The following is a 121674-nucleotide window of genomic DNA, read 5'->3' on the forward strand; positions in this document are numbered from 1 at the left end:
CTTAATCTAACGACATTCCCGCCCTTCGCCACGCCACTGTGGCACCAAGCACTAGTGAGGTGAAAAAAAAATTATTGCACAAGACACTATTGAAAACAGATGGGAATGATATGACCTAAAGTCTGATTCACTTTCTTGTATGTTATTATGGAAAAATTCATGAATGTATTTCTGAGCGTTTAAAACTATATCCCTCCATGGCACAGCTGCTAAGGCGCGAGTTTGGTGCAAAATGACGAATGGCGGGAAAATAACAAATCTTACACTCATAGTTGAACTCCTCGTCATTGCTAAAGATCCATATTAGAAACTGCTTGCACAATTCTCTCGTGTTAAATTCAAGAATATGTATATTTTTTTATGGCAAGCTTTGATATATTTTAGGCACACCTGTTGTGATCGTAGCAATCACAACGATAGTTGCATTGGATAAATATGGCGACACGAAATCATAGTAAGATGTACTTCTAAATTCTACTTCTAAAATTTTATACGTAAGCAACGACTGCTAATTCGCACTGCTGGGTTCAAAGCTTGAAACCATATAATAATCATGAAAAAAATACATTATCAAGACAGAAGCTATTTTCTTAACATTTCTCAAAACTCAAAGATCCAATCATAAATGGCTTCTAGAGTATTTTTTTATTTACTCTTTTAGTTGTCGACTGCTGGGCGTACCATTCATCGTGGCAATCGTCACTCCAGCTGTCGTCGTATTCGTCGGGAACATCGTGGCTTTCTGTGCAATCATACGATCGGTCCTAGGTTCGTTCAACCACAAAACAACGGGCTACCACAAAGCTCGTCGGGGCATTGCAATTACGGTTCTCCTTGGATTGACCTGGCCTTTTGGTTTTCTGGCGATTGGCGACTTTAAACTAGCATTCCAGTATCTGTTCTGCATTTTAAATACATTACAAGGACTGTTTATTTTCGTCTTTTTCATCTTGTTGCCCTTTGGTACTAACGGTAAACTGAGAATCACGCCAAGAAATACCAACATCCAACGAAGTGATACTCAAATCAAATTGTTGGTGATGAAACAAAAGCCACAAACCGCCGGAACGGATAATTCTTACGAAGAAAAACATAAAAACTGAAAACTCCATATGGAACCGACAAGTATATTTCTTTCTTGAACTCCTTTACATTATTAGATGAGAATAAAGTAGCTTCAAATAGTGTTTAAATCTTAATTAACAAAAAGTCATTATCACGCATTTGTATCTTAAAACACACTAGGCGAATGTTTGCAAAAAAAATCAGTGTTGGATGCTGAAATGAATTGTGAAGAAGAAGAAGAAGAAGAAGAAGAAGAAGAAGAAGAAGAAGAAGAAGAAGAAGAAGAAGAAGAAGAAGAGAAAGAAGAAGAAGAAGAAAGAGAAGAAGAAGAGAAGAAGAAGAAGAAGAAGAAGAAGAAAAAGAAAAAGAAGAGAATTTACTAACACCACATATAAACATTACATCATGAATAATAAAAAACCCCCCAGATATTGAGGTGCAGGTTATCTGAAATAACTTTCGTTAATCGTGTCAGACAACCTCACAATTATTTGAGACATTATGGGTTCCTTACTTCAATAATGTTTACGTATACATCAGATTAATAAAGAGAAAAAAAAGAAAAATAGAAGATAAACAAACTCGGCTATCATTACACAAATATTAATTACACAGTCATGTACTCATATGTATTAATAATATTATTGACGAACAATCTTTTAAAAGTGGATTTTGACAACATTTTTGTGTTCTCGTCTATATCATTCCATATGATAGGTCCCTGATAACGCAGGGAAAATTGATTATAATTTGTTCGAGTTAGCCAATTTTGTAATTTCGGCCGTAGTAAAAAAGTATACAAAATTGCCAATTTAGCATTTATTCGCAGTTCGCACTTTACAATATTTTGCAGCCAAGCTTTGTAATTTAGTAAATTTGTGTGCAATTTTCGGAAATTGTTGCCTAAATCAAAAGTTCAACTATTATGCTTTTATTGTATTTTTGTATTTAAGTACGGGTATTTTCATGTATTAGATATTATACAGTTCGTATATGTGATGGAGAGTTGGAAACCTTAAGAAAACATTTTACACGATACATACATTATACTACTTTTTTAAACACATTGTATACCTCACGCGTATAGATTTATATTCTCACTGATATTTTCGCGCAGACCACGGGTCATTGAGATTAAGAGGGCGATTAGGTGCCATTGCAAAAGGTCGTGTTCACATTTTCCACAATGGACAATGGGGAACAATCTGCTTTGATGGATGGGATATAAAAGATGCCAGGGTTGCATGTCGTCAACTCGGCTATCCATATGTTCCGAGATCTCTTACTGGAGGCAAGTTTCGTAACGCTATTGGACCTGTATGGTTGGCTCATGTCGCTTGTACAGGAGATGAACCCAATATAACTAGTTGTTCTCATAATGATTGGGGTGATCACAATTGCCCACATTCAGAAGACGCCGGTGTAAAATGTAGTACGACTGCATATATACTGCATAAGAAAATAAATCTTAAAAGGGAAGCTAAGAGGCCATTTCTTTAAAATAATTTATGAAGATGCAAAATGAACCTTTTTCTGTAGTGACCAAGCATGCATTGCGCATTTGGGAAATATGATGTCGCAATGCAAGCATGCTTTGCGAAATATGATGTAGCTTTCCCATGTATAACTACATCGACTGTGGTAATTTTACAACTTTACAGTGTTCATTGTATATTATTCAAAACTACCCAAATCTCTTATATGCACCGATGTTTTTTTAAGTTTTTGAAGACGAACCGAGCTCACTCAGATTAAAGGGGCCATTTAGTGCTAACGGCACTGGTCGTGTTGAGGTACTCTACGATGGACATTGGGGGACGATATGTGATGTCGGTTGGGATGACTGACTGTGAAAACAATAGATTTCTAAAGAAATGAATAATAATAATAACTCGAAATTTACATGGCGGGGCAAAATCGTCAGGCTGGCTACGCCACTGATGATTCATACTATATGAACTCAAAAAATTTTTTAAGAAGTTAATTAAGTTTAATTATTACTCTGCAAAAAGCTATATGCTTAGAACGAAATGCATAATTTATTTGTTCAATGTTGGAAATTAGGTTACTCGTACTGTACCTACTGTTTAGACAGACCTATTTTCACTTTTATACAGTTGTGCCCGTGTTTGTCAGGTTGCAAGGTCTTTATAGTGAAAATGGCACTGGTCGCGTTGAAGTATTTTACAACGGGGAATGGGGAACAATCTGTGATGATGGATGGGATATCAAAGACGCTATAGTCGCATGTCGTCAGCTTGGCTATCAAGATGCTGCGAGATCTCTTCCTGCGAGCAATGTTTCTGCTGGTTCTGGACGTATTTGGCTAGTTCACATTGCCTGTACTGGGAAAGAACAGAATCTAGCAAATTGTCCTCATGCGGGTTGGGGACTTCATAATTGTGGGCATTCTAAAGACGCTGGAGTAGAATGTAGCAAATCAGGTAAATTTACTTAAGAAATGTATAACTAAAAATAAATGTATAACTGTAGGTGTATACCTGTGACAAACAATTAACAAATTCAAAATTTTGTTGAAATCCAGTAATAGAAATACCAACTACCAGAAGTAAGAAGAAATCAGGAAAAGGTGAAAATAAAGAGGTTTTTCTAATAAATTTCGCGTTGATAGCTGATAAACTTTATAAGCGCGTGGAACACAATGGGGTTACGACCTAATTCGAGCATTATCGAAATTATGTAGGGATATTATAGGCACATAATTAGAACCAATTCATACCGCAGCAACCCGCAATTTGGCCCATGCATCTTTTTGTTATAAATTCAATTGTTCTTTGAACTTTGTAAAGCTTCCTATTTCTCTCTGCTTCTTGCATATTCTACTCGATCGTAATATTTTTAATAACTTTTAAATAACCTCAGAAACAAAATACATTTTCTGGCTTACTGTTTAATTAATAATAGTGTGAGTGACATTTTAATTAACAAGTTACAAATGAATCCTGTCCAAAAACTGAATACGCACATGCTCTCTTCAATTTTTAGAAAAAACAGATTCCGGGAAATCGATTCATGGAACTGCATGGTATATCGTTTTGATATCGGTTGTTTTGGGAATTTGTATCGGAACTTTTCTTTGTTGCATTGTGCTGTGTCTTCGTGGTCGGATTGGAGAGAGACGATCTGGCGGAGAAAAGCCTCAAACAACTGATAGTGTTGAGACGGTGACATATGAAGAAATAGATCTTTCAAAAATGATGGCTGCAGAAAGTTACGAGTCGACGGGATCTGTGCACGACGAAGGTGAAACAGATTGTGAAAGGTTCAAAACAATCAGAGATATGGGAAACTATTATTAATAATTAAGCAGCTATACAGATGATCTAAAAGGCCATTAACGTCCTTAATTATATATTTAAATTCTCTTTAGTTTAGATTTTTTGTGAATACATCTCGCTCTTACTTATTTACAGCCAAATTCTCACTTCATATATCGGAAGAGCAAATTGCATAATCTGGACCTTAGTTAATGTAATAAATGTTCATAATATCATGTGCGTATTATAGGAGACAATATATAAGTTTCTAATTTACAAAGAGGGAAAGTTGTACGATGCAATCATGAGTAACGAAGAAGCAAATTTTAGGCCACTATTATTGCTAATTTAAGATTAAAAAGAGAAAATTAGCTGCCATGCATTTTAAAGAAATTAATATATATATATCGAAACTATTAGTCGAAACTATTTATATTCAAATTGATTGACCTGATCGTGAGATAGTAATTCGCGGCAAATGATCATATAAAGTCGGGAATTAGTAGACGCAGATGAAAGCAAACTCAAAGAGCACTTAGGGCAGTTTCAGACGTCGAACGGACATGAATGAGACAACAATGTTTCAAAGAGAGACGCAATTAAGAAGGAAAACGGATATTGCCAGTGTGTCATATCACAATGGTCTCAATGATCTAAACTTCTTTTTTCCGGGAACAATTTTGAAATGAACGGATACAACTGAAAGATGTCGATAAAACCATCAATTGATAAAATAACAGTTAAAGCAAAGGCGAGACAATAAACCAGACGGATAGACCGAGCAATAGTTAAAAGCGTTCTAGCATTTAAAGTATCGAACGAAATGGAATTCTAAAAGTTGAGGAAAAACAGCTAAAGGTTAATTAGTGAGAAGGTCATGGTGCTTGAGCTGCAAATTTAAATCCATGCATTTGTTATCCATATCTGGAAAGTTTAAATATTGTTAATAAAAATCATTTGTGGGTACAAATAAATTTAACTGTGTCATCATGCATAAATTTGCTTATGTTAAACATTTATACCCTTGTGTCCCGACTTTCAACTTCAGCCCGGGGTTGTTATAAATCCCAACAAAATCGCGCACGCGATTACATGACAAGAATTTCAGCGCGGAAATTAACTCAAAAATTAACTGGAATTTCAGCCCGGACTGAAACTTACGGCTGTATTCAAAAAGCTCACTCTCACTCGCACTATTGAGTGTGACTTAGAAATTTTGCTATTGCTGCTCAATGAGAAAGTTTTTCTGAATAGATGGAAAGATTTAAGGTAAAAAACTGAAAATCAAGCCTCTATTCGACTGGAAATACCGCATTGAAACGTTATGAGAAATTAAGATCTCCCACTCAATGAGTTTGAGTGTGAGTAAGCTTTAGAATACGGGTTAGTTATGTAATCGTAATAAACTTTAACCCGGACAGAAAAATTCGCCTTGACAATGCTTTCGTTTGTTTATTTATTTTTATGTGCAAGTCATAGTGCCCTAAAGGTCAGTTCCATAATTTTTATTCCTGTTGCATGTGAAAACTGTGGAAATTAAGACAGTATTATCACGTCGTAACAAGGAGAAATTTCGTTTTGAACAAATCCGCATATTTTATACATTTTCAGGCAGAGCCAATCAGAACTCCTAAATTTTTAATACTTCATGTAACTTCTTGCCGGAGTAGTCAGATTAATGCATTCTGATTGGCTTACTGAAACAAATAAGCTGATTGGTCTAAAACGAAATTCTCCCTTGTTTCACGTCAAAGATTTGGTAAGGTCCCTAAAAATACCTTTGCGACTCATTAGGATACCGTGCTCGGGTTTGCTTCGTATAAAAGAGCGTTAAAATATTGTTCATAGTATTATTTTTAAGTCAAATATTTATAAACATAAATGCTGAAGGCTGTTCCCGAATTTTACTTGCGTTGTTATTGTTTCGCAAACGGGTTGAATAGCTGCATGAGATCATATTGGCCAATTAGCTACGGGAAACTCATCTTAGAAGCGGGAATGATGGTAAAATTAATTCCGATCGATGGATAAATTGATACGTATGTAGGATCGTAATTACGATAATCATTTTCTTTACCTTCTCTTAGCCTTGACCGTGATGATATATAGAAACTCGTCGAAACATCCGACGAGCTTCCCGGCAACACGAGTTTTCCGCCAACATAAGTTCCCGTTTAACACGAGTTTCGATTCCGTCTGATATCATGCGGAATAATATCGCGTGGGGTATCTTATCGCGTAATTTAAGAACCTGTTTATATGGGGCGAGTTATCCCAGCTGGGCGAGGTGAAAACTGGAGGTTTAGCCTTTGATCTGATGCGCTTTTTACCTCGCCTAGCCGGGATAACTCGCTCCATATAAACAGGCCCTATATAATCATGAAAATTTCAGTCGATTCTTATGAGCTAGTTTAAACCACGCCTAACCGAGTTAGGCTTAACCAGACACAACAGCACTTTATGATAGAGCTAAGAACCAAATACAGAGCAACAAGGCTTCTTAACAATCGCATTCACCTCCAAGGCAAGTGTAAACTGCATTGGTTTATGCCTTCATTGCCTTGTACAATCATTCTACGATTCCTCCTATCGAATACCTAGTGAGAATCATGAGCAGAGATAAAAGACTGTATCTTTTGTAAAGCTTGGAACCTTTCATATTTACCATTTTCAATCATGCATGCACGTAAATAATCAATAATCAATAATCGTTACTTTTTATTACGGCTTAACCGACTAAACATTTTGAGAAATTGAAAGGTTGTTCTAATTAACGTAAATACATCTATGTATATTCTTAGCTTATTACTGCTTCCTTGAGGTTAAAAGGACCCTTGAGTAAAAACGGAACCGGTCGTGTTGAGGTCTTTTACAATGCAACCTGGGGTCGATTTGTGATGACGGTTGGGATATAAATGATGCCAGGGTTGCATGTCGTCAACTTGGTTATGAAGAGGCTGTTAGACCTCTTAATGCGTATGCTTGGCAGGTTCCTTCTGGAACTGGAATTATTTGGTTAGGTCACGTCGATTGTACCGGAAAAGAAAAAAGTTTGGCGAACTGTTCCCATGCGGGATGGGATCACAATGTTTATTGCAATCACTTAGAAGATGCTGGAGTAGAATGTAGAACAGGTAATAAAGATGGATTTTGTTAACACTTCGAGTACAATTTTCTCTTTTGTCATCATTGTGCCTGATACGGATTCAGCTTTGTTTTCTCAGTCGTTTCGCATGTGGCATGTTACACATATTAAAACTCCCGAGCTAGCGCCGTGCGAGGGCACTAATTCCGGCGTATTCCGCCCGAGATTCTTGTGATTGAAGGTGGATTTCAGGCAGTCAATGCTTCATGGTTTTGGTAGTTACGCGCATGCGCATAATATGAAGGATCGTGATGAATGGAAAGTTTGTATTTCATTGACAACTTCGACAAATTAACTGTCATATCGTAAACTTAAAACATTTCAGTCAATTAACGATGGTAATTAGCATTAACGTCCTAACGTAAGTGGTTCAAATGTCAAATAAAAGCCAATGCTCTTTTTAAATTCTTAGAGACGACAGATTTTTGGAAATCAATTCATGGGACCGTATGGTATATCGTCGTGGTCTTTGTTGTCTTAGGAATTTGCATTGGAACTTTCCTTTGTGGTTTTGTGTCAGCCTCATCCCCGGCGCGGCGGGGGAACACGCGTGGGTTAGTGGGGAAGCTCTCGCGGGCGGAGCGCCTGGTAGAAAATGCATTCAAGATGGCGGCCAAACAAAGAAATGAGCAAGTATTTCTTAAGTTGACAGATAGTGAGCGTTCTTTGCTGGACACAATGCGAAGACCAATATTCGATGCGTTTATTGGAGGAAAGGTTTTGTGTGGGAGAGAAGACTGTGTCAAAAATTAAGATGTAACAAAATGTAACAAAATACACTTCTCTTCGATTTCTGTAGAATGGCTTGCATTTTCTGCCAGGCTCTATTTTGTGTTAAAATCCCTGCGCGCGACATTCCCCACGCGCACGTAACGACGCGCACGTAATGGAGCCTGGGGACGAGGCTGGCTTTGTGTTGTGTTTTCAACGTCGTCGGTTAAGAAAGAGAAGATCTGGAGAAGAAAATCCTGCACAACAAACAAATGATGTTGATACGAAATATGAAGAAGTAGATCTTTCAAAACTGATAGCGACGAAAAGTTGTGAGCCTAGTACGTCTGCAGATGACGAAGATGAATCAGCTTATGAAAAGTTGGGTTTGAAAGCAGATGAATATACACAAGAAAATTATTATAATAATATAATAATTAAAATGGTACATAAAGAGCCTATTGATGTTTGGCTTTATATAACAATATGGACCAGAAAGAAGGCGCTTAATTAAAAGACGCTCTAATTATTTATTATGTAAGGCACCTTAAATAGCTATATTACTCTAGTCTACAAATGCATATATTAAGAAAACTGTACTGTGCAATCACAACAGAAGAAAAAGCATACTCTGTATATTATATATAATGCAATTTGGTATTAACAAGAACACTTTCCAAACACAATGTGTGACTTCAATTCTTCAAAATGACAAATAACTGAATGCGATTACGAAGGAGATCTGGGAATCACGCGAGGTGTTATTTCCATAGGTCTGCAAACTCAGGTTTAACAGCATCAAGTTTAATGTAAAAGTGAAAACATGATTTCAAAGCTGAAAAACGAGCATGCATGCATTGGACTCATGCTATATACATGAGGTTTTGATTGCCAGAAATTCCCATTTCCGGAGAGCTGAATTTCGGAATGATTTTATAGTCTTCATGAGCATGCACGATCAATTCATGTACGATCATGTATCGCTCTCATTGTTATCAATTTTCTCCTCAAACGCGGCCATGAAAAGTAATCCGGTGTAGCACAAACCAGGCCCAATTTAAAGTGTTGATCCATCTAAATGAGATATAGAAAGGACGTACACACTTTTCCTAACGAAAATGGAAGAGAGCCATGCCATGCAGCGCGGCAGGCCAATATCCGTTTTGACGAATTGTATAAAAGCGAAAAACCCCACTGTGGGAAAAAAACAACTTAGCACGATGTTAGCTAACTTCGTCCTTGGATCTGGTGTTTTTATTTCTTTAATTTTTGTCCTTTCCAAGTGCACAGGTAGGTCGTTATCAACAGACTCCACAGAAAGGCTTTTCAATAGCTTAGTCATGCCTTGTGAATGGAGTAGCTACTAATTTAATTAGTTTAGCAAATTAGTTTTTATTTTAGCCCAATCGAATCAACAAACTAAAGACTTTCAAATTAGTTAACCATATAATTATACCAAAGTGTATATCTAAAATCTATTTTTTTCCTTATTAAACCTATTCGACTTCCATAATGATAGAAGATAGCTTTGTGCAGCGCAATTCTGTTTTGGATGCGTAATTGTTGCGCAAGTTCGTTTTGAGAGCATTTCAAAACATCTTTTTACATAAAATTAAAAAGAGTATTTTAAACAACTTTAATGGCATTGGTTCCAGAGAATATCATGGTACTTAGGCTGGCTTTTGGCTTATCATTTTACAATCTTACTTTTTACAGGATACTTTTTTAAACACATTGTATACCTCACGCGTATAGATTTATATTCTCATTGATATTTTCGCGCAGAACACGGGTCATTGAGATTAAGAGGGCGATTAGGTGCCATTGCAAAAGGCCGTGTTCAAATTTTCCACAATGGACAATGGGGAACAATCTGCTCTGATGGATGGGATATAAAAGATGCCAGGGTTGCATGTCGTCAACTCGGCTATCCATATGTTCTGAGATCTCTTACTGGAGGCAAGTTTCGTAACGCTATTGGACCTGTATGGTTGGCTCATGTCGCTTGTACAGGAGATGAACCCAATATAACTAGTTGTTCTCATAATGATTGGGGTGATCACAATTGCCCACATTCAGAAGACGCCGGAGTAAAATGTAGTACGACAGGTAAAGATACTGCATAAGAAAAAAAATCTTAAGAGGCGATGCCTTTACAATAATGTATAATTTATGAAGATGCAAAATGAACCTTTTTCTGCAGTGACCAAGCATGCATTGCGCTTTTTAGTGAATATAGTTTAACGTGGAATATGATGTCGCTTTCCCATGTATCGACTACATCGACTGTGGTAATTTTACAGCTTTACAGTGTTCATTGTATATTATTCAAATCTACCCTAATCCCTTATATGCACCGATGTTTTTTTAAGTTTTTGAAGACGATTCGGGTTCACTCAGATTAAAGGGGCCATTTAGTGCAAACGGCACTGGTCGTGTTGAGGTACTCCACGATGGACATTGGGGGACGATATGTGATGACGGTTGGGATATAAAAGATGCAAGGGTTGCATGTCGCCAACTTGGTTATCCAGATGCTTTTAGAGCTCTTCAGGGATCTCAGGTTCGTCCCGGTCCAGGATATATATGGCTAACTCGTGTCACTTGTACTGGAAGAGAGCGTAATATAACAGCTTGTTCTCATGATGGTTGGGGAAACAACCATTGCACACACTCTAAAGACGCTGGAGTAGAATGTAGTATACAGAATACAGGTACGTAAAGATACGATAGAAAATAATGTTTATATGTAGTCATGCAATCATAACGACTACAACAGAACTCAATTTCTCATAAAGCACACTGCACTTTCACTTTGTAATTACGATTCGGTTAATGGCCTTTCTAACGATGCCTTATTGTTGTGCGAAAATTTTGGACATGCTCGTCTTGCTCGTTCCTGCTTTAATTACTCCTTGGCACTTTCAGCATTACTTCACGGTTGAAGTTCACGGAGATTTGAAATGCTTCTGTCATATATTGTTATATGGTAAATAGCGCGTGAGTACCATTTATATAGGTACAAGTGCGGCGGTCCTGACACGCAGATATTATTTCAAATTGCTACAGATCAACCCGTGCCAATGAAGTTACAAGGGCCATTAAATGACAGTGGTATCGGTCGCGTTGAAGTATTCTACAATGGAGAATGGGGAACAATATGTGATGATTACTGGGGTATAAATGATGCCAGGGTTGCATGTCGTCAACTGGGTTATCCGGATGTTGTAAAGATCCTTAAAGGAGACGAGGTTCCTTCTGGTTCTGGACGCATCTGGCTTGATAATATCGCTTGCGTTGGAACTGAACAGAATATAGCCAGTTGTCCTGACCTTGAATGGGGAAATCATGATTGTAAACATTCCGAAGACGCCGGTGTGCAATGCAGTAAAACAGGTGAAGACACAGAAAGGAAATTATGTCCTTATGATTCACAGTAGCGTAGCCAGCCTGTCGATTTGTCCCACTATGCTAATATTTTGGTGTTCACTGACTGTGAAAACAATAGATTTCAAAAGAAATGAATAATAATAATAACTCGAAATTTACATGGCGGGGCAAAATCGTCAGGCTGGCTACGCCACTGATGATTCATACTATATGAACTCAAAAAAAAATTTTAAGAAGTTTATTAAGTTTAATTAATAGTCTGCAAAAAAGCTATATGCTTAGAACGAAATGCATAATTTATTTCTTCAATGTTGGAAATTAGGTTACTCATACTGTACCTACTATTTAGACAGACCTATTTTCACTTTTATACAGTTGTGCCCGTGTTTGTCAGGTTGCAAGGTCTTTATAGTGAAAATGGCACTGGTCGCGTTGAAGTGTTTTACAACGGGGAATGGGGAACAATCTGTGATGATGGATGGGATATCAAAGACGCTATAGTCGCATGTCGTCAGCTTGGCTATCAAGATGCTGCGAGATCTCTTCCTGCGAGCAATGTTTCTGCTGGTTCTGGACGTATTTGGCTAGTTCACATTGCCTGTACTGGGAAAGAACAGAATCTAGCAAATTGTCCTCATGCGGGTTGGGGACTTCATAATTGTGGGCATTCTAAAGACGCTGGAGTAGAATGTAGCAAATCAGGTAAATTTACTTAAAGAAATGTATAACTAAAAATAAATGTATAACTGTAGGTGTATACCTGTGACAAACAATTAACAAATTTCAAAATTTTGTTGAAATCTAGTAATAGAAATACCAACTACCAGAAGTAAGAAGAAATCAGGAAAAGGTGAAAATAAAGAGGTTTTTCTAATAAATTTCGCGTTGATAGCTGATAAACTTTATAAGCGCGTGGAACACAATGGGTTCTCTCTGCTTCTTGCATATTCTACTCGATCGTAATATTTTTAATAACTTTTAAATAACCTCAGAAACAAAATACATTTTCTAGCTTACTGCTTAATAATAGTGTGAATGACATTTTAATTAACAAGTTACAAATGAATCCTGTCCAAAAACCGAATACGCACATGCTCTCTTCAATTTTTAGAAAAAACAGATTCCGGGAAATCGATTCATGGAACTGCATGGTATATCGTTTTGATATCGGTTGTTTTGGGAATTTGTATCGGAACTTTTTTTTGTTGCATTGTGCTGTGTCTTCGTGGTCGGATTGGAGAGAGACGATCTGGCGGAGAAAATCCTCAAACAACTGATAGTGTTGAGACGGTGACATATGAAGAAATAGATCTTTCAAAAATGATGGCTGCAGAAAGTTATGAGTCGACGGGATCTGTGCACGAGGAAGGTGAAACAGATTGTGAAAGGTTCAAAACAATCAGAGATATAGGAAACCATTATTATAATAATTAAACAGCTATATATACAGATGATCGATTATTCTATATGGCCATTAACGTCCTTAATCATATATTTTAATTCTCTTTAGTTTAGACTTTCTGTGAATACATCTCGCTCTTACATATATACAGCCGAATTCTCACTTCATACATCGGAAGAGCAAATTGCATAATTTGGATCTTGATGTAATAAATGTTCATAATATCATGTGCATTATTAGGAGCACAAATATATAAGTTTCTAATTTACAAAGAGGGGAAGTTGTACCATGCAATTATGAGTAGCGGAAAAGCAAATTTTAGGCCAAGATTATTGCTAATTTAAAATTGGTAAGATCACTTGAAATGATAGATAACCTTATGCCACAACGGAGGACGAAAGATTAGGAGGTGCTATTTTATCTGGAAACCAACATTTCACCGGATGAAAATAATGGGAATATCAAAGTGCAAATTAGACTGTTAACTGACTACTACCACTTCCGCTTACCGTACGTCTTAACTATAGAAAAGCAAATTAGCTGCCATTTTAAAGACATTAAATAATATAGTGGTGCAGACCATGCAGGCACCTTCTAATCCTCGACAAATATGGTTTAAGATGTTAAGTCGCTTGTACTGGAAAAGAACAAAATAATATAACTATTTGTCCTGATAAACCCACCGTGCCCCTGCGTAATTACGAAGACGCGGGAGTATAATATATAAAATTATATAGAATGCACATGAACGACAGGCACAGGCTACGGCAGAGAGTAATAAGATTAGGCATACAGTTAGGGGATGTTCCAACTTTTTAGCAGCGAATTTTTTCGCGAATTAATAACATTACTCTATTTTGCTTCGGGCCGCGCGAATAAGTTAGCATAGTGAAGAAACAGGCTTTCGGTTTCAGCGATTAAGCTCGCAAAGTCGAAACTATTTATATTCAAATTGATTGACCTAGCCATGCAGTCGTTAAATAGTAATTCGCGGCAAATGATTGCATATAAAGTCGGGAATTAGTAGACTCCCGATGAAAGCAACCAGAAAGAGCACTTAGGGCAGTTTCAGACGTCGAACGGACATGAATGAGACAACAATGTTTCAAAGAATGGGGTAAGAAGGAAAAGGGATATTGCCAGTGTCTCACATCACAATGGTCTCGATGATCTAAACTTCTTTTATTCCGGGAACAATTTTGAAATGAACGGATACAACTTTGACAGATGATTTTGAAAGACGTCCTAAATTAATCAAGAGCACTTTCCTTTAGGGAAAATCCTGCGATCATCCTGTATCATCGAGTGTAATCAATGAACACCGCGGAAACGTCTGCCACGCGCGAAATTATGAATCTATGACAGAAAATCCGAGTATCGGCTTTTGAAATAAGACATGCTATTTAATTGATAAAATAAAAGTTGAGCAAATGCGACAATAAACCAGACGGATAGACCGAGCAATAGTACGTTATATATATATATTTTATAGTATAGTTATAGTATAGTATAGTATAGTATAGGCCAGTTGAAAGTTAAAGTTGAAAGTTATATGCAAATTAGTATAGTTTTATATGCAAATCACCATGTCGCAAATTTCTGGTAATGTTGGGCCACTCTGTACATCCGCTGTAAAAATTTATAGATGTGACGGCGGGACAGTAATTATCGATGAGTAAAAAACCCACAACTTATTTAGGAAAATCACCAGAAGTACTTAAAAATCGGACGAAGAAAGGTTTTTCATTTTGACAATATGTTATATAGATGTATGAATGACTCATGCATTTTCCCGGAAAATATGCACGCGAACAAACTGTAACATAGATTCCGCCATCACTAATGCGGAATATAGGGCAGAATTTTTCTTTGTTTCTCTCGATATAGCTCAGCACAATGGAGACAATTTTCCGCCTAGTTGCGGAGAACAGTCTTAATATTTAAATCCTGTCTTTGAACAGCTAAGAGGGATTAATCATGGCTTGCCGTGCCTTCACAACAAGCGTATGTGTTGCTCTTTTGCAATTGATTGTAAATCCATACGAAGGTAAGTGCAATGATTTATATACACAAGTTCGTCTGGCTTAATTAAAGAACACAGCTTGATTGAGAATATATCCGTTGCATATATACACGGATCGTAGCCACTGAAAGCAGCGTCTAGGGTAGCTCTATAATTAATTTCGGTGCACAGAAAGTCTATTGAATTATAGTAACTATTTTAGAACCTCTTTGAGTTTATATCTTTAGTATAAACACATTTTGGGAAACTTTTGACAGTTTTCACGATTGCACAGAAATGCATTTAGCCCCAAGGGAACGTTTTACGTGCGCGCCCTTGCAATAAACAACAAATTTTCAAAGTTATCTTGCATAAATCGGTGAACTTTTAAACTAATCTATAAAAATCCGGAAGCCTGACTGGCTGTATATCAAGCCCTTTACCAGGAATTGGATACATGCACATACTCGAAATTATCAATAAAGTTTTACAAGTGCGTCAGAGTTCTACCAATATGAAGTGCGGGGAACTAAAGAAAAGTTGACAAAAAATATTTATCCAATAAACAAAATAATGTCGCTCTAAGATTATACGAAATCTTCAGAGATCGCCCTATTTAATTAACTGACGAAAGTCTACGGATTATTTACATGATATAGGTACTAGTCATAAAAAGACTCTTTATATATGTAGCTACATGCAGCGTGTGAGGAACTCTTGATTGACTCGTTACTTCCCGTCATGAAAAATTCCGGATTAAAAGTAGCTAGTTTCGTCATATTACATCGGCGAGTACCTATATGCTGGATTGTAATATCACGAAACTAGCTATATTTGGCAGGGAATTTTTAAAGGTGGCAATTAAGCAACGAACCAATATATAACGACTTCCTTACACGCCAGCTGTAGCTACATATAAAGAATCTTCAGTAGTATGCGAGACACATTCATATATTCACGCTGTGCAAGATTAATTTCTTTTCAAATCGATTGTCTTTACAGGTGACATGCTGTTAACATGAATATGTGCCTCCCTCCCCCTCGAACTTTTATACAGTTAGGAAACTAAAGTGTCTATTTTTACAATAGTCGTCATATAATTTAAGCGGAAGCTTCTGAACCTGTAGCGGCTTACTTATCTTTAGCTCAGAGCATGGCAGAAGCAAAACGCGTACGCACAACGCGATATACTTCCCGCAGATTGAATAATTTTATATTATGCGTTTAATGAAGCTGAAGTTGGTTTCCTGTACCCAATAGGCACCTTTAAGAAGCACCAAATCTACGAGGGGGACGTGACATGAAAATCAAGCAGTATATTTGTTTGAAGCCCAGTTTTAATTAGTTGTACATACAGCTCTGACCTTGCATGTTTACCAAAAGGAGTCCATAATTTTTATTCCTGTTGTGAAATTGTAGAAATTAAGACAGAATTATGATTCCCGTCCTAGATTTGGTAAGGTCTTTAATAATACCTTTACGACTCATTAGGATACCGCGTTCGGGTTTGCTTCGTATAAAAGAGCGTTAAAATATTCTTCATTGTATTATTTTAAGTCATATACTTATAAACATAAATGTTGATAGCTGTTCCCGAATTTTAGTTGCGTTGTTATTGTTTCCAAACGGGAAGTTGATATTCATCGCTGAATAGCTGAGATCATATTGGCCAATTAGGTACAGGAAACTCATCATAGAAGGCTTAGAAGCGGGAATAATAATAGTAAAATTAATTTCGATCGATGGATAAATTGATACGTATGTAGGGCGAGGTGAATCTGCATATAATGAAAGAGTATAATCATGCAGGTTACGCCTTTGATCTGATGCACTTTTTACCTCGCCTAGCCAGGATACTCGCTCCATATAAACAGGCCCTAAAAATGAAAATTTTCGTCGATTCTAGGAGCTAGTTTAAGCCAGGCCTGAGTTCTGCCTAACCAGGCACAACAGCACTTTATGATAGAGCTAAGAGCCAAATACAGAGCAACAAGGCTTCTTAACAATCGCATTGACTTCTAAAGGCTCGTTTTCACTCAGGAAAATTCTCCTTTGGATCGGACTGGACAGGAAAGTTTCCTTTGTATAAAAGCCGCTTGAGAACTCACCGACAAAGGAAATGTCCGTTTCAATCCAAAGGAGATTTTTCCTGAGTTGAAACTAAATAGCCTTATGGTAAGTGTAATCTGTATTGGTTTATGCCTTGTACAATCATTCTACGATTCTTACTATCAAATACGAAGGCGAATGATTTTCAAGAAAACGTATAAGATTTTAGTGAGAATCATGAGCAGAGATAAAAGACTGTATCTTTATAAAGCTATTTATACTATTTTCAATCATGCAAGCACGTAAATAGTAAATAATAAATATTCGTTACTTTTTATTACGATTTAACCGACTAAACAATTTGAAATCTGGAAAGGTTGTTCTATATAATTAACGTAAATACATCTATGTATATTCTTAGCTATGACTGCTTCCTTGAGGTTAAGAGGACCTTTGAGTAATAACGGAACCGGTCGTGTTGAGGTCTTTTACAATGGAACTTGGGGGACAATTTGTGATGACCTTTGGGATATAAATGATGCCAAGGTTGCATGTCGTCAACTTGGTTATGAAGAGGCTGTTAGAACTCTCAATGCGAATGCTTGGCAGGTTCCTTCTGGATCTGGAAATATTTGGTTAGGTCACGTCGATTGTACCGGAAAAGAAGAAAGTTTGGCGAACTGTTCCCATGCGGGATGGGATCACAATGCTTATTGCAGTCACTTAGAAGATGCTGGAGTAGAATGTAGAACAGGTAATAAAGATGGATTTTGTTAACACTTCGAGTACAATTTTCTCTTTTGTCATCGTTATCTCTGATACGGATTCAGCTTTGTTTTTTCAGTCGTTTCGCATGTGGCATGTTGCACATATTAAAACTCCCGAGCTAGCGCCGTGCGAGGGCACTAATTCCGCCCGGAGATTCATGTGATTGAAGGTGGGTTTCAGGCGGTCAATGCTTGATGGTTTTGCTAGTTACGCGCATGCGCATAATATGAAGGATCGCAATGAATGGAAAGTTTGTATTTCATTGACAACTTCGACAAATTAACTGTCATTACGTAAACTTAAAACATTTCAGTCGATGAAGGATGGTAATTAGCAACGTCCTAATTGGCTAGAATGAAAAGTTTCATTGACAACTTCAACAAATTAACTATCATTGCATTTAATATAAAACAATTCGCAACATAAAATAAGTTCTTTAAAAATTTTAAATAAATAGAAATTATAGGATTATGATTGATAAAATTACCAGAGACATCGAGAAATGAGAGTACAGGTTGCTGGAGGTCTATAGCTTGTGCAGTCACTTTTACTTCCTACTTATGGCCTTAAACTTTCGTATCTCCTAGTTTGTGCAGCTGTGAATATATCATTCACCTTATAAGCGAGAATGGTACCAATTGTGTCGAAGTATTATCTGTGGTTTAAAGCCGTTTATCCGGTGTATCCTTTTCTTATAGCAGTACGACCACTCTCTTTATATTTATTTTCAGTTGCTGCAGGTAAATCAAGGTCACTGAGGTTACAAGGACCATCGAATGGAACAGGGCGTATTGAAGTACTCCACAACGGACAATGGGGAGCAATTTGTGATGATGGTTGGCATATAAATAATTCTAGAGTTGCATGCCGTCAACTTGGTTATCCAGATGCGGTGGGAGCTATTCCTGGTGGCCAGGTTCCATATGGAGCTGTTATATGGTTATCTCAAGTCGCGTGTACTGGGACAGAGAGTAGTTTGACCGATTGTTCCCATGAAGGATGGGGTAGCGGAAATACCTCTTGCAGTAATTTAAAAGTCGCCATGGTGGAATGTCAAACAACAGGTAATAAAGATGCCAGATAAAAAAATTCTGCCCCGTAGTGGATGCACTGGATAAGCTAGTGGAAACACAAACTTGCAAAGTTTAATGCATACGGTCAGACGACAACAAAGAAAGCTGCATTAATTACGGTTTTACCGACCAAATTGTTTGCAAATTGAAAAGTTGTTCTAACTAAATATATAACTAAATATATACATTCTTAGCTATGACTGCTTCCCTGAGGTTAAAAGGACCTTTGAGTGAAAATGGGACCGGTCGTGTTGAGGTACAACGGAACCTGGGGAACGATTTGTGATGACGGTTGGGATATAAATGATGCCAGGGTTGCATGTCGTCAACTTGGTTATGAAGAGGCTGTTAGACCTCTTAATGCGAATGCTTGGCAGGTTCCTTCTGGATCTGGAAATATTTGGTTAGGTCACGTCGATTGTACCGGAAAAGAAGAAAGTTTGGCGAACTGTTCCCATGCGGGATGGGATCACAATGTTTATTGCAATCACTTAGAAGATGCTGGTGTAGAATGTAGAACAGGTAATAAAGATGGATTTTGTTAACACTTGGAGTAAAATTCTCTCTTTTGTCATCGTTATGTCTGATACAGATTCAGCTTTGGTTTTCCAGCTGTAATCTGTTTTTTAAACCATGTACAGTAGGAGGCAAAAGTTTGAGTCCAGTGACTGTATCTCATTGTTTTAGCAGCATACATTAATTTTCTACAGAAAACCTTACCTATAAGTGAACTAGAAAAAAGTAAATAAGTAGACTGAAAAATACATGCTGCACAACAACTATGAGATGTTATGATATTCATTTAACGTGTGTTAATGTGCAAACATGCATTACATGTGAATGCTTAGTGTCCGCCTTTTTTGCTCTTGAAATGACCTTTATTCTTGCTGGCATAGCCTCCATAGATTTTTTAATGTCGCACGTCGATACCTTGCCAGCATTCGTTGACCACTTGCCTCAAGTCATTCTAACTGGCGGGTCTGTGCCTCGCCCTTTTCCGGTTAAAACGGTCCTACAAGTGCTCCATAGGTTTTAGATCTGGAATTTGGGGTGGAAAGCCATGAGAACGAGATCACCAAAACGAGTTTGCTTCTAAAAGATTTCTGGCACATAGAAGATGTGCATGTGCTTAGGGTGATTATCATGTAGTTAGACGCGCGATTATCTTTGTACCAGATGAAATTCCATGTCCTTGAAGAATCGGATGATACTTTTCCTTGATTAGGTTCCTATTATATCTTTCAATATTGCCAAACCCAGCATGACCGAAACAGCTAAAAGTTTGCTTGAGTAGGATTTAGTTTCTTCGAACCTCTCCAAGGTTAGTTCCATACCACCCTTTGAAATTCTCACTTTTTCTGCGATCTTACGAGGAAAGAATCCTTCAATACTTAATGCAACTATTTGTCCTTGTGCACCATTACTTTGCCCTTTTTCCCACCCATCTTGGGCAGTGTAAAGGAATGAGAACTTTATTTTGTTATAATTTAGATCATTAGGACCAAAACAGTGTGCAATTAATATGGTTTACAGTATTGAAACACTAGCACGCATGTCTTTACTCGAATACGCTGCCAGGATTTAATACTGGAATTCTACAACGACTGGACTCAAACTTTTGCCTGCTACTGTATATGTACTTTTCATGACCGCACACAACGCAGCCAAACATAGTAGAGTGCATATAATGTCTCAGCAGGCAGTAAATATGCTTTATTTTCGCTTCCAACTGCTTCCATTTTAAGTCTCCTGTCCGAACATGGAAGATGGCTCACACGAGGCGTATGGAGTTTTTCGGTGGCCGGAAACTTCAGTTGGAAGTTTTGCTACACTTGCTTGTCCGAACAACCGCAAGTCCTTCGCAACTCGTAAATGTTTGCACACAAACCAAACAGAAAATGGGTGTGCCTGGGGCCAGGTCATGGCGGACCAATGCAAATTTCGAGAGAAACGAAGCAAAGATCTTTTTCTTTTGGCGCAGGTAATTAAATGCCCGGCGAGGTGATATACAGGCAGCGTATTTCAGAGTAACCTAAAAGTACTTTCAACCATTTTCATTGTAGGAAGACGTTGATACAGCTAATGTGTTGAAAGTCTCTCGAGATTTGAAAAATCTGTTTGATCATAATCCAAGGACTTCAGCTGGGGACATTAATAATATTGCCACAATATTAGAAAAAATTGCCGCGGTGAAGGAAAAAATGAACGAGGTTAGTTACGGCTCCGACATTTTGCAACGTAATACACATCCATCAGACTTCAAACTGCATTCAAGGCACCTTGTGTATGACTGCATGTTTCTTCACACTAGTAACGCGCATCCGTCTTCGTATTCAGTCTGTGTTCTCCATATTCATCCATAGACCTTTGAGGATTCGCTCACCACAATAGACAATGTCCTGGATGCAAGTGTGGAAGAAATCTCAAAAAGCCAACACAACAAAAACACTTCCTCAAGGTATATAAATTAACCAGTCCGTTGTCCAGATATCGACACTTTAGATCGCAACAAGGTCAAATTTCGTTTTAAACTAATCCACATATTCCTTTACATTTTTCAGGCAAAGCCAATCAAAATGCCTAAATTTTTAATACTTCATGTAAAAAAAACCTTTTTACCGGAAGTAGTCAAAGTAGTTTATGCATTTATTAAAAATGTAAACAAACTCGCTGATTGGTCTAAAACACTATTCCCCCTTGTTTTAGATGGCTGGTTTCACAGTATCATAACGATCGAAGCTAGTTTTTTGCAGAATTTTTTTGATGACAATGCCCCTCTTAGATATTACATCACAATTATTTCATGCGAAAATTAACATTGTTAATGTAATTTGTTTACTGTTTTTTCTTTACAGGATTGTTGAAACATTAAATAATATCGCAGAAGCAATACCTATTGGTACGGGCCGAAAATTTGAAAAAATTAAAAGAAACTATGGTCTTAATCTGCAAGAGATACAACCAAAAGACTTTACGGGGCTTACATTTTCAGGAGTGGTAAAGAGGCCTGGAGAGGCACACCCGAAGAATACGAGCATTTCAACAAACTTTAATGATATCGTTTCATCCATCACGTCAGCTTCACTTATTATTCCACGAACATTATTTAAAGAGGCAAACGTTACAAAGAATTTCATAAAACAGAGAGTCATTTTTTTCCTTTTTATTGAGACAAAATTTTTTCGAACAATTCCTTCAGATACCAAGGAAACTCAAAGTAGCTTGGATAGCTTTGTAATCGCTGGAAGCATTAAGGGGACACCGGTAGTAAATTTGAAGGAGCCAGTTAAGCTCGTTTTCACAAGTATTTCTCAGAAAACTGGAAATAAAAACAGTGCTTTGTGTTCCTTTTGGGACTTTAGTCTGGAAAATTGGTCACAAGAAGGTTGTTGGCTTGAACGAGTTTTAGATAATGGAAGAGTTCTTTGCAACTGTAATCATATGACCAACTTTGCAATGCTAATGGTATAAATCTATATACACAAGTCTGCAATAACCTGACTAAATTCTTAATTCTCTAAATTTGACTCACGTGTATATCATTTTTATCCGAGAAGTTTGTTCTCTTTTGACTTCTGTTAAAACGTTAACTTTCTTCCCTTAGTTATACCAATGTTCAGTCAGTTCATGTGAATTGCTGGGGTAAATTAGTTTTTCCGGTTTCTTCTAGGACATGACGGCAACCACGAATACCCCGACACACCATAAGATACTTGGTGTAGTCAGTTACGTTGGGTGCGCTCTATCATTGGTTGGACTATTTATGACGATAATCGCGACACTAAGAGCAAGGTGAATAAAAAAAATTGATGTTATTACAGCCGCCATTTTTGGCAGCTGTTTCACCGCATTTGATACCACTTTAACACATTTACTCGCAAGTTTGAAACCAAAGCACGAGATTAGCAATCACTTCCAAAAAGAATGACTTTGGTTCGCATTGATGTCCCTTTAAACCTGCTAATCCATCGTCTCTTTATATTTTAGAGAGCGCAGGAAAAAGGTCCCAAACAAGATTTTGTTGAACTTCTGCATCGCCTTGACACTAATGATATTCGTATTTATGGTTGCGGCGGAGAAGGCCAAATCCACGTTGTACAGCTGTCGGGCAGCGGCAATTGCCTTGCATTACTTCTTGTTAGCAACATTCTTGTGGATGGGGGTAGAAGCGTTGAATATGTATCTGGCATTTGTGAAAATATTCCCTTCTTCTTCCCAATCCAAGTTCATGCTAAGATACTGTCTATTTGCATGGGGTAAGGTATTAAAATTCATGATACGACAAACCGCTGGCTGAAAGCTAACGGCGTACGCAAGCGCTCTCAAATGCTGGTCAATTTTAAAACTCTGTTTATTCGTTGTTTTACAAAAAAGCCCATGGCAAGCATATCATATTTGGAAAGGAGGGCAAGTCTACGTTTTTCGGTAACATATAGGCGTGCATGGTTTATTATAACAGTTTGTTGGCATCAAGCAGTGTACGCAGGGGTGGATCCAGCACTAGTGCACTAATTTGCATGACACAAGAAAGCTGCTAAAAATAACCATTTTGTTTTGTGATGCAAATTAGTGCACTAGTGCTGGATCCAGCCGTGATTGTACGCAACCTTTATCTAACGACATACCCGCCCTTCGCCACGCCACTGTGGCAACAAGCACTAGTGAGGTGAAAAACAATTGCACAAGACATTATTGAAAACAGATGGGAATGATATGACAGTCACCTAAATGCTGATTTATTTTCTTGTATGTTATTATGGAAAAATTCAGGAATTTCTGAGCGTTTAAAACTATATCCCTCCATGGCACAGCCGTTAAGGAAGAAGATACACTACTCGGAGCAAAAAATTCTACGTAAGCAAACACAACGAGTTTGGCGCGAAATGACGAATGGCTGGAAAATAACAAATCTTACACTCATAGTTGAACTGCTCGTCATTCCTAAAGCTGCATAATAGAAGCTGCTTGCACAATTCTCTCGTGTTAAATTTCTTTCTGACAATAAGCTTTGATATATTTTAGGCACACCTGCTGTGATCGTAGCAATCACAACGATAGTTGCATTTGATAAATATGGCGACACGAAATTTTGGTAAGATGTACTTCTAAATTCTACTTCAAAAATTTAATGGACATTGAACTACGTTATACGTAAGCAACGACTGCTAATTTGCACTGTTGGGTTTTTAGGTGTCTATTCTGTTATTCAAAGCTTGAAAGTATACAATAAAATCATGTAAAAAATACATTATCAAGAGAGAAGCTATTTTCTTAGCAGATCCTATCGTAAATGGCTTACTAGATTATTAATTTTTCTGATTTACTCTTTTAGTTGTCGACTGCTGGGCGTACCATTCATCGTGGCGTTCGTCACACCAGCTGTCGTCGTATTCGTCGGGAACATCGTGGCTTTCTGTGCGATCATACGATCGATCCTAGGTTCGTTCAACCACAAAACAACGGGTTACCACAAAGCTCGTCGGGGCATTGCAATTACGGTTCTCCTTGGATTGACCTGGCCTTTTGGTTTTCTGGCGATTGGCGACTTCAAACTAGCATTCCAGTATCTGTTCTGTATTTTAAATACACTACAAGGACTGTTTATTTTCGTCTTTTTCATCTTGTTGCCCTTTGGAACTAACGGTAAACTGAGAATCACGCCAAGAATTACCAACACCCAACGAAGTGATACTCAAATCAAATTGTTGACGAGGAAACAAAAGCCACCAACCGCCGGAACGGATAATTTTTTCGAAGAAAAACATAAAAACTGAAAACTCCATATGGAACCGACAAGTATTTTCTTTCTTGAACTTCTTTACATTATTAGATGGGAATAAAAGTAGCTTCAAATAGTGTTTAAATCGTAATTAACAAAAAGTCATGTCATAATAATTGTAATCACGCATTTGCAATCTCATTTGTGTATTGTTGGAAATAAAGAAGGAAATAAATCACCACAGCTAAAAAGAGCAGACCGAAATTAGTATAATTGCCAAATTTGGCCGCAAAATGTCTAGTGTTACGGAAAATATAACCATGGAAAGTAGCTAATTTTGTATACTTTTTTACCTAGTAAAAAAGGAAGTTTGTAACTAATTTGGTTACACATTCAGCCCGTAATACAAAAGTATACAAATTATGCCAACTTCGAATGGCTATATTTAGCAAATTTCGCACATTTACACTAATTCAAGTAGCTACGCTCTTTCTAGCTGCGATGATTAATTTTCTTCTTATTACTTCGCGCAAATCATCTACTCTTGCCGCCTTTTAAGGAGAAGATGGACGCCTTTTTTGACCGACTAACGAGAAAAAGTTGGCCGACAAATTTTTCCCATTCATATTACCCGTGCATAATTATAAGGTTTCAATTACCACTACTGCGAAAATTTCACTGGTGGGGCCTGGTAAAGAGTTGATGAGGTCAAATGTTTATTTACATCCTGGCCTTTATATTTCTAGAATTTGGGTGAATCGTCTAAGTAAACATAACATCCAACTAATGTCAATCCTACCTATTAACATATCCCGCGCTACGAATAAGGCTGTTTAAATCACAGGAAACAGGTAGTGGAAACATCCTTGTATTTGCTTTCTCAGGTTGAGTTAACTTTAGTAAGATGGCAAGCGATATTATCCTAAACTGCGTGCTCGGTGGTCTAATTCTTGTGTCATGCCAATGCCAAGGTGAGTCATACGCAAATTGGTTTCTTATACATATTACATACATACAAAGGCCAACACAACACCGCGCGCGATCTGCTAACGCGATTGTTGCATTTTGGGGGCCACAACTCTCAAAATTTCCTTCCAGAATCGAAAGTACTTTCCATCAAGCATGATATTGTTTGTATATGAACAACTTTTTCGGTCTGGTCGGGGAAAACAACTATATATTTCTAATCAGCTGTAGAAGGAAACTTACAACCGGGTGGCTGCAATCGTAAATTTTTGTAATTTTAAGATGATAAATACTCGAATAAACAGAGTGTCAACTAAAATACTGTCATACCGGTTTATCTCAATTTTTATATAAGTAAAAAGGTCATATTTATAGCTAATCTCTTGCCGAACTTGTAAATTCCGATATACTTTCTGTGGCAAATAGCAAATTTTCAAAGTTAGAACTTTAAAAAAATCCATGAAAATTCGGAAGTCTGTCTGATGACTCTATAATTATATATAATTATATAGCTACAGCGTGTAAGGGACTCGTGATTAACTCGTAATGAAGCCCTACACCAGGAATTTGATACAAATACTCGAAATTATCAATGACGTTTTACAAATTCAAGAGGGTTCTACCATGCAGCATTAAGTTCGGGTAACTAAAGTAAAGTTGACGAAAAACATATATATCGAATAAACAAAAAATAATGTCGCCCTAAGATTATAAGTAGTCTTCAGAGATTGCCCAATTTTACTCACAAAACTGACAAAATTCTACTGATTATTTACATGATAGGTTCTAGTCATAAAAAGACACTTTATAATTATATAACTACAGCGTGTGAGGAACTCGTGATTGGCTCGTTACTTCCCGTCATGAAAAATTCCGGATTAAAAGTAGCTAGTTTCGTCATATTACATCGGCGAGTACCTATACACAGTATGCTGAAGTACCGCTAATGTAATATCACGAAACTAGCTACTTTTAACACGGAATTCTTCAAGGCGGCAAGCAACGAACCAATATATAACGACTTCCTTACACGCCAGCTGTAGCTACATATAAAGAGTCTTCAGTGGCGTGCGAGACACATTCATATATTCACATTGCGCAAGATTAATTTCTTTTCAAATCGATTGTCTTTACAGATCGATTAACATGAATAAGTTTTTAATGAAAATCATGAGCAGAGAAAAAAGATTGTAATTAACGAAAATACATCTATGTATATTCTTAGCTATGACTGCTTCCTTGAGGTTAAGAGGACCTTTGAGTGAAAATGGAACCGGTCGTGTTGAGGTATTTTACAATGGAACCTGGGGGACGATTTGTGACGACGGTTGGGATATAAATGATGCCAGGGTTGCATGTCGTCAACTTGGTTATGAAGAGGCTGTTAGACCTCTCAATGCGGATGCTTGGCAGGTTCCCTCTGGATCTGGAAATATTTGGTTAGGTCACGTGGATTGTACCGGAAAAGAAGAAAGTTTGGCGAACTGTTCCCATGCGGGATGGGATCACAATGCTTATTGCAATCACTTAGAAGATGCTGGTGTAGAATGTAGAACAGGTAATAAAGACGGATTTTGTTAACACTTCGAGTACAATTTTCTTTTTTGTCATCGTTATTTCCAGCTATAATCTGGTTTTAGACCATTTATATGTACTTTCCATGACAAACCCCACACAACACAGCTTTATCTTCGCGATTGTTACGAATTTTTGAGTTTTTAAAAGCAACTAAGTTTGGTCATGTTATGATAATTAGCGAACGACAGCGCATTTTTTCATTCATGTCTGGGGCCCGCAACTCTCAAAATTTCCTTCCAGAATTGAAGGTATTTTAACGTCAAGCATGACAAAACATATTTAATCAGCTATAGAAGGAAACTTACAACCGGGGTGGCTATATAATCGTAGGTTTTTTGTAATTTACCCGTTTATCTAAAGTAAAAAGTCACTTGCTGAACTTGTAAATTCAGATATATACTTTCTGTGACAGTCAGGCTACAAGGACCATCGAGTGCAAATGGAACAGGTCGTGTTGAAGTATTTTACAATGGACAGTGGGGAACAATTTGTGATGATGGATGGGATATGAGAGATGCTAAGGTTGTGTGTCGCCAACTTGGTTATCAGGATGCCTTCAAATCTCTAGACGAGATTCCTTCTGGGTCTGGGCATATATGGTTAGATAACGTCGATTGTACTGGGAGAGAAGAAAGTCTTGAAAGATGTCCTCATTCAGAATGGGGAAGCCATGATTGCACTCACTCTGAAGACGTTGGAGTGGAATGTAGAACGGCAGGTAATAATCATGCATAACCAAAATATCGTTTAAAAAATATGAAAAAGCAACCTAAGAGGTCAAACATGTTCCTTAAGCAACAAACACAACTGATGCGATCTTGACGTATTGTGAAAAATGGATTTTTACGTTGAAAAACAAGAACGTTGCATTTAGAGTACAGCATGAAGACCTTTTAAGGTCGAGTAAAAACTTCAAATAAATATTTATTAATACGATATAAAAAGCTAGACCTTTCTGCAGGCGAGAGTTTACCACTGAGATTACAAGGGCCGCTGAGTGTCAATGGTACCGGACGTGTTGAAGTATTTTACAATGGAATCTGGGGAACAATTTGCGATGATGGATGGAGTATGGAGGACGCTAGAGTTGTATGCCGCCAACTTGGTTATTCGGATGCTGCCAGAAATCTTCTTGGGGGACAAGTTCCACCCGGTTCAGGACCTATATGGCTAGATGTGATCGCCTGCACTGGGGAAGAGCAAAATATAGCAAGTTGTTCTCATAATGGTTTGGGAAATCATGATTGTTCACATTCCGAAGACGCTGGAGTGGAATGTAGCACAACAGGTAATGCCGCTTACGAAGAAAGATCAGAGCTGCTCATCAAGACATTGCTAATGCTTTCTCGACTCCCGATAACAGAAACTTCGTTTTATACACGTCTTTTGCATCGTGATTCTAAATCATCACCCACTATCTCCACCAAAATATCACTGGAAAGACAACGAGTACTTCCTACATCATAAAATTTCGGTTTTGTTAACATGACTGTCATCGGTCACTGCCATTTTCGATGAAATCATGCATGACAAGCTTTCCTCCGCCCCATTTCCATTCTATATATATGCTTTTAAGTTCTTTCAGATAAGCCTGTGGCCGTGCAAGTGAGGTTGCAAGGACCCCTGCGTGAATATGGTACTGGCCGTGTTGAAGTGTTCCACGATGGACAATGGGGTTCAATCTGCGATGATGGATGGGATATAAAGAATGCGAGGGTTGTATGTCGTCAACTTGGTTATTTGGATGCAGCGCAATCACTTCAGGGAAAGCCGGCCGTTCTTTTCGATCCTGGACCTATATGGTTAGATGACGTCACTTGTTCCGGTGATGAAGAAAATATAGCAAGCTGTTCTCATCGCGGATGGGGAAGACACGATTGCTCACATTTTGAAGACGCTGGAGTAAAATGTATAAAAAATGGTAAACATTCTCCGTAAAGTTTTTCCCACGGTTTTTCATATAACCGAAATCTTTTTGCCTTCATAAACCTGTACATTTTACTGTATCTCAAGTTTGCGTTGATAAACCCTACAGTTACCTTGCGTCCCTTAGATGGATGTTCCCTTGTCGATATAATGTTTTTCTTAAATAAACTTTTATTTTGAAGCAAATAAACCAGGGTCTTTGAGGTTACAAGGGCCTTTAAGTGAAGACGGAGAAGGTCGTGTCGAGATTTTCCACGATGGACAGTGGGGGATGATCTGTGATAAGGGTTGGAATTTCAAAAATGCCGAGGTCACATGTCGTCAACTCGGTTACGCTGATGCAGTCAGATCTCTTCATTACGTGCAGGTTCCTTCCAGTACTGGGGTTATATGGTTATCTAACGTCAATTGCGATGGTGCAGAACAAAATATTACCAGTTGTTCTCACGGAAGCTGGGGACAGCATTCTTGCAGTTACATCGAAAACGTCGGAGTAGAGTGTAGTACAACAGGTATAGCTACGGTTCAGCTCAAAAAAATAATTTAGCAATCATCCTAAAATATCAAATAATTTCGGGAACTTCATTAGCGTAATTCTCGTTTTCACAGAGCTTGTTTAACTTGCAAGCTCATCCCGGTATAGGGTAAGTGTTTTTAGGAGATGTGTATAAGGAAAAGTGGTGTAAAAGGTTCGGAACTTGTGCAGCTTACTGTGTGGTGAGAGCACGATATCTCTATTCCTCCTCTATATTTGGTTAAACTTAGTTTTTCATACCACATAAGGTTCGATGTATAAGAATGTAGTTAACTTTTAACTCCTTGAAATTAGCTTTAGAGCTTTATATTCTCTGGACTCTAAAGATGATATTTTTCTTGTCCTCGCTGATGCTGCATGATATTCCTTTGTAGTTGTCAAGTGACAGAAGAGAAGTTATGCATTTTTTATTTTACTATATTTTGAATAGATATTTCAGTGTCTATATAGCAGGCATCACTGTTCTAATACATTCTCTGATATTCCTTGAAAGTTATTGAAGACAAACCTGTGACACTGAGGTTACAAGGACCATTGAGCGCTAATGGAACAGGTCGGGTTGAAGTACTTTACAATGGGAAATGGGGGACAATCTGTGATGATGATTGGGATATAAACGAAGCTCGAGCTGTATGTCAACAACTTGGTTATCCAGATGCGATAAGAGCTCTTGAAGGTCATCAGACACCCCCAGGTGTTGGTCATATTTGGTTATACGGTGTTGGTTGCACAGGAATAGAACAAAACCTGACCAGTTGCTCTTATTCCGACTGGGGAAAGGGAGATACATGGTGCACACACGAAGAAGACGCTGGGGTAGAATGCAGTACAGGTGGGAGAAACCAAATATCGTGATCCAGTCAATAAGATACTGTGGTTTAAAACGCCATTTCTTTAGTCAATATTACGTTTATAAGTGGTGAACATTTTGGCTTGCGCTTTCATACATCTCAAAAATATTATTTATTTCCCCAAAATATATCTCATCAGTTGAATGGTTATGAATACTTCCTTCTTGTTCTGTAAGCTTGAGATATTTATAGGTGTCATCAGCATTGGCAAATCATGTTGCCCATTAGCAAATTATGCTACTTGGTCGCATTTATGTCTAAAAGAAAGGCAGCCTATTGAACGTTAGACAATAAAAAAGTTAAAACCATTGTTGGAAGGGAACGCTTAAACTGTATTATTTTCCTATTTTATAGGCGAGAATGACTACTTCCATGTGTTTTTGTTGTTGAATAATAATGATTACGATGTGATTATCACGGCAAATTTCCAGGGTCAGCTCGAAAATTTTCATCTCAAACAAAAAGAAAGAATGGTGAAAACGAAGAAATCGAATAGAAAAGAATCGTTGGCGGTTAGTGCAGTCGACGCTGATAGGAGGCAAAAGGTTAACATCAATGGACAATCTGTTGTTTATCTGGAATCAACGATTGAAGCATTGTTGTCCTTAAACGTTCTTATCATCCGTGGTAAGCTAAGATTAGATACCATCCAGTATTCTTGATTACTTCGATTCTAAGGTTATTTATTAGAAATACTCAACTGAGCTTGTTAATTAAAGCATCTTGTTTATAACCCAGGTGATCTGCCAACTAAAGTTGTCAAAAAAATACCCATTTTTCGATTGAATTTCACAACCTAATATCTCCGGAAATATCCTTTACTTCGGTTTCAAATTTACCGTTAGGAGCCACAGTTTTTATAAATAAACGTAATCAGAAGACGTATACTTCCTCCAGTTTTTTAAAAAGTGAGAAAAAATATAATGTATTCTAATATAATATATATTATAATAATAGAATTCTGCAACTAATCATACACTCTTATTTTTCGACTAGCGCCGTAATCCAAGAAACGAAATATTGCAAGAAAGGGAGCAACTCCACAATACCTATATACTCTTTATTACTTAAGAAGTAAATATTTGTTCGAAGAATGAATACTTTACTGGCTGTGGCAATTATAAAAGGACAAACGTGTATAGCCTGTAGAATGTCATTGGGGTTAAAAATTCTAATTTTGAATGTTGGTTTAACACTACAATAAATTGCTTAAAAACAAATATCCAAAAATTTAATTTCTTAATTATTTTTGTGTGTAGCCTGTTTGCAAACGAACAATATATACCAAAAGTTTGGTTTGGTCGGGCTTATTCTATAATAATATATTAGTTTAACAACACGGTCAATTAATTTCAGCGGTTTTAAACTTACGGGTATGAAGGTTCGAATTTTTCCTATTCGTCTATTAATTTTTTCCGTTTGTCAGAGACCAAAGTGATGTCCAGTTCTGCCGCCCTACGGATTTCTTTTGGTAGTGCAATAGCTTACAATAGAAATCGGGCAGAACTGAATATATGAGTATTCACCCCCCTTCCCAATTATTGTTCGAGTTACGCCCCTGAATATATTACATACTGTTGCGCATGTAATACAAGGGATTTCTGTATTTCATGTATGGTTGTGCTGATGTAACATACAGGGTAATAGCTACATAGTATTTGGGAACCGATGACATGGCGGCCCTGATTTGCTAACACAAAAAGTTGATATAAATCCGACTACTAAAACTAAAAGAATGAACTTTAACTCAACACCTGTTGTATGGTTTTTAAAATCATACATGGTTTAGTTATACCGGACTATCTTGTCGAAAAATTCCCAAGAGTTAGCGACATATATCACAGCGTAACCCGAGATACGGCCATAGAACCTATGCTTTGTTGTGTCAGCAATAAAATCATGGAACAGAATTTCAGTTATAGTACCCTTAAGAAAAGTAACCGTGCATTTTTAACACAACAATATATAGATCTTGACCATTTGAAGCTTTGCTATATTCATTCATTCATCGCACGACTTTCACCTGCGTCTCCAAAGGAAATTGGATGTCAACTGATCGATTGGTGTAAATTGATTTGCTTGAAAAAGAACACGACTAAAAATTTTTTTCAGGCGATGAAGCAAGTTATAATTGCTCCAACTTGATAACAATGAAAAACAACGTTCTTGGGATGCAACACGACATTGTTTCATCAACCCGGAGCGTTTTAAGCCATGTAAGCACATATTTCAGCTGTTATTTCGAGTGAAAAGGGAACAATTTCCCTCAAACGTACATTACTCATATGGCTTCAATTACCATGGCGGAAACGCGCTGACTGAAAAGGATTAAGGGGTCAAATGTCCATCAATGCACCGTGGCGTTTATATATATTTCGCGAATTTAGGCAAATCATCTTATAGTGATATCCAACCTAAATCATTTCGACCTGATATTCGGGCTCCGAGTGAGAAATATACGAATCAGCCGATCCCATTATACTTGTATATATGCTTTCAGGAGTTGATGCATGGGCGCTGATTCGAGTAAACTTTAGCAAGATGTCAAGCAATATTTGCATAAAATGCGTGTTCATTGGACTAATTCTCGCCGTATTGCAGTGCGAAGGTGAGTTTGACGCAAATTGTCCTTTTAAAGCACTTGAAATGAGCCATAGAACACAAGGAACTCGGGATAAGCAAATCCAGTTCGTAAGCTAGCATTTTGCAACTTAAGAAAGTGCATGGTTTAGGTGTTTTTGAATACACCGGATTGTAAACTCAGACAGTTTAGAATATTCGTTGATAAAAAAAATATAGCAACCCGGCAATAAACATAATTGATAAGTAATAACCTTGTCCTTGACGTCGGTATTCAGACGAGTTCTAATTGAAGACCATTCGCTTGTATTTAACTGTTTTTAACACTTGGATTAAGCAACCCTTTTGTGTAAATTCAGACACTTGACATCACCGTGAACTCCGTTATCCCTGTAAAGTACTAGAGCGGGTACCAAAGCTTTGCTCGGTTAATGCAATTAATTCTAGTTCAGAACTCAGAGACAAAGTAAATGTATGTATGTGCGACTTTGCCGATCTGCTTTTTTTTACCGACAAATCCGTACAAAAAAACAAAGATATACTGCAAAAATATAATCGACCCTGGAAAGATCCAGTCAAATATCAACAGTCATTAATGATGACAAATAGCCCGTCAGGAAAATCATAACAAAATCCTTGCAAAAGATTTTTAAAATCTCGCATGATCGGAATGGGAAGGAGAGAAGATACACCGCTCAACAGTCTAGGTACAAGAAAATGCTAGTTCAAATCCCAGTCGAGGCAAAGTAATTTTACCAGCGCTTCATATTTTACACCTCTGAGGATCTTTGATAAACCCCTTGGTTCGTTTGTTGACATATGAAAACAGTGTTCGGGCATACCGAAACTTTCAACGTAAACCTGACACGACTGAATTTGTCATCATAATCATGACTTACAACGTCGAAATATAGAAACTGAATGCAAACTATTCAGCTCTTATCAGACAAGAGTAGTTCTCGAACAATGCCTGGGTCATTGCCGGTTGCTTCGCTGCGTGAACAAGCGGCTGCCGCTGGGAATTGCATTGACTTTGGCCTTTCGGAAGAAACGATCAAATTCGTCCCATAGTATGCAGTGTCAAATGGAAAGTAATGTTTCTCCCATAGACAAAGGCGTTGAAATATTGGTATGATCTTCCTGCTAGAAAATGAGGAAATTTTTCCTCTTAAAAAATTAATACCATTATACAAATTAGTGAAATTACTAAAATCAGCTTCCCCGCATGTAGAATATCGAGCCTCCACAAAAAACTGTTCATTTCGAATCGAATTGAATGCGAATAGCAAGCAAATGAATCATGTTGTATTGTGCATATCAGGACAATGATGACTCTATTTTATTTGATATTTAGTTGACTTAAAACCGAGTCAAACATTGATATGCTATTGTGGAAATTGGGATGTAATTAGACCCTGGGGGAAACGAGAAATCTTGGCTTTCACTAACCGACCCCAACAGGCTGTCAACCCAGTCTGAAATTTATCCGCGCACGAAGGTAAGCAGCTATTTGACGAGTGTAGTGTAGCAAGTTGCCTCTGATATCATAAGAATTGATTAGGCCTTCCTCTACTTGCTACAGTATGAGCGACCTTCGCATATTAAAGCGTCTTCACATCAAGGAAAACATCGCTTTATTAAGGCAACAGATACTTTGCAACGCTCTGTGTATTCAAGAAGTGAAAATCTGAAATCATCACTAATCTCCGACGAATGGGCAGTCCTCAATTCAATTGCACTTACATGAACTTGAAATTGAGAAGTAATATGATCGAGTGTATCTACACCAGGTGGTCCGCTAGCAGTCTGGAATTCAGTCAAGCTAGCCTAACGCTAGGACGAAAGCTGAAAAGTACTCGTAATTTGACTCATTCCGAAAAAAAGTGTTTTCGTCGCGTTGCACATACATCACGGCCTCTTCAGGACGTTTAAAATTCTTCCCAAGAGTGCTATGTATGCCATGCATCCTTTAGCTTTACAAGAATCCTTATAACAACTACATTAGTACAAGTGATTCAAGATCTGTGTACGCTTAGAAAGGCGGGTTCAAGAGAAGTTGACTCATTTTAAAACAGGATTAATTGATTTTTCTCGCGCTATTAGTTGACGTCCAGGAAAAGCGGGAATTGAAAAGGCATGGTCATCACCCAAGCTAAGCTTGAACATAACGACCCCAAGAATTTAATCGCACGATAAGTCGATACATATTTTTGAAATGCCAGATAATTGCGACAACTGCGCAAGAAAAAGATAATTGAGATATTTGATTGCATATAACTAAGTTGACAGAAAAAACATTTTGTCGAGTTTGTTTACAACAAGTTAATGTCTGAATATTTCAGGCGAATGGAATTATGCGGTTATCAATGGTCAAGATCAATTTCTTATTTATATGAAGAGGATTATGCAACATAAATAAATAAACTTAACGAGTATTGAATTCGGTACTTGGTGGTATCCGGTATCAATCCAGATAACCCTTATCTACCTCGAATGTTTATAATATGATAATCTGGATTAAATGAGTATGTCCGGGCGACATTCAAGGGACATAAAAATTGCATGATTACATCCAGCATAGCAAAGTCAAAGACCTGTCATGATGTAAAGATTAGCTTCCTACTACATCTGCACATGCATACCGACAGAAGGAACAGCTTGTGAAATTTAGTCGAACTAAGACGCATACCAATAACAGAAAAATACAACGCAAGCTGAATAAACAACTCGCAAATCACGCGGCGGTGAAATTCTTTACAAATAAAGCCACACGCGAAAAAAGAATAATCTCGATCAGTATCACATTGCTCTTTTGCTTCTCAAAAGATCTTTAATCCTTGCTTACTATCGTAAATATATACCTAGTAAACGTTTCGCATTTTAAAACGCTTGTTGAAGACATTAATGAATTCTTCATATCAATCGACCTTATTTCTGCTTTCCATATTTATATTAATATTTTGTAAAGAGCCCACTATAATTGGCATTAAGCTGTTGTTGTTTCCCAGCTTCTTTTCTTTACCTTTCTTTATTTTTATGCATTATTAGCCTTAATGCAATTAATGTATGATGTTTGAAGCGAAGCACAATAAATAAATAAATAAATAAATATGCTGGATATATTTCTAATTTCAACAACAGAATTCAAATGCAGCAGAAATATTTACAGTAAATAACTGTAAATATAAACTGAAGGTCGCCAGGAGTTTGCACGACTCCCATGTTTTCATGGGTGATATTCACCCGCGAACATTTCATTAACTATTTATTGTATATTAATTACCTATTCACTACAGCAACCCCTGTAGCTCATACATTTTTTATAAATATAGCAATGTTTAAAATTACCTCATTTGAAAAGTTCCCTGTTGCTCAATGCGGTCAAAACAAACACCATCCTGTGTTAAGTAGCCAGTCTGGGGACAGTAGGTGTTTGTACAAGTTGATAGGGTTTTCAAGCTTACCTTGTTATTTCAACAAACACCCCTTTTCAATGAATTATCACCTGCCAGCAAAAAGCAAATTTAGGGCAGTTTAGTAATTTCGTAATTCAAATTTAAGCAAATATGGGATATTTTGGGGTGAGTAGCTAAATTGTGACTGGGCTATCACTCTGCCAAATTTTTACAGGTTCCTACAATTTAGTAGAATTTCCTGATCTTTTCGCACAAATATTCCCGCCAGAGGTTTGAGTATATAACGCGACTTCTTTGTAGTGTAGTTACTTTTTGATGAACGTGAAATTGAAATTAAAAATCTTTGTCATCATAATCGTGTATATTTTTAAGATTGTCTGCTATATAATATCTGAAGCAAAAATATAGGTGCTAGCATATACCATCTTCTTAGCAAATAATATGCTAGTCGGTAGTTTGTAAAAAAATATGCAACCAAACTATGCGCTATTCAAAGTTTTAGCCAGCATGCAGTCGTATTTACAAACGTTCATCACCTCTAACGAGAAAACTGAACAACCTTCAAGTTATGCACGTAGGGAACAATTTTGTGCAAAAAAATAAGGAACTTCTTCGTGTGAAAAGATAAAAAGATCATTAATAGCAGTTTCTGACTGTGCGTGCGGTGCATTTATTGAAAACAGGATATGGAACGTTCTCACTTGACAAGAAAAATTGCTTTGCACAGCATTTAAATTCGGCATTCCCCTTGATGCAAAATACAATTTCACGCCATAAAAAAAAGGAACTTATTGGTCAGGAAAATTGTAAGTTGATTACTAATGACAGTTGTTGACGACACACGCGAACATTTCTGACCGCGTGCGGTGCACTGATAATTGGGGAACATAAAATGAGGAACTTTTTCTGTATAGGATCATTTCATTAACGAGGGAACATTTTCATAGATTGCTGTGGGGCATTTAACCTAAGACCGCCCAAATTGCTCTTAAAATCATAAAATGGGGAACTTTTTCTGTATAGGAGGAGCATTTCATTAGCAGCAAGAAAGTATGTTCGTAAACTAGCTGCGGGGCTTTTATCGTAAGACCGCCCAGTTCATTCTTATAATCAACAATTGTTCTCATAATTTGACATAAACATACATAATCGTTCGCAAGAACAAAATCGTTTTCCATAATCCCTCCCCCTTGTGTATTGTGCCATCATCCCTCCCCCTTGTGTATTGTGCTCATTTGCTTTCACTTTATTATTGCTCAATCTCCCAGAAGTTAAAACGAGTGAAATATAAAGCAGGGTGTTTATAAATTGTGCAAAAAATTAACTTGCTAAATGTCGGTAATGGATTCATATGAAAGAAATACAATCCCGTTGCCACAATCGTTCGGGCATTATCGGCAGCATGGAATGCAATATTCCGCCGAAAAAACCCCGAAATTTATTCGTAAGATTTCACTGAAACAATAGGGTCGGACGGGTGGAGGTAGTATTTGAAACAGTGTCATGTTATCATGCAAAATAGTGGGGCGCTGTCACCAGCACCGTCACGCGACAGGTGGTTACATTACAATGTTGACCAACTTAAAGTTGATTAGAGTTGCAATCCGTACGTAAAACACCTTTTAAAGACATGACGTTACCAAAGTCCATGTTTCAATAGTTGAGTTGGTCTGCGCAAATAAGTAAAAAATGCTATCCAAATACATACGCAACATTTCTTCGCTCTTGTCTATCACCTAACATATTTCAATTCACAAAACCGGTGTTGTTTCATACAAGTGAATCTAAAAATGAAAATCCAAGTTTTGTAATCAGTCATTACAATTACCGGACGTTACACTCGCACAACATGAAGTATTGACTCGATACTCAACATGAAAGTTTCTTCTTTGAAAACAAAATTTCCTTTTTAATCATTTCATGAAGACTTTTTAAATAGGCATTCAAATACTGTTTCAAATATTGAGAAACATTACTCAAGTTGCCCTAGGTCTAAGCTCCTGATCTATCAACTATCCTACAAATATTACCCACCTTGAATCTTATGTGGTATGATTTGTCTTGCAAAAACTGTTTGTTCTAATCAGAACTGCCCTGTATGATAGGTCTACAGTTTCTGCGTCCGTGAAGCTTCGATAGATGCGTCATATTCGACAGATTTCAAATCTGCAGTTTTGTTGTTGTACAATCATTGACTCCATTTAATAACGAAGCATTTGTTGAAACTATAGTGTATTTCATCAATGGACGAAGTTAATATAGTTAATTTGTTGTTTACGTAATTAAAATCTATCAAAGCAAGGTACATAAGTCAGCATTACAACTGTTAAAGATCAATCACTCTCATGATCACTGTTTGTTCTTCCAGCATTGTCTATGGCAAAACATGGCAATACTGTATACTTCGTGTAGTCACTCACTATAGTGTAATCATAATAAATGAGACCGACTTCAAACGTATAGGCATTTTAGGTATGATGCTAAAAAATTAGGAAATTAGAAAATTAGCTCATTTTTACATATATTTATAAAGCACTTTAATAAAGTATTTATCTATGATATCTGACATCATGCCCCCCCAAAACACACACTTTATGTGATCCCAAAACGTTTTCGCACTATTTCGCACTAAGGATTTGGGTGTTAGTAACACCGTGTTACTTCATTCCCCATGTTCGCCATTAGATAAATAACTCCTGTAAATAACTAAGGCCTTCACAATTTTTTGGCCGGAATTTTCATACCATCAATGGCAAATTCCCTTTTCAGGTTCAAGGGTAACGGTGAGGCTAAAAGGTCCATTGAGTGAAAACGGTACTGGTCGAGTCGAAATATATCACAATGGAACCTGGGGGACAATCTGCGATGATGGATGGAATATCAGAGATGCTAGAGTTGTATGCCGTCAACTTGGCTATCCCCTTGCTGTCAGAGCGCTTAAAGGTGACCAGGTTCCTTCAGGTTCTGGACCGATATGGTTAGATGACGTCGTTTGTAGTGGGAAAGAACCGAACATAGGAAGATGCATGCATGATGGATGGGGAAATAGCGATTGCGAACACAACGAAGACGCCGGGGTAGAATGCAGTTCCACAGGTAAAATTTAATTGCCGACTAAATGAGAATCAGGTAGCTAACAGTATAAATTTCAATAAGTAATTAAGCTTGTATGTACACCACGTAAGTCTATAATACTGCAAAGCTTTCGGCCCGTTTACCCCGGGCCTTCATCAGTGAATAAATTGCTACTGCTTTTCATTTTCTTTCAAGTTGTTGCCGGTAAGCCTGGATCAATAAGATTGCAAGGGCCATCGAGTACAAATGGAAAAGGGCGCATTGAAGTGCTCCACGGTGGACAATGGGGGACGATCTGTGACGACGAGTGGGATATAAATGACGCCAGAGTTGCATGTCGTCAACTTGGTTATTCTGATGCAGTCAGACCACTTCAAGGGGGGCAGATTCCTGCTGGTTCTGGACCCATTTGGTTAGACGACGTCATATGTACGGGTGAAGAACAAGTTATAACAAGTTGTTCTCACCGTGGATGGGGTAACCAGGATTGCAAACATTCAGAGGACGCGGGAGTAGTCTGTAACACAACAGGTAAAGCTGCGACTAGGCCATATCTTCGTAGTGAGCCTTGTTTTCCTGCAGCTGGTTGTTTCAAAGATGGATGATTGAAGTTAGGGGAGTTTTAGGACCATTTCCCAATTGACTGTGTACAAAGGCTGATTATTCAACCCAAAATTTTCACTCTACCACTATTTCACGGTGGAAGTATCAAGTATGCATTGGAGACTACAATTCTCTTTGTTAACCCTCAATGAAAGCCAAAATGCGAACGCTTTGCGAATGCGAGCATTCTTCGGATGCAAGCCCCTTTTTCATGGAAACTTACATAGCATGTGATAACCTCATGCAGTCTTTCCCACCGTCACTATTTCTGTTTTTCATCATCGTGTGAAACAGCTATTTTCTAGTAAATATATTCATGCCAGCATAATCAGTTAAATATTTTAATACCAGAAAATTTGAAAGATTTTTTTGAGATTTCATTAGGCATCTTTATCATCCTAATCTTGATTATTCTAAGCTTTTAATCTTAGAATTATGTTTCGTAAATCTTATAACAACAATAAAACTATATTTCCGTTTGCTTTTAACTCATTAATTGGCTTTCCTTCTTTTTCTTCTTCTGGACTAACTTTAAAAGGTTTTGAAGTGAAACATACGATTTTACTTCTCATGCCCTCATGATTCTGTAGTTGATCAATAATAAATATTAAAATTATCACCTCATTGCCTTAAGTTCTTCCCAAGCCTGGTTCACTCAGGTTACAAGGTCCTTTGAGTGCGAATGGTACTGGTCGAGTTGAAGTATTCTACGAGGGAGAGTGGGGGACAATCTGTGATGATGAATGGAGTTTTGAGGATGCCAAAGTTGCATGTAGACAACTTGGCTATTTAGATGCCCGTGAAGCTCTTCATGGTGACCGAGTTCCATCTGGTTCTGGACCTATTTTGTTGGATGGAGTCTCGTGTACTGGATTAGAAAGAAATTTAACAAGTTGTTCTCATCAAGGATGGGGAATTCACGATTGCAGCCATTCTGAAGACGCTGGGGTTCAGTGCTTTACAACAGGTAAAGTTCTAGAAAGTATTTAGACAGGTGTGATAACAAATCGTACATGTAAAAATTTATAACAACAATAATCGTTCTAGATACTTATTTAAGGTCACTTACGCTAATTTTTGCAAACCGGTTATAAGGGTTTGAAAAATTCCAAGAGGGATTGCTTTAATTGTTAGTAATTACATGCTCAGAATCCAGAAGGAAGATAGTGTGCAACAATACACATTAGGGACGGAAGTTCAAATACCTGAATCTTAGTTCCCATGAATAATAGTAAATACTTTATCATGATTTTAATTTCATCTCGTTAAACTGACTTTTCCAGTTTTAATCCGATTTTATACGAGAAATAAGACGTTGTCTTTCCATACCTCACACATGTAATTTTGTGGTTCAAAAATTAAAATTCATTACCTCTGACTCTACCATGACTCGTAGCCGTGAACTCAATTATCTCGGGATATTCTCTCAAGCTCTTTCAGATAAACATGGGACATTGAGATTACAAGGGCCATTGAGTACAGTTGGACAGGGTCGCCTCGAAGTGTTCTACCTTGGAGAATGGGGAACAATTTGCGACGATGAATGGGATATAAATGATGCCAGGGTTGCTTGTCGTCAGCTTGGTTATTCAGATGCTGTTAGATCGCTTTCTGGATATCAGGTTCCTTCCGGTACTGGACCTATATGGTTAAACGACGTTGGTTGTATTGGAAAAGAACTAAATATATCAAGCTGCTCTCACGCAGGATGGGGCATTGGATATTGCGGGCATTCGGAAGATGCTGGGGTAGAATGTAAAACAACAGGTATCGTAGTCAAATACTACGTATACACCTTTTGTTTCCACATGTGTCAAACCGTTAAAATCGCTCCCCGTAGTCCTAAATTGCTGCCCGCACTTCTGTGGGTGGCCATGTTTTTGCGTAAACAAATACTCCAGCAAATATTATTATGAAAATTTGATACCCCCTGCAACCTAAATTTATGACTACAACATAAATTCATTACAGATTTTGAAGTTACTAGTAATCAATCGCAAACACTGAGGTTACGAGGGCCATCAAGTGCAAATGGAACAGGTCGTGTTGAAATTTTCCACAAAGGACTATGGGGGACAATTTGTGAATATGGTTGGGGTATACATGATGCTAGGGTTGCATGTCGTCAACTTGGGTACCTGGATGCATTTAGGCCTCTTACTGGAGGCGACGTACCTTCTGGATCTTCTGGAGTTATTTGGTTAAGTTACGTTCGTTGTTCTGGCCGGGAACAAAATCTAACAAGTTGTTCTCACAATGGTTGGGGAAATACTGACTGCTCGAATTCTCAAGACGCTGGAGTAGAATGTAGTACAACAGGTAAAGCATTTGAGAAAAATTCCTCTCATTTCATTTCCCACCATTCAGGTAATTTTCGATTGATTTTATGCAGGTGAATATTCATGTTTTATTTAACCAAAATCCAAGGTCGAACGAGGATTCACAATAGTTTTGGCAACCGTACGTACAACAAAATAATCGTGTTTACTGCGGAGACTTTTTTGCTCGCAGTGGTGTAGCCATCAATATTTGGGGGGGTTGGCAATATTCATATATATATATGTTAAGTGAATGCAATTAAGGACAATAGAATTTCAAAAGAAATTGAAGATGCAGAACATGAATATATATGTATTCAATTATACGACTTAAATTTCTAAAGACTTGATCTTCAAAAAACTGTTTCATTTTTAGCTTTTCGGCCCAATACCAGTACGAGTCCATTCGAGAACGAAAAATTCCGACAAATTTTCATCAGTCAATACGGTTTACAACTATTAGCACTACCTACTGATTACTTTTTTAGCACTACCTACTGATTACTTTTAAGTTTAGTTTGACTACACAGTTCCATAACCTTAGAAATAATTTTTAATTTATATCAAATTTATACCATCATTGACCTGATATATTCGTAAATACTTTAAAGCTCTTGCAGATACGCCAGTTATACTGAGGTTACAGGGGCCATCGAGTGCAAATGGAACAGGTCGTGTTGAAGTACTGTACAATGGAGAATGGGGAACAATTTGTGATTATGGTTGGAGTTTAAGAGATGCCAGGGTGGTATGCCGACAACTTGGCTATCCAGGCGCCTTTAATGCTCTTCAAGGCGGGGAGGTTCCATCAGGTTCTGGACGAATATGGTTATCTTATGTCAATTGTAATGGAGACGAACAAAATATAACAAGTTGTTTTCGTAAGGGATGGGGAAATCAACAATGTGAACATGACAAAGACGCTGGAGTTAAATGCGCAACAGCAGGTAAAGATGTTGTATATTTGGTAAGCGTAGTTACAATGGATTGTGAAATTATTTGAGTAAATGGTGCGTGCTTTTCATTTCAAGAATTTTTACGATTTCTTTCTTCGAATTTTGGACAAAATCTTTTTTTAATAATAACATTTCAATTTTCAATTTTCGCAGACCCGAATTTACCAGTCAGATTACAAGGGCCATTGAGTGCCAACGGCACCGGTCGCGTCGAAGTATTTCACAATGGAGAGTGGGGGACGATCTGCGATGATATTTGGGATTTAGAACATGCTATAGTTGTGTGTCGTCAACTAGGGTATCCAGATGCCATTGCGAAACTTGATGGGGGGCAGGTTCCATCTGGTTCTGGGCGTATTTGGTTAGATAACGTCGCTTGCACTGGGAAAGAGGAGAATATAGCAATGTGTGATCATAATGGTTTAGGAGTAAACGATTGCTCACATTCTGAGGACGCTGGAGTAAAATGTGGAAGAACAGGTAAAATGACAAAAAAACTCTTGAATGGAAAGATCATTCTGGAATCACTTCTAGGGAGCTTTATTGCGTCTTTTTCCAATTTTAAAATGTATTCCAGTAATGGTTTAGAGCAGGCAAAACAAATAACAACAGCAAAAATCCTGGGGCAGGTTGTACGAAGGTTGGATAGCGCCATCCACCGGATAATGATTTTTTTAACCGTTCTAAAAATGCTTCAATGACAATAAAATTTCAGCCTTTGAACCAAATATTATCAAAGAGGATTCTTAATTTAGGAATACTACGATTTAATAATTCCTATTATTACTAATTCCTTTAGTTATTCCTAATAGCGGGCGATTTTGAAGCGATTGAAAAAAAAACACACTATCCGGTGGATAGCGCTATCCGGCTTTCATACAACCGCCCCTAGGTATTTTAGGAATTCAAAATATGCGTTCGAAACCAATTTATTGCCTACATACGATACGAGATCGTGTTTACACAATATCTTAGTCAACTATGCCGTTTCGGGCTTTTTCCACGATAGGTGCAAAGTCAAATGACATTTTTTCAAGAACAAGGTCGAATGAGACTTTTTTAAAGCCTGTTTTCCACTAGGCGAAATTTTGCGCGCGGAGCGGGATTTTTCTTTGTTTTTCTCACATTTGATCACACTGGATCCAAGAGTGTTTGCTTCCATTATTGGGACTTAAACCTTGTATAATGGAATCAATTCGTAGTTACCATGCAATCAACTACCAGTAGGAAATGTGTATCTAACCATACATCCTTTTTAGTAATAATACTCTGTTCAGCAAGAATTTCGTGCCGTTTTCAAGCACTGTGTACCTCTCTGCCACAATACAAGCACAAAAATTATTAAATTCATAAAAAAATTTTTGAAAAAAAAATTGCAAGTGAGATGATTCACGTCAGGTTGAGTTTATGAGAGGGAATGCTTAAATTGTTAATAAATACATGCCCAGAATCCGCGAGGAACATAATGTGCAACAGTTCACATAGGGGACAGAAGTTTTAATACCCGTCTCTTAGTTCCAATAAATAAATACTTTATCATGATTTTAATGTTATCTCTTTTCTCGTTAAACCAACTTTTCCAGTTTTAATCCGATTTTATACGAGAAATAAGACGTTGCTTTTCCATACCTCACACCTTTTGTCGTTGTAATTTTGTCGTTCGAAAATTAAAATTCGCTACCTCTGACTTTACCATGATTCGTATGGCCGTGAACTCAATTAGCTCGGGATATTCTTTCAAGGTCTTTCAGATAAACATGGGACATTGAGATTACAAGGGCCATTGAGTACAACTGGAAGAGGACGTGTTGAGGTATTCTACCGTGGAGAATGGGGAACAATCTGCGATGATGAATGGGATATAAATGACGCCAGGGTTGTATGTCGTCAACTTGGTTATTCAGATGCTCTTAGATCACTTTCTGGAGATCAGGTTCCTTCCGGTACTGGACCTATATGGTTAGATAACGTTGGTTGTATTGGAAAAGAACTAAATATATCAAGCTGCTCTCACGCAGGATGGGGCACTGAAGATTGCAGCCATTCGGAAGACGCTGGGGTAGATTGCAAAATAACAGGTATCGTAGTCACATACTAATGCAGCTTTTGTTTACTCATGTGTCAAACCGTTGAATTGTTATCTCTTTTCTCGTTAAACCGACCTTTCCAATTTTAATCCGATTTTATACGAGAAATAAGACGTTGCTTTTCCATACCCTCACACCTTTTGTCGTTGTAATTTTGTGGTTCAAATATTAAAATTCGCTACCTCTCACTCTACCATGACCCATTTGGCCGTGAACTCAATTAGCTCGGGATATTCTTTCAACCTCTTTCAGATAAACATGGGACATTGAGATTACAAGGGCCATTGAGTACAATTGGACAGGGTCGTCTCGAAGTGTTCTACCGCGGAGAATGGGGAACAATCTGCGATGATGAATGGGATATAAATGATGCCAGGGTTGCTTGTCGTCAACTTGGTTATTCAGATGCTCTTAGATCACTTTCTGGAGATCAGGTTCCTTCCGGTACTGGACCTATATGGTTAGATAACGTTGGTTGTATTGGAAAAGAACTAAATATATCAAGCTGCTCTCACGCAGGATGGGGCACTGAAGATTGCAGCCATTCGGAAGACGCTGGGGTAGATTGCAAAATAACAGGTATCGTAGTCACATACTAATGCAGCTTTTGTTTTCACTTGTGTCAAACCGTTAAAATCGGTCCCCGGAGTCCTAAATTGCTGCCGGCACTTCTGTGGGAGGCCATGTTTTTGCGCAAAGAAATACTCCAGAAAATATTATTATGAAATTTGATATCCTCCTCCGACTTAAATTTATGGCTACAACATAAATTCATTACAGATTTTGAAGTTACTGGTAATCAATCGCAAACACTGAGGTTACGAGGGCCATCAAGTGCAAATGGAACAGGCCGTGTTGAAATATTCCACAAAGGACTATGGGGGACAATTTGTGATGATGGTTGGGATATAAATGATGCTAGGGTTGCATGTCGTCAACTTGGTTACCCGGATGCAGTTAGGCCTCTTACTGGAGGCGACGTGCCTTCTGGATCTTCTGGAGTTATTTGGTTAAGTTACGTTCGTTGTTCTGGCGGGGAACAAAATCTAACAAGTTGTTATCACAATGGTTGGGGAGATAATGCGTGCTCGCATTCTGAAGACGCTGGAGTAGAATGTAGTACAACAGGTAAAGGATTTAAGAAAAATAGTAGGAAAATAAAAATTTCATTTCCTACTATTCAGTTGATATTCGATTGATTTTATGCACGTGAACATTCATGTTTTATTTAACCCAAATTCAAGGTCGAACGAGGATTCACAATAGTTTTGGCAACCGTACGTACAATAAAATAATCGTGTTTTCTGCGGAGACTTTTCTTGCTCGCAGTGGCGTAGCCATACATATATACATGTTAAGTGACTGCAAGGACAATAGATTTCAAACGAAATTGATAATGCAGAACATGAATATATGAATATCGCCCTCCTCAATTATCGATGCTGGCTACGCCACTACTTGCTCGCCATCTGAATATTCAATTATATGACTTGAATTTCTAAAGACGCAATCTGTATAAAACTGTTTCAATTTTAGTTCCCCGGCGTAATACGGGTACGAGTCCAATCGAGAACGAAATATTCCGAAACATTTCCATCAGTCAACACGGTTTACAACTGTTAGCACTACCTACTGATTACTTTTTTACACTACCTACCTTTTACTTTTAAGTTTAGTTTGACTACTGAATTCCATAACCTTGAAAATAATTTTCAATATATATCAAATTTATACCATCATCGACCTGATATTTTCTCAAATACTTTAAAGTTCTTGCAGATAAGCCGGTTATACTGAGGTTACAGGGGCCATCGAGTGCAAATGGAACAGGTCGTGTTGAAGTACTGTACAATGGAGAATGGGGAACAATTTGTGATAATGATTGGAGTTTAAGAGATGCCAGGGTGGTATGCCGACAACTTGGCTATTCAGGCGCCTTTAATGCTCTTCAAGGCGGCGAGGTTCCATCTGGTTCAGGGCGCATATGGTTATCTTATGTCAGTTGTACTGGAGAAGAGCAAAATATAACAAGTTGTTCTCATAATGGATGGGGAAATCAACAATGTGAACATGACAAGGACGCTGGAGTTAAATGCGCAACAGCAGGTAAAGATGTTGTATTTTTGGTAAGCGTAATTACAATAGATTGTGAAATTATTTGAGTAAATGGTGCGCGCTCTTAATTTCAAGAATTTTTACGAATTCATTTTTCGGATTTTTGGGCAAAACCTTTCCTAAATAATAACTTTTCAATTTTCAATTTTCGCAGACCCGAATTTACCAGTCAGATTACAAGGGCCATTGAGTGCCAACGGCACCGGTCGTGTCGAAGTATTTCACAATGGAGAGTGGGGGACGATCTGCGACGATTATTGGGAATTAGAACATGCTATAGTTGTGTGTCGTCAACTAGGGTATCAAGATGCAATTGCAAAACTTGATGGGGGGCAGGTTCCATCTGGTTCGGGGCGTATTTGGTTAGATAACGTCGCTTGCACTGGGAAAGAGGAGAATATAGCAATGTGTGATCATAATGGTTTAGGAGTAAACGATTGCTCACATTCTGAGGACGCTGGAGTAAAATGTAGAAGAACAGGTAAAGTGACAAAAAAAACTCTTGAATGGAAAAATCATTCTGGAATCAATTGTAGAGAGGCTTATTGCGTTTTCTTCAAATTTAGAAAATTATTCCAGTAACGGTTTAGAGCAGGCAAAACAAATAACAACAGCAAAACATCCTGGGGCCGGTTGTACGAAGGTTGGATATCGCTATCCACCGGATAGTGATTTTTTTAACCGTTCTAAAAATGCTTCAATAGCAATAAGATTTAAGCCTTTGAACCAACAATTATTAAAGAGGATTCTTAATTTAGGAATACTAGGATTTAATCAAAGTTATTCCTAATAGCGGGCGATTTTGAAGCGATTGGAAAAAAACACACTATCCATGCAGTGGATAGCGCTATCCGGCCTTGATAGAACAGGCCCGAGGAATTTTTGGAATTCAAAATATGCGTTCGAAACCAATTTATTGGCTACATACGATACGAGTTCGTCTTTACACGATACCTTTCTCAACTATGCCGTTCCGGGCTCTTTCCACGATAGGTGCAAGGTCAAATGAGTTTTTTTCAAGAACAAGGTCGAATGAGGCTTTTCTAAATCCTGGTTTCCACTAGGCAGAATTTTGCGCGCCGAGCGGAATATTTCTTTGTTTTTCTCACATTGGATCACACTGGATCCAAGATTGTTTGCTTCTATTATTTGGACTTAAACCTTGTATAATGGAATCAATTCGTAGTTACCATGCAATCAGGGGAATGTGTATCTAACCATACATCCTTTTTAGTAATAATACTCTGTTCAGCAAGAATTTCGTGCCGTTTTCAAGCACTGTGTACCTCTTTGCCACAATACAAGTACAAAACTTTTTAAATTCATACAAAAATTTCTGAAAAAAAAATTGCAAGTGAGATGATTCACGTGAGGTTGAGATAGCTTATGAGAGAGAACGCTTTAATTGTTAGTAATTACATCCCCAGAATCCGCGAGAAACATAATGTGCAACAGTTCACATAAGGGACAGAAGTTTAAATACCCGACTTTTAGTTCCAATAAATAAATACTTTATCATGATTTTAATGTTATCACTTTTCTCGTTAAACCGAATTTTCCAGTTTTAATCCGATTTTTTACGACAAATAAGACGTTGCCTTTCCATACCCTCACACCTCTTGTCGTTGTAAATTTGTCGTTAGAAAATTAAAATTCGCTACTTCTGACTTTATCATGAGTCGTATTTGTGAACTCAATTAGCTCGGGTATTCTTTCAAGATCTTTCAGATAAACATGGGACATTGAGATTACAAGGGCCATTGAGTACAATTGGAAAGGGTCGTCTCGAAGTGTTCTACCGTGAACAATGGGGAACAATCTGCGATGATGAATGGGATATAAATGATGCCAGGGTTGTTTGTCGTCAACTTGGTTATTCAGATGCTGTTAGATCGCTTTCTGGAGATCAGGTTCCTTCCGGTACTGGACCTATATGGTTAGATAACGTTGGTTGTATTGGAAAAGAACTAAATATATCAAGCTGCTCACACGCAGGATGGGGCATTGAAGATTGCAGCCATTCGGAAGACGCTGGGGTAGAATGTAAAACAACAGGTATCGGAGTCACATACTGATGTATCTTTTGTTTTCACTTGTGTCAAACCGTTAAATTCGGTCCCCGTAGTCCTAAATTACTGCCGGCACTTCTGTGGGTGGCCATGTTTTTGCGTAAACAAATACATCTAGCAAATATTATTACGAAAATTTGATACCCTCCTGCAACTTAAATTTATGGCTACAACATAAATTCATTACAGATTTTGAAGTTACTGGTAATCAATCGCAAACACTGAGGTTACGAGGGCCATCAAGTGCAAATGGAACAGGCCGTGTTGAAATATCCCACAAAGGAGTATGGGGAACAATTTGTGAACATGCTTGGGGAATAAATGATGCCAGGGTTGCATGTCGTCAACTTGGGTACCCGGATGCAGTTAGGCCTCTTACTGGAGACGACGTACCTTCTGGATCTTCTGGAGTTATTTGGTTAAGTTACGTCAGTTGTTCTGGCCGGGAACAAAATCTAACAAGTTGTTCTCATATTGGTTGGGGAAATAATGCCTGCTCGCATTCTCAAGACGCTGGAGTAGAATGTAGTACAACAGGTAAAGCATTTAAGAAAAATTCCTCGTATTTTATTTCCTACTATTCAGTTAATTTTCGGTTGATTTTATGCACGTGAACATTCATGTTTTATTTAACCCAAATTCAAGGACGAACGAGGATTCATTTGGCAAACGTACATTCAATAAAATATTCGTGCTTACTGCGGATACTTTTCTTGGTCGCAGCGGCGTTGCAATCGATAATTGGGGGGTGGGCAATATTCATATATTCATGTGAAGTGACTGCAAGGACAATAGATTTCAAAAGAAATTGATAATGGAGAACATGATATTTGAGTATCGCCCCCCAATCATCGATGCTGGTTACGCCAGTGCTTGCTCGACATCTGGATATTCAATTATATGACTTGAATTTCTAAAGACGCAATCTTCATAAAACTGTTTCATTTTTAGCTCTCCGGACCAATACCGGTACGAGTCCAGTCGAGAACGAAAAATTCCAACAAATTTCCATCAGTCAACACGGCTTACAGTTGTTAGCACTACTTACTGATTACTTTTTTTAACACTACCTATGGATTATTTTTAAGTTTAGTTTGACTGCTGAGTTCCCTAACCTTAAAGTACTTTTAATTTATATCAAATTTATACCATCATTGACCTGATATATTCTCAAATACTTCAAAGTTCTTGCAGATACGCCGGTTACACTCAGGTTACAAGGGCCATCGAGTGCCAATGGAACAGGTCGTGTTGAAGTACTGTACAATGGAGAATGGGGAACAATTTGTGATAATGGTTGGAGTTTAAGAGATGCCAGGGTGGTATGCCGACAACTTGGCTATTCAGGCGCCTTTAATGCTCTTCAAGGCGGCGAGGTTCCATCAGGTTCTGGACGAATATGGTTATCTTATGTCGGTTGTACTGGAGAAGAACAAAATATAACAAGTTGTTCTCATAATGGATGGGGAAATCAACAATGTGAACATGACAAAGACGCTGGAGTTAAATGCGCAACAGCAGGTAAAGATGTTGTATATTTGGTAAGCGTAATTACAATAGATTGTGAAATTATTTGATTAAATGGTACGCGCTCTTAATTTCAAGATTTTTTACGAATTCGTTTTTCGGATTTTTGGGCAAAACCTTTCCTAAATAATAACTTTTCAATTTTCAATTTTCGCAGACCCGAATTTACCAGTCAGATTACAAGGGCCATTGAATGCCAACGGCACCGGTCGTGTCGAAGTATTTCACAATGGAGAGTGGGGGACGATCTGCGATGATAATTGGGATTTAGTGCACGCTAGGGTTGTGTGTCGTCAACTAGGGTATCCAGATGCCATTGCAAAACTTGATGGGGGGCAGGTTCCATCTGGTTCGGGGCGTATTTGGTTAGATAACGTCGCTTGCACTGGGAAAGAGGAGAATATAGCAATGTGTCGTCATAATGGTTTGGGAGTAAACGATTGCTCACATTCTGAGGACGCTGGAGTAAAATGTAGTAGAAGAGGTAAAGTGACAAAAAAACTCTTGAATAGAAGTATCATTCTGGAGTCAATTGTAGGGAGGCTTATTGGGTCTTCTTTCAATTTCGAAATGTATTCCAGTAACGGTTTAGAGCAGGAAAAACAAATAACAACAGCAGACATCCTGGGGCCGGTTGTATACGATTGTTGGATTGCGCTATCCACCGGATAGTGATTTTTTTGAACCGTTCTAAAAATGCTTGAAAAGCAAGAAAATTTCAGGTTTGGAACCAACAATTATTAAAAAGGATTCTCAATTTAGGAATACTAGGATTTAATCAAAGTTATTCCTAACAGCGGGCGATTTTGAAGCGATTGGAAAAAAACACACTATCCATGCAGTGGATAGCGCTATCCGGCTTTCATAGAACAGGCCCGAGGAATTTTTGGAATTCAAAATATGCGTTCGAAACCAATTTATTGCCTTCATACGATACGAGTTCGAATTTATTCGATACCTTTCTCAACTATGCCGTTCCAGGCTCTTTCTACGATAGGTGCAAGGTCAAATGGGTTTTTTTCGAGAACAAGGTCGAATGAGGCTTTTCTAAAGCCTGTTTTCCACTAGGCGGAATTTTGCGCGCGGAGCGGAATTTTTCGCACGAAGCGGAATTTTTGCGCGGAGCGGAATTTTTCTTTGTTTTTCTCACATTGGATCACACTGGATCCAAGATTGTTTGCTTCAATTATTTGGACTTAAACCTTGTACAATGGAATCATATCGTAGTTACCATGCAATCAAAGGAATGTGTATCTAACCGTACATCCTTTTTATTAATAACACTCGATCTGTTCAGCAAGAATTTCCTGCCGTTTTCAAGCACTGTGTACCTCTCTGCCACAATACAAGTACAAAAATCTTTAAATTCATACAAAAATTTCTGAAAAAAAAAAAAAGTGAGATGATTGACGTGAGGTTGAGATAGATCATGAGAGGGAATGTTTTAATTGTTAATAATTACATGTCCAGAATCCGCGAGGAACATAATGTGCAACAATTCACATAGGGGACAGAAGTTCAAATACCCAAATCTTAATTCTATTAAATAAATACTTTATCATGATTTTAATGTTATCACTTTTCTCGTTAAACCAACTTTTCCAGTTTTAATCCGATTTTGTACGAGAAATAAGACGTTGCCTTCCCATACCTCACACCTCTTGTCGTTGTAATTTTGTCGTTCGAAAATTAAAATTCACTACTTCTGACTTTATCATGAGTCGTATTTGTGAACTCAATTAGCTCGGGTATTCTTTCAAGGTCTTTCAGATAAACATGGGACATTGAGGTTACAAGGGCCATTGAGTACAATTGGAAAGGGTCGTCTCGAAGTGTTTTACCGTGAAGAATGGGGGACAATCTGCGATGATGAATGGGATATAAATGATGCCAGGGTTGTTTGTCGTCAACTTGGTTATTCAGATGCTGTCAGATCGCTTTCTGGAGATGAGGTTCTTTCCGGTACTGGACCTATATGGTTAGACGACGTTGGTTGTATTGGAAAAGAACTAAATATATCAAGCTGCTCTCACGCAGGATGGGGCATTGAAGATTGCAGCCATTCGGAAGACGCTGGGGTAGAGTGTAAAACAACAGGTATCGTAGTCACATACTAATGCAGCTTTTGTTTTCACATGTGTCAAGCCCGTTAAATGCGGTCCCCGTAGTCCTAAATTACTGCCGGCACTTCTGTGGGTGGCCATGTTTAATGTTTTTACGTAAACAAATACTCTAGCAAATATTATCATGAAAATTTGATACCTCCTGCAACTTAAATTTATGGTTACAACATAAATTCATTACAGATTTTGAAGTCACTGGTAATCAATCGCAAACACTGAGGTTACGAGGGCCATCGAGTGCGAATGGAACAGGCCGTGTTGAAATATTCCATAGGGGACTATGGGGGACAATTTGTGAACATGGTTGGGGTATAAATGATGCCAGGGTTGCATGTCGTCAACTTGGGTACCCGGATGCAGTTAGGCCTCTTACTGGAGGCGACGTACCTTCTGGATCTTCTGCAGTTATTTGGTTAAGTTATGTCCGTTGTTCTGGCCGGGAACAAAATCTAACAAGTTGTTCTCACAATGGTTGGGGAAATAATGCCTGCTCGCATTCTCAAGACGCTGGAGTAGAATGTAGTACAACAGGTAAAGCATTTAAGAAAAATTCCTCTTATTTCATTTCCTACTATTTAGTCAATTTTCGGTTAAGTTTATGCACGTGAACATTCATGTTTTATTCAACCCAAATTCAAGGTCGAACGAGGATTCACAATAATTATATAGTTTTGGCAACCGTGTGTACAATAAAATTATCGTGTTTTTTGCCGAGACGTTTTTGCTCGCATGCAGTGGCGTAGCCATCGATAATTGGGGAGTGGGCAATATTCATGCATATATTCATGTTAAGTGACTGCAAAGAAAATATATTTCAAAAGAAATTGATAATGCAGAACATGAATATATGAATATCGGCGCCCAATTATCGATGCTAGCTACGCCACTGTTTGCTCGCCATCTCAGTGAATATTCAATTGTATGACTTGAATTTCTAAAGACGCAATCTTCATAAAACTGTTTTATTTTTAGCTATCCGGCCCAATACCGGTACGAGTCCATTCGAGAACGAAAAATTCCGACAAATTTTCATCAGTCAACACGGTTTACAACTCTTAGCACTATCTACTGATTAATTTTTTACCACTACCTACGGATTACTTTTAAGTTTAGTTTGACTACAGAGTCGCATAACCTTAAAAATAAATTTTAATTTATATGAAATATATGCCATCATTGAGCTGATATATTCTCAAATACTTTAAAGTTCTTTCAGATAAGCCGGTTATACTGAGGTTACAGGGGCCATCGAGTGCAAATGGAACAGGTCGTGTTGAAGTACTATACAATGGAGAGTGGGGGACAATTTGTGATAATGATTGGAGTTTCAGAGATGCCAGGGTGGTATGCCGACAACTTGGCTATTCAGGCGCCTTTAATGCTCTTCAAGGCGGCGAGGTTCCATCAGGTTCTGGACGAATATGGTTATCTTATGTCGGTTGTACTGGAGAAGAACAAAATATAACAAGTTGTTCTCATAATGGATGGGGAAATCAACAATGTGGACATGACAAAGACGCTGGAGTTAAATGCGCAACAGCAGGTAAAGATGTTGTATATTTGGTATGCGTAATTACAATGGATTGTGAAATTATTTGAGTAAATGGTGCACGCTCTTAATTTCAAGAATTTTTACGAATTTGTTTTTTGGATTTTTTGGGAAAACCTTTCCTAGATAATAACTTTTCAATTTTCAATTTTCGCAGACCCGAATTTACCACTCAGATTACGGGGGCCATTGAGTGCCAACGGCACCGGTCGTGTCGAAGTATTTCATAATGGAGAGTGGGGGACGATCTGCGATGATAATTGGGATTTAGTGGAGGCTAGGCTTGTGTGTCGTCAACTAGGGTATCCGGATGCCATTGCAAAACTTGATGGGGAGCAGGTTCCATCTGGTTCGGGGCGTATTTGGTTAGATAACGTCGCTTGCACTGGGAAAGAGGAGAGTATAGCAATGTGTCATCATAATGGTTTTGGGGTAAACGATTGCTCACATTCTGAGGACGCTGGAGTAGAATGTAGAAGAACAGGTAAAGTGAGAAAAAAAAGCTCTTGAATGGAAAAATCATTCTGGAATCAATTGTAGGGAGGCTTATTGCGTCTTCTTCCAATTTCAAATTGTATTCCAGAAACGGTTTAGAGCAGGCAAAACAGATAACATCCTGGGGCCGGTTGTATACGAATGCTGGATAGCGTTATTCACCGGATAGTGATTTTTTCAACCGTTCTAAAAATGCTTTAAAAGCAATAAAATTATAGCCTTGGAACCAACAATTATTAAAGAGGATTCTCAATTTAGGAATACTAGGATTTTAAGTTATTCCTAACAGAGGGCGATTTTGAAGCGATTTACCCGGACCCAGGTATTTTAGGAATTCAAAATTTTCGTTTGAAACGAATTTATTGCCTACATACGATGCGCGCACAAATTCTCTTTTCCAGAAGATGAAATTCATTTAGTTTGGCATTGATGCGAGTTGTTCATAAGCCAATAAATGAGTTATTTACAATTTTCTGATAAACAAGCAGATATCCTCATATATTCCAGCGCCAGTTGTTTCATCGTCCGGAACTTATGAAGTTTCCATGCCTTTTCATTTCCCCTCAGACAATTCTTTTAGAGTTACAAATGAGATACAATTATTTCGTTTCTCGTTCACGAAGAATGCTATCAATTCTCTTAGTAATAGACTGATCATCCAATTCCTTCTAGCTTTTAAGATAAGGTTACAAGGCCCATTGATTGAGAGTGGTATTGGTCGCGTGGAGGTATTATATAATGGACAATGGGGGACAATCTGTGATGATGACTGGGATATAAATGACGCGAAAGTTGTATGTCGCGAACTTGGTTATCCAGGTGCTCTCAATGCTCTTCAAGGCACCCGGGTTCAATCTGGTTCTGGACGTATATTGTTAGATAGCGTCTCGTGCACTGGAACAGAAGAAAGTCTTGCACATTGTTCTCACCAAGGATGGAAAAATCATGATTGCAGCCATTCCGAAGACGCTGGTGTACAATGCATGAGGAAAGGTAATGCTAAAAAAATACTTCATGGTGATGGTACATTAAAAGTTGTATAGGTAGTTATAGAAGCAGCCTGAGCAAAACGTCTCCGGTCATAATTATAAGTCAGTTATTTTTTCATTCCAGCTTTTGAAGTTACAGGTAATCTATCGCAAACACTCAGATTGCAAGGGCCATTGAGCGCAAATGGAACAGGCCGTGTGGAAGTATTATACCATGGACTATGGGGGACAATCTGTGATGCTGGATGGGGAATCGAAGATGCTAGGGTGGTATGTCGTCAGCTTGGTTATCCGGATGCCGTAAGACATATTGTAGGAGGGCAAGACATTCCTTCGAGGCGTTTAGGACCCATTTGGCTATCTAACGTCGCTTGTACTGGCCAAGAACAAAATTTAACCAGTTGTCCTCATGATGGTTGGGGAAATAATGCTTGCCCTTATTACAGGGACGCTGGAGTAGAATGTAGTAGAACAGGTAATGCAGCATCAAACAGAAAGTGCTCACGCTTTGCCCAAAAAATATCTTCAACATTTTTGTCCATACTGGTTCCAAGATCGTTTTTTGGACTTAAACCTTGTATGATGCAATCAATTCCTAGTTACCATGCAATCAAGGGAATTTGTATCTAACCATACATTCTTTCTAGTGATAATACTCTGTTCAGCAAGAATTTCGTGCAGTTTTCAAGCACTGTGTACCTTTCTGCTACAATACAAATACAAAAATGATTAAATTCATACCAAAATTTCCGAAACAATTTCATCACGATTCACAACAGTGAATTCTCAGGCTGAATAGCAATCCTACCAGTTGTGTTTGCTTACATGAGTTAATGTTCCGTTTTTGATTACTGAGTTACATATCTTACTGGCTGTTCAATTGAGTTTCTAATTGTGTAATCCTCTCAGCCTAACTAGCATCTGACCAGATAATATTATATTCCAAAACGCTTTTTAGTTCTTGCAGATAAACCTTTGTCATTGAGGTTAAAAGGACCTTTGAGTGCAACTGGAACAGGACGGGTGGAAGTACTCTATAATGGACAGTGGGGAACAATTTGTGATCATGGCTGGGATTTAAGAGACGCGAAAGTTGCGTGTCGTCAACTTGGGTATCCATATGCTTTTAACATTCTTCGAGGTGGCGAGGTACCTTCTGGCTCTGGACGAATTTGGCTAACTAATGTCGCTTGCAATGGAGACGAACAAAATATAACAAGTTGCTTTCATTATGGATGGGGCTATCACGAGTGTGACCATAACAGAGACGCTGGAGTAATGTGTACAAGAACAGGTAGAGTTGTAGTGAACAGGGAAAAATTTCGTTTTTAACAGATCTGAAAAATTCCACATTTTCCAGGCTAATTAAGGTGGCACGTTACAGTATATTTAGTTGCGCTCTTGCGCGTGGAAACATTAATAACCTCGCGATATTTGTCTAGTTTTATTTTTGAACGCACTGCCAAAGACCAGCGAGAAACAAACATAAATGCTGCTATCAGAATCAGAATAATCAGAACAACATACACGACGCGTGTTTGTTTCATGTGATGCGTGTTTTGGACCCGCGCGTGTAATTGCACACGTCATTAAAAAATTCCTTAATATACATAACTGATTTTATATAACTGCATAAACCGCTTATCGATGGTCATGATGGTTCTTCAATTTTTTGCAGAGCCGAATCTGCCAATTAGGTTGCAAGGGCCACTAAATGCTACTGGTATTGGTCGTGTTGAAGTGCTTCATGACGGAGAGTGGGGCACAATCTGTGATGATCGCTGGGGATTTGATGATGCAAGGGTTGTTTGTCGTCAACTTGGTTTTTCAGATGCCGTGAGTGAACTCCCAGCGGGCGGTGTTCCACCTGGTTCTGGGCGTATTTGGTTGGATGAGGTTGCCTGTACTGGAGAAGAAGGAAATATAGCAATGTGTTTCCACAACGGTTATGGAAATGAAGATTGCACGCATTCTGAAGACGCCGGAGTAATATGCAGGAGTACAGGTAACGCTGGAGATGAAACTTTATAGAAAGGTCAGGTCAACTTTCTTGCCAAGTAAAGTAACACAGGAGAACATATATTCTATTTCTTTTATAATATAACTTAATAAAAAGATTTTGTACAAATATTATAATTCGATTTAATTACAAATTCTCATTACATCGCTTCATTCGATGTCAAGTTTGGAGGGAAAAGTCCCGTGTTTCTATACAGTGATAGAAACACGCTTATTGACCAATCAACACGCGCGTACTATCAATGTTATATTATAATTTTTAATGATACATAGTTCGACTATACACCCTTTTTTATGCAACCGTACCGTTAAAAAGCGGTCACTCAGAAAATGTCCAACTTTATTTAGCCCAATGCAACATTTACGCCCTACTAATAATTGTATTCGGGAGCATACCTTGTTAAGTTAATTGTGGTAAAGTCACTTATGTTCAAATCATTTCTAAACGAATATTGACTGATTAATTTCATCTCGCTACAAAAATAAATAACATTGTTCATTCCCTGCTATTTATTTAGCATGAATCCATATTTATTACAAATTATTTTCGTCCCGGCACTTCAGTGTACACCGTAAAAAATCAAGTTTTCCTTCCCAGGTACTTGGAATCAATCTGAAGCACTGAGGTTACAAGGACCACTAAGTGCAAACGGAACAGGTCGTGTTGAAGTGTTCTACAGAGGGCAATGGGGCACAGTCTGTGACAATGGGTGGGATTTCGAAGATGCTGTTGTTGCATGTCGTCAACTTGGGTATGCGGCTGCAATCAGATCCATATCTGGGAGAGAGGTTCTACCTGGTACTGGACCTGTTATGTTATCTCTCGTTGCTTGTAAGGGCCAAGAAGAGAAAATAACAAGTTGTGCTCATAATGGTTGGGGCAATAATGCCTGTTCACACTCTGAAGACGCCGGGGTAGAATGTAGTAAGACAGGTAATCTTGCCCATCGAAAGATCTTGTATATTTAATAACTTATTTGTTGAAATGAAACTGTAAAAGTTCTTTCTTGCTTTAGCTTTCCCCAGTATTTCACCAGTTCGTTGTCTCATTCCTTTAAAATATCAAAATCCATAACCTATTGATTGCTGAACTTTTCCTGATAATAGATCTAATCTAATCATCTTATTCCATTCCTTCAAGTTGTTACTGAGCCTGTTAAAGTGAGATTACAAGGTCCTCTGGATGTATATGGAATAGGTCGTGTAGAGGTATTCTACAATGGACAATGGGGGACAATCTGCGATGATGCATGGGATATGAATGCCGCCAAGGTGGTATGTCGCCAACTTGGATATTCAAGTGCTTTCAGATATCTCCAAGGCGGTCAGGTTTCATCTGGTACTGGACCCATACTTTTAGATGATGTCTCGTGTAATGGGACAGAACAAAATTTAGCAAGTTGTTCTCATCGAGGATGGGGAAATCATGATTGCACTCATTCCGAAGACGCTGGTGTGGAATGTCTCATAGAAGGTAAAGCTTTAATGAAATATAATTGTAATTAGGTATGCAAGAAGCAAAAATAATGTTGCAGATAGCAACGTGGAAGCCTCTTCGTATATATAACTTCTCATGAAATGTTGTCATGCAATTATATGAAACAGAAAAAACAATCGCACTTCTCGATTTTCTCCCTCGGGGGCTTTTTCACGAGCATTGAAACATATGGCGAAACCTAGGAAGTTTTAAACTAAAATTTATCTTCTCCTAACGACGCAAGCATATTCGCAATATTCACATGCTTTGCTCTTATTAATAGCAAAGAGTTTCGGAGTTTGGTTATATATGCATGACTGCCTCTACGCATGGATATCACAATTTTGTCACTTACTCACACTTTGATGGGTGCAGACTCTACAGCATATAAATTTAGACTTTCTTCCACACAGCTGATGCTGATAATATATCGCAAACACTAAGGCTAAAAGGCCCATTAAGTGCAAATGGAACAGGTCGTGTTGAAGTATTTCATAATCGACTATGGGGAACAATCTGTGATGATGGATGGGATATCAAAGATGCCAGAGTTGTATGTCGTCAACTTGGTTATCCAGACGCAGTGAGATCTCTTGGTGCGGGTCAGGTGCCTCCAGGATTTCATGGAAATATTTGGTTATCTCACGTCAATTGTACTGGTAGAGAACAAAATCTAACAAGATGCTCCTATACTGGTTGGGGAAATACTGGTTGCTCACACTCTGAAGACGCTGGAGTAGAATGTAGTACAACAGGTACAATCGTACTAAATTGTAGTAAAAAACATCTATCTATAGAAGTTGTATTTCTTGACATTTTGAGTGACTTGCAAATGCTTAAATCAGACTGTGTCCGACTTGATAAAAACATGCTTGCCGCAAGGCGAGGCTGGCATCTGCGCACCAAAGGAAGATTCAAGTTTCCCGAGTTCAAGAATTTTCCAGTGAAATGTGTAAATCCCGGGGTCTGCAAGTATGTTTGTTTTCATTTCACGCTATTTCGGGGGGGGAAGTCTAAAAAGTTCCGTAATTAGAGTTTGCAGTATATATATGTAATAGTATACAACACAAACAAACTTAGGCTTGAATTAGTACTAAGAAAGCTCTAAAATAATGCCCAATTTTTCAATGAGGAAGTGCACACACTCACAGGAAACATTAAACTTCAGTTAACCTTCCAGTGTTAAACTTCGGTGTTAAACTTCGGTTAACTTCGGTGTGTTAAACTTCAGTTAACTTCCAGTGGTAAACTTCGGTGTTAAACTTCGCCAGTGTTAAACTTTGGTTAACATGGTATACGTTAAGATGGTAACTATACAAACTTTGAACATGGTAAATGCAATCCTACTTTAACAAGGATTGCTGGCCTAATATGTTCCGGTGTTCTTTCAGTTCTTGAAGGTAAACCTGTACCACTGAGGTTACAAGGACCGTTGAGTGAGAATGGAACAGGTCGTGTTGAAGTACTTTACAATGGACAGTGGGGAACAATTTGTGACGCTGGATGGGATTTACGAGATGCTAAGGTTGCGTGTCGTCAACTTGGCTATTCGCATGCTTTTAATGCTCTTCAAGGGAGGGATGTTCGCTCTGGTTCCGGACAAAATATGGTTAGCTAATGTCGATTGTTCTGGAAACGAAAAAATATAACCAGTTGTACTCATTCTGGGTGGAAAAAGCACAGCTGCGAGCATACCCAAGACGCTGGAGTTGAATGCACGACAGAAGGTAAAGGAGTATTGCTATATATCTACAATTTTATTGAAAAAGCATACGCATTCCAGATGTGAAAAGTAAACGTAGAAGGAAAGAAAGAGAGATAATATTTGCGAAAACAGCTCGTACTCTTAAAGACATGCCCTTCATGGTTTCAATACGATTTTCTCTAAAGCTTTTGTGTATATTATAAGAAATACTTTAAAATTTGGAAGATCACTCTACAAGTATCAGTTTATAAGTTCTTAAAGAATGAAGAAAAGTCCTTCTAATAGATTGGAAGACCCTGAGAGGCTATTTGTATAGATACACGAGCAAATATCGTTTTCTTGAAATATAGCCGTTTGTCGACGGCATTCAAATCATTAAATGGCATGAGACTAGTTCATCATGCGCTCTTGGTTTTGATTGTTTTCAACATGATACCAAAAATCACTAACGTACTTTTCAAACAAACCACTCGCAACTGTAATATGAATTTACGTATTCTTTCCAATTTTTTCAGAACCGAATCTACCAGTACGGTTACAAGGGCCATTAAGTGCGAATGGTACTGGTCGTGTAGAAGTGTTCCACGACGGACAGTGGGGGACAGTTTGTGATGATGACTGGGATATGGATGATGCTAAAGTTGTCTGTCGTCAACTTGGATTTTCATATGCCCTCAGTAGATATGTAGCAGGTGATGTTCCATCTGGTACAGGGCCTACTTGGTTAGATAATGTCGCCTGTACTGGAGAAGAAAAAAACATAGCAATGTGTTACCACAACGGTTTGGGAAATGAAGATTGCACGCATTCTGAAGACGCCGGAGTAGAATGTAGTAATACAGGTAATCCAAGAGATTTTTGCAGTGTCAATTTGACGTTTTGAAGTTGAGCGTGGCATGAAATGCAAATAAGAATAAAAATGATTTTGCCTTTTTTGTACCCTAAATTCCTAGGAAAAACAATATCCTAAGAGTTTTCCTGTTTATCACCGGTTGAAACATTATCACGAAAACAAAACACCTCCTTTCAGATTCAGGAAAAAATTGTATTTTTAAACCCTTTTTCTGTTACATGCCATAGCTTCTGTAGCTTATATAGAACCTAGCTTTCAGTAATAGACCAGATTTCACACGAACCTAGTAAAAGCCTAGGTTTCACATGAACCTTATTCATTTTCCTCTTGATAAAGGCTGCGTGAATATTTATCAATGAAAATTGAGCTTCTTGTTGTAGCTAATCATTATTCTTTAAGATTATTCTTCAAAGGATGGATCGCTAAGGTTACAAGGTGATTTAAGTGCAAGTGGCATTGGCCGTGTTGAAATACTCTACGCAGGGCGGTGGGGAACGATATGTGATGATGAATGGGATATCAATGATGCTAATGTTGCATGTCGTCAGCTCGGTTACCCAGGTGCGGTCAGATCTATCGAAGGGTTGGACGTTCCTGACGGTGTTGGACCCATATTGCTAGATGACGTCTCGTGTAAAGGAACAGAACAAAATCTAACAAGTTGTTCTCACAGAAGATGGGGAAAACATGATTGCAGTCATCCTGAAGACGCCGGCGTTGAATGCACTACAACTGGTAAAGTTCAAGATAAGAGTAATGCGATTCTAAATTTAAAATAACGAATAATGCGTCATAGCAAGACACCCCGTGATTAAATTTGCATCACCAGCATGATTTTTTCAGCATGATTCGACGTGTTAACTCGACACCAAACTGAATGTGTATCGTATTACCACAAAAATACACCCAGAACATTGTTACTTCCCTGCTATGAATTATGAATCTAGATAACTATTTTTTTCTTCCTTGCACCTCAACGCATACCATATAAATTCCTGTGTTCAATCTCAGATACTTGGAATCAATCGCAAGCATTGCGGTTACAAGGTCCATTGAGTGCAAATGGAACAGGTCGCGTTGAAGTCTTCTACAGGGGTCAATGGGGAACAATCTGTGACGGTGGATGGGATTTCAAAGATGCTATTGTTGCATGTCGTCAACTTGGGTATGCGTTTGCAGTCAGATCGATTCCTGGGGAGAGGTTCCTCCTGGCACTGGACCTGTTATGTTATCTAACGTCCGTTGCACTGGCCAAGAACAGAATATAAGAAGTTGTCCTCACAATGGATGGGCAAATAATGACTGCCCACATTCAAACGACGCTGGAGTAGAATGCGGTACAACAGGTATTTAATTGCGATAGAAAAACTCATACCCAGAAAGACACAGAAAGTAACGGCGACTTAAAATGAAAATATATAGGAAAATTTCGAATTTTTGAAAAGCTGAAAATCTTCATCTTTTGCTAATGAGAAGCAATTTTTTGCTAACGTACGCATTTTTTTAAGAGTACACGTTGTATAAAGGTTTGTTCACACGATCCAAGTTTGTCGGATCCAATTCACTTCTGACGTATGGAATGTAGTCTGTTACATGATATGCTTTGAGAAGCGTATTTCCATCGTATAAATTTATAGGTGACTATTGATTTTCCTGTATTTTGATTGGTCAAAATTCACTGTCTCTGAAGTGATATATAGTCACCGGCCGGTGACTATTTAGCTTTTTGTTGTTGTTTTTCACCTCGAAAATTTATACTAAAACAATTAGTCGCCTCAGGCTTGGTGATTATAAGCCTATATTAACTTCGCCTTGAGCTCATATAGAAACACAGAAATTTTCCCGCCGAAATTGACAAACGAAGTAATGTGATGAGAAATTGTAACTGAATCGAATTATAATGTTTGTACACAATCATTTTTCTTGAGTTATATTATAAACGAAATAGAAAACACTTTTTTTGTGGGAGTTTGGGAGCTCGAAATAACATGGCCTTACGGGCTCGTTTTTCCACTGATTATTTTCCGTTCTCCCAAACTCCCACGCGTTTTTCTACACTGACTGTTTGGAAGCATGGAAAATGTTTTCTATCTCTTAAAAATGACACACTTATACATACTTTTTTTCCAGGTGTTGCCGGCGAGCCGGGATCATTGAGATTACAAGGACCATTGAGTGCAACGGGTATAGGTCGTGTTGAAGTACTCTACAATGGACAATGGGGGGCGGTTTGTAATCGTGGGTGGCAAATAGGCAATTCTAAGGTTGTTTGTCGTCAACTTGGATATTCCGGTGTCATCAGAACTCTTTCAAGGGACGAGGTTCCTTCCGGTGATGGACCTATATGGTTATCTAACCTCCACTGCACAGGAGAAGAACAAAATATAACAGGCTGTGATCATAGCGGATGGGGAGATTATAATTGCGAAGGATACGAAAACTTTGGCGTGGAGTGTCAAACCACAGGTAAAACGACGGTAAATATTATAAGCAATGTAAGCCTGTCAGGGAAATAGTGTTTTCCAAAATGCTTCCCAGATGAATTTGAGAATGCAACGGAAGAAAAATGGATACTATGCACACAAGCGGTTATTCCACAGGTAGAGATTTAGTCCAGGTACCTACTAAAACATCTCTGCGAGAATTTCTGTTCCTTTTCTGCAAGCTTTCTACAGTCATTTAATTAAATACTGTATTACTTTACTTGATATGGAAAAGTTCACCATATTTATAAAGTCTTAAGCACCATTTTGTGTTTCTAAAGTTTTAGGCAATTTTTTTTCACTCTTTGCGAACGTGAAATTGTTAATGCCAGTTCTATTTACAAAATCACTATCAGTGATCCATTTTCACAATAAAGTTTTCATTTTTTCGCCTTACTAAAAAAATAATTGCGATTTTGCTGGTCAATTCCCTAATGATTCTAAAACTTTCATCTTGATTTACTTATAAGTTTCAGGAACACTGTTTTGTTGTTCAAAGCTCTTGCAAAGACCTCCTTACTAATATGATATAAATGCAGAAACATAATATATTTAGATATTTCCAGTTTATGTAGGTCGGCCTGGGTCACTGAGGTTACAAGGACCATCAAGTGCGAATGGCACCGGCCGTGTTGAAGTACTCTACAATGGACAATGGGGGACAATCTGTGATGATAATTGGGATATGAGAGATGCCAAGGTTGCATGTCGTCAACTCGGTTTTCCAGATGCTCACAGACCTCTTCGAGGTGGCCAGATCCGACCAGGCTCTGGTCGTATATTTTTAGATGAAGTTTCGTGTACCGGAACAGAACAAAACATATCAAGTTGTTCTCATAGTGGATGGGGAATTAGTGATTGCTCACATAACGAAGACGCTGGAGTAGAATGTAGCAGAACAGGTAGGTCCAGAAAAATGGTAAAGATTTAGAGAGCATAAAAGTTTTAAAGGTGGATTCGGGATAGGTTCGTCACCTTCCTCACACTTGACATGGCTATGACATGTCTATTGCTATTATAGTTATTGACGTTACTGGTAATCTATCGCAAATACTGAGGTTACAAGGACCATTGAGCGCAAATGGAACAGGTCGTGTTGAAATATTCTACAATGGCAAGTGGGGAACAATCTGTCAAGATGGTTGGGATATCAAAGATGCCAGGGTTGCATGTCGTCAACTTGGTTATCCTGATGCAGTAAGATCTCTTGGTGGGGGTTATGTTCCTTCAGGAACTGGGAATATTTGGTTGACTCAAGTCTCCTGTACTGGCAATGAACAAAGTATAACAAGCTGTTACCATGATGGATATGGAAATAATATTTGCTCACATAGTGAAGACGCTGGAGTAGAATGTAATACGGAAGGTAATTTGGCAACCGAAAAACTAATCATCCCATATTAAATGGCTCTTTTGCAGTTGATTTTCTGCTGCAGAGTTTGTTTAATTGTTTTGTTTCCCGTGATAATTCAGAATATACACTCCCTATTTTTCGCGTCTAGTTTCGGCACTACTTGAATTCAATATTGAATTTTTTTGGGGATGCTTCCTGGTAGAGGGTCTATGAAACTCTGAGGAATCTTTATGATTATTATAATGGTTCGAATTAAGAATTGATTTCCCGGTACCAAAGCTTTTCATGTTTGCATGCCTTTCAAATATTTCAGAGGTTTAGCGCGCTGAAAAGTACTCATCATTTATATAAGAATGTCCATTTAAGTTATTGCAGGAAGGCCAGTTTCCGTGAGACTTCGAGGCCCGTTGAGTGCAAATGGAACAGGTCGCGTTGAAGTGCTCTACAATGGACAATGGGGAACAATCTGCGATGATGGATGGGATATAAATGACGCCAGGGTTGCATGTCGTCAGCTTGGTTATCCTGATGCAATAAAGTCTCTTCGTGGGGGAGAGGTTCCATTTGGGTCTGGACCTATTTGGTTATCTTACGTAAACTGTATTGGCCAAGAACCGAATATAACAAGTTGTTCTAATAATGCTTGGGGAAATAATGCTTGCTCACATTCTGAAGACGCTGGAGTGGAATGTAGTACAACAGGTAATTTACCATACATTTTTAGTTGATAAGTAATAAGAATGAAATAGGAATGAAAATATAAGAATGAAAGCTAATTCAAAACTATTTTAATACAACTATTCCAAGTTTGATTATTTTGGCGATTCCCCGTTGTCTTGATCTAATAAAGCTCTTATCTCAGTGCCCATATTAATTCTCTTTCAAACAAAGTAAACTATAACAAATAGCAAACTAATTGGTGAATAAAGTCATTACTTCAATGTGTGCAGCACATTTGGAATTTTGCTTTCATCTTCAGACTAATTAAATGATAACGTTACAATATTCAGAAATAGGTCCTGTTAAAATCAGGTTACGAGGTCCTTTAAGTAGACTTGGAAAAGGTCGTGTTGAAGTGTTGTTCCAAGGACAATGGGGGACAATTTGTCGTGATGAATGGGATTCGAGAGATGCTGCGATTGTATGTCGTCAACTTGGTTATCCGGATGCTCTGAGAACACTCATTCAGGTTCCTCCTGGTTCCGGACCTATATGGTTAGATGGCCTCTACTGCAAGAGGAAAGAAACTGATATAACCAGATGTTCCCATGCCGGATGGGGAGTTCATGATTGCAGTCATTCCGAGGATGTCGGAGTTGAATGCAAAACAGCAGGTAAAGTAAAGCAAGTTGTTCCATGAGACATTTGTAGATAACATCCATAACTTTTTTGATTAAATTGAACTGAATTGTTCCTGAATTAAGGAATTTGAATGAACAACAAGATGAATAATGTAAAATCTGATTCCCATACATTACTTTTGACAAAAAAGTGTCGCTGTTTTTAAAGATATGCAGCAACTTGTAGTTGTTACTCTGAAACGTCAGTTCTGCTTCTCACGTACGTCGCGAAAGTTAGATTTCATAAAAAAACAAAATGGCGGATAGCAGATGTTACTGCTTGTTAATGCCTTTAAAAGTCAGGAACGTTAACAAATTCTGTAACAAAGTTTGTAGGAAGTGTAAATCTTCAACAAACTAAAAAATTTAAATCACATATCCTTGATTCCTACGTTTACCCAAACAATATGTTACACGTTTACACGTACAGATAACACGAATTACCTCATCATCGCAATTATTTAACCAGAATACAAATATTATACAAATATATCGTCCATGTCTAGGTGACTATGATGAGCTCGAGTTGAAATGATCGTTCCGAAATCATCTGTGAGACAGGTGATTGCTTCCAGTGGCGTAACTGAAACGAGATTTGGGGGGGGGGTGAATATTCATATATTCAGTGCTTCTCGACGAATTTCTTTTGTACGTGCAATAGCTTACAATAGAAATCCGTCGGGCAGAACTGAATATATGAATATTCACCCCCCAATTATCGTTCTAGTTACGCCCCTGATTGCTTCTCATAGGAATTTGTTGTCACTTTTACTTTATATCATCACATACTTTCTTTTATATTGAAGAAAATAAACCTAGAACATTAAGGTTGCGAGGACCATCGAGTGCAAATGGAAAAGGTCGTGTTGAGATTCTCCACAATGGACAATGGGGGACCATCTGCGGTGATGGATGGGGCATGAAAAATGCGAAAGTTGCATGTCGTCAACTTGGTTATCCAGATGCGGTCAGATCTCTTCTTTATAAGCAAGTTCAATCGGGCGATGGACCTATTTGGTTATCCTATGTAACTTGCAATGGGACCGAACAAAATGTTTCACTTTGTTCTCACAACGGCTGGGGAATCCATTTTTGCACACATCGTGAAGACGTTGGGGTAGAATGTAGTACAAGAGGTAAGATTAACGTTTCGTCAGTGACAGAGAATTGGTTAATAATGTCTATGCTATCACCAATCTCGTAAAATCAGATATTTTTTTCAGTTCTAGAAAATAAGCCTGTAACACTGAGGCTACAAGGACCATCGAGTGCCATTGGGAAAGGTCGTGTAGAAGTGCTTTACAATGGACAATGGGGAACATTCTGTGATGCTGATTGGGACATAAACGAGGCTCGAGTTGTATGCCGTCAACTTGGTTATCTTAACGTTGCAAGAGCTCTTGCAGGCTCCCAAACACCTTCAGGCACTGGTCATATTTGGCAATTTGGTGTTAAATGCACAGGACGAGAAGAAAGCATGGCTAATTGTTCTTACTCCGATTGGGGAAAAGGGGATGTTTACTGTACACATTACGACGACGCTGGAGTACAATGTATTTCAGGTAGTTTAATATTTCATTTTTCATGCACAGTAAACTTTGTGGTTTGGAATTTTTCCAAACAAATCAGGAATATCCTACTGCGAATGTCCGCGAATGACCTCATACACTCACATATTGGTAACGTATTGCCTCATACATTCACATATTTATTTAGCTGCTTCAGGTCGGCCTGGGTCACTCCGACTACAAGGACCATCGAGTGCGAATGGAACCGGTCGTGTTGAAGTACTTTATAATAGGCAATGGGGGAAAATTTGTGATGAAGGATGGGATATTAATGATGCCAGGGTTGCATGTCGTCAACTTGGTTATCAAGATGCTGTTACTGCTCTTCAAGGATCACAGGTTCCTCGTGGTTATGGTCCCATATGGTTAAACAATATCACTTGTTCTGGGGAAGAAAAAATATATCCAGTTGTTCCCATGGGGGATGGGGGAATCATGATTGCCGGAGCTACACTGACGTTGGACTGGAATGTAGCAATAGAGGTAAAGCAACAACAGTCCTTAAATCATTTCGCTACTTCAATCGGAATATCACTTTTCATGAGCGACATAAATGTATTTGAAATGTATTTTTTAAGCATATATTCGATCTTACCTAATCCCAGGAGATATAAAGTTTGTTAGTTTATAAATTGTAAAATGTAATATTGCACCAGTTGATTTTCTAAATCTGATTTGCTGTTTGCTTGATTTTGAGCGAACAGTGTAGGCACAGCAAAAGATACAGGCTTGAAGCGTTAGAACTGAGCTGGTTTACCCAAATATCTTCTTTTTAGTTCTTACAGCGACTACTTGGCCAGTAAGGTTACAAGGGCCATTGAGTGCGAATGGAACAGGTCGTGTTGAAATACTGTACAACAGAGAATGGGGAAGAATATGTGAATATGGCCAGTGGGGTATAAAAAATGCCAGGGTTGTCTGCCGTCAGCTGGGATATCCTGATGCAGTCCAAGCTCTTCTAAAGAGTCAGGTTCCACGAGGTTCTGGACGCATTTGGTTATCTTCAGCCACTTGTACTGGAGACGAACAAAATATAACAAGCTGTCCTCATTTCGGATGGGGAAGAACTTTTTGCGGGAATTCTGACGATGTTGGAGTCGAATGTAGTAAAACAGGTAAAGTTACCGAAAAGAAAGGTTTTGAAGTGTACATTGTTATATATTTTTGGTACAGCCATTATTTTTAATGCCAATCAAGTCTTACGAGTTGTGGGCAACAAAGATTCCTGTTGCCTCTATGTTTAGTTTATATATTAATGATTAGTAGAGGTTGTTAATTTTTTGTCCATTTATTATTGGTTCGCGTACAAAATTTCAAGAGGCAAGAGCTTTTGCATAATGGAAATATGGGATATTCTTTTGCTCTTTTCTCCCGTGCTGTACCATTGGCATTGTAAACCAAAAGTTCAAAGCCATCCCATCATTAATGCCCTGCTCAAATGCCCCGAAACAATACTCGAGTGCACACAAACCACATTCCAGGTTTACGAAACTGCCATTCGAAGCCAAGCTATAAGCTATTAAACGTAGCTCTTTGTGAAAGAAAACTTGTCAATTGCTTGCCGTACACACGAGGGAATAAAACTTTTCCGGGAACAGTTGTCAACTTGAAAAATAGCGTACTTTGTCCTGAATGATTTCCCCATTTCGGCCTTCCTGCATGGATTCATTTTGAGAAAACATAGAACTGTAGCAGGTATTTTACTATAAAATGTTCTTTTCAGTTATTTCAGATAAACCGGTTCCAGTCAGGTTACAGGGGCCATTAAGTGCATATGGAACAGGTCGTGTTGAGGTATTTTACGCTGGACGATGGGGAACAATCTGTAATTATGGATGGGATCTAAGAGACGCTAGGGTTGTATGTCGTCAACTTGGTTATTCGGATGCTATCAATCATCGTGGAGAAAGAAGGGCTCCTGTTGGTTCTGGCCCCATTTGGTTAAGTGATGTTGCTTGTAATGGAACCGAGCAATACTTGACCAACTGTTCTCATGCTGATTGGGGAAGCGGAACTAGATTTTGCAGACATGATTACGACGTTGTAGTATATTGTATTTCAGGTATGGTATTTGAACTGTCATAGATAGTTGTACTGATTTTGCGCACTTCAATGCTGTTTTTTGGTCGGGATTAGCTCAAATAAAATCAAGTACAACAATTTAATTGCAGTTGATCCAGGTAGACCTGGGTCCCTCAGGTTACAGGGACCACAAAGTGCCAATGGAACAGGTCGAGTTGAAGTACTCCACGATGGACAATGGGGAAAAATTTGTAGTCATGCATGGGACATAGAAGAAGCAAGGGTAGCTTGTCGTCAACTTGGTTATCCAGATGCTGTTAGAGTTCTTCCCTGGTACATTGTACCTTCTGGTTCTAGTCGTGTATGGTTGGAGAAGGTCTTTTGTACCGGAAGCGAACAAGACATAAATGGTTGTGCTCATTCCGGATGGGGAAATAGTAATTGTGTGCATTTTGATGTCGCTGGGATAGAATGCAATACATCAGGTTAGGCTACAAGTCATATGTTTTGCTAAAATTACGTTTGATGATCAAACAAAAATATAAACTTCAATCAGCTGAATGATGTTTTATAAACAGAAAGTTCATTTGAATGCTCGAGAACTTGCTGAACTGGACATAATTATTTTGTTATGAAAAATATTGCTCGTACTAATCGTTTGCATAGTGGTTTAATGCATCAAATTAAAAAGGTAAACTTCAGCAAATTCTGATGATTACCAGAAATTACAACATGATTTACAGAAGGGAATGCAAGAAAACTTCGACTCATCGAAATTTCCTTTTTTTCTGTAGTCGATTTCTACGTTGCAGTTTTACTGTTAAACAAGTATCATAGTAAAGTACTCGTAACCACAGATATATCCGGTAAACAAGAATATTTCGAACTTGAACCGAGTAAAACAGTGGTCAAGAGTGAAAAATTGAAGACTTCGAAATCGTTAGCAGTTAGTGCGGTCGATGCTGGTACGAATCAAACGGTTATCATCAACGGCCAGTCTGTTGTTTATGTAAAGCCGACTATCAAGGAAAAGATTTCTTTGACCGTTCTCCACATCCAAGGTACGATACTTACTAGTAGTTAGCCGTTTTTCTTAAGTTCATGCAGGGTTGCCACAATGCAAGGAAATTCCTTGTAATTGACAACAACAAGGAAGGGAAGGATCTGTGTTAATAAGATATATTGTGCATTCTTTTCAAAAAGTTCTTCGTTTCGCTTTTTTGTCATTGCTATCTCTTATGATGACAGCCATATTCATGTAAGTAATGGAAATCCTGCTGACGTTACTAAGTCAACCCAAGTAAGCACTTAATTGTGTTCTTCCAAGCAAAGATTTCGACCTCGCAGACTATTATTTAAGGATGATCGTCACACCCCTGAGTAAAGGTGATCGAGGTTGCTTACTTCAGCAGAAGTGCATGGGAAGTGCAGAGTTGTTTATGGGTATTGAAACAACATTAATATTACCATCCTGCATCATGACATCAAATATGACCAAGTTTACACTACCTGCTAGAGATCATTGGTCGAAAATAGTCGTACCGAATTACTTCTCCTGCCAGGCTTTAGTGCTCAAGTGCCATTGCAAAATTTAGAATTCACTAACTGTATAATCATCACTCTTTTTTCGTCTAGCACCATAATCCTGGATTGATCGTAGAATCGCGAGAACGTCAACAACTCCGCGAACCAATGCACAACACAATATTGATTATAAAATTTGAAATATACTTTAGAATTTTAAATGATAATAACATTTCATTCGGGTCACTTTGTTTCCTGGAGACATATAAACGGGCTATTAACTTAGTTTTAGGAATTATTTGTAATTTTAAAAATTTGTAACGTTTGCATGTTGATAATAATACATTAGCTATACCGACCGGGAAAAGCAACTCATGCCTATAGTCTTAGTGGCCAGTAGGCTGTGGATTTTACTTAGCCTTCTTGCTCTGGAATGTAACGACAGATTTAAAATAATTCTTCCATAAAATCCTTATTCTGTCGTTGAGTGGGAGATCACGCCTCACGCCGTACCAATTCCATGACGATGTTTCCACTCGAGAAAAAATATTTTGATTTTCAGTGATTGACCTCAACTTCCCCTTTTTTCGTCTACTGATTCATTAGGAAAGGACTTTCACATTAATCAGTGATAACAGAAGCCCCGTTTAAACTACACTAAAATTACTGACACGGGGCGGCTAAAATGCCTGGTTTCATGCATGAGCCCCCCCCCCCCTACAATCCAGGCTTTGTATTGATAGCTTGAACACTAAAAATTGGTACTGGTACCAATTTTAGTCGTGCCGTGCCAATGAATTGACTATACTGTAAACGGGACTGGAATTTTTATTTTACACTAGTACTCATTTTGCTTTTTGGCGCCAAATAGTAGGATTGCAAAAAAGATACGCGGAAGAGGTCGATTCTCTGTAGAGACTGGGCGAAATTCACGTGTTTTGAAATTTTAGTTAAGTTGTTTCCCCGTCTCCAAAGGCAACGAAATGCACGGGTAAACTATGTGATAGTCAACTGAAAGTCTGATACGACTGCTGTGAAATTAAAACAGAACAATAACTCTCGTACATGCATGGTTCTCATCAGGCTATAGATTTTTATTGTGGAACTGGCATTGACAGATTAGGGATTATAAATTATAATGGGTCGAATTTCCCTCAATGCACACTCGTGACCTTTATATTTTCCAGAATTAAAGCGAATCGTCTTGTTACATGTTGTTTATATCATGTATATATTATATGTATTCGGACTTCGAGTGTTGAAATGCGAACAGCCAAAGAAATACCGCTACTATCGTACGTTTTATGAATTTACCGCTGCATGAAGGTTGTTTCATGGCAACTTCAGCATTCAGCAACATGTCAAAGACAATTTTTATTATTTGCGTGTTAGTTGGTCTAGTTCTCTTAACTTACCCAGAGTGGCAATACGAAGGTAAGTCTGACGCTAATTTCTTCCTTCCTGACTTGATAAAATGAACCAGGAAACCTGAAGAACTCGAGATATACAAATGAAGTTTTTTGACTAGCAAATTGCATGCAACACAGAGAGCCTATGGTTTATTAAAAGTGTTTTCAAAAGAGTCGGAATATTTAAACACAGTGGCAGTGTAAGTTGACACCTCTTCCAGGGGAGTATTTATTATGAAGCTATCATAAGACAAAAGATGTAGAAGGAAAGCATTCCTCGGGTAAAAGCGGTGAATTTCAGTTCAGAAATCAAAAGCAAAGAAAAACTTCCATTTCCGACGATACTTTCATCTGATAAACTCCAGAAAACCACCAAAATTGCAAAAAAGAGAAGGGATTACAAAGAAAATCCATAATTTAACAAAATATTGTATGTGAAAAGCGAAACGGAAAAAGCGCTTTTTTCAATTCAGCTGACCAAAAAAGTGTAAAAAATTCTCTTTTTACCTTTTGTAATTTTATACTTTTGGCTCTCGTTCTCATACCTGAATGGCATATTACATACGACTCGAGCTGATGATAGTATTGTGAGAATAATATTCTTTCGATTTCTTGCAGACTGGTCAGTGTCGCCAGAAGTGTATCTACCAGTGCGGTTACAAGGACCATTGAGTGAGAATGGCATTGGTCGTGTTGAAGTGCTCTACGACGGACAGTGGGGGACAGTTTGTGATGATGATTGGGATATGGATGATGCAAGGGTTGTGTGTCGTCAACTTGGTTTTCCAGATGCCGTTAAAAAATTCCAAGGCGGCGAGGTTCCATCTGGTAGTGGGCGTATCTGGCTAGACGAGGTCGCCTGTACTGGAGAGGAACAAAATCTAGCATGGTGTTCTCGTAACGGTTTTGGAAATGTAGATTGCACGCATTATCAAGATGCCGGAGTGCAGTGTAGAACTAGACAGGAAAGACATGAAAATTTTGCATTGCAAGACCTCGATCGTCAGTGGGGTCAGTTGTAAAAAAGCTTCAACTTGTTCAGCCAACTATATAGTTATTATCGTTAACAATTTATATGCAACCGGTTGACCCGGTTCTTTTAATGCGTTATTTCCTTAAAATTTCTTTGAAAGTTGATGCAAGAAGCAAATTTTGTAAAAAGAATAAAGAGCTGTTTAAGTTAATAAATATTCAAGACATGTTAACTCAGACTCATTCGTTCAAAAAACTTTAAGAGAGTTTCAAAAACAAGGCTGCAAGGATTAAATACAAATTTTGAAAAAAGCAAAATTCATAATTTGTTCAAATACTCCACAAATTGTATATATAATTTTGCTCTGGACATATTCACTTATGGACAGATATCTATATTTATCAAAAAATCTTTAGATCTCTTTACATTATCTTTTATTTTTCTTCCTTAAATTAAACTTATTTCCTTAGAAATTAGAACTTAATCGTGCAATACTTTCACTACTGAGCTTTTATGCTCAATAGATGATGCAATAAGAATGGATATGAAAAGTTCGAGTTTGTCGCTTTCCTGCAAAGATCCGTTGTAATAGATCCATATATCCGGCTAAACAATCAATATTGATCGTATATTAAACAATAATATTATGAATCTGCACCAATGAAGCGCTCAAAAGTGATTGTAAGAAGTGTTGAATAGGTTGCTTAGGCGAGGAAATACGAATGAGCAACAACGAGGATTAACGTATCGTTTGATGTCATACATCTCTATTTTAAAGCTGTTAATGGAAGGCGACAAAGTCGAAATGATATACCATACCATTTTCGTCACGTCATCCGATTAAGCATACGTGAGTTCAGTCCTTTAGGGTTTCCAGAACAAGTTCTTTTTCAATATTTGTTCTTGCCTATGATATTGAACTTCATTTAATTTGCAGCTACTAATCATGCAAAGGATGGGCCACTGAGGTTGCAAGGACGTCTGAGTGCAAGTGGAATTGGTCGTGTTGAAGTATTCTACAAAGGAGAATGGGGAACAATCTGCGACAATGAATGGGATATAAACGATGCTAATGTTGTATGTCGTCAACTTGGTTACAGAGGTGCGGCCAGATCTCTACCTGGGAGCCAGGTTCCTAACGGTCCTGGGCCTACATGGTTAGATGGTGTCTCGTGTAATGGAACAGAAAAAACTATACAAAGTTGCAATCATAAGGGTTGGGGAAATTATGATTGTATTTCTCATTTGGAAGACGCCGGCGTTCAATGTATTAATACAACAGGTAAAGCTCCAGATAAAAATGGATGATGGCGAATATTTCCTAGCTAACTGTCCTTAAGATAGATTTTCAGATAAATGATTAACCTGAAAATGAGTAAGTCGAATAAGTTTGAGAGTTTTAGATGATTTAATCCACCATCATAAATATGATGCATAGCATAGCTTTCTTTCCACCATTCCTTTACGCAACCATATAAAAATTCCATTCCAGTAAAACTAGGTGCCTTTTTGATTTGACATTTTAACCTCACTAGTAATGTATATTTTATACATTCAAGTATATTTTTCCTTGTTACTATTTTTACTTCAATGCATCGCTATGACATATTAATATTCATGTAGACATTCTATTTTAGATTCTGGGAGTCCATCGCAAACATTGAGGTTAAAAGGGCCACTGAGTGCAAATGGAACAGGCCGTGTTGAAGTATACTACGCTGGACTATGGGGGACAATCTGTGATCTTGGATGGGATTTCAAAGATGCTTGGGTGGCATGTCGTCAACTTGGATATGCGGTTGCAGTGAGATCCCTTTCTGGGGAACAAGTTCCATCTGGCACTGGACCTGTATTGTTATCTTACGTCCGATGTACTGGGCAAGAACAAAATATAACAAGTTGCCCTAGTGAAGGATGGGGAAATAATTACTGCTCACACTCTCAAGATGCTGGAGTTGAATGTAGTAAAACAGGTGTTAAGCAATCGAAAAATCGCCTGTTTTTCAGACTCTGGAAAAATTTATCTTCGTTTTAACTATTTTTAAACAACTGTTCCACGTTTCGTCGTTTAAAATTTAAATCTACACACTAATGATTCCCAAAATTTTCAAAATGTTTGATTTCGTCTTCTTCTTTTTAAGTTGATACAAAGCCTGTGCCACTGAGATTACAAGGTCCTATGGGTGCTTATGGAATAGGTCGTGTTGAAGTATTCTACCATGGACAATGGGGAACCATTTGCGATGATGAATGGGATATAAATGATGCTAAGGTGGTTTGTCGCCAGCTTGGTTATTCAGGTGCTCTCGAATCTCTAGGAGGTAAACAAGTTTTGTCTGGTTCTGGAAAAATCTTTTTGGATGAAGTCTCGTGTACTGGTATAGAACCATATTTGCAAAGCTGTTCTCATCAGGGCTGGGAAAAACATGACTGCAGTCATGTCCAGGACGCTGGCGTGCATTGCATTAATACAGGTAAATTAAGCTCCAGAAAAACGCAAATCAGGCAAAGATTAAAAAGCATAAAGCTGTATTTAGGTATGGCAAGAGACAACGAGAAACTTGTTAGTATATTATCAGATATGGGCGAAGTAATCAGGAAAATTGCTTCTCAGGCGTCCGCTTCTACGTACAAGTTCCCATACCATACTATCATCTGTCTTTATTAATTTTTCCACTCCCAAGTCGTAACTAGACACGATAATTGTGGTGGGTGCATATCCATATCCATATACTCATTCTTCATGACAAAATTATTTTTGGCGTTTGCAGAAATCCGTCTGGCAGAACTGAATATATGAGTATGCACACCAATATTATCGCGCTAGTTACGTCCCTGCCCCGACAGTTCAAAGTGCTGCTACGACATTTCGAATGTTCTTCCAAACAGCTGCCACTGGGAATCTATCGGAAACGCTGAGGTTACAAGGGCCATTGAGTGCAAAAGGAATAGGTCGTATTGAAATATTCTACAATGGAGAATGGGGGACAATCTGCGATGATGGATGGGATAACGAAGATGCTGGGGTGGTCTGTCGTCAACTTGGGTATGCGGATGCAGTCAGATTTATTCCTGGAGGGGAAGTTCCATCTGGCGATGGACCTGTTATGTTATCTTCCGTGGATTGTACTGGCCAAGAACAAAATATAACAAGTTGTCTTCATAATGGATGGGGAAATAATGTCTGCCCCCATTATCGCGATGCTGGAGTAGAATGTAGTAAAAGAGGTAACTAAAAAGCAACCCAAAAATTGGCATGCTTTTAAGAAACTGCATAGTGAAGGTTTATTTTTTCCCTAACTATTTTCAAACAACCGTTCCACGTGTGGTTGTTTAAAATGTTAAGATCCAACCATCATATTTGATGATTGACCATGTCAAATATAATTATCTTCTTTCTTTAAGCTGTTAGAAAGCCTGGCCCACTAAGATTACAAGGTCCTTGGAAGGCATTCGGAATAGGTCGTGTAGAGATATTCTTAATTGGACAATGGGGAACAATTTGCGATGACTACTGGGATATAAATGATGCTAAGGTGGTATGTCGACAGCTTGGTTATTCCGGTGCTTTTAGACACCTTCGAGGTGGCGATGTTTTATCTGGTTCGGGACCGATATTGTTAGATGATGTATCATGCACTGGAAAAGAAACATATTTGGCAAGCTGTTCTAATCAGGGGTGGACAAATCATGACTGCAGTCATGCCGAGGACGCTGGCGTGCATTGCATTACTACAGGTAAATTAGGCTCCCGAAGCACATTTATCTGACAAAGACTTAAAAAATATAAAGTTGCAGTTTTGCGGATTGATTTAAATATGAATAAATATGCATAATCTAGGCGAAAAATAGCTTCATATAGCGTCTTCGTTTTAGTTTCTTGAACAACTGCATAAAATGGGACCACATGTCTTCATTACACATATTTGTTACACTCCCGAGTTGAGAGGTAAACAAAATTGTTGTTCTTTTATAGGAAGTACAGAGAATCCATTGCAAACACTAAGGCTACAAGGGCCATTGAGTGGGCATGGAACAGGTCGTGTTGAAATATTCTACGCTGGACTGTGGGGGACAATCTGTGATGCTGGATGGGATTTAAAAGACGCTAGAGTTGCATGTCGTCAACTTGGTTATCCTGATGCAGTAAGATATATTCCTGGGGGAGAGGTCCCTTCGGGATATTCAGGTCTGATTTGGCTGTCTAACGTCGATTGTGCAGGCGAAGAACGAAGTCTAACAAGTTGTTTACATGATGGTTGGGGGAAAATGCTTGCCCGCATTATAGAGACGCTGGGGTAGAATGTAGTACAACAGGTAAAACAATCGAAAAGTCTTTTTCACTTTTACTGTCCATTTGCCAGTTAAATTTGAGAAGACCATCTTAATTGTAATTATGGGAATTTGTTAACATACTGATGGTTTAGGAGCACACGATTGTTCCCATTTTGAAGACGTTGGTTAACAATGTAAAGAAAGAGGTGAAGCAACAGAAAATCGGCTTTTGTATTCCAACATCTTTCCAGGGTCATTTGTAAAAACGGTTATCTTTTATCTGAACATTTTGAACTTAAATACACGACACTGGATACACGGCTGCTCTGCGATATTATAACAGGGGCGCCGGAATATCGATAATAACGGGGGCAGATATTCATATATTCGTGTTCTGCATTATTAACTCCTTTTGAAATCGATTGTTTTTACGATCTGCGAACACGAATATATGAATATCTGCCCCCGTTATTATCGATATTCCGGCGCCCCTGGACATTAATTATATGTTGTCCTCTTCAGAATTTGTACGAAATATTGCACGAATTACAAAATCAATTAGGTATTTCAAGAACGAGGTCATTTTCCCTTTATGTAGTTAAAAAAATTAAAAAAATGTAAAATGTTATTGTAAGAAACGCCATTGAGTGTAATAAAGACATGGAGTTTAAAAAGTTTGGTAGTTGCCAAATTTACATCTATCGAAAGAAGAATTGCATTGCAAGTTGCAAGAAAAATGCAATTGTAACTGGGGAATATTGTCAAGGGAATGTTACATCTGCAGTACAGAACAAAAAATATATTTGCATGCAGATTATAACCGGTTGTGTGAAGCTTTGGCCCGAATAACTATCGCTCTTATTTCCGTCTAGCACCACAATCCTTGGACCGGGAAATTGCCAGAAATAGGACAACACCACGAATCATTAATTGACAGCGCTGACGAGATTACAAGATTAAAATGTGCGTATCTTGAATTGGATAATATTTTATTTAAGTAATTCGAATGACTTCGTTCCTTGTAGGTATTAAATCTAAGTCTAATTTCAATTTAGGAGGACAATTCGTGTTTTTCAAAATTTGTAACATTCGCCTGTTAATTGTATGGGTTAAGCAACTTCCTACGCAGAATTAATTATGTGCAATTAGCCTTTCGAATTCTCACGCGACGAATATCCGCAATTTTTGGGGTACTTTCAATTTTCTTAAACGAGTTTAAACGATAATAACAATATAAAAAACATTTTTTAGAGGCAATAGACCATATAATGAGATCTAAAATTAAAGACAGCCGCAGTGATGAGGTCTTATCCTTACGATTTCGAAAAAAAAAATGGCAGCGTATTCGTCATCGCGAGAAAAGCTAATTTAAACGACCTGTATCCGTAAGCTGATGAAAGAATTCTTAATTGACTAAATCATTTCTAAGTTTGTATATATCTGCCAATGGTACGTGGGCCGTGTTACTCGTGTATACACAATTAATGCATTTCATAGTTTAGTCATCTTGATACCGCTTGATATTTTTCTAATCCGGGGTGAGACAACTGCCCTGAAACAACTTTCACGATACACAAAGTTGCTGGTAGCAATGGCTGAATATGATATAAAAATAGACGATATATATGTTTTCTGGATTACTGAATCTCCCCCCCCCCACTGCCCATATACAACAGTAAGTTGCATCTCATAGTCGTGAGACGTCAATTCTTGCGCACTATTAATTGGCAGTCAATACACTTTTCTATATACACATAAGGAGTTATAAGATTATATATCTCTGTATCTAAACAATAACTGATATACAACACTGTTAGCGAAGTGATAATTAAACGTTTTTTAATTGAAGTGTTGTTTTTTTCTTCTTCACTGTGTTTATATGACAATTGATAACCGCAGGCTTTCAATGTCGGGCTTGCAGCCCTGTAATGCACATGCAATACGATTTTCTGAAGATATATGGGTCATACTCATAAAAGCAGAAACAGCAGCCATGCTACTATCGTATCAACAAAAAATCATCTTTGTCAGACGTCAGTTCAGAGCCTTCACCTGGCAACAGCTGGAAGAACTCGCGTATACTCTCGAGATACAACAATCTCAGAACCCTTTGAATGCAACCGCGATCTGTAGCGCGTGGAGGCGCGTGGAAGCCGGCGGCAAGAACTCGCGAGGCTTCGAGATGTAACTCGAGCTGGGATGGGAAGAACCGCTTTAATACGAAAGCAGCGCTTCCAAAGACAAGGAAATAAACAAGCCAGTGAAGCCACGGGATAGTCTACTGAAAGTCTGAGATCAATTTTTAGGATAAGAATAGCAATGAGCCATTGTTTATCAAACCACAAGTAGCCCGCTATAACTGACGCGCACTCAAACATGTACTATGTTACATGGTATTTTTTCGTAAAATTTCGTAAATTCATTAAATATTTAGCCTGTGCATAGCCTGAAATACAATCGTATTACAATTTCAAGTATAGCCTGTGCACCATCTGAATTATCTGATGGCTCGCTCTCATATAAGGTTTCAAATTCGCACTGCGGAAATGCATTGACTGAAAAGGGGTTAAGAGATCAAATGTCCATCAGTACACCCGTATGGCCTTTATATTTTACCAAGTTTAGGCAAATTGTCTAGTTACTTGGCTCCTGCATAATTTCTCGACTTGATATTCGGGCTTCGCATTGTAAACGTAGACGAAACCGCCGTTTGAAGTGCCGTTATTTTTGTATACTTAATTTCTGGGGTTGCTGTATGGACTAACAGTTGGATCTACTGCAGCAAGATGTCTAGCAATATTTTCATAAATTGCGTGTTGGCTGGGCTAATTCTTGTCACATGCCAGTGTCAAGGTAAGTTTGACGCAAATTTCTTTCCTGGGAAGTTAATGAAATTGGCCAAAGTTCCTGGAGAACTCAAGATATGGATTTAAACACAATAAGTGTATCGTTAATATTTACCCAGTCTAAATATTCGTTGCTAAATGAGGTAGCTACGCGGTAATGTAAATAATTGATAGAAAACGTTGTGTCGATCGTGTCGTTAAAGACAAAGCCAGTTACTCCAGTGAGAAGCGTTTGAAGATCAGTCGCTTGTATTCCGTGATTACGTGGTTCTTTAGACTCTTAAAATCGTTCGCGTACAGGAGAGTGTTTAATAACTAGAAATAACGTAGCTAAATAACTATGCTATATGTCACCAACGAGAGATTAATCAAGAGCAGTGCTTACTTATCACGTACGTGGCTACTTGCATCCCTCCAAAAAAATCACGAATATCGCTTCTAGAATGGATTATTCATCCGACCGAACCAAATCCTTTCGGTAAAAGCGATTAATTCCGGTTCAGATCTCACACGCAAACAAGTGTTTCACATATCCCGTCTCGGATTGTCCCGTTTGATCAGTAGATTCCTGAAAACAACCAAAAGGTCCTAAACGGGAACTTGGGAAGAGATTCCCGGAAGTCTTTGATTCAAATCTTAAAAAATACTGAGCATATCGACCAGCCAAACAAACTGTCCTTTGTTTTCGTTGCATAACTTATTTCATTAAAATGAAAACAAAGTTTCCGAACATTCTAAACATTCGGTTGTATACATGACCCGACTAAGTTTAGTCCCAAATTATAAGAAAAATGCTAAACATATATTAAATGGATGCAAATTACAGGAATATTTATGCAGAGATGTTTTGCAGCAATGCGTCGCGTAAGAAGTAGCGGCTGTCGCTGGTTAAATGCATTTACTTTAGCCTGGTAATTGTCCAGATAGTTCACTCACACAGCAAAGTCTGACGCATTGATCAACTCTAGGCTATATAGCCTAGTTGAACTAACGACCACAAGGGTAACTTGCGAGTTGCGTTGTGTGGTATCGAATTCCCTTCTCACAAGAACTACGCAAAATTTCTGCTTGTACCGTCTTAGACAGTAAAATAGACAAAAACGATTTTGAAAACGCTAGAAAACGACGCTCGTGTGCACATAGCCTTTATTTAGAATCTTTACAAAGCTCTGCATTTTATATCATGCTAGAAGAGCAGATTTGAAGTTCTTTTTATCTGGAATACACATGCAACCTTGACACGAACTTGGCACCGATTGGTAACATGATCAAGTGCTACATACACCAGGTGGCCTCTCCCTTTTGGCTGCCCAGAATTCATGTATGCTCACTATGCTCTGATACCCAGCTGCTGGGTATAGTTATACACCATATACGCCTACACAAAGCGTTTAACTCGAGAACAGATACGTTACGTTCACCTTTAGTTGTATACATTACAATACAGCCTCTTCAGGACTTTTTAATTAAATATCAAAAAAAGCGTGCTATGTCGGTTACATTTCATATTCAAAAACAAATTAATGATAACTAGATTAGTGCAAGTGCATCGAGTGTTTAATTAAACAAGATCTGTGCAAGTGAAGATGGAAGAGTGCAAGGAAAGTTGATATGATTTATAATAGGGCTAATTGATTTTCACGAGATATAAGCTGAATTCTCGGAATTAAGTGATATTAGAAACGCCGCATTAACGGGACATGTCGCAGCTCTCGGAAGCTTTCGTCCAATTGGATAATGCTTTTCTATGCTTTCAAAAGAATGAAGCTATGCTATTGGTTGAAACAGAAACGTATTGTAAAGTTCAGCCAATGAAAATTATTCTTGCGAGGAGCTGCGACCCTACCCGCATTAACAGCCAGTAATCACTACACGTCCCCGCAGGTATACACAGATAATTCATAATTGAGTTATAAAGTAGCTACATAAAATTACGGTTAATTACTAATGAATGCATGTCGACCAAATCAGAATATACCTTTCAGGCTTTTAGAAAACAGCATTAGTTATGAACAAATAACAAGTTCGTTCTGTGACAAATTTAATTGTGTGAAATACATAAACTTTGAGAAAATTTACCAAATAGAGTAAATGGAATTTTCAAAAAAAAATTTGACGAGGTATTTAATTTTATACGTTTAGACTTCGTTAAAACTTTACAACAAATTAAACGTTGTTATAAACGCCCGCTTAGGTTATTGTTTATCAAATGTATCATGCAATAAGAAGTGAATGATTATTGATTAATGATTTTATCTGTAGTATTCGGGATGGGATGAACCTTACCTCGATTGTTTATTGTATGTTAATCTAAAATAATTGAATACAGTACATCTAAACGATATCTCAGCGAATGATTACACCAAATTGGAACAATATCAGAACCTGTCATGTTGTAGTAATCAGTAACGTCGTACATCTGCATACGCCCAGGAGGAAAACCCCGTTCGTAATATTAATTACCACCCATGCATGTTGGATAAACAATGAGCGAATCGTGAGACGGCATGGATAATCCCATCCCATCAGGGTCGCATTGTTCATTCATGATGAAGTACGCCTACGACGGCCTATCATTTTTGTAGCAATAGTACAGAGAGTGAGTCCTTATAAGATCTTTATATAAAATTTATGGATTCATTTTTACATTTCATATTTCAGTTGAATTCGTTTGTAATTTGTATAGCTGGATTCAAATGTTACAGAAATAAACATATCACGACGTGACCCAAAAACATGTCATAAGTCATACAACAGCGAACATTTCGTCAGTTCATAATATTAACATTTCATACACCCTATTTCATTTCCGCTTACTCACAGGCGAGAATATTTTATGGCTGGTGCTTCTATTCCGGATGCTGTATTTGATTCCAAAAAGGAAGTTTGGGAATACAAGACACACAAGATACTAGACACACAAGCAAAATTAGCAAATTTAAAAACAGAACCTCGGACTTTCAAATGTTTATCTTGTTCAAAACAAACATCTGCGAGTGTTAAGTATCGTGTATTTGAGAAAGTATTTCTACAAGATTACAGCCTGTCAGCATGACTTGTTATTTCAACAAACACCTCCTTTCAATGAGTTATCATCACTTGGTAATAAATTTTTCAAAAAATGAAAGCAAAAATCTAGTGCAAGTTCCTGAATTAGAAAACTGCATTTTTTGCACCAAATTATTTCCGTGCATTATCCCAGCGTTCGTGCTTTCGAAAGACACGAATAGATATGTAAAACAAAGTATGACAGCTTAACGGGGCAGGGGGGGGAGGGCTTAATGTGTGTCTCTTGGACATAAAACTTCCGACTGTTATTAAAGCCTGTTTCGGTAGAGGATAGTCCTTTGTTATTAAAAAAAATTCTTCGTCACTAACAATCCTCAACAACCCTACCAACACATATCGTCGTCATATGTCTTCCAGATTTGAGGGTAACGGTCAGGCTACAGGGTCCATTAAGTAGAAACGGTACTGGTCGTGTCGAAGTATATCACAATGGTGAATGGGGGACAATCTGCGATGATGGATGGAATATCAGAGATGCTAGAGTTGTATGTCGTCAACTTGGCTATCCCCTTGCTGTTAGAGCACTTAAAGGTGACCAGGTTCCTTCAGGTTCTGGACCGATATGGTTAGATGACGTCGTTTGTAGTGGGAAAGAACAGAACATAGGAAGATGCATGCATGATGGATGGGGAAATAGCGATTGCGAGCACAACGAAGACGCCGGAGTAGAATGCAGTTCTGCAGGTAAAAAACTGCCGACTAAAATCAGATAGCTAACTGTATGGTCGATAATAATTGCTACTGCTTTTCGTTTTCTTAAAAGTTGTTGCCGGTAAGCCTGGAGCAATAAGATTGCAAGGGCCATCGAGTGCAAATGGAAAAGGGCGCGTTGAAGTGCTCCACGATGGACAATGGGGGACGATCTGTGACGACGAGTGGGATATAAATGACGCCAGAGTTGCATGTCGTCAACTTGGTTATTCTGACGCAGTCAGACCTCTTCAAGGGGGGCAGATTCCTGCTGGTTCTGGACCCATTTGGTTAGACGACGTCATATGTACGGGAGAAGAACGAGTTATAACAAGTTGTTCTCACCGTGGATGGGGTAATCAGGATTGCAAACATTCAGAGGACGCTGGTGTAGTTTGTAATACGACAGGTAAAGCTACGGCTAGATGCAATTAGACGCATTTATATGTGTAGACTGTTGAGAACTTTGAAAGCATGCTCAAAAGAAAATTTTAAAGCCGAGTTGAATTATCTTTCGTAAATATTATATTGCACTTAAATTGTAGTCTTTTAAATGGGTTCAAAAATTTCTTGTTTTACCTTTTCCTTTCCTCTTTCAGACATACCTATCTTCTCATGCATGGCATGAGGTTTCTTACAGTTTTTTTATAGTTGATCGTTAGTGAACATTAAATTTTCCATCTCATTCTCTTAAGTTCTTCCCAAGCCTGGTTCACTCAGGTTACAAGGTCCTTTGAGTGCGAATGGTACTGGTCGTGTTGAAGTATTTCACGACGGAGAATGGGGGACAATCTGTGACGATGAATGGGGTTTGGAGGACGCAAGGGTGGCATGTCGTGAACTTGGCTATCCAGATGCCCGTGAAGCTCTTCATGGTGACCGAGTTCCATCTGGTTCTGGACCTATTTTGTTAGATGGAGTCTCGTGTACTGGAATAGAAAGAAATTTAACAAATTGTTCTCATCAGGGATGGAGAATTCACGATTGCAGCCATTCTGAAGACGCTGGTGTGCAGTGCTTAACAACAGGTAAAGCTCCAGATACGAAGGTATTTATAGAGGTGTGATAACGTATAACAAATCATAGAAGTAAAATTATAGCTCTTCTTCTAGATATTTAGATATAGTACAGGGATCGACTTTAAGTGTTTACAGGTACGCTCATTTTTGTAAACCGGTCATAAGGATTTAAAGGATATCGATTTGCAATCGAGATGATTGACCTGAGGTTGACAGGCCTTGGGGTGAGGTGAGGCTTGAGAGGGAATGCTTTTGTTAGTAATTACATGTCCGGAATCCGTAAATAAAACGTTGTGCAAAAGTTTACCTTGGGGACACAAAATCTAACACCCGACTCTTAGTTCTAGTAAATGAATACACTACATTAACGATTTCTATTTTACAATTTCCATTTAATCTCTTTTTCGCACGTTAAACCTCTCTCTAAATTTTACTGGATTCTTATGAAAGAAATAATAAGGCGTTGTTTTCTCCACTTCCCACACCGCTGTAATTTTACCGTTCATGAGAAATTCGCTATTTGTGACTTTGTCATGAATCGTGTTGGTGAACTTAAGCTCGGGATATTCTTTTAAGCTCTTTCAGATAAAGTTGGGACATTGAGGTTACAAGGGCCATTGAGTACAATTGGAAAAGGTCGTGTTGAGGTATTTTACCGTGGAGAATGGGGAACAATCTGCGATGATGAATGGGATAGAAATGACGCCAGAGTTGTTTGTCGTCAACTTGGATATTCAGATGCTGTTAGATCGCTTTCTGGGAATGCGGTTCTTTCCGGTACTGGACCTATATGGTTAGACGACGTTGGTTGTATTGGAAAAGAACTAAATATATCGAGCTGCTCTCACGCAGGATGGGGTAATCAAAATTGCGGGCATTCGGAAGATGCTGGGGTAGAATGTGAAACAAAAGGTATCTATCGTAGTCAAATAAGTTACACGCGTTCAAATTTGCGTAGTAAGAACGATAATTGGGTGTCCATATGTTACGCAGGATTGATTCTTTTCAAATCGATTCTTTAGAGTCTGTTAACATGACATGACGCGCAGTGCGTTTCTTTCACACAGTTCATCACTCGAAGTGACGTACCTTTTGGCCCTTCAAGAGGCGCCCGGAACCATAGGGAAGCTGCCCCGCTGCCCTTCCCTGAGGAGGACAGCCCTTTTCTGCTTAATTGCGATATCATGAGTGAAACGATTCAATCTTGGAATCTTTATTACAAAATATTGATACCCTAGCTCCTTCAACTTCAATTTCTGGCTTTAATATTACAGATTTTGAAGTTACTGGTAATCTATCGAAAACTCTGAGGTTACGAGGACCATCGAGTGCAAATGGAACTGGCCGTGTTGAAATATTCCACAAAGGACTATGGGGGACAATTTGTGATGATGGTTGGGGTATAAATGATGCTAGGGTTGCATGCCGTCAACTTGGGTACCCGGATACATTTAGGCCTCTTACTGGAGAAGACGTACCTTCTGCATCTTCTGGAGTTATTTGGTTAAGTTACGTTCGTTGTTCCGGCCGGGAACAAATTCTAACAAGTTGTTCTCACAATGGTTGGGGAAATAATGCCTGCTCGCATTCTGAAGACGCTGGAGTAGAATGTAGTACAACAGGTAAAGCACCCGAAAAAAATTGCTCTAATAAAACTCCAGTATGCTAATAATTCTAAGTAAATATTTCTCTGCACGTCAATCAAAGTTCCATTAATCTAAATAGGGGTATAATAGCATATTTTACCTATTGCAAGGAATTTTTGAAAGCCAGATGTCCTTCAGTATAATTAAAGCGGTGTTTGACGCAAAAAGTTACAAAGGGAGATCATGTTTTATTTAACCAAAATTCTGGTCAAACATGCAGTCACAATAGATTTGGCCACGGCATGATAAAAATCTTGTTTACTACTGGGAGTCCCCTTGCTTACCATAATTACCATAATAAAAAAAGTTAATGGCACGTTTCACATTTGAATATGCAATGATATGTATGACTTGAATTTCTGAAAACTTTCATAACGGTCTACCGAACTGTTCACTTTACCTGTAGACTGATTTGCAATTTTTCGTGTATGAAATTTTAATAGCTTGGCTCATAGCTACTCAGCTGCAGTATATCTTACAGGCTCACAGAATTTTTACTTGGTATCAACTTCGTTTATAACTATACCATCGCTGACCTGATATATCCGCAAATGCTTTTCAGTTCTTGCAGATAAGCCTGTGACACTAAGGTTACAGGGACCATTGAGTGGAAATGGAACAGGTCGTGTTGAAGTACTGTACAATGGAGAATGGGGAACAATTTGTGATAAAGGTTGGGATTTCAGCGATGCCAGGGTTGTATGTCGACAACTTGGCTATCCGGGCGCCGTTAATGCTCTTCAAAGCAATGCTCCATCTGGTACCGGGCGAATATGGTTATCTTATGTCGCTTGTACCGGAGAGGAAGGAAATATAGGAAGTTGTTCTCATAATGGGTGGGGAAATCAGCAGTGTCAACATAACGAAGACGCTGGTGTTAAATGCACAACAGAAGGTAAAGTAGCAATGTTGTATATTGGGGATGCTTTTTTTGTTTGTTAGACCATGATTTTCAGCAAATGGAAGAAAATATATGCAACTGAATTTGTCAAACATTACGCGGGCTTTTTATTTGAAGAAAATTAAAGGCACTATAATCTACCTTACCTTGTTGTCCTGGAGCCGGTTCCAAAGATGGATAAGGTTATCCGCGTGATAGTGATTTATTTATTTTTTTTAAAACGTTAGAAAATGTTGACCCTTTGACAACGTTCATTCTTGTTAACCAGTTACAAGGATTTGAACGGTTTGCAAGTGAGTTGATTGATGTGACGTTGAGAGAGCTTATCAAAGAGAATTCGTTTGTTAGTAATTCCATGTCCAGAACCCGTGAATAACACGGTGTGAAACAGTTTACATAAGGGACACAAGATCTTAGTTCCAGCGAGTAAATGCCCGATATTTCACGATTTTATTTTGCAATTCCATTTAATTTTCAACCCTTTTTTTTGTTACACTGACTTCTTCAGTTTTAACTAGATTCTTATGTGGGAAATAAAACATTGCTTTCTCCATACTGTAATTCTAGCTAATCAACTCTAGCTGTAATTTTACCGTTCATGACCAATTCGCTATTTTGTGACTCTGTCATGAATCGTGTTGGTGAACTTAAGCTCGGGATATTCTTTTAAGCTCTTTCAGATAAAGTTGGGACATTGCGGTTACAAGGGCCATTGAGTACAATTGGAAGAGGTCGTGTTGAGGTATTTTACCGTGGAGAATGGGGAACAATCTGCGATGATGAATGGGATATAAATGATGCCAGGGTTGTTTGTCGTCAACTTGGTTATTCAGATGCTGTTAGATCGCTTTCTGGGAATGCGGTTCCTTCCGGTACTGGACCTATATGGTTAGACGACGTCGGTTGTTTTGGAAAAGAACTAAATATATCAAAGTGTACTCACGCAGGATGGGGTAATCAAAATTGCGGGCATTCGGAAGATGCTGGAGTAGTATGTAAAACATCAGGTATCGCCTTCGCATACTAACACACGTTTTTTTCCACACAGCTTATGACTCGAAGCGATGTACCTTGTGGCTCTTCTGCAATTGTTTGGTCAACTTACGTTGGCTGTTCTGGCGGGCAAGAATGTCTAACTAGGTGTAACCATTTTGGTTGGGCCGAGGTGTCAAAACTATGGGAAAGCTACCTCGCTGCCCTTCGCATTCGGGGACAGCCCTATTCTGCCAAATTGCAATATCATGAATGTACTTCTTTACTTAATTATTTTTAACATATACCTTGCATTATGCATGCCTTTCGCTTTAAATCTTGCCGTTTAAACCTTTGAAAATACGTTTTACTGTGGATGTGAAAGTCTGTGTGTATTCTTATATTTAAGTACTAATCCCAAAGTGAATGTATCCTTTCATAAAATCCCTTGCCTAAATTGTTGCCTATGTGGTTAGGCTACTTTATAATTCCCTATGTTTCGCGTGAACAGATACTCTATAGCTTATTTTCATTCTCTGAAGAAAGAAACATTTCAAAACATTTTTACGTAGTGATATGTTTTAAAGTTGAAATCTGTATTATAGAGAATTAATACCCTAGCTCCTTCAACTTCATTTTATGGCAACAACATAAATACATAACATATCTTTATTATTACAGATTTTGAAGTTACTGGTAATCAATCGCAAACACTGAGGTTACGAGGGCCATTGAGTGCAAATGGAACAGGCCGTGTTGAAATATTCCACAAAGGACTATGGGGGACAATTTGTGAACGTGGTTGGGATTTAAGCGATGCTAGGGTTGCATGTCGTCAACTTGGGTACCCGGATGCAATTAGGTCTCTTACTGGAGACGACGTACCGTCTGGATCTTCTGGAGTTATTTGGTTAAGTTACGTCCGTTGTTTTGGCCGAGAACCAAATCTAACAAGTTGTTCTCACAATGCTTGGGGAGATAATACCTGCTCGCATTCTGAAGACGCCGGAGTAGAATGTAGTACAACAGGTAATTGAAGCAACCAAAAAGAATTCCTTTTTTTGTCCCCTTTTGTTTCGGTAAATTTCGACTTTATAAGCCTTTATTCGCGTAAATTTTTGTTCAGGAAAAACGTTCGAATGAGAGGTTTTTTTTGCGGAGGTTTCCTGAAATTATTTTAGATCAGCATTAATGGGAGTTGTTTTTCATGAACAGCCAATAAGTTGTTAACAATTTTCTGATAAAAAAGTTGTTCTCCTTAACTTAGCTTCCACATTCCAGCAAATCGTTTCAGTGACCGGAACTTAAGAACTAATTTTCTGCCTTTCCTTTTTTCTCAGACAAGTCTTGAAATGTTGCAAATGAAATCTAATTTCTTCTTTCGTTAACCAAGAATGCGCTCATATTTACGCATTCTGATTGAATTATTGAAAATGTAAACAAATTTGCTAATTTTGAATTTGTTTTTGGTTGCAGACTCGAAACTGTCAATCAGGTTGCAGGGGCCACTAAATGCTACTGGTATTGGTCGTGTTGAAGTGTTTTATGACGGACAGTGGGGAACGATCTGTGATGATCGCTGGGGATTGGACGATGCTAGGGTTGTGTGTCGTCAACTTGGTTTTTCAGATGCCGTGAGAGAACTCCCAGGGGGTTTGGTTCCATCTGGTTCTGGGCGTATTTGGTTGGATGAAGTCGCCTGTATTGGAGAAGAACGAAACATAGCAATGTGTGACCATAACGGTTATGGAAATCATGATTGCTCACATTCTGAAGACGCCGGAGTAATATGTAGGAGTACAGGTGAAGCAAGAGATGAAACTTTTTAAAAAAATAATTTTGCGGGCAGTGATGAAAGGGATAATATTTTTATTTATATTGATAATATTTTTCATGATTTATATTGCAGTTAAATAGCTGCAAATTTCCAAATTGCGTTACGAGGATTGTTTCTGGTAAACATTCAACATGAAACCATAAAACCCCGGTACTTTATATATATATATGTGTGTTCCATCTCAGGTACCTGGAACCAATCGCTAGCACTGAGATTACAAGGGCCATTGAGTGCTAATGGAACAGGTCGCGTTGAAGTGTTCTACAGAGGACAATGGGGAACAATCTGTGATAATGAATGGGATATAACAGATGCCATTGTTGCATGCCGTCAACTTGGGTATGCGACTGCAGTCAGATCTATTCCTGGGGGGGAGGTTCCTCCTGGGACTGGACCTGTTATGTTATCTAAAGTCCGTTGCACTGGCCAAGAACAGGATATAAGAAGTTGTCCTCACAATGGGTGGGGAAACAATGACTGCTTACACTCTAAAGATGCCGGGGTAGAATGTAGAGCAACAGGTAATTTCGCCCACCGAAAATCTCATATATTCAATAACATATTTGTGAGAATGAGATTCCAACAGTTGCTTCTTTATTTCAAACAACCGTTTTATGTTTGGTTGCTTCAGCTTCTTCTAGTATTTCACCACTTTTTTTGTATCATTTGTGTAAAATGTACATAAGCTATTGATTGCTAAACTTTTCAATGATGATTGAAAAATAAAATTAATCAAATCATCTTATTCCTTCAAGTTGTTACTAAGCCTGCGACGCTGAGATTACAAGGTCCTGATAATGCATATGGAAAAGGCCGTGTGGAGGTATTCTACAATGGACAATGGGGAACAATCTGCGATGATAGATGGGATATGAATGACTCCAAGGTGGTATGTCGCCAACTTGGATATTCAGGTGCTTTAAGATATCTCCAAGGTGGTCAGGTTCCATATGGTTCTGGACCCATATTTTTAGACGAAGTTTCGTGTGATGGAACGGAGCAAAGTTTAGCAAATTGTTCTCATCCAGGATGGCGAGTGCATGATTGCAGTCATTTCGAAGACGCTGGTGTTGAATGCCTTAGAGAAGGTGAAGCTGTTTAAAATATTTTTACTTTTTCTCAATCTCATAACTTCCAATTGAAACCTTTAAGAAGATGATTAGAGTTCCTTAATTTCTGTCTTTAATGTTCTTGTCATTCTTTCAAGATTCATCAACGTATGGATCAATTAGGTTACAAGGCCCATTAAGTGCAAATGGAACAGGTCGTGTTGAAGTCTTTCATAGCGGACTATGGGGGACAATTTGTGATGATGGATGGGATATCAAAGATGCCAAAGTTATATGTCGTCAACTTGGTTATCCAGATGCAGTGAGATCTCTTGGTGCGGGCCTGGTTCCTCCAGGATCTTTTGAACCGGTTTGGTTAGCTCACGTCAATTGTACAGGTAGAGAACAAAATCTAACAAGCTGTTCCTATGCTAGATGGGGTAATACTGGTTGCTCACACTCTGAAGACGCTGGAGTAGAATGTAGTACAACAGGTTAGTACTATTACTGCAAAATCGTAGTGAACACTATCTACAGAAGTTAGATTTCTAAACTTTCTGATCGGCAAATGCGTAAATCTTCGTCGATACGTAAATATTTATCTAATGTTCTTCTCCTCTTATGTCACTGTGGAAAAAGTATCCTGAAAGTTGCGTAGTGTTTTGCTGGCTTAGGTTTATGTCAATTCTGCAGTTTTTTCTACCAACGTTTTGTTTGGCATTCAGCGTGTTAAATGGCCAAAATTTTAATAAAAACGACATTAAAACTTGAAAGACTTTGCAACTAGAAATCAAAGCAAATTATAACCAGCATAGGGGTAAATGATTGATTAATAAATTTAACATTCGTCTTGTTCCTTTAAGTTCGTCCAAAGGATGGATTACTTAGGTTACGAGGACCTTCGAGTGCATACGGAAATGGTCGTGTTGAAGTATTCTACAATGGCCAGTGGGGCACAATCTGTGATGATAGATGGGATATTGAAGATGCTAGAGTCGCATGTCGCCAGCTTGGCTATTCAGATGCTCTTAAAGCTCTTCAGGGCGGCCGAGTTCCATCTGGTTCTGGACCAATACTGTTGGATGAAGTCTCGTGTACTGGAATAGAAAGAAATTTAACAAGTTGTTCTCATCAAGGATGGGGAATTCACGATTGCAGCCATTCTGAAGACGCTGGTGTTGAATGCATTACAAAAGGTGTAGATCGCTATAAACTTATATAGTGCTTCGTCACGTATAGTAACATAAGATAACAATATCATTCATTATTCGGAAAAAGTTTTGGCACCTAAAAATTGTTCAACTCATTTGTAGTTAGGGACAAGACTAGTTTTATACTATATACCTCCTCATTTATAAAATCGGCTGTTATATTGATATGAGTCGTATTGGTTAACTAATATTCGCCGATTTACCTCCAAGCTATTTCAGATAAAGATGGATCATTGAGGTTACAAGGGCCATCGAGTGCAAATGGTAGAGGTCGTGTTGAAGTTTTCTACAATGGACAATGGGGTACAATCTGCGATGATGAATGGGATATAAATGACGCCAGGGTTGTTTGTCGTCAACTTGGTTATTCAGATGCTGTTAAATCGCTTTCGGAGGACAAGGTTCCTTCTGGTTCTGGGCCTATATGGTTGGACGACGTCAGCTGTACTGGGGCAGAATTTAATATATCAAGCTGTTCTCATGGAGGTTGGGCCAATCAGGATTGCGCGCATGCGGAGGACGCTGGTGTGGAATGCAAAACAGCAGGTATATTTGATTTGATAAAAACATGAAGCCAACCATCCCTTTTGGAGGACTTTTTGGTATTTACACTACAGTATCGATTCAATTGAAAAATTTCATTGAATGATTCAGATTAGATAAACCTCGTTTTATGATGTCGTGGATAGGTTTTCAACTTTAGAATGACTCTCATTAACTATCACAAATTCATCAGAATCGATGCAGGATTTAATCATGTCATTCCTTTAAGATGTGACAAAGCCTGGGGCATTAAGGTTGCAAGGACCTCTGAGTAAAAATGGGAATGGTCGCATCGAAATATTCTACAACGGACAATGGGGAACAGTCTGCGATGATAAATGGGATATAAAAGACGCTAATGTTGCATGTCGCCAACTCGGTTATTCAGGTGCCTTTAAGGCTCTACAAGCCAGCCAGGTTCCCACTGGTTCTGGACCTATACTGTTAGATGACGTCTCGTGTACTGGAACAGAACCAAATTTAACAAGTTGTTCTCATCTGGGATGGGGAATTAGTGATTGCAGTTCTTCTGAAAACGCTGGCGTGCTATGCTTTACAGAGGGTAAGTCTACAAAAAAACATAGCGTGTCCCAAAAATTTTCCTTATCACAAATAACTCATCATTTGTGTTATACCTCAGTTACCTAAAACAGTTTCTGAGAACCTGTTTACATGATTCCGGTTACCCAAAGTCTTTATGAAACCAAACAAACACATGCTATTGTTGGGATGACTACACTACCACCAGAATCACGTTATTTCTCATTCCAACACTTTAAATTCACCTCGCGGGCTTCGTTAAATCTCGGCTAAGCGGGATCATGTAAATAAGCCTCCAATCGGTGTTGTAGCCAGCATCGTTAATTGGGGGGGGGGGGCATATTCATATAGATATTCATGTTAACAGACTGTAAAGACAATTGATTTGAAAAGAAATTAATCCTGCGTATCACGAATATATGAATACGCCCCCCAATGATCGTTCTAGCTACGCCACTGCACCCAATAGATAGTTCATTCGACAAGCTTAAGGAGTAGACTCGATCGTGTTTGATATAATATTATACCTTCATTGTAAATTGTCCACTTAAAAAACTTGATTTATATTACGTAATACGGCAATCAATGAAAAAGTTCAATCGAATCAGTTCCTCCCAAAAGTGAAAAATCACACTGCAGCGGGCAATTTGTTTCTAAACTCAAAAAAGATCGATAAATAGTGCTGTATAGGTTTGTTAGCCATTCATATGTTGAACAGCGCTTGGTATTTTTTTTAATCTAGTCAATTTCACCAAATTAAACGATCATTTTTTATGTTTTAACAGACATGAAATTACAACTACGGTTACAAGGACCTCTAAGTGCGAATGGTACTGGTCGTGTTGAAGTGCTCTACAACGGACAATGGGGAACAATCTGTGATGATGGGTGGGATTTGCAGGACGCTAGAGTTGCATGTCGGCAACTCGGTTATGCAGACGCAGTCGTGGAACTTGATGGGAGCCAGGTTCCATCTGGTTCTGGGCGTATTTGGTTAGATAACGTCGCCTGTACTGGCGAAGAAGAAAATATAGCAGAATGTCCTAGTAACGGTTTAGGAAATGAAGACTGTTCCCATTCCGAAGACGCTGGAGTTGAATGTAGCAGAACAGGTAAAACAAGAGTTGCAATATGCTACAGAGGCCAGTTGTATAAAACTCTTTAACTATACATTTTTCATACTTCAGAAATCACACGACTCTGATTGGCTCTGATTTCCCCAATTGCCAATTAGCCCCACAAGCATACTGGCCTTAGGACTATACCAATTTTTTTACCATACAATAACTACCATTTGAAATAACTACCATTTTTAACAATATGTTTAAATATGCTTTCAAGTTCTTGTAGATAACCCTGTGCAACTGAGATTACAAGGGCCATTGAGTAAGAATGGGACAGGTCGTGTTGAAGTATTCTTTGCTGGAGAATGGGGAACAGTTTGTGATGTTGGATGGGACATACAAGATGCAAAGGTTGCATGTCGACAACTTGGTTATCGAAATGCCATCAGACCTCTTCAAGGCGACCAGGCTCCCTCTGGTTCAGGGCGTATATGGCTACAAGAGGTTTCGTGTACTGGGGAAGAACAAGATATCACCAGTTGTTCGCATCCCGGATGGGGAAAACAAAGTTGCGAACATTCCAAAGACGCTGGAGTAGAGTGCAGTAACGAAGGTAGAGGAACTGCTAAAAATTGATCACGTACTAATCTATATTACATCCTTATACAAAGAAGATGAAGCAAATTTTGATTTTGCACGGCTTTTATGAAAAATATATGTCATGAGAAATACTTCCTCATTCGCTCTGTCGATTACTTCAGGGCTTTTCCTTAACAATTAAGTGTTGCTTAAGTGTAGCTGAGATTGTTAACCTCGTATATTCCAATGTAACAAAACGAACGCGGATAAATATGAGGATTATAATTTTTATAGAGAAATGATTTAAATGTGGAAAACACATATTTTAAGTTTTTGACTTCATCTTCAGACTAACTACTGTTATAACATATGTTTAGATATACCTCCTGTGGCAATCAGGTTACAAGGTCCTTCGAGTGAACTTGGAAAAGGTCGTGTTGAAGTATTCTTCAACGGACAATGGGGAACAATTTGTGGTAATGGTTGGGATTTGAATGATGCTAGGGTTGTATGTCGTCAACTTGGCTATACGGATGCATTTAGAACACTTGGCCAGGTTCCTCCTGGTTCCGGACCTATATGGTTAGATGAGCTTGAATGTAGTGGGGAAGAACAAAATATAACAACATGTTTTCATCCCGGTTGGGGAAATCACGATTGCAGCCATTCTGACGATGCTGGAGTAGAGTGTAAAACAGCAGGTAAAACAGAACGATGTAAATAAATAATTATTGTATAAAGGATATGTAATAGCTAATTGATAATCTAATCTCCCAACTACGATTTAGAAATTACACTATTCCCTCAACTTTTTGTAGGTAATGTTTTATCACTAAGGTTAGAAGGACCATCGAGTGTGAATGGTACTGGTCGCGTTGAAGTGTTATACAATTCGGAATGGGGGACAATCTGTGATGATTTTTGGGATATGAATGATGCTAGGGTTGTATGTCGTCATCTTGGTTATCCAAGTGCCGTAAGGAGTCTTCGAGGAGGCCAGGTCTCGCCTGGTTCTGGACCTATTTGGTTAGATGATGTTGAATGTACTGGGGAAGAACAAAATATAGCAAATTGTTCTTATAATGCTTTGGGATTTCATGATTGCGACCATTCGGAAGACGCTGGAGTTGAATGTAGCACGACAGGTAAAAATATAGAGGAATTCAGTATGAGATCTAAGAATATTTGATCAGATCTGTTCATTATTGGATGAACACATTGAATCTCGTTTAACAATTTGTGACAACCATGTCCTCCCAAAAGCAGCAAAAATTTGTAGAGGGAAGATTAGAATAAATTTTATTTCACAAATTTGCCATTATTCGTCTGCTTGAAATATGCTTTACTTTTTTTCAATCCTATAACTTCTAATTGAACCATTTAAGGCGATGATTAGAGTTTCTTCTCCGTCTTAATGTTCTTGTCATTCCTTCAAGATTCATCAACGTATGGATCAATTAGGTTACAAGGCCCATTGAGTGCAAATGGAACAGGTCGTATTGAAGTATTTCATAATGGACAATGGGGAACAATCTGTGATGACGAATGGGATATAGAAGATGCTAGGGTTGCATGTCGTCAACTTGGTTACCAGAGTACAGTCAGAGCTCTTCAAGGGTCCCAAGTTCCTTCCGGTTTTGGCCCCATATGGTTAGAGAACGTCATTTGTAGTGGCAAGGAAGAACAATTAACAAGTTGTCCTCATCGGGAATGGGGAGATCATGATTGCTCTCATTCCGAAGACGCTGGAGTGGAATGTAGTACAAGTGGTAAATATGCTTGATAAGGATTTTGCTATTATGCTGCATTTCAGTATCATTTATAGATACATCTGTGGTGCGTTTTATACAAAATTTTTACACCAAGATAACATGCATGCAGTGTGACGAAGTATGGGCTGTATTTCCACTCTTGCTTTTCAATACAGGGGTTGATCACAAGGCCTGAACCATGTACTGTATTCTTTGTATAAAATCCCATTCACCATCGGCATTCATGAAAACTCTAGATGCACAGTTTTTTTAAAAGATTTCAAAAATTGTGTATCAGCACTTTTTTCAAATAACTTGCTGTTCCATAAGGTTTATATGTACGTATGTATGTTCCATTTTATAATACTGTTTTGAAAAGTAAATTGAGCACTCGTTTGCTGAGTGTCGGAGGATCATTGTTAACACCAGTTTTATACAACTTCTGATTGCTTGTCAGGTTTTGATAAACCCTCGACTAAAAACCGAAAAAAATTGTTTTACAGATCCCTCCCCAATGAAGACCATCAGATTAAAAGGGCCATCAAGTAGCATTGGTAATGGTCGCATCGAAGTCTATCACAATGAACAATGGGGAACAATCTGTGATGATAACTGGGATATCGAAGATGCTCAGGTTGCGTGTCGTCAGCTTGGTTATACAGATGCTGTTCGAGCACTTCCCGGGCGTGAGGTTCCTTCTGGTTATGGACAACCTATATGGCTAGATGAAGTCAATTGTAGTGGAGAAGAACAAGATATTGCAAGTTGTTCCAATCCCGGATGGGGGAATACAGATTGCGGGCATTCGGAAGACGCTGGTGTAGAATGTTCTTCAGTAGGTAATAATAAACGTTTTTAAATGAATGTAGCTATACATGACGTAATACATATATTGTCTTTTCAAACATCTAAACTAGGGTGTTGGGTTCATTTGTTATCGCTACTATGTGCATTAATGCAAGGGGAATTGTATAATGAAGGACTTACTTGAATTTGCCAGATTAGCAAGTTTTTCTGTTAAAGGTTTCAATTGGAGACTTTTTGAAGAATGTATACGTAGGATCATGCATACCGCTCCAGACTCTGATGAGACAGGTTACCTGCAGTTGCAAAACGTTTTCACGTCTCTTTCCCACGAACCCGCAATTTTTTCGATTTGTTCCCGAGACAGTTGTTACACGGGATGACGTGAGATGTTAAGTGTACTGTAGCTCTAATACTAATCTGTTATCAACCTTTGACTTTTCACAGAAATAAACATATCGGTGAGGCTAAGAGGGCCCTTAAGCGAATCTGGTACTGGTCTTGTGGAAATACTCTACAACAAAACCTGGGGTACCATCTGTGATGATTCCTGGGATGTATACGACGCCAGGGTTGTATGTCGTCAACTGGGTTATCCAGATGCTGTTAGTGCACTCACAGGACATAATCCTCCTGGCATTGTGACATCGGATATGTGGTTAGACGACGTCGATTGCACAGGGAATGAAGAAAATATAAAGCGCTGTTATCATCTTGGATGGGGAAATCATAATTGTGATAGTTCAGAAAACGCTGGTGTCGTATGCAAAAGGGAAGGTAAAGCTGAAGAGAAGATAATGTCCTTTAGTAAGCTGGATTAACCAAATAACCTATGAGTCTTTCACGTTCCAGTATATTATCACAGGACTCTTCGTCATCTATTCCAACGTTTTATCTCTACTGCATAATTTTCACGCTTTTTCCGAAGATATTTAGCAGTTCTTTTGTTTCTTAAATCATTCTTTTTTCATGTAATTATTTGGAATTCCTGGTTTTCAGTTACGAAATAACACGTTGATTGCTTTCCCGTATATCGTCCAACTCTGTAGTATTTCTATTTCCCGATGCATATTCCGCTGTCCGGCATTTACAGATAGACTCTATACATTCATATATTCTTCATTTCTTGATTTTGTAAAGGCAAACCAAGAACATTAAGGTTGCAAGGACCACTGAGTGCAAATGGAAAAGGTCGTGTCGAAGTTCTCTACAATAGCCAATGGGGAACAATCTGTAGTGATGAATGGAGTATGAAGGATGCTAAGGTTGCCTGTCGTCAACTTGGATATCCCGATGCAGTCAGATCTCTTCATTATTGGCAGGTCCATTCGGGTTCTGGACCTATATGGTTATCTCGTGTCAATTGTGTTGGAGCAGAACAAAATATCTCAGTTTGTCCCCACGGTGGCTGGGGAGGCCATGCTTGCTCACATGAAGAAGATGTTGGAGTGGAATGTAGTTCAACAGGTTAGCTACCGAAAAAGATAATAAAATAAGCCTTAGGTATCCATTCGAAGACACTACTGTCAAAAACTTTTAATAGACAGATCGACGTTTCATTAGTGTTGGAGAATTAGCTATAATTTTTTTGTTTGGTCAACTCATTAATCCCAAATCGAAAACTAGCTGTCATCATAGGCAAGGTTCCTAAGATCGTTTTGAGATTGAATGTCGTATTCATGATTTATCACTGTTTTGAATTTCGTAGGATTTCCTTTCCCTTTCACAAATCCAATGCTGTTTGAAATTTTGAATGAAATATATGCAAGGTGTACTTAACAATTTGTCTATGATTTTTTTGCCACAAGCATTAATGCAAGCACAAGCATTTAGCATCAATGCAAGACTAGTTCTCAACTAGGTTTTCTAATTTTGTTCAAGATTGTTAGTTACAGTAGTTTTTGGGTTACGAATCAGAATTGCGGGATGTATTTCCACATTTTCCCAATCTTGTACAATCAGATGTTTTCCAGCTCTTGTAGATAAGCCTGTGACGCTGAGATTAAGAGGACCATCGAGTGCAAGTGGGAAAGGTCGTGTTGAAGTGTTCTACAATGGACAATGGGGAACAATTTGTGATAATGGATGGGACATAAACGAAGCTAGAGTTGTATGTCGTCAACTTGGTTATCTTGATGCCGCGAGAGCTCTTAAAGGCGACCAAACATCTTCAGGCACTGGTCATATTTGGCTACACCGTGTTGAATGCACAGGAGTGGAAGAAAATTTAGCTAATTGTTCTTATTCTGATTGGGGGAGTGGAGAACTGCACTGCTCACATAACAATAACGCTGGAGTACAATGTATTTCAGGTATCACATGTGGTAATACAATTTCTATGAAATTTTCATGAGAATCCCGGTCACATAATTATGATATCTGCAAATATAATTCATTATCAGAGAAAGCCATTTTATTTTGAAAGTGGAGTATGATATTGAACCTCTGTTTTCAAACTCAGGGCACACGAATTAATTGCCCTTCGTTCAAATGACGTGAATGAAAACCTGTCGTAGATCGTTCTTTGATCGTGATAGTTTGACAGATTTTGTAATTCAATGGTGGTCGTTTGTGCGTAGAAAACGATGGGTAAACCCAATTACACTGGTGTCATTCCAACTCTCTGATGTTTTTTCAGTCGCCCCAGGTAGACCTGGTTCACTCAGGTTACAGGGACCACAAAGTGCAAATGGAACTGGTCGTGTTGAAGTACTCCACGATGGACAATGGGGAACAATTTGTGAAAATGGATGGGATATAAATGACGCAAGGGTAGCTTGTCGTCAACTTGGTTATCCAGATGCTGTTAGAGCTCTTCCTTGGTACGATGTACCTCAAGGCTCTAGGAGTGTGTGGTTGGAGGAGGTCGCTTGTACCGGAAGAGAAGAAAATATAAATGGTTGTGCTCATCCCGGATGGGGAAATAGTGACTGCGTGCATGATGAAAGCGCCGGAGTTGAATGTAATACAACAGGTAAAGCGACGGAATATGCTGAGGTGGGAACTGACTGTTCATCACAAAACGGAAATACTGTATTACTTTTAAATACTAACTGTCCTCGCAGTTAATACGTGTCAATCGTGATCTCTTTATTTGCCACTCATAAGTTTTAATGTTTCCAATTGACCGTAAGAAAAAAGATGGCGGCATGTACATTTTACCAGAATGCAATGCGGAATTAAGAATGATTGACTGAAAAAAGATGGCAAGAAAAACTCCTAATGACGTGAAATGTTAACACAGCGAAGTAAATAACTTTCTGTTTTATGCCTGTCCTTTAAAAGGCGTCAGTTCGCTTTTTTAAACGATTTCCGAACGCAATGTATTCTGGTAAAATGTACACCCGCCATCTTTTTTTGTTATGGTCAATTATGCATGTGTGGCCAGAAAATTTTCGGCAACTTTCTGGCAAAGGTCTCATTTGAGGCATAGAGACGCCTACGTATAAATAGCGAGTGCCTTTTGTTAAAACAGTTTTGATGCTTGTATTAGGTGGTATTAGGTGGTATTAGATGGTATTAGATTAGGTGGTATTAGATGCTTGTATTAGGTGGCAATTTGTATTAGGTGGTCGCCATCTTGGATTTTGAAATAATTCATGATAAATTAATATTAGTATTGAGTGCGAGGAACCTTGATTGAGCGCAATTTTCTTTTTCACTTTGCAGTCGATTTCTTTACCGTGTTTTTACTGGTAAACGAACATCATGGTGATGTACACGTCTCTACAGATAACTCCCATCAGCAAGAATATTTCAGAATCGAACCGACAAAAACAGTGGTGAAAAGTAAAAAATGGAAGACAACAAATTTGTTGGCAATAAGTGCAGTCGATGCTGGTACGAACCGAAAGGTTCACATCAATGGCCAATCTGTTGTGTATCTGAAACCGGCTATTAAGAAAAAGGTTTCGTTGAACGTTCTCCTCATCCAAGGTACGATCCTACGGGTTTGTCGTTTTTTGCGTTTCTTCCCCGTTGAGTATTCGACATGATATACACTTAATGTATGCTCCCGAGGGAAATAGTGAGTTTTGTTTTCAAGAAAACAAAACTCACTATTTCCCGAGGTAGTGTACATTAAGTGTTTTGTTATATAGGAACGAAAACATACATGTTACACAACAATTTCATTTAAAATAGAAACCCACTTTACTTTGTTATGACAAGAAGCGGGCAACAATTTCTCACTTGTTTCCCTGGCGGGAAACATTGCATTTGTTTACAGTCATGTGACTACGAATGAACCAATCACATTTAAAATACAAAGCACCTATATAACAATAACTTCTTATTGGCCTTATTTTATGATATCTCTGGCTTGTATTCCAAACAAAAAATGCGACAAATATATGACTTTATGTGGAAAATATGATCTTATGTGAATTTAAATAGCAATTCCAAATGTAGACAAAGCGTTTGTTTACAGTACTTAATGTCTTCCCCTATCAGTATAACGTCATTAAAATCATTGATTTTGAATACCGCCATTTTGAATACCGCCATTTTGAATACCGCCATCAAAAACGTATAATTTAAAGGACTCTTGCATATATGTCTATTCGCTCCTGAAGATATTGAAATTCCCCAACTAATTACAACTCTTACATCTTAACTAGCACCGAAATCTATGGAACGAAGTGTTCCGTAAACTCCTAATTGTCGAAGATGAAGACTCAGTTGAATTACATTTAATTATTGGTAATGATTTTCTCATTGTAGTTCTCAGGCGAGGTAAATTGTACTTATTATTATTAGAAGTTGTGCTAAAGTAAATTGCACTAATGGTACGAAAGTACTGAATTGTACTTACTTACTATTATAGATTAAAATTTAAAACACCTGCAAATGATATTTTTTGGCTAGATTAATTTACTTCGTATTTTTGATGCTGATTTCAATGTCTCAACTTGGAGCTATAAAATTGATTAGAAAAATTTGTGATTTAACTATACGTAAATTAAAAAATTGCAATTAAATAACGGACTATTCTTATTTTACAATAACTACCTATGGTAGATATTTTGTGATTTCATCATTTTTTTCATTACTGCATGGACAAAGACATTGTACTAATATCTGTTACAGCTGGGTGCTACAGCGTCAATTTGTTTAAAATGTCCAGTTTTAGGTGATTTTATAACTATTTTTCAAACGAAAAACAAGTGTATGCACTCTTAAAGTATCGTCCCGTCAAAATTGATACATAACTATCGTGGTAAACCATTAACTGACGTGGTTTCATCATTTTACGAGACCGAGATTTTTGAATTTAGTTTAAACAATCGCAGTAAGGGGGTGTTACACGTGGCGTGGTGTGACGTCCCTGCATGCATGCAGTTACGTTCTATTCACTAGTTGAACCGGCTGGCGAAGGGTCAATTATCTATTTACATTGTGGCTTTTATGCCTTGATAATGAAGGGAAACTGTCTTAAGGCTGTATACTAAGTAAATTTGCTTCTAGTTACACCCCATAAGTATTTAATACTGCAAAGCTTTCGGTCCGGTAACCATTTGATGTCACCATGCAAACGTGCAAGAATATTATTGTCTTTAACTATATATCACGTTATATCACGTCCGTACACATCATATTTTAGAACGATTGAGTTACAGGCAAAGAGCCGGACGAAAAAAAGTAAAACGTTTTGCGCAAATTTTCACTGAGCTAGATCATGCATGTAAACAGGCGATGTTGGCTTTGACGAAAATTCCGCCGCAATTTTATTTATTATCGTGAATTGCATTTTTTATACAAGGGAACTTATTTTAGGAAAAAATAATCAGGAAAAAACAAGGAAAAGTACAACGCAAAGTTTATGAGTTATCAGCTACTTCTGCACGCTTGTGAGATGCCAAAAAGTGCCTTAATTGTCGCCAAAAACTATTGCTTTTCGATGACAACCTAGTTGTCGTTCCGCGTGCGTCAAGTCGCTTTATTGTGTATACAAAAAATGTTGAACTTTGACGTACAAACAAAAAAACGCGACACGGGAAAATAACCAATTAAGTGCTGCTTTGGCATTGCAGGGGGTTAGTTTTGCATAAATATAGTTCTGACGAAGCAGCACGGATTAATCCTTTTAATCATATTCGCGAATCCGCTTTGGTCTGAAAAAATGCTGTGCTTGGTTTAGTTGGTTGCTTTAATATTCTTATTTCAGATTCCTCTACATTTGTATACGTATTTTACAACATTCAAAATTTTCCCAATTTTGAAAAAGGTGAGGGTATCGTACGTATTTCAGAAATACTTTATGCCATCAAACAGGGTATAGTATACAGGGCAGTCGATGAGAAGTATACATGAGTCAAAAAATAAATTTGCTCTAAATATTTTTTTTTCGAGATTCGAAATTTTTCCGGTTTTTGAATTGCCGGGACCATCCACTGATTGTCTGTGAAATGTTATATCTTTGTCTCAATGCAAGCAATTTTTCCCACTTTTTCCGGCATATCTAGTGCCCATTTCTTTTATCTTTGTGTTTACCTCGCGCGACTTCCGCCGTGTCACTGTTCTATTGTGTTCCATCCTTAATTAATTACATTCACACGTATATCATTCATATGATATCATTTCTGTATCCGTTGTTCATTATCGATGCACGCGTGTGCATGTTGGCCAGTGTAGGACAGAGCTGATTGAAACGCCCCGATCACTTGACGCTTTTTGGCTGGTCTTCGAGACGAGTTAATTTTGACAAGATGGCAAGCAATTTCCTAATAATTTCCGCGCTCGTGTGCCTGTTTCTTGTGTCGTGTCTATGCGAAGGTGAGTTTAATATATTTATTCTACACTTATAATACATTGAGCTCATTGAACTGGTCAGGAAAATCTCCAATCAACTTAGACTGGGAATCGTTCCGAAAGACTCCATGAGACTATAACTATTGGCAGCAAAGGTCATATGATCACAACGGCGCTGTGCGAATATTCACTAAATAAATAAGGTAAAATAGCAACGCGACACTGATTGTATAACCCTGGGCATAACCATGCTCGCTGTGATATATGAGCATTAGTCACCATTTTTGAAATGGATCAGTGGCAACTCCGACCTATTTGATCGCATAAATCGCCCGTTTTAACGAGTATAAACACTTTTAAAAAATCTCCCAAACCTTGTGTAAGAAATTCCTATAGTCATCCCAAAATTCCTCTGTTAATTCCTACCAGAGAATGAAACTCACGCTGAATGAAAGAGTATCCTGCAAATTCGCATATCGATATCATTTACAGCGGGGTATATATAAAACGATGTCCTTTTTCTTAATTTCAAGGTGTTGAAGCGTTGGTATGAATTTCCAAAATTTATCTACTTTACTTACGAAACATATCTTAACCGACTATATATGGTTTCTCGTTTGCCTTATTTGCTATCGACCTTCTAAAAACAGGCAATTGCGTGCGTGTAATATAGCCTTTATTCTTCCCAATGTGATTGTTACAAGCCCAAGATTGACAACAGTAGCGATTGACGTGCAAGGAGAAAAATTTAACAATTAACATTAATTAATTAAAGCAAAAGCAGTTATGAGTGTAATGCCAGACATTTTAAAAATTAATTTTATTGCTTAGGTATGCATTACAACATCTTCGTGCCGTTTAAAATATCATAGGCACAGAGAAGTGCTATTACTCGGTGGATATTTGAACCTTACGAAAAATAGTTACAGCATTCGAACGAAATAAACGAGTGATGGAAAGAAGAGGGAACGATATGGCAGATAACTAAAGATTGAAATAAGACACACGTATAGTTCATTAATCCTGTTTTTCATATGTCGTAATTCAACGGCAATGTTGATTATAACTTCTTGCGAAATACAAATCAGTTTTTTGCATCAATGACCACCAACAAGATAGTCATCGCTAATGTTATAATGTATTATATGAAAACCAGCCTTTAGACGTGCATTCAAATCTATTAAATCAATGACAAAATGTCAGCATATATTTATCAGCATGTCACTTATCGAGACGGTTGTTCGAAATTAGATACACGCAAGTGTGAATAATGCGGATGGAATGAAAAAGTCAAGAGGTTGACCCTTCGGTTTATGTCATTCCAAATGAGATGAAGTTTGCATGGATATTCGCTAACTCTCGTGAATAAGAAGTTCATTTCAGAGTGCAGGTTCAAGCTTTTTTGAGCTCGCCTTTCCTACGGAAATTTGAAGTTTAGTAAAAAGGTTGAGCCGTTGAGGATGGTTGTGGAAGTGGAACACGGCACGGAGCGAAAAAACGAAGTTTAGTTAATATTTCCGAGAGGAAAATTATTATTGAAGTTTGCTGAAAGTATTGATGGAATATTCTATCGACCCTTTAAAAAAGACGATCAATTTATCCAAAAAAATTGTTAACTTCCTGTTTACGGGAATGCTCACTCAACATCTCGCTTGACTGAAATAATCGTCACGAATGGCATCTTGCATGGTTGAATCAACACGCAAAAAGCTTGATAATAAATCAACCTAAAATATGCTAGATAACATACCAATTGGTTTTAGAGGTATTGAATTTAAGTACTGTATCAACACTCCCACTACGAGAGAAAAAATCCTCACAAGCAACAAACAAATATAGAGAGGGTCTGGGTGTCCCCATTCCAAAAAGTGTCCCTTCAAAGTCATGTTTCGCACCATCCCATGCATTACCTACACTAATGGCTGGTTTCCGTTTAAATGTAAGTGTCGTGAACAAGTCAAGGTGGCTGATGTAATAGAATATTTCTATGTTTGTTCCGTCAACATTGACCGATTCCACGGATTTGAATACAGAGACTAATAAAAAATTTACATACGGATTATTTCTCGAGTTGAAAGATTTGTTCACGAGAATAACGACAACTATTTTGTTGTAATTTTGTCGTAATCCAGGCTTAAGTCAATTTTGAATGTACGTTCTCCGAAGTGTTTTTCGTCACTCACTACCAAAATTGTTTCATTCAAAAAACTTGCTTTTAAATGCAAGCGTGCAATTCTTGGTATCATTGGCATGTATAAACTAACCGTCTGGGAGTGGGACGTTTTGGGCTGAAAATATTGAAACCAAGGGAAAAATCGGGGGTTTTGTGCATGAACATAGGTGGTTAAATACCTCTCAGCATTCGATAATTACCGAATCTGCTCATCAATCCTCTCTTATGTGTAACTAAATGAGGTAAATAAATTCTATATTTCAAGCTTGCATGCTATATCTCGTGAGAAAATTAGTTAGTAATGTGTATATACGAAAAACAAGCCTCTCTTGCATAAGCAGTAATGGGTAATGTGTAAAAAAAGTTGTCTAGACTTTGAGACGGCAAAAAGTTATCCTTTAAAACGCATTCACATTCCTTAATCCTACAAAAAAGCATGTCTTTATTTGCATGCAGGGAACTAACTTTATCCAGGGCCGTAGCGACAAGCTTAATAATGGAAAGCTTAGCTTCATATATTTGTCTAATGCCCGACTGATTTCTTTAGAAAGCTTTTGTTCCTGTGGGTATAGTGTCGCAGCTCCTCGCGAGAATGATTTTCATTGGCTAAACTTTACAATACATTTCTGTTTCAACCAATATGCATAGCTTCGTTCTTTAGAAAGCATAGAGCAAAGCTTTAGAAAGCTTCCGAGAGCTGCGACATGTCCCGCTCCTACGCCGCATGTAAACATGAATATATATATGAATATGCACGTCTGTTGGGCTCCACGGGCTGTTTGCGATGCATTCCATATAATAGCCACTCCGTATCTTAGCGACACGTAGCGTATATCATTCTTTTCTGGGCACATTCCTGACATAGAACTAATGACTTCGAGACAACGGAATACGCTATACGGATTGCTACGATCCGGTTAAAGTGCAGGCCTTTATCTTGGCTAAAAAAGGGAAATATCCAGAAAAGAGCATATATACTACTCAATTAGTACAACTGCGAAATGTTATAAATGAAACTACGGAATGTATAGCTATGACGAATTTTGTATACTTTTGTATCACGAGCGGTAGTATGATTACACAGTTTTACACAGTTAGCTAGTTCTCTCGTTCTGGTTACCTAAATTCAAAATCAGGTTAAAACCCGTACGCAGGTTCATTGGGAAGGGGGGGCATATTCATGTAATCAGATCTTACCTTAAAGCAATTCGAATCTTAGTTGAAGGATATCTTCTACAGGCAAAAATACGGCGGCGAAAAAGCCTTCAGTTATCGTTCCAGTTCAGAGTTCATCCGCATTAGTGAGACTCGTCTGACTCGAACAGCCATATTTAGTCATTTTAGACTTTATTTTAAAGCACACGTCAATGTTGAAGCTTATTAAAAAATGTTTAAGCTTATTAAAGGAAAATGAAAATAAAATTCTATCCCATTATGGGAAAGAACCTTAACAAGGGGTTACAACGGGTTCTGCACATCGGTTCTGCTCATAACATGGGGGAATCCATGATTCAAAAATTGCCCAAATTTGGCATGTTTTGAATTTCTTTAAACACAAACTCGATCTCTTAGTAACCGAACTTGTAATAAATATTCCGACTGGACGGTGGACAGGATATTAATTTTAAGAGATATAGCAATTCAATATGTAAACAAAGCGTTTGTTGATATTACCGACTTAAACTCAACTTTAAGAAGAGTTACAAATCCATCATTATCTTGTTTACTTTTAAGATATTGGCGGGCAAATATGTACGCTTGTCGCTATATTGGATATGCATATGTATCGACAAATATACATGACGTCACACAAGGGCATGACTCGCGTGACTCGTAACACTCAAAATTCCGGATAGAATTCAAGAATTTCTGCGCATGGTTTTCAAAGCGTGCTCTTACACAAATAAACGCCTTTATCATAGCTTCTATCATTTCAAATATATAACGATAGTCATATTCAGACAATGTCTTAAACTATCTCCAGATCATAGAAAAACGGTCAGGTTACAAGGACCGTCGAGTGCGGACGGAAAAGGTCGTGTTGAAGTATACCACAGTGGACGATGGGGAACAATTTGCGACGATGGATGGGACATAAAAGACGCCAAGGTTGTGTGTCGTCAACTTGGCTACCTATTTGCGGTTTCTGCTCTTAAAGGTGACCAGGTTCCTTCTGGTTCTGGAGATATATGGTTAGACGACGTGCGTTGTACCGGCAAGGAACAAAATATATCGAGTTGTTTTCATGATGGTTGGGGAAATAGTGATTGCGAACATTCCGAGGACGCCGGCGTGGAATGCAGTTCTTCAGGTGAAAATATTTAGTTCAGATAGCTCATTATTTTTTTTTCAATAATGTGCGTGTTCCCATTTCGGCCTAAAAACGTCACTTTTGGATTGATTGAACTTGCCCAAGGGCGTGGTGACGTGATGACCAGGGGGAGGAATTGCGGAGGGATGTGACACTAAAATATTCAAATAATCCTCAACGATAAGAAGTGGTCGAATTGTGTGTAACCGTATAACCGTCCGCAGTCCGAACTCGTTCGCTACGCCCATGTCTTTCCCTTTGAATTAATACAATCTCTTGTTTATCAAAATGATAAAATTTGCGACGAAAATATTGCATTTGGTACCTCTAATGTCTGTCCACATTGGTATCTGCACGAAACACCCAAGCGATTTAAATGCAGGGCTTAGTAAACATCTTTTTTTCTTAAAATCATTTTCCCGTCCATGTTGTTCACACTGTTTTCCTCTTTCCATTTACCTCGGATCATCCATTTTTCGTTCCATTCACTGATTCGTAATAAATTGTTGTGCATCAAAAAAACGTTCATCTGACTTCTTGCTGCGAGTTGAATCAACCATCTTATACTCCCCGATATTCCTCTCAGTTATTCCAGGTAAATCTGGGTCGTTGAGGTTACAAGGACCGTTGAGTGGCAGTGGTAAAGGTCGTGTCGAAGTGCTTCACAATGGACGTTGGGGAACAATCTGTGATGATGATTGGGATGTAGAAGACGCCAGGGTCGTATGCCGGGAACTTGGTTATCCGGATGCTGTCAGATCTCTTCAAGGGAGTCAGGTTCCTTCGGGCACTGGACCTATTTGGTTGGACAACGTCGATTGTACAGGGGTGGAGCAAAATTTAACAAATTGCCCTTCTCGAGGTTGGGGAATTCACGATTGCACTCATTTTGAAGACGCCGGAGTAGAATGCAAAAAAAGAAAAGGTATATAGCTATGATAACAATTGTTACATAATAACGCAATTTGATTGGTCAACAGCCGTGCAGGATCCAGCCATCTTGCACGAGGAATTTAAAAGCACTGGCGGGATTTTCGCGGGATTCTCAAGATATCGTTGTTTCACTGTAGTTATTTCGTAAAACAATTACCAAATGTTTTTTTCATGCAGAAATAGCGTGATTCATGCACTCGGGATGTTGCTCGACTCTCGGTACAAAAGTCTTGCAACATTCCTCGTGCATGGATCACGCAATTCTGCATGGAAAACCATTTGGTAGTCTTTTAAAACTCGATGAGACTAAAAAATTAAGTGTGAGTTATTGGCCAGGTTATGCAATATCAAAAAAAAGGACTAAAAAAACTATGCTAGTGTCGAGAAAGCCAGCCTAGTTCCAAGACCTCTTGGGCCTAGCATCTTATTTCTCATTTTCCTCAACTCACTTTGTCATAATATTAACACCAAACGGTTTTCCGCGTGAAAGCTTTTGTGATCTGTGCATGAGAGATGTTGCAAAACTTAGGTATATGTGACGATGGTCTAATCGATTATACGCGATTAAAAAAATGCGTCGGTGAAATAGTCCTACAAGGCTATCAACCGTTCACTCTAGTATTTACTTCCATAATCACGATATCCTTCGTTATTTTGTAGTTGAAAAAGACTATTTTCTTGTGTTTTTGATGGTGAATGAATATAATAGTGATATACTCGTCACGACAGATGTGTCCGGTCAGCTGAATAATTTCAATCTTAAGAAAGGTGGCACAATGCTGAAAAGCGAAGTAGTCAAGGGAAAAAACACGTTTTCCCTAAGTGCAGTCGATGCTGAAACGGGAGAGGCGGTTCACATCAATGGACAACCAGTCGTTAATCTGGAACCAACAAGCAAGGAGGAAATGTCGTTGCATCTTCTCACTGTCACCGGTAAAGATGTTGGCTGATTTATTTTACTTAAATTCGCAATACGAAGTTTACTGCCCAACAAATTGTTTTTAAAAGAGCCATAATACGTTGATAATATATATTGAAAAACATTCACATTTCAATAAATATTATTTTATTATATTGTTCTGGGGGCGGTTGTATCAAGCCCGTTTAGCTTAAACGGTTGATAAGCTTAAAATAGAAAGCAAGTCTATCGTTTTATTCAACTGACAAGAAAATTAAATGTTTTTAACTGCAAAGATACTGTTTATACAACTACGTAGGCTATTCAGTGCATAATATTCAAGTTGACTCATTCAAGTGAGATGTAAGAGTGTTATTAATTTTCACTTATCCACCGTTTAAGCTAAACGGGTTTGATACAACCGCTCTTTCAAAAACAATCTTTGTCTGAAAAAGTCTGGTTCATTTGAAAAAGTCTGGTAGCAGATTGGTAAAATACGGAGCCTGGCGAATTTCACCGTATCTGTATGTACTGTCAGTACAAGCGAAAAAACGGATAAAAATTACCAATGCAGGTCATGTGGTTTCACATTTTACAACATTACATTTCTTTTTTTTTTTAATTAGCACCTTAGGATGGATCAAAATATTGCGAAACCTTTGAGGACTTCACAAATTGATCTTTTGTTGGTGCCTGGTGATTTTAGCTTATGAGTTAGCGTGATATTTTTTGGAATTTAAGTCCATTTAATTTGAACAATTATTCTGTTCATTGTAGTGAATTTAAAAAGGACTGACACTTATAGTTGATTGAACATCATATTTGACGGCAAGGAGCCTATATAATCTTGTAGGCCAAATAATATATATTTGCTGCTTAATTATTTACATTTAGTTTTCTGTTATAATCAACGTATGTTCGGGTTAAAACCTGATTCAAATTAGTGAATGTAGTAAATATAAATCTTCATTTAATTTTATAGTTGAGGCATTAAATGTGGCATTAAATGCGCAATCGTAAACATAGGGATACTACTCCATAGTTGTTTAGGTACATCCACAGTTTTTTTTTGTCCAAAGTTACATGTTTTGAATTGCTTCTAAAGTACTTTTTTAAACTTACGCGCTGAGACTAATACTCAAAAACTCATTTAAATCGATACCGCACAGGTTGGTAAAAATATATATTCGGCAATCTGTCAATATTTTATGCAATTTGATGCATGCGATTTTCAAAATCTTTGATTCGAAACTTGGATGCTCCACTCCTCAATCGAGCAAAAAAAGCCGAAAAACTGACCTCTTAGTCAATTTTACATCAGAAATCGATTTTTGGGGTCAAATTTACTCTAGGGGGAGGGTATCATAGAGTTCTGTCGCCTTTTCATACAGGCATTAAATGCGCAATCGTAAACATAGGGATACTACTCCATAGTTGTTTAGGTACATCCACAGTTTTTTTTTGTCCAAAGTTACATGTTTTGAATTGCTTCTAAAGTACTTTTTTAAACTTACGCGCTGAGACTAATACTCAAAAACTCATTTAAATCGATACCGCGCAGGTTGGTAAAAATATATATTCGGCAATCTGTCAATATTTTATGCAATTTGATGCATGCGATTTTCAAAATCTTTGATTCGAAACTTGGATGCTCCACTCCTCTGGCTCCAGATGATTTTGCTGTGCGTATTCGTTGCTGGCGAGCGCAGCGAGCCAGCACACTAATCTGGAGATTGGCCGCGTACGCCTCGGAGTCTGGGCACGTATATTGAGGCGAAATCTCGATTTTTGTCATTCATTCTGGCGCCCGAAACCATATATGGTATGCGTTCTATATATGGAAGTTACCTGCGTCTGCGAACCCCTGCAAAGTTATTTCCGTCATATTTCCTGCAGGGCAAAAAAACTGGCTTCGAGCCGCGCCGGCCCGCGCGACCCGCCACTGACTCACTGTTGTCGTACATAGATACCTAGATAACTCACTGTTGTCGTACGGAATACCACCAAACGATAGAGCTTGAAAAGACGATTTAAATAGTATCTAACACGTTTGATTTTGTTTGATATGCGAGAAAAGGTTGCATGTGGCAGAAAACTCACAAAAATCTATCCGCACACAGTGAGCTGTCGGCTGAGCTAACAGGCACGAGTAACCCGTTGCTCAGCTGATAGCTCTCGTGTGCTGCAGGCTTAAAATGCATGCGATTTATTTATTATCAGTTCAATATTACACATCAAAGCGGCCTAACCTATAAAATATTGCGCAAAATACAAACTAAAACGGTTACAGTGAGTTAGTACAGTTAGTTCACATTTTCAGGATTATTTTGATATCTTTAGCGTCAAAATCGAGCCTTTAGAGGATTTTTGCCGATTTTTTTTATATAAACATGCATGACGATGTGAATTATCACATCACCGGCAATACTATTTCACAATAATGCAAATATCGAAAAAAAGTCGGGCAAAAAAGCCGGAAAACTGACCTCTTGGTCAATTTTACATCAGGAATCGATTTTGGGGTCAAATTTACCCTAGGGGGAGGGTATCATAGAGTTCTGTCGCCTTTTCCAACCGCATGACAACATTCCGAGCACGCAGTAAGCACGCGCTTAACTCAAGTGAATATTATGGCGAATTGGCAACATATCGATCTAAAAAATGCGTGTATCTACTGAGGAAAATTTTCTCCTTAAAATGGTTCTATTTTTATTAAAATCGGTCAAGTATTCACACAGAAATCGCAAGTTAAAATGAGCTAACCACTTTAAGATGCAATCTGATCCGATGACAATGAGTTTTAAGATTCAATACGAATGGCGGTCATGGAAAGTTTTCGTTTTTGCCACTTTGTAGTCAAACCGCAAGTGAACACCGGCTTTTCCCATTCCTGGTTTTACAGATTCCGGCTTTTCCCATTCCTGGTTTTACAGATTCCGGCTTTTCCCATTCCTGGTTTTACAGATTCCGGCTTTTCTCGTTCCTGGTTTTACAGATTCCGGCTTTTCCCATTCCTCGTTTTACAGATTCCGGCTTTTCTCGTTCCTGGTTTTACAGATTCCGGCTTTTCTTGTTCCTGGTTTTACAGATTCCGGCTTTTCTCATTCCTGGTTTTACAGATTCCGGCTTTTCCCATTCCTGGTTTTACAGATTCCGGCTTTTCCCATTCCTGGTTTTACAGATTCCGGCTTTTCCCATTCCTGGTTTTACAGATTCCGGCTTTTCCCATTCCTGGTTTTACAGATTCTGGCTTTTCTCGTTCCTGGTTTTACAGATTCCGGCTATCCTCATTCCTGGTTTTACAGATTCCGGCTTTTCTCATTCCTGGTTTTACAGATTCCGGCTGTTCCCGTTCCTGGTTTTACCGTTCCCCGTTCCTTTCCCCATTCCTTTTCCCGATTCCCCGTTCCTTGTTTTACAGATAGCCCTCGTTTTATTGAGCGGTTTAACTTGCTTGAAGTCACAACAAAGGACGATTTGTGTTGATTTGTATTTCCGCGTGATGACAAGCGCACGACAGCCGCCCCGAAAAGCCGCCACCCACCTCTTATAATAGCCTTCTTCAATTTTCACACTTGCAAGCAAAGCATCGCGGGCTCTGGGCACACTGGAGACGAGATTGAGTATTACTATTACTAGAAATTTCTAGTAGAAAGTGAAGTGCTGCGAAATGTACATATCGATTTTTATTTCATTTTTTCATAACATAATGTGACACATATCTAAATTATATGAAACATATCTAAAATAGGTTTATAATATTTATCATGACGTCACACATCATGAAATTTATCATGACGTCACACACTACATACATACCAAAACAGCGAGATCGTATACGCATACAGAATAGAATGCTCCTCGCTTCGCTCGCAGCAATTATTTGAAATAAAATCCCGTCTCGCCACAACAACACAGTGCTTCGTTAGAAATGGTGGCAAAAAGGAAAACATTCTGTGACCGCCATATGTATTGAATTTTAGTGTAAATGCCTGAATTGGCGGGTCGCTGCATTCATTCGACGATTGTGTATGATAGTCTGTCGTGTATAGTCTGGACTGAAAACCAAGTTACTTAAGGGCCCGTTCACACTAGCGTTTTTAAATCGATTCGAAATCGATACGAGTCCGAATGAACCAAGTGTGAACAGGCACAAGCGAAGCGAAAACGAATTCGATCCGATTGAAAGTAGTCCACTTCAAGAGGTGGTCTCGATTCGAATTAATTTGGTCCGTTTCCCAGTGTGAACGCACTAATCAAGTGAAACGGATCAGTCAGGACCACTGAGCTCAATATATTACCTGGAGAGATCGCTCGGGAAAAAGCGCGCGAAAACTTTATTTTTGTTTTGGTTTCTCGCAAGACCCACAGTGAAAAAATAATTCTTCTGCTTTGAAAACAATGGCAAAACGGGGAGAAACATGGTCGGAAAAAGAAACGTCAGCATTAATAGCCATATGGGGAAACGAAGAAATTCAAAGAAAGTTAAGCAACACACACAAAAATTCGCAAATTTATAAAAAAATTAGTAAAGATTTAAAAACAGTAAGCGGTTTTGAGAGAGATCATGTCCAATGCAGAAATAAGGTGAAACAACTGAAAAACGTGTATAAAAAGCACAAAGATTCTCAGACAAAGTCTGGTGCTGGAAGAAAAAAACCACCAAAGTTTTTTGACGACTTGGACAATTTTCTCAATGACAAGCCAGATGCTACTGGTCTTGCGAACGCCATTGATACGTCTCACACTAGTGTAAACGAAGCAGACAATGAAAGTGATGTTTCCGTTGATACAGGTAAACTCCTAATTGTTTTATTTACTGTGTACGTGATACATGAAATACAGATGATGAATATTTTTCAATGATTAAAATTGAGCCTTAGTTTACTTTTATTTGATAACATGTAACTGAACGTTTTATAGAATTTGATCTTGTCCAAAAATATGGTGAAGGGTCTGTGATTGAAAGGCCTTGTCCAGATTGTGGTTACATTGTAGAGTTGCAGTCAAGCGGAGTCCACACTACTGACAATGGATGTGTGAAGGTTTACTGTGAGGACGACGAGTTTAACTGCCCTAAATGTTCTTACACTGACAAGGGTAAAAATTGTACACATAATTATTCATTCACGGTTTTTAAGTTTCAGCCAATGAAAGACATTTTTTTTAATGATTTTACCCCAGATATGGAAATAATACTTCTTAACATCTTATCATGTGTGGTAACTAATAAGAACAATATCTGCTTTCAGGATCTGGTGAGGTAGAGGTGCAAAACAAACGGAAATCTGAAAAATCAGAGCTTAAAGGGGTCAAAAAAAAAAAAAAGAGACAGCTGTTGAGAGAGCAATCGGAAAATTTACGGAGTACCAGAAAGAATCAGATAAAGCCTTCCTTCATCATATGACGGAGCAGGCAACAGTAGAAGCTGATTTGAGAAGCCAGGAATTAAAAGCCTTTACGGATTCAATGGCGTTACTTGCAGAGGCAATTGCTGGAAACCATGCTAACTCAGTGGAAGCACAAGAAAGGGGTTACAATAATAATTATCAATCCAGGATCGTTGATGGTGGGAACACTTACTTTACATTTTGAACTATTTGAACTGTTCATATTGAGTTGTGTGAAAAAACACTTGTACTTTATGTTAAAACTGTTATCTACAAAGTAGTATTTCTAAATATACTGTACTTTTGCTGTTTGTATTCAATAACAAGAATAAAATGTCACAGTTAACGTTAATGTGTTTTGAAATGCTCAGTCAAGGCTTCTCTTATTTCATGGGCATTGGTGTCTACTTGGGATCCAAAGTCAAAGCTGTCATCAGGGGCTGACTCAATTGTGTGGAGCCATTCTTCTTGAAATCCATCTCCCCTCTTCTCACAGAGATTGTGAAGGACACAACATGAGGCAATTTTTGGTGGTAGATACTTCAAGGTTGTATTATTTCTTGTTAACAGGCAACGGAATCTGCCTTTTAGTCTGCCAAATGCTCCTTCTACAACATTCCTCGCCCTGCTTAGCCGGTAATTAAATGCTGATTGTTCCCTGTTTACAACTTCAGCATTTGTATATCTTTTAAGCAACCAAGATAACAGTGGATACGCTGGATCACCAATTAGAAACAGTGGTATATCACAGCCATTAATATTTTCTGTCCACTATTAAAAATAAGAACATGTCAAGTGTATGAGAAATATGGTTGGTTACATAATAAACACTCAGCTATAATGCAAGGGAAACTATTTGTCCTGTAACAGAAATTTTGTAAATTGTTTGGGGAGGAGGGGGAGAGGGAAGAGCTGTATTCAAGTCACAAATTGTGAGTTGTGCACACTTAGAATTATAATCATCTTTGCTAGAGTTGTGATGATTTGGAAAAACCTAGCTAAATATCTCTCAACACAATTGTTAGCTTCGCAAAGTCATACTTACGTCTGGGAAAAGTTCACCATTCTGACCTTTGTGGTAGAGACTAGAGTTACTCAACACTCGAGCATCATGCACTTTTCCCGGCCATTTGATATATACATCCGTAAACCTAAAACAAGCAACATCTCCTTGCTTGAAATTGCTCAAAACATTAGCATATAATTTTCAATTAATTTTCCATTTATTTAATGATTCTGAGACAGTTGGGTGTAATTATATACAGTATGCATACCTGTATAAATGGTCAACCACAGCTTGCAAAACAATTGAGTAAAACCCCTTTCTGTTGTAATAGTATGCCGGGTTCTCCGGAGGTGCAGTTATAGGAATATGGGTTCCATCAATTGCTCCAGCACATTGAGGAAAATTCCACTCTGAAGCAAATCCATCAACAACAGCTCGTAGATTATCTCCCGTTGGCCATGTGACGAATTGCGGCAGCAGAATGCTTACGATTGCTTGGCAAACTTCGTTGATGATTTCGCATGCTGTGCTCTTTGCCACATCAAATCTCCACCCGAGGGAGCGAAGATCTTCTCCGGTGTGACGCGAAATCTCTGACCTGCGAAATCTTTGACTTTTGCGTTTCTGCACATGCGCAATGATATGCATGATTTATTTTTGCTCATAAATTTCGCAAGTGTTCGGCTACAGAACGGTGCGTCTTAACACAGCCTTAAAAGCTTTCTTTTAATCGTTTAATTGTTGTTAAATGGCTAATTTTACGACTGGGACCAATACTGCCAGTGTCGATACAAAGCCTAAAACAAAGATAAATAAACACAAGGTATGTAGAACTTGGATTTTATAGCGATCGAGCACCGCACAATTTAGTCAGGACGCCTCTGACTTTTATTTTCTCTCGAATTTTGAATGCCATGAAAGAATATAAAGTTTGTTTGTGAAAAAATTTTCTTGTTATTTCATAAAAATAGGTTTCTTTACAAGATGTTCTGGAGTTCCTGAAGTCAGGACGCCAGATGCCAGCGCACTTGGAAAATTTGGAGAAGACCACGAGGAGAAAAGCCTTCCATGCGCTTTCAGAATTCTCAAGAAACTTTGTGTATGAAGGAATGGTATTGGCAAGGCATAGCAAAGTCTGTGTGATTTTTGTGCTTTTTAAATGATATTAGTAAAGCTTAAAATCATTTTTTCATCGATATAGCTGTTATTATTTACTTGGTTTTTACTTGGCTTTGGGTGGATTTGTGATTTATTTTATGCTTTGGATTTACTGGAAATATATTGCTTGGTATTATTGTGGCCAGAGCCAAGTTTCCTCATCAAAGATTTGCAATGGATTGTCTATGATTTATTTCATTCCTACTGGGTATTGTTGCTTGGTATTATTCATTGGAAAATGAATTCCAACTTAGTGAAAACTAGCTGTAAGTTACACAACAGACTGAACAGAGTGGGAGGACACAGTATATTATGTTTTGTTTACATTTAACATTAGTCAATGAATGAATAGCATTAATTATAATACTAATTTTAGAAATAAATAACAGTCTTTATTACATTGGTCAACATGGAAAGAAAGGCGAAAAACGATCAGTACCAAAAAAAGCAAAGGTACTATTTAAGATGAGGTTAGTATAGTATGCATTATGCAATTAGTAAATTAGTAAAATACCCATGTAAATTCACCACTTATAACTTGCTTTAGATTGATCGTGTACTTAATGATATCCATGGCAATGGCTTGTCTTGAGGGCACATGGGTGAGAAGCGCACTCAGGCAAACATCTCAGAACGCTTTTATTGGAGATCAATCACAGAAGATGTAAAGGAGTTTGTAAGTGTGCCATGATATTCTTGATAAAAGAATATCATGGTGTAATCTGAAATACGACACAACTTGGCCATTTTTGATTCTGTGAAACCAATTGCAAAGAAACATGTTTCATATAAAAATTCATTGCCGAATTGAGGCATTTTATAAAACAGGCTTTAAAATAGACTCTAGTAAACAGAAATATCGAATTCTTAAACATGCAGGGTCGCTAAACTTGTAGTATGTATAATTTCTGAGAGCAAACAGTACTTTGTAGGTAGTTTGTATTAAAACACTACGTCAACGTGAATCACTAAATCAACTATAAAACAGAAAATCTTGGGTATACTAATATGCAATTACCGCCACAGCATATGAATACAATCTAAATCTTAATAACTTATCCTTGTAGTTGTTGAACATGGTTCTGAAAGCTCTTTAAATTCGACATTCATATTTTTCAATTTTTCACAAGGGAAGAACCTCGATTCAAACACGAGGCACAACGCCACGAAGA

General features: G+C 38.2%; 6 protein-coding genes and 3 long non-coding RNA genes across 14 annotated transcripts in view; all 9 read left to right on the forward strand.

Annotated features, from left to right (window-relative positions):
• The window catches only part of LOC114522972, a 1142-nt gene extending 320 nt beyond the window's left edge, over positions 1-822 (forward strand). The window contains exons 2-3 of the long non-coding RNA XR_003686970.1: positions 385-454; positions 662-822. This is a non-coding gene — a long non-coding RNA (uncharacterized LOC114522972). The remainder of the gene's footprint in view (positions 1-384; positions 455-661) is intronic.
• Positions 1-1296, forward strand: part of LOC114522794 (adhesion G-protein coupled receptor D1-like) — a 2548-nt gene extending 1252 nt beyond the window's left edge. Inside the window, exons 4-6 of the mRNA XM_028543541.1 lie at positions 385-454; positions 662-1125; positions 1246-1296. Of these exons, the coding sequence (XP_028399342.1) occupies positions 385-454; positions 662-1103 (512 nt within the window). The 3' untranslated portion in view covers positions 1104-1125; positions 1246-1296. The remainder of the gene's footprint in view (positions 1-384; positions 455-661; positions 1126-1245) is intronic.
• A 19726-nt stretch (positions 1297-21022) lies between these two features.
• On the forward strand, positions 21023-21773 carry LOC114522971. The gene is made up of 3 exons (XR_003686969.1): positions 21023-21093; positions 21247-21341; positions 21739-21773. It is a non-coding gene; the product is annotated as an uncharacterized LOC114522971 (long non-coding RNA).
• A 321-nt stretch (positions 21774-22094) lies between these two features.
• Positions 22095-23134, forward strand: LOC114522970. Its single transcript, XR_003686968.1, has 3 exons — positions 22095-22348; positions 22554-22675; positions 22871-23134. It is a non-coding gene; the product is annotated as an uncharacterized LOC114522970 (long non-coding RNA).
• Positions 23135-25350: 2216 nt separating this feature from the next.
• LOC114522795 (neurotrypsin-like) lies at positions 25351-28635 on the forward strand. The gene is made up of 5 exons (XM_028543542.1): positions 25351-25573; positions 26794-27126; positions 27559-27864; positions 28108-28434; positions 28589-28635. The coding sequence occupies exons 1-5, from the start codon at positions 25507-25509 to the stop codon at positions 28633-28635; spliced, it is 1080 nt and encodes a 359-aa protein (XP_028399343.1). The 5' UTR covers positions 25351-25506.
• A 739-nt stretch (positions 28636-29374) lies between these two features.
• Positions 29375-31649, forward strand: LOC114522796 (scavenger receptor cysteine-rich type 1 protein M130-like). Its single transcript, XM_028543544.1, has 5 exons — positions 29375-29382; positions 29451-29584; positions 30101-30439; positions 30813-31085; positions 31455-31649. The coding sequence occupies exons 1-5, from the start codon at positions 29375-29377 to the stop codon at positions 31460-31462; spliced, it is 762 nt and encodes a 253-aa protein (XP_028399345.1). The 3' UTR covers positions 31463-31649.
• Positions 31650-32820: 1171 nt separating this feature from the next.
• LOC114522963 lies at positions 32821-104862 on the forward strand. 6 transcript variants are annotated; one of them, XM_028543749.1, is made up of 41 exons: positions 32821-33066; positions 39224-39550; positions 39725-40060; positions 40767-41099; positions 41564-41899; positions 42104-42451; positions 43062-43397; positions 43560-43886; positions 45149-45484; positions 45746-46072; positions 46274-46621; positions 47264-47599; positions 47763-48089; positions 49328-49663; positions 49867-50214; positions 50863-51198; positions 51362-51688; positions 52966-53301; positions 88261-88608; positions 89195-89527; positions 90205-90540; positions 91187-91534; positions 91982-92308; positions 92528-92863; positions 93098-93430; positions 93550-93885; positions 94255-94587; positions 94813-95148; positions 95375-95707; positions 96471-96797; positions 97027-97362; positions 97706-98029; positions 98147-98473; positions 98765-99097; positions 99583-99918; positions 100331-100660; positions 101024-101350; positions 101857-102195; positions 102522-102857; positions 103553-103819; positions 104503-104862. In XM_028543749.1, exons 1-41 carry the CDS (start codon positions 32949-32951, stop codon positions 104532-104534), a joined length of 13131 nt encoding a protein of 4376 aa, XP_028399550.1. In that variant the 5' UTR covers positions 32821-32948; the 3' UTR covers positions 104535-104862. The 6 variants fall into 6 exon arrangements, with proteins under 6 accessions (XP_028399550.1, XP_028399551.1, XP_028399552.1 ...); XM_028543750.1 differs by lacking the exons at positions 88261-88608; positions 89195-89527; positions 90205-90540; XM_028543751.1 differs by lacking the exons at positions 91982-92308; positions 92528-92863; positions 93098-93430; positions 93550-93885.
• LOC114522965 (deleted in malignant brain tumors 1 protein-like) lies at positions 61499-73092 on the forward strand. Its single transcript, XM_028543758.1, has 17 exons — positions 61499-61583; positions 62077-62403; positions 62814-63149; positions 63426-63760; positions 64545-64880; positions 65464-65799; positions 65919-66263; positions 66618-66953; positions 67262-67585; positions 68398-68727; positions 68815-69153; positions 69308-69642; positions 69936-70274; positions 70883-71221; positions 71331-71666; positions 71976-72242; positions 72817-73092. The coding sequence occupies exons 4-13, from the start codon at positions 63538-63540 to the stop codon at positions 69960-69962; spliced, it is 2931 nt and encodes a 976-aa protein (XP_028399559.1). The 5' UTR covers positions 61499-61583; positions 62077-62403; positions 62814-63149; positions 63426-63537; the 3' UTR covers positions 69963-70274; positions 70883-71221; positions 71331-71666; positions 71976-72242; positions 72817-73092.
• A 1592-nt stretch (positions 104863-106454) lies between the features above and the next one.
• Positions 106455-113904, forward strand: LOC114522967 (deleted in malignant brain tumors 1 protein-like). Its single transcript, XM_028543761.1, has 5 exons — positions 106455-106657; positions 110791-111117; positions 111704-112042; positions 112711-112983; positions 113575-113904. The coding sequence occupies exons 1-5, from the start codon at positions 106591-106593 to the stop codon at positions 113580-113582; spliced, it is 1014 nt and encodes a 337-aa protein (XP_028399562.1). The 5' UTR covers positions 106455-106590; the 3' UTR covers positions 113583-113904.
• The last annotated feature ends 7770 nt before the right edge of the window (positions 113905-121674 follow it).

This window comes from Dendronephthya gigantea, unplaced genomic scaffold (genome assembly GCF_004324835.1).
Source record: "Dendronephthya gigantea isolate DGI-Jeju-01 unplaced genomic scaffold, DenGig_1.0 000024F, whole genome shotgun sequence".
Taxonomy (NCBI): Eukaryota; Metazoa; Cnidaria; class Anthozoa; order Malacalcyonacea; family Nephtheidae; genus Dendronephthya; species Dendronephthya gigantea.

Excerpts from the sequence above, each read along its gene's own strand:
- LOC114522795 (XM_028543542.1), top strand. The coding sequence starts at position 25,507 with ATGGCAAGCGATATTATCCTAAACTGCGTGCTCGGTGGTCTAATTCTT. Across the intron at positions 27,865-28,107 it reads AGTGGAATGTAGAACGGCAG|GCGAGAGTTTACCACTGAGA; the intron begins GTAATAATCATG and ends ACCTTTCTGCAG. Across the intron at positions 28,435-28,588 it reads AGTGGAATGTAGCACAACAG|ACAACGAGTACTTCCTACAT; the intron begins GTAATGCCGCTT and ends ATCACTGGAAAG.
- LOC114522796 (XM_028543544.1), top strand. Across the intron at positions 29,585-30,100 it reads AGTAGAGTGTAGTACAACAG|TTATTGAAGACAAACCTGTG; the intron begins GTATAGCTACGG and ends ATTCCTTGAAAG. Across the intron at positions 30,440-30,812 it reads TGGGGTAGAATGCAGTACAG|GCGAGAATGACTACTTCCAT; the intron begins GTGGGAGAAACC and ends CCTATTTTATAG.
- LOC114522963 (XM_028543749.1), top strand. The coding sequence starts at position 32,949 with ATGCTTTCAGGAGTTGATGCATGGGCGCTGATTCGAGTAAACTTTAGC. Across the intron at positions 40,061-40,766 it reads AGTAGTCTGTAACACAACAG|TTCTTCCCAAGCCTGGTTCA; the intron begins GTAAAGCTGCGA and ends CATTGCCTTAAG. Across the intron at positions 51,199-51,361 it reads AGTTAAATGCGCAACAGCAG|ACCCGAATTTACCAGTCAGA; the intron begins GTAAAGATGTTG and ends CAATTTTCGCAG.
- LOC114522965 (XM_028543758.1), top strand. The coding sequence starts at position 63,538 with ATGGGATTTCAAAGATGCTATTGTTGCATGTCGTCAACTTGGGTATGC. Across the intron at positions 64,881-65,463 it reads CGTGGAGTGTCAAACCACAG|TTTATGTAGGTCGGCCTGGG; the intron begins GTAAAACGACGG and ends AGATATTTCCAG. Across the intron at positions 68,728-68,814 it reads GGTAGAATGTAGTACAAGAG|TTCTAGAAAATAAGCCTGTA; the intron begins GTAAGATTAACG and ends TATTTTTTTCAG.
- LOC114522967 (XM_028543761.1), top strand. The coding sequence starts at position 106,591 with ATGGCAAGCAATTTCCTAATAATTTCCGCGCTCGTGTGCCTGTTTCTT. Across the intron at positions 106,658-110,790 it reads TGTGTCGTGTCTATGCGAAG|ATCATAGAAAAACGGTCAGG; the intron begins GTGAGTTTAATA and ends AACTATCTCCAG. Across the intron at positions 112,043-112,710 it reads AGAATGCAAAAAAAGAAAAG|TTGAAAAAGACTATTTTCTT; the intron begins GTATATAGCTAT and ends GTTATTTTGTAG.